This window comes from Ochotona princeps, chromosome 25, assembly GCF_030435755.1.
Source record: "Ochotona princeps isolate mOchPri1 chromosome 25, mOchPri1.hap1, whole genome shotgun sequence".
NCBI classification, from domain to species: domain Eukaryota; kingdom Metazoa; phylum Chordata; class Mammalia; order Lagomorpha; family Ochotonidae; genus Ochotona; species Ochotona princeps.
In genome coordinates, this window is record NC_080856.1 from 3,175,395 (window position 1) to 3,276,679 (window position 101,285).

Genomic DNA, 101,285 nt, shown 5'->3' on the forward strand with positions numbered 1-101,285 from the left:
CTCTAGGCCACTCAAGCCTTGGATGGTAAGCACCTGGGCTGGTCCCTAAAGGCTTTCACTGAAATACCACTTTCTCAGTTGAGCCTTCCTTGAGCACCTTATTTAAAATTCCAATCCCCACACCTACCCCAGCTCCTCCTCTCCCCATTTCTGGGTAGTTTTACTCTCCAGGGCTCACTCTGGCTCATATACTCTATTGCACTTGTGCGTCTGTCTTCTCCTATGAAGACCAGTTTTTGTCTGTTCCCGTGGAGCCATACAACCAAGGCCTTGATTGGTCGGGATGTGATCCACAGTAAGTGTTCAAAGACTGAATGGATGGAGGAAGACTCCGGCTACAGAGGCAACAAAAGATAAGGAGCTTAAAGCAGTCACTTAGAGGCGTGTACGGTGGGCTTTTCTGAGCAGCAGGAAGCCTTCTCTACTGAGAGCCTGTTCTGTTCCAGTTGCTGTGCCAAGTCCTGCTTCCTAAACCTACCGACCTGGCTAGCCTGGAGTTACCCTGCCTGTTGTACAGGTGAAGAGTCTGAGAATCATGGGCCAGCTCCGCGTGGTTGAGCCACCGCGTGCAATGCTGGCATTTCATGTGGGCACTGTTCAAGCCCTGGCTGCTCCACTTCTGATCCTGCTCTCTGCTAACGTACCCGAGAAAGCAGCCGAGGATGGCTTAAGTGGCAGACTTGGAAGACGCTTCTGGCAAATGTTGAGGTCATTTGATGAGTAAATAAGTGGACGAAGTGCACCCTCTAGGTCAGCCCGTCTCCCTCTAACTCCGCCTTTCAGACAAATACATTTCAGACAAAATCCTGGACATTCCGAGAGCTGTGGGGTTAGCAGGTGACTGCAGGGGCACCTCAGCTTCTGGGCTGGCTCTGCCACTCCACCAACAACTGGCTCCTCTGACTCCCTCTCAGCGTCTTGTTCAAGCACTTTATTCCCTCCAAGCCTGTTTTCTTGCCTTGGACTAGTTGCTTCTGAGCTCAGAGGCCCCAAGGGTCAAGCCTGGCCCTGCGCTGGGCAGAGATAAACAGGCCCCACGCACATTTCCCAGATTGCAACACTGGGTGAGTCAGGATGGGTTGGCCAGCTGCTCGGGGCAAGCAGCCCTGGGTTGTACCTGATAAGGCAGAACACAGCTCATGCCAGCACAGTGCCCAAGACTGCACGAGCGTGTACACACACACACACACACACACACACACAGCCCACATTGTCTAGAGGTCCGTTACTGACGTTCTGAATGGCTAAAGCATTGGAGAGCATGAGGTTCCACTAAGGTGGGGCCCAGCAAAGGAGAACCAAGGCTGTCAGTTGGCTGCTATCTTATTTTGTTTTAAGGTTTTGTTTATTAATTTGAAAGACAGTGATGGAGAGGGAGAGGGAAAGAAAAAGAGAGAATGAGAGAGGAAAGGAAGGAAGAAGAGAAAGATGGCTCACCCCCATACATGGTTGCAACAGCCAGGTTGGAGTCAGGACAAGCTAAGCGCTTGGGCCATCTTCCGCTTCTGTCCCAGAAACCTTAGCAGGGGGCTGGCTAAGAGGAAAGCAGAGCGGTCAGGGATTCAACCGAGCTCCAATACAGGAGGCTGGCATCCGGTGACAGCTTCATCCACTGTACCAGGATGCCAACCCCAGTCAGTGCTGCTTTAGGGCCAGCCCCTGGACTTTTCTAGTCAGGTGCAGCTTGAGGAGTGGGAGCTGTGTCCTCTTACACAGCAGCTCCTCATTCTCTCCTGCTCGGCCCTGATGAGCTCCCTCGCTTCCCTCCTGTGTCTTCACCTCTCAAAGGACGATGCCAGGACATCTCCAGAAGACAGGCACCCCGTTCCTGCGCCGACACTCTGCGTCTAAGCAGCGGGACAAACGGGAGGCTGATGCTAACAGCCGTGTAGGACCGCCGCCCATCACCTTGCATGCAACACTTCAACGCTCATCCTCCCACTTCCTACAGCAACCCACCTGAACAAGCCACGTTGTACAGCTGAGAAGACTGGGACTCAGGCAGGACACATCCAACTACTTCAGGCGTAATTATGAGAAGGGCAGTAACCCTTCAGTAACCCAAAGCTTAGACACCTGCCAAAGACACAGAAGCTCTTCTTGTAAAAGCAAGGCAGATCTATAGAGAGAGGAGAGAGTTCTTCCATCTACTGGTCCACTCCTCAGATGACCGCAACGCCCAGAGCTGAGCCACCTGAAGCCGCGAGCCAGGAGCTTCTTCTGGGTCTCCCTCATGGGTGCAGAACCCAAGCACTTGGGTTGTCTTCCACTGCTTTTCCAAGCCATTAGCAAGGAGATGGAGAGGAAATGGAGGAGCCAGGTGTCAAACTGGTGCCCAGATGGGGTGCTGGCCTGGCAAGGGATGTTGTCGGCCTTGTTTCGACTTCTCTCGACTGCTGTTCAATGCAGTCCGGAGGGCTGTCTCCCTAGTGTGTCTAGGTGACAGCCCTCCCTCCTTCAGTCCCCACCAAGTTTCTCTGACTAAATAGCCTCGTATGCCTGATCCAGAATGTGGGTCATAGCAGTCAGAATGCCAGGGCAGATAAGGGCCGCCCGGGAGCATCCCCAGCCTCGCACTCCAGCCTTCCTTTCTCACCCTTGCTTGACATGATCCTCCAGGGCTGGCCTGTACGCCGCTCTCACCTCTGAACATCACACCTTTGTCCCTTCTGAGGTTGGCCCTGTCTCTCACAGGCTGGGGAACACTGGAAGACGTTCTGACCCTCCCTTGTTGGAAGGCCCTCCCAGGGAAAGGTCAGGCAGGTGTTTCCAAGGCGATGCTGCCGACCGCTGCTCACATTTTGCTGTGTATCTGAACTGCATGGGGAGCTGACTGAACACGTGATGTCCCGCTCCCAGGCAGTCCTTCTGATTCGGAATCATCCACTGGGATGGCCCTGGGGTGCTGGTGAGTTTCGCGAGCTGTGTAGGTGACTTTGAAACAGCAAGCTTCAGCCTCCAGGGGCGTGGCAGGCAGTGGGGCTTAATGAGGTGACGGCAGCCAGATTAGGGTGTTCCAATAGAGAGCAGCAGCAAGCAGAAGCCAGAAAGCCAAGTGGAGGCCAGACTGGCCGACAAAGCCCTGCTCTGGTTTGTCTCCCGTTAACAGAGGGGTCGGAGAAGGGGTTGGGAGTCTCTTCCTTTGGCCCAGTCCTCCTCCAATCCATGCGCTGTGTCTAATAAGAAAGAACAATGAACTCCCGCTGGGAGCAGTGCACGGGGCTCCTCCTTTTCAGCATGCAGAAGGGAGGTAGGTCATCACGGCCGAGCAGAAGGGGATGAGGAGTTGCTGTGTAATGGGTACACAGCTGATCTTGGGCGTGGTCCAACAGTCCCGGACGCGGATAGCCACAATGGCTGCAGACCTGGTGAGTACCTTGCAGGCATCCAACTCACACCCCTCAAAGCTAAATTCTGTGTTACGTATAGCTTGCCCTGAAAGCAACAGCCAGTCCTTTTGAGGGGTAGAACTATCAAAGCAAAGACACGCAATCTTCGTGAACATCTGCTGGCCCGGTGTGTGTGTGTCATGGAAGAGGACACAGCTCCCAGCACGTGGCTTGACAAAGTGCACGTGGATTCATGGGATCCAGGAAGCTTCTTTGAGGATCAGTGGGGGTGAACATCTGACTTAAATAGGAGAGAAACCTGGGACATTCTCCTCTGCTCCCCACTGCCTCTCCACCTCGACTGCACAGGAAGCCCCTGGAGGCCTTGTTGTTATTCTGACTTTTTCCTGGAGCCCCATTTTGGAAGTCTGAGTGGAAGCTCTGGTCTGCAGCACTAACAGGCTCCCAGGTGAGGCCGCAGCTGTGGATGACGGACCACATTGGGAGGGCTGTGCAAATGCAGCATGTTCGGGTTCCCTGCCGTAGCCTGGTCTCCAGCAAAGCGAGAGGAGGCAGCCGGTGCTTAGCATCCAGCTGCTTCTAAGGTTGGGTGGTGGTCTGGGTGGCACTGCAGTTTTTGTACTAAGAGTATATTGGAGCCGTTCCTCACCGTGTAAAGTGGCCTCGTTCTGTAGGACCAGGGCGTTAGCACTGAGCGGTTTCTGGCCTTCCTGCCTTGAGCCTCCACGCTGATCCTTGACATGGTGGCCCAGTACACCTGCAAGGCAGTGAACCACCATGAACCATGATTTGCAGCTGCGGGGAAGCCTGGCCGCTCCGCTCTGCAAGCACACTCCCTTCACCTGCGCAGGGAGCGGAGGGTGGGGGATTCCAGGTGTTGGTGCCTGCCTGAGTAGTTGCCACCTTGGCCTTCCCCAAATCAGATAAACAGCCTTTAAAGCTGACGTGTGAGTCAGAGATTCTTTACCCTCACGCCCCAAAAAACACTCGGATGTGATAACAGTGGCTGTAATTTACTATTAGCGTTTGTGATGGTGATAACACATTTGCAGTTGAGCGATGAAGCGTGTGGGGAAGTTCGGGGAGGGGGCCAGAGGTCTGGGAGGGTAGAAGAGGAACTACAACTCCCAGAAGTCCCCGGGAAAGCGCACGGAGCGGCGGCGCCCCACGCCTCTCGCCGCCAGGCCCGCCTCTCGGATGACGTCACAGAGGTGACGTCACGGCGCCCAGAGCGAGGCTGGGGTAGAGAGGCCGCGGAGCAGGAGTCGTCCGCTGGTGGTGGAGGCTGCCAGGAGTCGGCGAGGGGTTCGCGGGCGAGCGGCGGGCCGGCGAGCGAGCGCGAGTGGGCCGCAGGAGCGGGGCGCGGCGGGGCGCCGAGGAGGCCCCGAGCCGGAGCGGGCAGCGGAGCCGGGGCCCCACCCCCACTCGGCCGGACCGGGCCGGTGTTCCCCCGTGCGGGGGGCGGCGGCGGCTGACGGGACCGACGGGCCCCGACGGCCCCGGGGGTGTTGGCACCTCCGCCGAGGAACCGGCGCGGCCGCGGGCTCCTCAGAGGCGGGCCGAGGACCGGAGGGAGGCGACGGGGAGGCGGCGGCGGCGGCGACACCATGTCATCCCCCAGCCCGGGCAAGAGGCGGATGGACACGGACGTGGTCAAGCTGTATCCTTGGAGGCGGGGAGTTGTGTTTTTTTGGGGGGTGGGCGGTGTGGGCATGCCGGGGACAGCCCTCTGGAGCCCGGGCGAGGGCCCTTGGGGCACTGCGGGCCACGATCCCCTCCTCCCCCAGCGCCCGCGGCGGCTCCTCGGCACCTCCCAGGAAGCGAGGGCCTTCTCCGCTCCCCATTTATCTGCAGCACCCCGAAAGACGCGGAGCTCCTGACTCTTCCTGCACTCCCCCCACCCGTGCCCGTGACTTCGACGTTTGGGCTCCCGGCGGCTTCTCCTTCTTTTTTTCCTCCCGGGCCGGCCCCCTTACTCTCTCGGCCACTGGGCCCAGGATCGGGTCTTTTTCTTTTCTTTTTTCTCCCATGTTTGTTCGCGCTGTATTTTGGAGACTCCTGGCCGAAATTGCCCAGAGTCAGTCTTTCTCTGCTCCTGGAGAAAGCCCCTCTCCAGCACAGTGCCTCTTGAACTGGGGTAACTCGAGCGCCCTTCTTTATCCCTAATTCCTTTCTATATTAGGAAGAGAGGCGTCGGTGCAGGGCCCCCTGTGTGCAGAGAGCTCAGTGTGGGGTTTCTCAAGTCTCGGCCCTAGCAGGGACCCTCGTGCTTGGCTAAGGACCCCAGGCCCTCCCTGGCCGGCCACCCTCCTTAGTGTGGCTGTGACAGCTGGGGGACAGAGCCCCTGGACCGCGCACCTAGGCGAAACCCCCCCGCCGGAGAGCTGGCCCCATCTTGCCCTCGTTTGCCGCCCCCTCCCCTCCCCGACTTCATCCATCCCGGCTGGAAAGCTCTCACGAATAAGAGTCCTTCAGGCAAGGGTTTGGGTTGGAGTCCACACTGATTGTTTCATGACCAGCTCCAGACCTTCGCGAAAGTTCCAGTGACAAATCAAGTGCTCTTGTCTTTTTGAGGAGGGTCGTTTAGAGACTTAGGGGAACCCAGTGTTGGGAACAGCTGCTGTTGGAGAGGGAGGTTTGGGCGTAGGGAGTGAGTGGTAGGGTGTGAAAGGCAGTTTTCAAAAAAGTGTTTTTCTTTTTGCTTGGCCCATCCCCCTCCACTTCCCCTGTTAGGAGGGTTTTGTTGCTGTAACTCAGGGCTAGATTCTTCAGGTGAATTCCTGCTTGCTGTTTTGTTGCCTTTTCTGATCTACTGTCCCATTTCTTGTCAGGGTGGATGGTTGTCTAGTACTCAGTTACGGAATTTGCCGAAGTTTTAAAGTAGTTTTTTGCATATGGCTTGAAAGTGGGGGATGGGAGGGAAGTTGCCTGGGCAAGAGGCTATAATTATTGTTACGACTTTTTCATAGTCTTTTCAGAAGTGAGGTGTAAACTCACTCTGGGAGGACTTGGGTAAGAATTGCAAACAGTTTAGGATTTGGGAGTGGGGGTAGGGATTGGGACAAGTGGTGAAGTACAATGGGGACATAATACCAGGAGCTGTGGGGCTGTGATGGCTCTGTGAGTTCGTGGATTGGCTTTTCAGAAGGGTGGGAGAAACCTGGCGCGGATGACCGTGTGTACGTTTTACATAAGGCAGTCTGAGCTCTTGTTTTGTTTAGGAGCTAGGAAATGACATGGTGGGAGACAGGAGTTATTTTTATCTTGAATTTAGAGTTACTGTCACAGCTAATGCAAATTTCTACCTGATTTATGATTGGGCTGGGGGAGGGAGCGTCCCAGCTGTTTGCGGTGGATGTCAGCACCTCAGATGCTGCCCTGGGTCGGTTTGGAATAGGTGGAGGAGAAAGGGTGAGGCCCGAGTCGACCTGTCTTCTGTGCGGTGCCTTTTGTTCCTGTCCGCGTCTAGGATGATTGCTGTATCTAGGAGTGGGGCGGGAAGGGGACACAGACAAAGACCAGAGGGTGTTTTTTTACTCCCTAAGTGGCTTATTGCACAGCTTATTTTTAGTACCAGATGAAGGCAGGCCAAGGCGGACTGGCCTTCGCTGCTTTCCCACCTTCCTGCTTGCTGACAAAAGAAGGCACAGGCGCTTTGCAGCCGAGGATCTGCGGGCAGGAGGGCAGTGCGGGAGGCCACAGGTTATCTTTGTATCCTGTGTTACCTTCTGATCTAATGTAGTTAGGAAGGTAAAATTCTTGGATTTCCTTTGTGTGTTGTTGGGATAAGGGATTTTTGTGGCCTCCTTTCTCTGTTGAATTCACACTGGCAGGCCCAAGGAAGCCAACAATTTTTAGAGTAAAGTATATTTAGCAAAAACTAAAGGAAAATTCCCCAGCCCAGTCCTAAAATGAGTGTGATTGTGTGAAGGGCAGGGCTTGAGAGGGAGTGGGAAGGAAGGGCCTGGAGGAACGTGTGCTGCTTCTCCTCCATGCTCCTGGGTGATTTCCTTGGGGTGGAAGCTGGTAACTGCTGTCATGGCAGTCTCCCCTTTCGGCCCGTTTTTGGATGTCTCCTGAGCGTAATTATACCAGCAGGCTTTACAGCCTGGCAGGGAACCTGTGTGCCAGGAAAGTAGCGGTGGAGGGTGAGAGCAGGAGGCTGTGGAGCTGATTGGTGCTGCCTCCCGTCACCTTGCTAGGTTCGTTGGAGACAGGCTGGCCGTGGGGCGTCAGGGCTAGTTCTTTTGTTGTGCTGGGCCGGCGGGAGGAGAGCCGACTCCCGAGCTATGCAGGGAGTGAGCATTGTGCACCAGTGCATTTAATCTGAAACTCTGACTCATTCATTGTTTCTCTTCTGATCCTCTGCTAAGGGTTGTGCAAACCTCCCCAGGAGCTTAGAAACTGATTTACATGGCTTTTGGGCCCTGTAGGAATGGTCTCCATGCCCCCCCAAACACAAACCCCAAACTTGGAGTTAGCCTGAATGCTGTGGAATGGCCTGGAATTGTGCCACTGTTTGCAGAGAGGCAGGTAGCTGGGTAATCCTGTGCTGCTTACAGCCTGGCAGCCTCCAAAGGCTTCCATCTCCAAGCAGCTGATTGTTCAGATGGTCTGAGAACTGGGGCTCTAAGTGACCTTAAAGCGTGATTCGCCCTAGAGGAATATCAGTTTAAGTTCTCCCTAGTGGAGGAACAAACAGCTCAGGTTACACGGGTTTCCTTATTGGTGGGGGTTCCTTGGCTCTGCCCGTTGCACAGCCCTGGTGAGCCTTTCCTGTGAACCAGTGGCCCCTGTTGAAGGCTACAGCTGCCTGTTTTGGAAAAGCGTAAGCAGGCGAAAGGCCGCAGGCACAGCTAGTCTCTGCTCATTGGCCGCTCTGTTACTACCCGGAAAGGGAGGAGGGGTGGGGCTTACTGAACAGCTGATGGAGTGTGTGACAGAGAAGTGTGTTTACATACTAAAGAGGTGGGGGCTGGGGAGGGCCCGTGCACGGCCCTAACAGGCTTGAGTGTGTTTTCAGGGGGTCGAAGGAGGTTGAACAGGTCTGACCTGTTCAAGAAGAAGACTTGTGCAGAAAAGTTAAAGTCAGATCAGCGAAGTGGGTCTCTTAATAACTTGGCACACACCCTGTTTGTTACTGAAGTTAAGTTTCGGGAACTTAGGGAGGCCCACAGGATGTATCACTTTAAATATCCGTGACTGCCTGTTGTGCTGGCGTTCAGAATGTCAGGATTCCGTTCAAAAGCTTCAGGAGTGAGTGCTTTGAGAGCCATTGTACATCAAATTTGTTAACTGCAGGAGTGTTCAGGGCTCCAGGGCTTTGTGCAGCAGTTCAAACCATCAGATGTTTGAGTACCGATCTTCTGCATGGAGTTCATATAATTTACTAATTTTTTTTTTGTTAGAAAAATCAGGTTGTGTTTGTCAAGTCAGTGCTACACCACTATGTATCACCTTGCTTTTTGAGTAATTTGTCTTTATTTCTTCAGTTGAGTTCTCAAGCTCTATAATGGTTGGAAAGTGAATTTATATGATGTCAGATATATAGGAATTTATGTCCTTGTATTTGATATTTTTTAAAACAAAACCGTGAAAATAGCTATTTGTTTTTGACTTCCACTCGGGTGTTAGGCTGTGTTAATCAGTAGTTAATTCTGTGCCTAGCTTGTTACTCTTTAATCTGCTTTCACAGTGTGAGCGATTCTGCAGTGTTGACTGGAACCTGGGGTTTATTGTTTTCTTTTCGGAGGGGCCTCTGTTTTAATGAGCTGCTCAGAAGGAAGCGTGATATGGCTTTAGGGTTTCAAACTAGAAGTTGAAGCTTTGGCAACTCTGAATTCGCCTTCCCTGCCTAGCTTTTGGTTCACATACAACACACTGATGCTTGGATTAAGCAAGAACCTGTATGAGGAAGCATTCGTAGCTTCAGGACATCCGATTCATGCAATGTGCTTCTAGTAAATTAGACACGAGCCTCAAAATGCAGTTTTTTAGGGAAAAAATGTTTTTCAGATGTCACCCGTAAAGGTTCCTTTCGTCTCTTGGTGTGTGTGTGTGAGAGAGAGAGAGAGAGAGAGAGAACAAGTTGGATTGTTTTGTGTTCGTGTTGCTGTGTTCCTAGCATCTGGGGGTAGGGTGTGTGAGCCTGAGAGAAGGAGAGAGGAATTTGGCATCTTGCATTAGATGGCCTAAGATCCTCTGGGTTTTGCCGAAAGCATTTCAGACCTTGTATTACAATAGCTGGATACCTGCGGACCCCATGGAGTGTGTATCTTCTTCAAGTCATAATTGAGGAAGATAAAATTCACATACAAAGAGGAAAGCAGTAACCTCTGACCTTACGCTGTAAGAAGTGATGCTGAGCTGGAACGTGATCGTCTGGCAGGCTTGTTGTCTGCCCACTGGAGTTTCCGATTCAATTGGGCTAGGGTGGACTGTGTTGAAGAGGTTCCCAGGTGATGCTGAGGCTCCATCCGGGCGGTTACTGCAGGTGGAGAACATTGTTCCTGAATGCTAACTCCTAGTATTTTTTTCGCTAGTCTTTCCAAGATACATTGTTTGAACCTGTTGAGTCCTATTCTAGGCACGTGGTCTGTGTTTGTTGAATATATTTGCAATTATTTTTCCCAGATAAACAAAACAAAATCAGACATTGGGGCCTGTGTGTTTACAGTCCCGTTGGGATGCGCTCATTGCATCTTCATTCTGGCACCCTGCTGGTGAACACTTGGGAAGGTGCTGCTGGTGGCTTTCTGCATCCCTGTGGGAGGCCTGGCTTGAGTTTCTGCCTAGCCCACCCCTGCGGCTGTGGCCCTTTGGAGAGTGAACCAGCAGCTGACGCTGCACTCTCCTGTTAATCTGTTTCTCTGATAAGTTTTTTGAAAATTAAAATAGCAGATACAGAGTGGAGTAGGCCCCTGCTCGTGATCCTGGTATCCCACTATGGAATGTCAGCTTGAGTCCTGGCTGTTTTACTTCTGATCCGCTATCCTGCTAACGCACCTTGGGAGTCAGTGGAAAGTGGACCAAGAATTTGAACTCCTGCTGTCTGTGAAGGAAACTCGGGTGGAATTTGTAGTTCTGGCCAGCTCTGGCTGTCGTAGCCATTTGGGGAATGAACCAGCAGATGGAAAATCTCTCATCTTTGTCATTCAGCATGTCAAATCTTAAAGCTAGACACAGTAGTTCATGTTGCTGTGCCCGTGATTTCCTGGCCATCTGCCTTTGGATGAGATTGAAGTAGCATCTTCTATACATTTTGAGTTGTTTCTGTTCTCTAGAATTGGGCTTGTAGCGTGAAAACAGTGAACATTTGGATTTAAATAGTGAATTAAAATATGAGGCCGCATACTCAAGTGGAACCTTGTTCTGTTTCGTTGCTTTTGGGTTGGTGTCCTTTGAGGCCGAAGTGGACAGCCTGGCACAGTGATTCGATATGAGGTTGAAACATGCCTGGCTGTGGTAATCCAGTAATCCTCAGGCTAGGCCTGTGTCCACACTTTGCAGAGTGCCTCCTGTGAGCTGGTAGATAGATTTGACTTAAAGTATAACTGGTAAACAGTAAACTATGCATATTTAAAATGATACATTTGCTTTGATGTTATGTGTCACTCACGAAACCTTGTGTCTGCACATTATAGAGAATGTACTCGCCCTCCCCAAGTCGTCATCTCTCTCCTCCCCAACTGGTGATCTGCTTGGTCACTGAGGATCATCTTTATTTTAAGATTGATTTGCTTACTTAAAAGTCAGAATGAGGAGAGACAAGAGGGAGAGATCTTCCATTCATTAGTTCAGTCCCCAGATGATCACAACAGTCAGGTCTGGGCCAGGCTGTAGCCAGGAGCCAGGAATTAGCATCCTGGTCTCCCACAAGGTGGGCTGAGCCCAAGTACTCGATTCATAACATTTCCTTAGCACCTGTAGTGAGATTTACAGCAATTTAAAAATAGTCCACTCTGTTGATGTGAATAATGTGTACAGTTTTCTTATGGTTAGGACTCAGGTAAAAAACCAGCAGTAGCTCAGGGACAGAACTGGAACATGATTGTTTTTTTCTTTTTTAAAGATTTATTTATTTTTGTTGGAAAGTTAGATATACAGAGAGGAGGAGAGAGAGGAAGATCTTCCCTGCGGATTCACTGCCCCAGTGGCCACAACGGCTGGAGCTGAGCCAGTCAGAAGTCTGGAGCCTCTTCTGGGTCTCCCCGTGGTTGCAGGGCCCCAAAGCTTTGTGACTGGTTTCTCAGGCCACAAGCAGGGAGCTGAAATGGAAGTGGGGCCACTGGGACATGAACTGGCGCCCGTGTGGGACCCCCATTGCATGCAAGGTGAGGACTTCAGCCATTAGGCTTCTATGCAGGGCCCTGTTGCAATTTTTTAAACATTTACTTATTGAAAGGTAGACAGAGGCAAAGAGAGAGGGATTTGTTCATCTGCTGATTGACTCCTCAAATACCTGCAGTAACTGGGACTTCGAGGCGGAAGCCAGGAGCCTGTAACATCCGGGTCCCTCACATTTATGGCAGGGACTCAAGCACTCGGGACACCTTTAGCTGCTTTCCCAGAGCTGAATTAGAAGCGGAGGAGTTGGGCCTGGTGGTGTGGCCTAGTGGCTAAAGTCCTCGCCTTGAACGCGCCGGGATCCCATATGGGCGCTGGTTCTAATCCTGGCAGCTCCACTTCCCATCCAGCTTCCTGCTTGTGGCCTGGGAAAGCAGTCGAGGACGGCCCAAAGCTTTGGGACCCTGCACCCATGTGGGAGGCCTGGAAGAGGTTCCAAGTTCCTGGCTTCGGATCGGCGCAGTACCGGCCGTTGCGGCTCACTTGGGGAGTGAATCATCGGACGGAAGATCTTCCTTTTTTGTCTCTCCTCCTCTCTGTATATCTGACTTTGTAATAAAATAAATCAATCTTTAAAAGAAAAAAGCGGAGCAGTCAGGACTGAACTGATGCTCGCCTGGGGTGCTGGGGCCACAGTGCCAGCTCCTGCAGTCAGATTTCAGGAAGGCATCCCGCAATATGCTCCTCTGAAAGTTTAAATTCACTTTAATAAAATGAAATTTAAACTTTATATATGTATAAAGTGTACATATATACGACTTTATATATTTATATATAATCTGTATGAGTTATCTAATAGGTCAGTTGATTTTGCCATAATGAAACATTAGAGAGTGTGGTGGGTGTTTTGGCAGCGTGAGTCAAGCTGCCATCTGGGGTCCTTCCACCGCATGTCAGAGCAGCTGCTGTGACGCCCAGGTTGCTTCTGATTCAGCTTCCTGCTCGTGTGCCGTCCGCAGGCAGCAGATGGTGGCCCCTTCAAGGCAGAACATGGATCTGGGATTTCCGGTGTTGGCCGTTCCAGGTATTTAGGAAATAAACCAGCAGATGTGAGATCTCCCCGTTTCTCTTGTCTTTCTTTCAAATAAATAAAAGAAGACATTACTTTGAAATGGTTGTTACAGTCATACTTTCTGAGAAATTACAAACACTTGAATTTATATTTGGGTATTTATATTTTTATTGCTTAAAAAAATTGCTGACAGCTGGAGCTTTTAGTTTGGTTAACAAGAAAAAGCATCTGGTTTCTGCCTGTTGCAATTGAAGTTGACCACAGTATGGAGTGTTTTGTGTGTTTTTTTTTTTTTAAGATTTATTTTATTTTATTTTTATTACAAAGTCAGATATACTGAGAGGAGGAGAGACAGAGAGGAAGTGGAGCTGCTGGGATTAGAACCAGCGGCCATATGGGATCAAAGCGAGGACCTTAGACACTAGGCCACGCTGCCGAGCCCAGTATGGAGTGTTTTGTGAGCAGGCTTTGTCTCTGTACTCGGACACGGGGATGGTGCTGTAAGCCTGTAGATGATGGTCTACTTCTAATCACACAGTGTCATAAAGGGCCAAGTTGAAATGTTTGAAAACACTGAAAAGTTAGTCCATGCTTTTGTGTGGCTGTGGTTGCATTAGTGGTTCTCAATTGGATATCACTTTTGAGAAGAACTATTGTGTTTTTATGGGCAGATGGTTTATTCTGTGTAAGTTACCAGATGCTTGAGGAAAGTGGGTGGTTTACAGGCTGGTGCCTGTGATGTGGTCATATCTGCTCATGCCCAGTAGGACCTAGACCTTCCAGAGCTGGGTAGAAAGTCCTAGGAATGGCTCTGTGCTCACCAAGGCGGTAGGACCCTTTCCAACTTCCCTGGGTGTCAGGCAGCTGGAGTGAGTGCTGCTCATCTGACTTCAGGGAGAGGAAACTCCTGTTACGGTGAGGCTTGACTGGACTTGGCCAAGGCAGGCGTGGCTGGGAGTCAGTCCCTGGGCGATGGCAGTGGAGAATCATGTTTTGAGTTAGAATTTTACTTCCTTGATTGGAAATAGAAACTTTATAGCTTTTTCCAGCCTCCTGACTTTTTTAAGTTTACTTGAAAGGCAGAGTATTAGTGTCTGAGAGACTTCATCTACTAGTTCATTCTGCAAGTGTCTGCAGTGGCTCGGCCTGAGCCAGGTGAAAGCCAGGAACCCAGGATTCTGTCTGGGTTTCTTAAGTGGAGTTAGGACCGAAAGCACTTTCATCCTCCACCATCTTCCAAGGAGTGCGTTGGCAGGAAGCTGCATCAGAGGTCGAGGCAGGACTTGAACTAGTCACTACCTTATGGGATGCAGACAATCCAAGTAGCATCTCTGCGTGCTGTGCTGCACGGATGCTCTCCACATCTGTTACCTCTACTACTGACTAACTTTCGGAAGATATCATTGGGCCTGGTGTGATGGCCTGAACCCCACCCATATGGGATCCAAGGCCTGGGATTGCACGTGGGTGCCGTTCGTGTCCCGGCTGCTGCTCTTCCCATCCAGCTCCCTGCTAGTGGCTTGTAAGCAGTAGAGGACGGTCCAAAGCCTTGGGGCCCTGCATCCATGTGGGAGGCCTGGAAGAGGCTTCTGGTTTCAGAGGAATGCAGCTGTGGCCACCTGGGGAGTGAACCAGTGAATGGAAAATCTTTCTGTCTCTGTAAATCTGTAAACTCTATACATCTATCTATTCAATAAAAATAATGTAAACTCTATAAAAATAAAAAAGGAACATTTATGCATGAAAGTAGAGATATTTCTTACATATGAACAGTGTGGGTTATGCATTTTCTTTTTCTTTTTGATGCTTGGCAAACATTTTTCCCTTTTTACAATCTTGTATACTTGTCAAAGTTTCTTGTCTTTAAGAATCTTACACCAGGTAATCTATATAGGAGGTTAAATACAGAGTGTCCCTGGTTCATTTTAGCTCAGGAGCAGTTGGGCTCCCACTCAGCCTGGTGAAAAATTGGGTGGTTTTATCATGGTACCAGTACAGCTGAGTCGGGGGAGGGGTGGCTTTTAATCACTTGACTTTGTATTGCGTTGGCAGTTCCTGAAATACAGGTTAATTCCGGATTCAGTAAACCTGTCTTATTGCTTAGCTCTGAAGTTGATCGAATTATGCCCAGATATTACCGTGTGTAATGTGCCTGCATGTGATCTATGTTCTTACCCTGGACAGCTGGATGTTTAGTACCTTTGGGCTAGTCCTGAAAAACCTGTAAATAAATTAGTAAGAAAGTTTGAATCTACATAACCCTTGTTATTTTGAAGAAAGTTTTGTTTTTTGTTTTTTTTTTCTCCATGAACAGTCTATTAAAATGGACTTGGGTTCATAACTGTGAATTGGTACTTGGTCAGATTACTAACACCAACCCGAAGAGCCTAGACTGGAATTGTCTCATGATGTAGATCTTGGACAGTTTGGCTTTTTATTACAAGTTATTTTTGTATTCACGTGGATGAACAGATGTTTTACATGCTTGTGTTTTCTGATGATGATCTTAGTGACTGATGTTAATGGAGAACGTCATGTTTGATAACGATTATCAGGTGAGTTGGAAGGACAGTACTAATGGTCATGATGTATGGTGTCACCAGTGTCTGTTAACTTTAATGCTGGATTTTCGAACTTCCACAGCCATTGTCTGCATAATGAATAAAGGACAAAATCCTATATTTTCCCCTTCAATTCATGTGTGTCCTCAAAGATTAAAAATGACAAAAATAAGGAGATTTCATGTTAGGAGAGTAAGCAGACCTCTGAGTATGTTTTTAGTTTGGATTGCTGCTCTGTTCTGGAAGCTCCTGAGTTGTGTTTTTGCTGGTCAGATGACATCTATGTGTATGTTCCCATGTTGTCCGTCATGCTGTTTGCTTCTGTCAACTCTTGGATTAGACTTTGTGTAGCCAGAGTCTGTCCTTGAGTAATGAAGGTGATATTTCCTTTGTTGGAGATGTAGCAGAGTTGAGTACCTGGTAGACCATGATGTGTTAAGTAACAGGAAGACTTTATTGAAGGTTCCTGTAGTTTGTGTTTTCAAGTCTGTTTTCTGTTAGTGTTCTTTGGTTTTTAGGAATCTAGACAGTTAAACTCACTGGTAGGGAATACTTTTAGATTGGCCTTTCTCCCTCTCCCCCTCCCCCCTCCCTCTCTCCCCCCCCTTACCTCCCTCTCCCCTCCTCCTCCCCCCTCTTCCCCCCTCTCTCCTTACCTCCCTCTCCCCCTCCTCCCCCTTCTCCCCTCCTCCCCCCTCAACCCCTCTCCCCCTCCCTCCCTCTCCCCCTCTCCCCCTCCCCCCTTTCCTCCCCTCCCTTTCCCCTCCTCCCCCCTCTCCCCTTTCCTCCCCTCCCTCCCCCCTCCCCCCTTTCCTCCCCTCCTTTTCCCCCTCCCCCTCCCCTCCCCTCCCTTTCCGCCCCTCCCCCTCCCTCCCTCTTCCCTCTCCCCCTCCCTCCCTCTGCCCCCTCCCTCTCCCCTCCCTCTCCCCCTCCCTCTCCCCCCTCCCTTTGGAGAGAAGATGCTTATATATTCTTTACATTGCCTACATACAAGCTTATTTAACCAGTAAAGCCAGGTTTTTTGTTGTAGAATTTTGAAAATCAAAGTATACTTGTTAATTTATAGTTTGTGTGTTTTGGCAGTTATGTGACAAACTGGAAGTTAGGTTAAAATGATCTATATCCCCGGAATGCGAACATAGCAGGCTAAGCTATACAGTGTGGTCAGTGTGAGATTCAGAAGCTGCACACTGACTGTATTGGAGTGCTCAGGTAGGACATCTGCAAGTCTCTGAATACTGAACATCATTCCGTTCTGTTTGGGTGAGGTAAGTGGAAGTGGCCCCCTGCCCCGTGGGGGTGTTCCCAGGACCAACTTGAGCCCCGTTAGGGTTAAATGATCAATGGAATACCTGCCCTCCTAGGTTTTTCTGATTTTTTTTTTCATTTTTAGGGGGAGGGGTAGGAGATGGTTGCCAGGTTTATTTATATTCATGCCTTTGAACTGGATTAATGCAATTGACATACATATCTTTCTAGTTGATAGGACACAGAATTAGAAAATTCTAATTTTTATACAATCAGGAATTGGTACATGACTTGTATGTTTTTAGATCGGAGCTTGTTACTCATTAGAATCAGTTGGAGAAAGTATTATAGGTTTAGTCTGCTAGTTCTGGCTGTTCTTTTCTTAGCTGTCATTCTTAAAGTGTTTTGTCAGCTGTGATAAAGTTCTGATGACATCTTATTTAAAGTTAAATCTCAGTAGATATTGCACTTGCCTAGATTTTAGCTTGCTTTTTTTATACTTAGAGAAAACCTGGGCTGCAAATAATAGTATTACAAAGCAACGATTGGGGAAAAAAAATAGTGGTTGGTTTCCGAATCTAAGGACTTCTCGGGTGAAATTAATAATTATTTTTCTCTAGGCCATATCATTTTGGCCTTCAGTTTTACCAGTCAGTAGTCACATATGTATGGAAAAGGATTAGAGCAGAACCTAATAATGTCTGGGTTAATTCTGTTCATTATACAGCTCCTAAAGAAAGTAAGAATGACTTATAAGATTTTTAAAGATTTGTTTGCATATTTATGACTTATTTTTCCCCTAAGAACTGATTTTTGTGTGATGGCAGCCTTAACAATGTGTGCACTGTTTCGTGAACAGATTTGATGCTGTTGGCTATGGAGAAGTAACAGGTTATAATTTTTTTTATTACATTGCATTATGTGACACAGTTTCATAAGCTCTGGGATTCCCCCAACCCCTCCCCGTACCTTCCCCCATGGTGGATTCCTCCACCTTGTTGTAGTATTACAGATCAAATTAAGTCCATATTCTTTCTGTGCAAACATATACCAAGCATAGAGTCCAGCATCTTATTGTCCAAATAAATTAAACAGTTTCTTGGGGAGACCATCTCTGGTCTAAAGGTAGAGCTGGCAGAATATCATCCCACTCAATTGAAAGCCCCAGCACAACATCAACAACAATTTACAACATTATGGAATTAATTGACATGGTATTGAATAATCAGTATGTTAAAACCATGTAAGTTCTTAACCACCTCCTGTGACTACTTCATTGACATTCATTTTTTGTTTATACATAGAACCGGCTGCTATACACCTCACAGTGGCTATAGGGTACTATTCAGGTGTCTCGTGTCCATTTTCATTTTAGTATTTAGCAGATTATAGTGTTGAAGTGTAATTTGGCAAATTTTAGGGTAGTCTAAACTGGTTTATAAACTCTAACAAGGCATTTGTCAATAGTTGAGGTGCAGAACAGTTTTAGGAGGGGTGTGCAGAGAAATCTTCAATGCCCTAGTGAGGAGTAACTGATCTTTGTGTCCTACCTAGTGAGGTATATGTGGATCCACGCTGACTGTTTCCTGTCTGGTTCTAAGCTTTCCTTGTTCTCTGTCGATCTATTCTAATTTTTTTGGGGGGAGGGGTGGGTGGCTCCAGAGCGACCCTGATGGTCATTGCAGGAGAGTGGGGATCCAAAGTTGGAACTAAGTAAGTACCAGAGAAAGCTCTCCTCCCTAGGCCCGAAGGAAGTTTTCAGGTTATAATTTGGCCAATACAGCTTGATTTCTAGGCTAAAAAGTTAAACCAAAGTGTTTTTCTCTTAGTGACATCCTTGAAAATGGTGAAGAAATGTGGAAATTGGATACTGATGGTAAATGCCTTAGTAGTTATGGGCGTGGTGTCAGTTGAGGGCAGTTTAGGATTTATGTATCTGTTCATGAGAACACTGGGGTTTTTCCTTAGCTGGTAGTTAGCTGATATTTTGGGGTTTAGTAATTGATGTGGTGTGTTCTGAGCAGTGTGGCGTGCAGCTCATCGCCCTCTTGATGGAGGACTCGGAGCAGGCATTCCTTTAAGCAGGTGCTGTCTTGGCTCAGCTTCCTGAATTTGAACATCCTGATGGTCCGTTTTCAGTGAACAGAGTTAGTACTCCTAAAAAATATGCCAACATGTATTTACTTACTTTTATTTGTTTTATTTTATTTGAAAATCAGAGAATAATCTTCCATCTGCTGATTTACTCTACAAATGCCTGCAGTAGGCAGGGCTGGGCCAGCCTGAAGCCAGAAGCCTGGAACTAACATCCTGGTTTCTCATGTGTGGCAACTCTCTGTTAGAGCCAGCACTCCCGCTAGGACAGGCAGTAACAGGCAGCTGGGCCAGAAGTGGGGCAGTCAGGAATTGAACCATGCGCTTTGCCGTGGCCTTGGGCATGCAGATGACGGCTGCTGCTTTACGCACGGCTTCCAAACAGCACTCACTTTGAAAAATGCTTTCATACCATTTGCATACCATTATTACAGTATGTACTATCACTTTTTAAAAAATTTTTAAAGATTTATTTTTATTACAAAGTCAGATATACAGAGAGGAGGAGAGACAGAGAGGAAGATCTTCTATCCGATGATTCCCCAAGTGAGCCGCAACGGGCCGGTGCGCGCCTATCCAAGGCCGGGAACCAGGAACCTCTTCCAGGTCTCTCACGTGGGTGCAGGGTCCCAATGCATTGGGCCATCCTCTACTGCTTTCCCAGGCCACAAGTAGGGAGCTGGATGGGAAGTGGAGCTGCCAGGAACTAGAACCGGCACCCATATGGGATCCTGGGGCGTTCAAGGTGAGGACTTCAGCCGCTAGGCCACGCTGCCGAGCCCCTTTTGCATTAGTTTTTATCTTTCACCTGTACTCTGTGAGGAGAGATTATGAAAAACATTTTTTAAAGATTTATTTATTGATTTTTATTACAAAGTCAGATATACAGAGTGGAGGAGAGACAGAGGAAGATCTTCCGTCCGATGATTCACTCCCCAAGTGAGCCGCAACGTTCAGTGCTGTGCTGATCCGATGCCGGGAACCAGGAACCTCTTCCAGGTCTCCCATGTGGGTGCAGGATCCTAATTTTGCCATCCTCGACTGCTTTCCCAGGCTACAAGTAGGGAGCTGGATGGGAAGTGGAGCTGCCGGGATTAGAACCGGCACCCATATGGGATCCCGGGGCGTTCAAGACGAGGACTTTAGCCTCTAGGCCATGCCACCGGGTCCTAAATTTCTAAAATGATAAATATTGTTAGTTAAAACCCACATGACAAAAACTCATTGAAATCCTCAGTATTTCAGAGTGTTCAAGGATGAGAAGGCTTGGGAGCTACTACTTAAGCAAAAGCTTTTTGGAATCGAAGTTGTCACACTGTTACCCAGTTTAGGACATATTTTAATTGCACCTAGCATAGTTTGTGGAGCATTAGTAGATTTCTTTAATAGTTGAGCCAGTTTTATCGGATTATGCAATAAACCATATATATATATATATATATATATATATATATATATATATACATATACACATATATATATGTAGTCGAGAAGGAAAATGAGTATTGTGTGAAGATGGCAATTGTTTTTGTTAGTAAACAGTATCGTTCTATATCTCATTGCATAGATGATGAGCCTTTTCCCTGTACGTGTTAACATCCTGCGACGTCTTGCAGTTGGTGGTGAATCACAGACTAGTTGGGAGCTGTTTTCTTTCATGATTTCTCATTAGGCGGGGTGTCGTGAGAGCTGGTGGATTACGGTAGTCCCTGGTGTGTGAAGAGGAAACAGTGGAGACGGTTCAGTGCTTGAGCTGCAGGTTATGCATTAGAGCTTTCTTATTAGCCACTGAGCTGACTTTGGGCAGTGGACAGTGTCCCCATTGTTGGAATATTCCATCATAAAGCAGTTATCTTTATTCTAAGCTAGAAAACTAAACCTCAGTACTTGAAGTCAGCCTTTTAAAATAGGAAAATTTATAAATCTTGTTTTTTAATATTTGGAGCTTTGCTTCCTTTTGGATCAAATTGTTTCCATTGGTGTTTTTACTCTTTCACATCCTGCTGCTTAGAGGTACACTGTTTTACTTTGTATGAAAAGTAAGATCATAATGTGGAGATGCAAAGATAATGGACAGGTATAAAGTGTAGGCTCTCTAAATACGTGTTTCAAAAGGGCTTCGAGTCCTGGAGAAATATGGAATTGAGTCTTTCCGGCTTCTTGGAGGAAGTTGACTGTGGTGGAGGCGAGAAGGCACTCATGGGCTGGTGGTGTGGTCAGTGAGGAGCCGATCGGAGCTGGTAAATGAGTCACTAGGTGGTCGGCGTGCACGGTCAGAGTACAGCATGCGCAGTTGATGGTGTGGGTTGCTGCACGTGAATTGGCCGAGCTTTTTGCTTTTTATGATGTAAGACATTTTGGGATCCGTGGGGCCACACCTGTCCGTTCTCTAGTGTTGTGAACTCTCGTTGGTCACCTGAGGGAGGGGCTAGCCGCAGAATTTGCCTGCAGAAGTGTTGAAATCTGATCAGGAGCTTGAGGGTTTTAATAGAAGATGGCATGGATTTATGACATGCCAATGATTTAAGATAATATTTTGAAATGTGTATAGTTTTTCAGTATGTGCTATATTTGGTGAAGTAAAATATAGTGAAACAAGTATAGGCGCAAAATTGGATTTCCGTCTGCCTTTGTTTTATTTCTTCACCCAACAAGAACAGAAAATACTTGCAACTTGTCTTTGAGGATTAGATGAAATATGTCTGTGACTGCATCCTGCCTCTTCGGTCAGTGGGGAACTAGGTTAGGAATGTGTTTGACTGCAGGTTACAATTCTGAAACAGGATAATTGTAGTGGGAGGTTACATGCAGGTTTCGTGTCCATAGGGTTCAGATGCCTCCTTCTTGCGTAAGAAGCCCTCTTGCTGCTTGTTGTTTGTATTCCAGAAGGGTCACTCCTGCCGTCACAGGAACCTGTGGTGCAGAGGTTAAGAAGGGTAAGGAAAGGGTTAAAAACTGCCACTCACACACTGTCCTCTCTGACTTCTTAAGGAACATTTCTGAGAGTCCTTACTGATGAATTGCATTAATAAGTCTGGGTAAGACTTACTTGCTTTCTTTTATTTGAAAGGAAAAGTCACAGAATAGAGAGGGAGGGACAGCTTTTCTATCCGCTGGTTCTGTCCCCAGAAGACCAGCGTTTCTTCTGGATTCTTTTCTATCCTCCCATGTAGAACCTAAACAAGACACAGATAAGCTCCTGTGCTGTCGTTGTGAGGAAGACGGTTTTTATACATTCTACTAATTTATGAAGTCAGCTGTTGTATTAAGCTTTATGTTTACTGTTGTGGCTGTCTAAGTTTAGCAGTTAACACAAGGTATACTTAAAGACGGTCTGTATTGAATTCTTTCATTTTTGTTTTATTTGAGAGATTGAGTTCCTGCCTGCTGGTTCACTTCCAAATACCTGTAACCTGTAACAGGCTAGGATAAATTCAGGAGCCAGAAACTCAGTTTAGTTTTCACATGTGGGTGGCAGGAACCCAATTACTTGAAAGGTCACCACTGCCTCCCAGAGTGCATTATCAAGAAACTGGGCTATGACAGCTGGTTGTTTTAATCCAGGTACTCATGTGGGAGATATTACTGTCTTAACTGTACACTAAATGCTTACCCCAGAATTCCTTTATTAGAAAGAATTTGTTTATTTGAAACACACAGAGATCTTCCATCTTGTTGATTCACTTCTCCAAATGTGTGGCAACAGCCAGAGGTGGGGCAGTCTGGAACCAGGAGCCGGGAAACTCCATCCTGGTCTCCTGTGTGGCTTCAGTAGCCCAGATGTGGGGCCATCACACTCGTGGGCAGGAGGCTGGGTTGCAAGCTGAGTAGCTGGACTCAACTCAGTGCTGTGCTACTGGCGGTGGGAGTCCCCAGTACTTCACCCCAGGAATTCCTTCATTTTTATTTTTTTTTAACAATCAATGGATTTTTTTTTAAGATTTTATTTATTTTTTTATTGGAAGGGCAGATATACAGAGAGGAGGAGAGACACAGAGGAAGATCTTCTGTCTGATGATTCACTTCCCAAGTGACTGCAACGGTTGGTGCTGTGCCGATCCGAAGCCAGGATCCAGGAACTTCCTCAGGTCTCCCACACGGGTGCAGGGTCCCAAGGTCCCGGGCTGTCTTCGACTGCTTTCCCAAGCCACAAGCAGGGAGCTGGATGGGTAGTGGAGCTTCTGGGATTAGAACTGGCGCCCATATGGGATCCCGGGCATGCAAGGTGAGGACTTTAGCCACTAGGCGATCATGCCGGGCCCAATTCCTTCATTTTAAAGCAGGGGGGCCAAATAGAGCCTACATAGGTGTTTGTTGTATGTGTGTTTATTTTTTACCGTCTCGGAAGATAGAGTACATTTTAGTGAAATTACAGTTGCATAAAATTATTCAGTTTCTTTGCAGTGATGAAGGAAGCGCTTTCGGTTTGAATCTGTTTTAAAAGATCCCAGAGTTGCAGTGGTCCCAATTTCTAGCATTATGAAATACAGAATGGTGAATGCAGCTAGACCTGCAAGAATTAAAGATCAGTCAAGTAGAAAAATGACAGTTGCTGCCATGAAGGGTTGTTGTCTAATGAGGTGAGAGTGTGTTCCTGTTGGTTAGCACAGGGGCTGATACAGAAGTTTCCAGTGTCAGCTTTTTAAAAATACCATGTGAGTGAGTTTTATGTTGATTTGGAGTAAAAAACACTGGACCTTTCTCAAGGTTGATTTTTTTTTTTTTTCTGTGTCCTAGGATTTACTCATTAAATTTTTTTTCATGTGTTCAAATAAAAACATCTTGGGCCCGGTGGCATGGCCTAGTGGCTAAAGTCCTCACCTTGAGCACGCCGGGATCTCATTTGGGTACCGGTTCTAATCCCGGCAGCTCCACTTCCCATCCAGCTCCCTGCTTGTGGCCTGGGAAAGCAGTTGAGGATGGCCCAATGCATTGGGACCCTGCACCCACGTGGGAGACCTGGAAGAGGTTCCAGGTTCCTGGCTTCGGATCGGCGCGCACCGGCCCATTGCGCTGACTTGAGGAGTGAATCATCGGATGGAAGATCTTCCTCTCTGTCTCTCCTCCTCTCTGTATATCTGACTTTCCAATAAAAATAAATAAATCTTAAAAAAAACATCCCAAGCACCATTACAAGATGCAATGAAGGTGCATCATAGAAGGAACATGAGTTACCCAATTACTGGAGCTTACTGGCCTTGTTTTCTATAGAAAGTATTCTCCTTGTTATTAATTTTTCCTTTTTAGAAAATAAGACCTGAGGTTATGTTGAAGCTTCCTGTGAATTTTTTCCTATTTCCACTTCCTTTCTCTTCAAATGGACTCTGGTTGTAGTTTTTTTTTTTATTTTTTATTTTTTAAAGATTTATTCATTTTATTACAGTCAGATATACAGAGAGGAGACAGAGAGGAAGATCTTCCGTCCGATGATTCACTCCCCAAGTGAGCCGCAACGGGCTGGTGCACGCCGATCCGATGCCGGGAACCAGGAACCTCTTCCAGGTCTCCCACGTGGGTGCAGGGTCCCAATGCATTGGACCATCCTCAACTGCTTTCCCAGGCCACAAGCAGGGAGCTGGATGGGAAGTGGAGCTGCCGGGATTAGAACCGGCGCCCATATGGGATCCCGGGGCGTTCAAGGTGAGGACTTTAGCCGCTGGGCCACGCCGCCGGACCCTGGTTGTAGCTTTTAACTTTTTTATATATGCAGCCATAAATAATGTATAGTATTTCACATGTTTAAGTAGCATTATATATACTCAATAATTTTGCTTTTTTCTTAATTAGCAAAATCTCTGATTTGTTTGATTGATGGGCTGGCATTGTAGCATGACCAATAAAGCTACCACCGGCCATGCTGGCCTCTCACATGATGCTTGTTCAACTCCTAGAAGCTCTGCTTCCTGGCCAGCTCCCTGCTAATGGATAGCCCAGCCTGGCTGTCTGGGTCCCCATGCTCATGCGGGAGACCTTGAAGAAGCTCCTGGCCTCAGACCAACTCAGTTCTAGGTGGTGATAATTATTATGTATTTATCTGAAAGGGAGAAAAACTAGGAAACTCGTGTCCATTGGTTTACTCTTCAAATGGCCTGCCCTGCTGGAGCTGAGGCCAGAGTCAGAACCTGAGGAAGCCATGCAGGTGAACCTGCCTGTTGTCTTCCAGCTGCACATGAGCAGGAATCAGGAGCCCCAGATCACCAGCCCAGGCACTCGGAAAGGGACGTGCTTGCCTGCCCCTGCAAGCCGTGTTGCATAGGAGCTGAACAGTGGTGTCTGCCAGCACTTAGTTTAACAGAAGCATTTTTAGGAGATGAAATTGGACAGAGTGGTGGTAGTTGGAAGTTCTCAGTGTCTTAAGAGAATAGAGCACAGCATGAGAAGTAAACTTGTGCAGGATAGTCCTCCGCCTGCTGTGCTGGCATCCCACATGGGAGGGCACTGGTTCAAGTCCTGGCTGTTAGATACCCCCTGGCCCAACGCCGTGGGCCCCTTACATCCACGTAGGAGACATGGAGAAAGCTCCTGGCTCCGAGTTTCTCCCACAGCTTTGACTGTTGTGGTCATTTTGCGAGTGAACAAAACAATCGAAGATCTTTCCCTGTCACTTTAACTCCTACTTTCAAGTCAAATAAATCTTAAAGAAAAAAAGTAAGTACGTGTTGGCATAGGCATATTTGGTAGGAAATTTTGATCTTGTGTTTCACCCATTAGACCACAGTCTCAGCCTCCTAGCTTGTGTTAGGTTCAAGCAGTGTGTTACTCAGAGGTGAGTCATTGAGGAGCTGGGAAAACCCTGAGCGTTCCATGCATGCTGTTCTTGGGAGAATCCTGTAGAGGGGGATTACCTTTAACCTTACAGTTCTTTTCTAACTCATTGATGTTGAAAAATTAGTTCCTCCATGTTGTCTCTAAAATAGACTTTATTAGTTTAGAGTTAGAAGCTCTCAATGAGAGAAACATGTTTGTGATTTAAAAAAAAAAAAAAAGTAGAAGATGCTTCCCAGTACCCCTTCTGGGTGCTTTCTTACCACAAAAACCCTGGGCTATTGATTCGGTCTCATGAGCTGATGCTGTCTGCACAGACCCCAGCATGCATTCGTGGCTGAACGCACAACAGTTTAACAGGAGGGCCAGCGGAAGTGGTAGCATATATTCTCAAGGCAGGAGCTGAGCTGTCTAATGTACTTTTGCCTTCAGCAGTTGTAATAGGCGTTAATACCTTGGCAACCAAAGTAGGCTGGATCAATTGGCTACAAGGTGAGTGTTGTCAAATAAACAGTGAAGCAGTGTAATCTTGAGTGTGAGCCTGAGCAAGTGGCACTTTTGCAGGTGGGTTGACCATTAGCTGTGAGCATGCGCAGCACATGTTTGGGCAAGTGGACACGATCTTCTGTGTGTGCTGGTAACCTTGAAGCCTTGCTTCCATTTCCAGAAATGAATCTAAAACAGAAAAACCACTCTCCTTCTCCTTAGCTTTCAAAACAGATTAAGGCTGGTAAGTCTGAACTGGACTGTTTTGAAAGCATCAGAGGAATGGCTGTAGTATTGGACATGATATTTTCCCCCTGAGAATTCAAAAAACCTGTTAACTTGAGTATAAATGCATGGTGTTTAAAGCCTGAGAAGAAAACCCCAGATCACTAGCCCCTGTGCATACTGTGTTTCAAAGGCTGAGGAGTTGAAAGCAGATTTGTCCGGATCTGTGCACGCTGTGGCGGACAAGAGCCGCTGGCTGCCTGGACACTGCTTTGCTGGTCTCTGGCTCCCTAGCTCTGGATCTGTGTCATAGCAGAGGGCTCCTGTGTGAAGCCAGTTACAGTGCCCGTTAAAACTCTGTGTTTAGGAAATTAGAGCCCTGGAGTGAATCTAATTATCTGCCTATAAAAAAAAGCTGAAGTCATTTGAAGAGAAATTGACAGTTGCAGGAATATGAGCCACTTGAAAACTTAAAATGCATCTGAAAAAAGCTTTAGTGTCAGAGTTTTTACGGATTTCTTCTGTCTTTTTAATAATTGAACTTGATGTGAGAGGTGCATTTTAGCAGAAGGAATATGAGGCTGGCAAAGGTCAAGGGATTATTTATTATTACTATAGATTAGATATCTTTCCATTACCTTTGGTCTATTTCCATATCCTGAGCTAATGATTCAAACAAAAATCTGTGGAACTCACCATCTTGTGGCTTGTGAGGTGTGAGTGGGACTTGGTGGCAGCGGCCGTGCTGGGGGGGCTGGGGGGCCGGGGGGCCGGGGTCCTGGGGGGCGGGGGTGCTGGGGGGCCGGGGTCCTGGGGGGCTGGGGTCCTGGGGGGCGGGGGTGCCGGGGGCGGCGGGGGCCGGGGGGCGGGGGGGTCCTCTGGAAGATTTCATGCTGCAGCTTTGCCTGTTTGCTTCTGCTTTGGCCGCAGATGCGGGCAGGCCTATTTCTGGAGAATTAATGTTCTGCCTCTGAACAGATGCCTTCCTTCTGGGTGCTCTGAAAACCGTATTTGGGGGAGATGGTCTGGAGTTTTTAAGAGGGCAAAGGTGTTACCTGCCTGAAAGCCTGTCTGTAGTGTGTAGTTCAGGGTCACAGGCAGCTGATGAAGGAATCTTCTCGCAGTCTGACAGAGGAGTGAGCCGGCCCAGTGATTGTTGTCCAGGCTTTGAAGCTAATTGCGCAGCTTCAGGTCTTGTTTCCTCTCAAGATGCCGTCCTGTAGGACTGGAAGTTGTCCTTTGGTCAGCAGCTTTAACTGGTGAGAAGCTTCTGGAGTGCTTACCTGTGCCAGATGCTAACAGCTGACACGGGACCGCTTCAGTAATGCCTCAGTCCCTCACGACTGCAGGGGTAGGTGGTCTTATTTTCTACTGATCACAAATAAGAAACCTGAGGCTTGGGCCCCAGGCTAACACCAAGTAAGTTGCAGAGCTGGGCCATATATTGAGATTGTCCAACCTGGGGTCTTCGTCTCAGACGTGCTCAGCTCTAAGTTACAGATCGTGCCCTGGCTGTGTGGCAAGGACGGTCTTATTTCCCAGAGGGAGTGGGATCAGAGAAGATGAGCAGTTCTTTGTCAGAAAGTTCATGCTGGACCCAGAAGTCGAACCTGTGTCAGTTTGGAGTGGAAAAGCTTTTAATCTTTACCAATGGTTTCTGTGACTTCTTAGAGTACATTGCTATAATGTCTGACTCACACAGATGGCTTGATTACTTGTGTGGACTGTCTGTTGTTGGAGGTGGTTGTTTGGAACTCGTAAGTGCGTTGTCTGCTGGCAACAGTGCTGTCCTAGGTGGAGGTTCTGAGGCTGTGGCCAGAGCATGATGACCTGGTCTCGTTACGCTGGTAATGCCAGCCTGCCTTTTGAGAGCAGGACTGAGTTCCAAGGGAGGAAGAGAAGCAAGTATGTATTCCTACCTTTCAAATAAAGACAAATCTTTATTTTTTTAAAAAGATTTATTTTTATTAGAAAGATTTACAGAGAGAAGACATAGAGAAAGATCCTCCATTTGCTGGTTCACTCCCCAAATGGCCAAAACAGCCAGAGCTGAGCCAATCCGGAGCCAGGAGCTTCTTTTGGCTCTCCCATGTGGGTGCAAGGTCCCAAGGTTTTGGGCCATCCTCCTCTGCTTTCCCAGGCCACAAGCAGGGAGCTGGATGGGAAGCGGAGCAGCTAAGACACAGACAGGCACCCTTATTGGATCCCGATACTTACGAGGGGAGGATTAGCCAATCAAGCCTTTGCACTGTGCTCATGAGGAGTTATGTGTTTATTTGAACAGCAGGGCCTGGGCCAGGCTGAAGCCCGGAGTGAGGAATTCATTCTAGGTGCCCTAGTGACAAGGACCCCACCCCTTGAGCCATGAACAAGGAGCTGCGCTAGAAGCCGAGAGGTAGGGGCTTGAGCCATTTGTTCCCCTGCGAAGTGTGGGTTCCTGAGCAGTAGCCGAACCTGCAGCATTACAATGCTTCCCTGCCTGTTCAGTGTGCCTGGTGCCTGGTGCCTGGTGCCTGGTGCCTTCCTCAGAAGCCTTCCTTGGAACCTGCGGGGGGCAATTCCCCAGCATCAAATAATAAGGATGTTAGTGATTTAATTTAGAACACAATATGTTTATACTTGTTAGTAAAAATATATAGATTTTTGTATTGGAAAGTCATATATGGAGAGGAAGATCTCTGTCCCCTGATCTACTCCTCAGGTGGCCACAATGGCTGGAGCTGAGACAATCTGAAGCCAGGAGCCTCTTCTGGGTCTTCCAAGCTGGTGCAGAGTCCCAAGGCTTTGGGCCGTCCTCGACTGCTTTCCCAGGCCACAAGCAGGGAGCTGGATGGGAAGCGGGGCTGACAGGATTAGAACCAGCACCCATATGGGATCCAAGAGTGTGCAAGGCGAGGACCTTAGCTTTTAGGCTACTGCGCCAGGCCCAGTAAAAATATTCTTATAGATGAGGACTAATGTTGCTTAGTAAGATAGTGGAACACAAATACAAGTGTGGGTTAAGTTGACTTTTATCCTGAGAAATTACATTCTGAGTCCTAAGTAATGAATTTAAGAACTTTTGCAACAAAACTTAAATCTGGTGAGGACTTGGTGAATCGCTAATATTATGTGAACTTCTTTCTGTTCCCCCTTTGCCTCCTGTCTCTTGCTGCTACAGAAACCCTGCAGCTTCTAGAAGCAGTCATTCTTGGGAGAAATGGGTTGGCCCTGTGTAGGAGGACATTGTGACAGGATTACAGTTGATGGGACAATAGTTGTATGATAAACAACTGAATGGATGTCTTGTGTGTGACTGATTGGATATCCTTTGCATGAGAACAACTGTATGGCTACCTTTTGTATACCTGATGAGATATCATTTGTATAAGAACAGTTGAGTGGGAAGTAATATACAAGGCAAAAGGACTTCCAAACTAAGGCGTAGAAACAGTTGATGGTTCTGTTGATGAACTAAGTATCTCTACCCTAATCCTGTATGACCCTCAGCATATAAAGTCTGTTGCCCCTAATAAATTTTGGCCAAGGGTGTTATTATCGGCTCCGTGCACCAAGTCCATCGCTGCAGGACAGTGACAGCCCTGGAAAGATCCAAGGGCTGGTGGGATGGCTCAGTTGGCCAGTTCTCTACCTACAAGTGCCAGAATGCCACATGGCTCCTGGTTTGAATCCTTTATTTTATTTTTAATTTTTTTTATTTTTTAATTTATTTATTTTGATTACAAAGTCAGATATACAGAGAGGACAGAGAGGAAGATCTTCCATCCGATGATCCACTCCCCAAGTGACTGCAACGATTGGTGCTGCTCTGATCCGAAGCCGGGAACCAGGAACCTCTTCCGGGTTTCCCACACAGGTGCAGGGTCCCAAGGCATTGGGCCGTCCTCGACTGCTTTCCCAGGCCACAAGCAGGGAGCTGGATGGGAAGTGGAGCTGCCGGCACTAGAACCAGCGCCTGTAGGGATCCCGGGGCATTCAAGGCGAGGACTTTAGCCACTAGGCCATGCCGCTGGGCCCCTGAATCCTGGTTGTCATTTATAGCCGGCACCCTCTGAGTTTTGAGACGGAGCTCTGTGCTTTACTGGAGCTTTGAAGAGTGAATCTTATTGGTAAGCAGCTTCTTACTAATGTGAATAACAAAGAAGCAACTTTGCTTGAGAGATGTCAATCAGGTATCTAGAAGTGGATAGTCGAAGTTCATCTTTGCACAGTAGGGCATCTCAAAGAATCCTCTTTATTGAAGTGCAGCTAGTTTGATCTAGGAAAAGCATATTCCAGTAATAGTCCCTTCGAATTAGCCCTTGGTGTGATGGGATAAATATAGGATTTTTTTTGTGCATTATCACCCTTGGTGTTAGTCCCAGGAAGCTGTATCAAAGGTAGAAACCTGGATTGAGACCACAAAGTGTCTGCTTATTCATCGGCATGCTCTAGTTGTTGAAATTAGTAAGAACTTTAGGCTCCTAAATCTTAAACTTTTCATAATTTACTGATAAGATTGAGAGATGACTTCAGAAGAACTGTCATTGTTTTGAGTTAAAACATATTGAAGACTCTTCATTTAATGCCACGTTCACTCTGGGTCTTGTATAGAAACGACTCTTGTGTCTGTGGACCTTAAACAGTCACCATGGTGCGGATGAGGTCCTACTTGGTAGTACTTGCCGATTTCTGAGGTGCAGTCAATCACCATGCTCGTTTCAGGCTACCGGTGTGATGTCACTGATCTTCGGATTGGCTTAACCCCAGCTATTATAGCGGTTTGGGGAGTAAACCAGTGGATGAAAGATCTTTGTCTCTGCTCTCTGTGAATCTACTCTTCCAATAAAAATAAATCTTTGAAAAAAAGTAAACGGGCTTCATATCTGTTGTCTACGTGTGTCAAAGCCTCGGTAGCCATGTGTGTGAGAAATGTGAACCTGTGCAGCTTGACTCCCTGTCGGCTTGCTTCCGATCGGCTTTTCTTGCATCGTCTACTACAGTCTGGCTGCATGCACCTCTTACTGCGGTGAAGCTGTGCTGGTTCCAGGCCCTGTTCCTGTGTCTGGGCTCCGGCCAGGCCTGCAGCCTGCCTGCCGTGTTCTCATCACCACAGTCCTTGTTGTTCTGACTGTCCTGCTTTTCCTGAAGTCTGGCACATTTTCTTATGCAAGATGTTCTGTACTGATCACACCATCATACAACTTATTTTGCACTTAAGATTTTTAAAAGTTATTTGGAAGATTTTCTGTCTGCTAATTTACTCATCAACTGTCTACAGCGTGTGGGGCCGACGCCAGGAGCCTCGAGCTTAGTGTGGGTCTCCATGTGAGTGGCAGAGACCCAAGTGCTGAGTCATCCCTGCTGCCTCCCAGGATGAACAGGAACAGGAAACGGGCCAGGAATCCAGCCAGACTACACCAAGCGTTCTGAAATGCGTGGCAAGCGTCCCCAGGGGTGTGTAACCAGATGCCCACTCCTTGGCACTCCGTGCATCAAAATCTGTTTTTGTTTTTTCTAAGATTTTATTTATTTTTATTACAAAGTCAGATATACAGAGAGGAGGAGAGACAGAGAGGAAGATCTTCCGTCCGATGATTCACTCCCCAAGTGACTGCAGCGGCCGGTGCTGCGCTGATCCGAAGCCGGGAGCCAGGAACCTCTTCCAGGTCTCCCACACGGGTGCACAGACCCAAGGCCATTTGGGCACAGACCCATTTGGGCACCGGTTCTAATCCCAGCCACCCCACTTCCCATCCAGCTTCCTGCTTGAGGCCTGGGAAAGCAGTCGAGGACAGCCCAATGCACTGGGACCCTGCATCTGTGTGGGAGACCTGGAAGAGGTTCCAGGTTCCCGGCATCGGATCGGCGCAGCACCGGCCGTTGCAGTCGCTTAGGGAGTGAATCATCGGACGGAAGATCTTCCTCTCTGTCTCTCCTCTCTATATATCTGACTTCGTAATAAAATAAATCTTACAAAAAAATTTAAAAAAAATAAAATAAAAAAAGTTGTGTAAACTGTGATGTTTGGAAATTTTCTAGAAGCCAATTTAGCTTTGCTAAAAACATTTTATAAGCGTTTCTTGAGGACAGCAAACGTATAAGCAGTTGTTCTAACACAGTGACCAATTCTGTGACATAGCTGGGGAGAACAGCTCCGAGGCATTCTGCAGACCTTAGGGATGGAGAATCGAGTGGTGGTTTATCTCTAAGCCAGTGTTAACTCCCTGGAATGCACTCTGGAGGTTGTATCTCTGCCTGGACTGTTCTTTCAGGAGTCATAAGCATCCTGGACTTCAGACTCTGGCAAGGATTAAAATTCTAGAATCTGTCCTTAAAGAGCATTCTTGGTTTTCTTCAACCTGATGTTATTGCGCTTCTAGACTAGCGGGAACTCCGAGGGCTGTATCTCGCTGCTTTCCTTGCTGCCCAGGGAGCCACTGCTCAGTATTCTGAAAGAACTTTACTTTCTCAGTAACTTAAATTATAAGCAAATTGTTTTTCTGTTAGCTTTAAAAGTTGGCATTGTGTCTGAAAAAAAAAAAAAGGTGTGAGGGGCAGGCCAATGGTGCAGTACTCAAATGCCACTTTGGACACACTCATCTTGTACAGTAATCCGTCGGTTCGAGCCCCAGCATCCTTCTCGATTCTGCTTTAATGTTAGTGTGCACCTGCGGAGGCAGTATGCAGTGGCTCAGCTAGCTGGGTCATTGATAGCCACATGAGATCCCAGGTCCAGGCTTGGGGCTGGCTTGACTCAGCCCTGGCTGTTAGCAATTGAAAAAAAATTTTTTTTAAGAATTTATTTGAAAGGCACAAAAAAGAGGAAGAGGCAGAGAGGTAGGGGAAGGGGGATACGCGTGTGCACAGTGTCCTGGACTGCATTGGAAATGGAGCAACAGGGACTCAAACCAGTGCCCATATGGAATGCTGATGTAGCAGGTGGCAGCTTAACCCACTGCTCCCGCCCCCCCAGTACTAGCTCCTGTTAGCTGCTGATACTCGGCTTTTTTCTCAGGGTTCCACATGGTGCTTACCTGTTGCCTCATGTCCTTATCTCTTCACTGAATGATTCATTTTTTCCCCATCTACATGTTTGCAGAATCACAATCCCAAATCTCATTTCTAGTCTCGGATGGCCAAATGCCTATAGCGTCTCTTCCTTAGCTGCTCTTCAGGCAGCTTGGAATCACCTGTCCTAAATGGGACCCGCCTACTGTCGTTCCCAAATAACTGGAGACCTTGGGATCATGCTTGGCCTCTCAGATTCACCTCTTTCTTGAGTTCTTCTTACTCGGCTATCCCCAAGTTTACTCCCTTAGCTCATGGATCTGGAAGGTGAAGCTGGAAAACCAGGATTTCATCTTCAGTGGATTCTCCCCCAACAGGGGGTGTAGCTGCGAGCCAACACCATAACTAGAAGGTTATGTGAGAAAGACGTGGACCAAGAGAGTGAAGATGGAGCAAGGATAAAATGGCCCCGCACCACCTGCCGCCACCATCGCATCCCAGAGGGAGCTGTTGGGACAAGAAGACCGACCTCTGAGCAGGAGTTCCTTTTCCTCCACGCCCTAGTTGCTTCCAGGGCTGTGCCCAGTATTGGGGAACTTTGTTTTTGTCACTTTTACAGTGTTTGGTTTGACGCTTTACATCAGAATCCATTGCTTCTTTCACGGGGAGTGAATTAAGTCAGGACCTATACTTCAGTCTTCATTGTAGGAAACCAAGCTTTCGGTTTCACACGGCTTGGACCCTTCCTCTCAGGAGTTGAGCTCTTTGAGATGTGCTGTTATTTCATGTCTGAGGAGATTGCAAAGATGAAATGCGAATCTCCTTCCAGGGCTCGGCAGCATCACCACTGCCTGTGTCAGGGTAGAGTGCCTTGTGAGGCCTCCCTCACCACTGCCTGCCCCCCTTAGCCTCTCAGACGCATGTGCATATGCCTGTTTGCCTGCAGAGCCTTCTACTGGCGCAGGGCAGGCCATCTCCAGATGCAACATAATTTGCAGTGTTTAACCAGTTTGTGTAAAGCACCCACAGCAGGCCAGCTCTCTGCTAAGTGAAATGCCAAAGAAAAGGTTCTTGTCTTTTTGGAACTTGAATTGCATTGCATGCGAGGGAGGGCATCACCAGAAGAAATAGTACTCCTAGTAAGACCAGCAGGTCGGTGGGCAAGGTCATTGAAGCAGAGAATAAAGGAGGGGCTGTGAATATATTGACATTAAAATACTAGAATCGGAGATTTAGGGGAGTCTGTTGTGTGTGTATTTCAGGTGACCAGAAAGGTCTCTGAGGAAGCTTGGCATTTAAAGCACAAAGGGCAGGGAGAAACATACTGTTTGTAGACAGAGGAAAGTCAGGGCTGGGCAACAGAAATAGCCATTGCAAAGGGACTAAGGAGGAAGAGAGCTTGGGTGTTTGGGTTTCCGGAAGTGAAAGGTGCACAGCTGGAAAGGCAGAGGGGAGGATGGTAAGACAGTCATTATAGGCTTTGATGAGTGAGTGAGCCGCTGCTAAAACAGTTCCTGTAGGTTAAACGCTGGTTAGTGTTAGGGCAGTTAGAACTTGAGGTTCCTGATAGATGGAGATGTTGCACCTGCAGGTGCACTTTGCAGATGCCTGCAGCAGCCAGGTCTAAAGCCAGGGTTTAGAACTAGACCGTGTCTTCTGTATCCAAGCACTGGAACCATCACCTGCTACCCTCACAGCATGTAGTCACAGGGACCTGGTCTGGCAGCAAGAGGCTGAACTTGAATCAGGCACTTGCATATGCCGCAAGTAATGTCTTAACTGCTGCCTGAAACACCTGCCCCCTGAAGCGTGTGATTCTAAATGTTTTTGTATTCTCTTCTGGAATATTTTTTAAACGTTTATTTTCGGGCCTGGTGGCGTGGCCTAGCAGCTAAAGTCCTCGCCTTGAACGCACCGGGATCCCATCTGGGCGCCAGTTCTAATCCTGGCAGCTCCACTTCCCATCCAGCTCCCTGCTTGTGGCCTGGGAAAGCAGTGGAGGACGGCCCAAAGCCTTGGAATCCTGCACCCGCGTGGGAGACTCGGAAGAGGTTGCTGGTACCCGGCTTCGGATTGGCGCAGCACCGGCCGTTGCAGTCACTTGGGGAGTGAATCATCGGATGGAAGATCTTCCTCTCTGTATATCTGACTTTGTAATAAAAATAAATAAATCTTAAAAAAAAGACCAGCCATCTATTTTCATTGGAAAGGCAGATTTACAAAGAGGAGAGACAGAGGATGATCTTCTGTTGGGTAGTTCATTCCTCAAAGAGCTGAATCAGCCACACCTGAGCTGATCTGAGGCCAGGAGCTTGGCTGGGGGCTCCACAAGGGTGCAAGGAGTGGTTCAGGTCACAAGCAGAGAGCTGGAGCAGAAGTGAAGCATCTGGGATGTGAATCGGCATCCGTATGGGACTTTGGCGCTCGCAAGTGAAGTATTTGCCAATTGAGCCATTGCATCGCTCTTCTGGAATGTTAATGTTCAGAAATAATGATAGAAAGAAAACCTAGAATTCAGTCTTTAAGTGGACTGTTTCTAAATTTGAGGTGCTCCTTTTGCTTGCATTTCTATCCCTAGTGATCCTGGAGTACAGCAGTATGGAGACTTTCCAGGGATGCCATATTGAGAATTGCAGTCTTCATTGGTCATCACTACTCTCTGTTGCTTTATCTATTTCTGCATAACTATTGATGAATATTTTAAAATATTAATTGAAAGATTACAAAGAGAAGGCGAAACAGATTTTCCATTTGCTAGTTTATTCTCCAAGTTGCTGCAACAGCCAGGCCAAAGCCAGGAGCGAGCAACCTCTTCTGGTTCTCATGGTCAGAGGTTCCCCAAGGACGTGGGCCATGTTGTGCTGCTTTCCCAAGTGTATTGACAGGGAGCTAGATGAGAAGTGGAACAGCTGGGCCCGGCATTGTAGCTTAGTGGCTAAAGTGCTTCCCTTGCTTGTGCTGGGGTCCCATATGGGTGCTGGTTGTTATCTCAGCTGCTCCATTTCCCTTCCAGCTCCCTGCTTGTGGCCTGGGAAAGCATTGGAGGATGGCCCAAAGCCTTGGGACCCTGCACCTGCATGGGAGACCCAGAAAAGGCGCCTGGCTCCTGGCTTTGGGTTAGCTTGGCTCTGGCCATTGCAGCCATGTGGGGAGTGAATCATTGGACAGAAGATCTTCCTCTCTACTTTTCTCAAAAGCTGACTTTCCACTAAAAATAAATAAATCTTAAAAAAAAAAAAGTGGAAAGCCGAGACTTGAACCAGTGCCATATTGGGTGTCTACTATGTAATGGCGTCAGCACCTAAACGCTGTTATTTTGGTGTTTGTTCTTATTGAAAATTAACTTAGGATAGGCAGACAAGTTACTTACACTTTTGGGTTTTTAGCGTGAGTTTTTGGATGATGTTGACTAAGTGCCTCACTCCTTCCCTGCCCTCAGGTTTGTCTTGTTTTCCCCACACTCGGTTCAGTCGTGTTGTTGGAGGTGACGGGCAGCAGAATGTACACACACCTGAGTGGTGGCTCCAGCAGTCACCAACAGCATGGTTTTGAATAGTGTTGCAAACTGAATTTACTCATCTCCTTGACCCCACCCCAAGTTTAAAATTTATTTGAAAGCAAGCAATAGAGAAGTATTTTTCATCTGCTTATTCAGTCTAAATGGCCATAACAGCCAGGGCTGGGTAGAGCAGAGCTGGAACCCGAACCCCATTCACGCCTCCCACGTGGATGGCGAGTTTCCAAGCACTCGAGCTGTCTGTCATTTGCTGCCGTACCTGTGCATGACGAGGAAGCTGGATCAGAAGCAGAGGCAGCCTGGAACCCAAGCATTCTGACATGGGATGCTCTGGCCACCTCGCACCCCCAAGCCCAGCATCTTCATCTTTCTCGTGGAAGTGATACCTGTACAATTGGGTTGTTAAGATGATTAACTGAAGTGAACACTGTACGACACTGATGTTTCTTGGTAGATGGTTGGCAGATATTTTTGCCTGGTGATGCTCAAATGACCTTTGAGGTCAGCTGTCACTGTGGTATGGGGGAGAAGCAAGTGCTCTTCAGGGAGGGAGCTTATTAAGATGCAGGCTCTGATTCTGTCAAACTGAACTGGTTTCTGCATTTTAAAAAAAGGAATAGGTTTTCTGTGGGTTTTTTTCCCCCAACATTTATTTATTTGAAAGGCAGAGTGACAGGGGAAGAGTCTGTCAGCTGGTTTATTCCTCAGATGGCTGCACCCCGCACACCTGGGCCAGGTGAAGCCACTCGGGTCTCCCACAGAGTAGCATGGGTCCAGGCACTTGGCCGCCTCATGTTCTCTTGCAGCTTACACAGGGAGCTCTATTAGAGGTGGGGCATTTGGGACCCGAGCCAGCGCTCAGTATGGGCTTCCTTGCTTTCTAAGCAGTGTTTAATGTTCAGGATTTGTTTAGAATCTTTGATGCTCTTAATTCTCTGCAGGACGTATAGCTAGATAAGCTCTGGTGACTACTGCCCTAGCTGTTGTCTGTTGGACAGGAGTCTGATGCTTTGTCACCTCACACTTACAAAACCTCATACTGCTTCAATCCGTCCTCTGCCAAGACGTGCTGCTGCTCCTGCCTGGATCTCTCACTGCTAGGTGAAGGAAAAGTGTCCTCCCCTAGCACTGCGGAAATACCCGATACTCTTGAGCCTTTGCTCTCGCTCGTTGAATACTTTCAGTTCATCAGAGCTGTCAGAATGTCACTTATGAAACAGCCTGTCGCATGTCAACCCTTACCAGTGACTCCCACCAGTCTCCCTGTTCTGTTGTCTCCTGTTGTACTTTGCCGTCTCACTGGAATTCAGCAGAGCAGGTCTGAGTGTGCTGTATTCCTCCCCCAGCAGCTCTGTGGTGTTGGCAGTGTAAAGAGGCTTGATCAGCAAGAAAGTTGCGTCAAATGCTGAACTTGAAGCAAGTTATGGCTCCACAGTTTCCTCATTAGCAGGTGCTAATACAAATAGGCTGGGACCTAGGTATACTTGGCAAAAGGTTACTGTTCTCAAGATTGAAGAGATGTGATTTTGGCTTTGTAGTTTAGTAACTAAGGTAGATGACGGTCCTAGATTTGCCCTGTTCAATCTGCAGATACTGTTCTTGGCACAATGATGCTGGTGGGTAGGGAGCCTTTCCTTAATCCTGTGATATGCTTATGCCCAGGGCAATATGTCAGGTAAGTAATAGACAAAGATCCAAACATGTGAGCCTGCATTCCAGTCACCAGCATTCTGGACTCTTACAAAAGAGCGTTTTTTCCTTTGGGAAGGGAAGCTGTAGAACTTGTACTTTGTAAAACTTGAGTGACAGGTAGTAGTTGAGTGTTAGGAGCCTGCTGTCCTCCGTCTGTGCCACGCATGTGAGCTGTCATTGAATACTCTTTTAAAGTTTAATTTTTATTGGAAAGGCAGATATATAGAGGAAGAGAGAGAGGAAGATCTTCCGTCTGTTGATTCACTCCCCAAGTGAGCGCGACAGCCGGAGCTGAGCCAGTCTGAAGCCAGGAGCTTCTTTCAGGTGGTTGCAGGGTCCCAAGGCTTCGGGCCGTCCTTGACTGCTTTCCCAGGCCACAAGCAGGGAGCTGGATGGGAAGAGGGGCCACAGGGACACAGACTGGTGCCCGTATGGGATCCCAGTATGTACAAGGTGAGGACTTTAACTGCTAGGCCACCGCGCTGGGTCCTGCTAAATATATTTTAATTATGTAATTCCTTTATGGGAAGTCATTGTTTTGTTTTGTTTTTTAAAGATTGTATTATTATTATTGGAAAGCCGGATATACAGAGAGGAGGAGAGACAGAGAGGAAGATCTTCCGTCCGATGATTCACTCCCCAAGTGAGCCGCAACGGGCCGGTGCGCGCCTATCTGAAGCCAGGAACCTGGAACCCCCTCGGGGTCTCCCACGCGGGTACAGGGTCCCAAAGCTTTGGGCTGTCCTCCACTGCCTTCCCAGGCCACAAGCAGGGAGCTGGATGGGAAGTGGAGCTGCCGGGATTAGAACTGGCGCCCAGATGGGATCCCGGTGCGTTCAAGGCGAGGACCTTAGCCGCTAGGCCCCGAAGTCATTGTTTTGTATGCAGTAATAGCATAAGTAGTTTGGAATAAGAAGCTAATTAAAATACCAAATCCACTTCAGGAATAACTCACCTGATACCCTGTTTAGAGGATTATGTTAGTTTTGTTTTGGATTAGCATAGCAAAATACCTGAGACCGAGTGATTTTATATGGGATCCTGGTGCATGCAAGGTGAGGGTTTAGTCACTAGGCTGCCGCGCAGGGCCCCGTGTTTCCTGGTTCTAATCCGTGGGTGCTAGTGTTCATCTCCTCACGGTGGCCGTCTTGCTGGCAGAGTCCCAAGTGTTACACGCTCCTGTGGCAAGAGGCAGGGGAGCACTTGGTCTCTATTCCAGTTGTTTGCTGCTGCATTGCACATGGCTTCCAGCTGGACAGGAGAAGCTGGCTTGGTTGAGTTCTTGAACCTGCTGCTGCTTTGTGCATTATTGCTTTAAAAGGCTAAGCATGTGTGTGTTCACCCTGTTAGTTTTTATGAATTCAAGGTTGAATTGTTATTAGTGCCACTTAATAGTTGACACCAGCTATGCCTAATGAAGGTGCAGTAAAGGGAACAGCAGGTGCCAGCTGTTCCAGAAAAGAACTAGGGAGTGTGCATGCCTGAGGTCAGGGCTGCAGCGCCGTGCTTGCTAATCTGAAGAACTGAGCGCTGCGTGTGCATGCGAGTTACCTTTCCCGTTTTCCCCGGATTTATAGGCATTGAGTTTGAATTTTAAAACATTTTGCTTTAGATTATTGATGTCAAAAAATTAAGATGGGCAACTGCTGGCTGATGAGCCTGTATAGGGAAGGGAAGGAGACTGAGCCCTAGTCCGGCGCCTGAGTAGCTCCCAGTCCCTGGGCTGCTGTGCGAGGAAGGCTGACCGCCGGCTGACGTCTGCTGTTGCTCATTTTCTGTCCACTGTGACTTCACACTTGGGTCATCTTCACCTGCTGAGTGCATATCACTATCTGCTCTTCATTTTTACCTGCCGATTCGCAGATGGAAAGGACTATGTAACTAGGAAGAATAATAGAACCTTGGAAGAACCTCCCTGCTTCCCGGGAATGCTCATCTTCCTTGACTGGGACAGCTGTTGGTGTAGATTTTTTAAACAGTTGGCTTCATTCCACATTGAATGACGTGATGGTCTACATGTTAGCAGTCGGAGTAAGATGGGACCTAAAGTATTTAGGATAGAAGGGACTAGTAGTGTTAGACTTTGTAAAGGAGAGAAGAGCATTGAACGGGTAGACACCAGTTACCTGTGCGTGTCATCAAGCCGTGTTCAGTGTAGTGTAGTTAACACGGGAGCTGCTCCACCTGAGCTCCAAGAGCAGCAGAGCAAGCACGGACACAGCTGAGAAGGGGTTCAAGGCTTCTAGGTAGAGGGCTCCACTAGGATTCTGCAAAGGGCGATGTGATTACCGGCACTTTGGGCGTGATTTATGGGGAAATTACGTGTGACTTCGGAATCGAGAGCTTTCCAGGTGTGTTTCTTCTCCTCTCCGCTACCTGCTCCCTGTGGTTTAGCCACAGCTTTGGGATGATAGGGTTCTTTCTGTGCTCTTCTCCCATGGCATCCCGCTCTCCACCTCAAGGATTTACAGGTCTGCGTCTCCCGCGCTTGTCTCTTCCACACTGTGGCTCCCATCTAACAGGTGCTAAGGGCCGTGTGACAACCCTCACTGAATGCCACTTGAGATTAGGCACAACGGAGCAGAAGAACTCATTCTTCTGCATCCAGGCCTGCATTGCACCAGGAAAGATTGTTGTTGTCTAAGAAAGTTTTATAATTCCCCAAGAGAAAGAAGACTAAAAGTTTTAATTATCTTACAGTATCTCTTACATTCCTACTTTCTACCAATTTTTAAAAAGATTTATTTTTATTGAAAGGGCAGATTTACAGAGAGAAGGAGAGACAAAGATCTCCTGTCCACTGATTCACTCCCCAGGTGACCGCAACAGCTGGAGCTGAGCCGATCTGAAGTCAGGAGCCAGGAGCTCCTTCCAGGTCCCACGTGGTTGCAGGGTCCCAAGGCTTTGGGCCGTCCTCTGTTGCTCTACCCAAGCCACAAGCAGGGAGCTGGATGGAAGTGGAGCAGTCATAACACAAACCAGAGCCCATTTGGGATCCTGGTGCGTGCAAGGAGACAATTTAGCCACAGGGCTATCACTTCTAGCCCCTAAACATGAATTTTTAGGAAGCGTTTGCAGTCATTGTCCGGGATCGTGTGTCTTGGCCTTGCTGCTGCAGTGTCTCGTTACAGTCATCTGTCCTGAGCATTTGTGTGTCGGCAGTTGCAGTCCAAGCCTGTGGCGTTTCCACTGAGTGTGTAACTGATGACTCTTTGGCAGTGTCACCATTGAGCAGGTGTAGCATATGTTAGCTTTTTTCCACAAATCCAAGACCTCGGACACAGCAAGTGAGCCACACAAGAGGCCTTTATTTCAGTGAGGGAGGTAGTATGGGGCAGGGAGAAAGCAGGAGCAGGGCAGAGAAGCAGAATGGAGAGACAGCATGAGATCAGAGAAAGAGCCAAGGACAAGAGCAGAGAGAACAAAGGGAAAGGCATCTGTGTAGCCTGGAGGCTGGTCTGGAGTGCCAGGGCAGGAACTGACAGGTGTGGCCTAGAGGCTGGTCTGGAGTGCCAGGGCAGGGATTGACAGGTGTGGCTGTCAGTGGACACCAGGGACAAATGCCTCGGGATTGGTGGGGCACACAGTTTAAACCTGAAGGTCACTAAGCTCAGTTGGGCACGTGGGCTTTAAGGGGGTTGAGATCTAGCAGTTTATGGTAGTGCTGGGTAACCTGGTGTTGGAGACTGAAACCTAGGGGATATAAGGTAGTACTGGGTCAGCAGGCGTTCAGCGTGGCACTGAATCCTGGATGGTGGGGTCTGTCTTGGGGTCACTGTTGGAGTCATGTCTTACAGGGAATTGTCAGATGAATACAAACTTTAGAAAATAAAAAAGCAGAGTTGAGGATCAGAAATGAAACATCTTATTTATTACCAAACTTTTCAAACTCTTGTTAAAATTAGACTAGTTCCTTATAGGAATCCTCACGTGGAACAGAAATTGGCGTATGGGCACTTGGCACAGTAGTTGGGATGCCTTCTGGGACACTTGCCTTCCAGACTGGTGTGCTGGGCATTGAGTCCTGGCTCTGCTCTGATTCTAGCTTCCAGCTGATGTGCACCTGTGGACGCAGCCACTGTAGTCTCAGGTCCTCAGGTCCCCACTGCGCATGAGACCCAGATGAATTTCCCAGCTTTCTGCTCAGGCCGGGCCTGGCCTCTTCCACTGCAGGCATTTGGGGAGTGACCCAGTAGATAGGAAAATCAGTGTCTGTCTGTCTCCTTTTCAAATAAACAATTGTTTAAAATATGCTTATTTAATTGAAAGGCAAGTTGCATAGAGGGAGAGGCAGAAGCGTCTTCCGTTCACTCCTCAATTGGCTGCAGTGGTCAACTGGTGGTGGCTTAATTCATTACATCACGATAGCCTACCTAACACAGTATATTTAAGCCAAAAGAGTAAGGGGAATGGCATGATGGCTCAACCAGCTCGTCCTCTGCCTGCAAGCAACGCAAGCCCATATGGGCACCAGTTTGTGTTCCGGCTGCTCTGCTTCCCGTCCAGCTCCCTGTTGTGGCCTGGGAAGGCAGCGGAGGATGGCCCAGAGACTTGGCACCCTGCACCCACATGGGAGACCGGGAAGAAGCTCCTGGTTCCTGGTTTTGGATTGGCTCAGTTTCAGCTGTTGGCAGCCATTTAGGGAATGAACCAGCAAGTAAAAGATCTCTCTGTCTCCTCTGTAAATCTGCATTTTCAAAAAAAAAAAAAAGTAATGAAAACTACAAAGTTGTTTCTGGTTTCTCCGGTGTGCCTAATTTCAAGGCGAGTTGGAAAGAGATCGCTGCTGGATTCTGCCTTCTGCATGCACGCACCGACATTCCAAGTTTCCCACTCTTAGACACAGCTTAGGGAGGTCACCCTCTTGTTTTATAAAGTCAGTATCTGTAAACTGAGGACTCAAGGTGTTTTGAGTCCCAGGTCCTTGTCAGTACTATTTAGCCCTGGGCTCACTTAAAACTATATAAAGATCACTTCTAAAATTGTGATAGACAAGTTTGGCCAAAAGTGTCAGTTATCTGACACCTTTAAATATTAGATTGTGTAATTGTGGTGACATTCAGGGAAAATAAACTGGTGGGTGGCCAGCATTTTACAAGTGGAGTGGATGTGGGTTCTTAAGGGTGTTTATCATTATCCTCCTGAAATAGTGACACTCAACGGTGAAGTGGTGAGTGGATTAAAAAACCAGTAGTTTGTGACTAACTTGGAGCAATTTATAATATGTGAATTTCTCTAACAAAATTTTAACTGAACAGTTTATGAGTGATATTTTAGTTTTAAGCTTTGAAACTGACAAAGTAGAGGGATCTTTTTATATTAAAACTTTAGTTTATATTTATTAAAGGTGCTGGGTTTGCAGACTTATTTGGGCCTTCGATTCCAGTTAGGATGGAGAGGGTGGGGCTGGGAGGAGTGAGCTGTGAGATAAGTGTTGGGGAGAGAGGAAGTGCCCGACTCCTTGCTGGCACACCACTCAGTGCTCAGGGAGGAGGCCGTCTTGTGAGGCCCGTGTGTGAGGAAGAATGTTTCACAGATGTCATGTTCAAGAATGTCATTCGTGCGATTTTGATGGTTCTGAGAGGTTGTTGGCTTCGTCACAGCAGAGGTGCGAGACTCTGAACTCCATGGACTGTCCTCGCGTGCCTCAGTGTGCCCACAGCCTGGACAGGAGTGTTGTCAAACTGTCCTTTCCTCTTTTGATGAGGTGCTTGAAATCTTCTGTTGCCTTAGATGAGGCCTAGGTGAACTGGCTGTCTTGTCTTTTGTGCTCATTCCTGGTGTGGGTCAGGGACTGAGGTGCCCGCTCTTACAACCTGTGTGCCAGGGTCAGATCACGTGTCTGTGATTGTCCCTGAGGTCAGGGACCGAGTGCAGTGATCCCGTGGGGGGGACATCACCCGCCCTGAAACCTGACCTGTGAGGTCTAAAGACCTTGTTCTAGTGTGTGCCAGCTGGTGCAGAGTTGAGCTCATGAACCAGTGGGTGTAGCTGCCTGGTGAGTCCCTTCCGCAGGCATGTGCACTGGTGGGTACTGCAGCGTAGTCGGGGTGACCCTGAAGGACTCCTGGCTGGCCTGTCCCCGCCCATATCCCAGCTCTGGCTTGAAAGTAAAGGAACGGTGGTTCAACTGGCTAATCCTCCACTTTCAAGTGCTGCCATCTCATATGGTCCCTGGTTCATGTCCCAGCTGCTCCATTTCCATCCAGCTCCCTGCTTGTGGCCTGGGAAAACGGTGGAGAATGGCCCAAAGCCTTGGGACCACGTGGGAGACCTGGAAGAAGCTCCTGGCTCCCGACTTCTGGTTGGCTTAGCTCCAGCTGTTGTGGCCATTTAGGCAGTGAACCAGTAGATGAAGGTTTTTCTCTGACTCTCTGTAAATCTGCCTTTCCAATAGAAATAAATAAATCTTAAAAAAAAAAAAAAGTCAAGTAATCTTTCAGTCAGTTGTGTTAGTTCACTGACCTGACTTGCACCTCTCCGAAATTGAGCGTTACTTTTGTCATTTTAGCCTGCTGTCTTTGCCCGTGAGTTTGCAGGCAGGAGGAGAAAGTCATGGCTTCTGCCATAAATACTCATGGTAATAGCAGTGAAGTAATTTTATATATTTTCGTAGCAGGTCAGTGGTGATGGAGTGGCTTATTTTTAATGCCGTGTTTTTCTTTTGGCTAAACCTAAATTCTTTTTTCCCCATCTCGGTGTTCAAGACAGCATAAATTTAGCACAGCCTTTTATTTTACCGATTGGTAGAAGTTTTAAAAGTTTCATTCAGTGTGCTTTCAGTTTTTCATATGAAGTGAACTATAAGAACCCTTTAATTTATGGTGTGACGCACCCTGTGTCTGGCCATTGGGTGGCGCCAGGGATCATGGCGGAAGAGGAGCATTGATTTTTTTTTTTTTCATCCACTGTAATAGGAGTTAGGAAAGGAGAATTTTCTTTTTTGAAGATTGAGCTGTTTGAAAGGCAGTTTCCTCCCTCGTTTGTCCCTAGAGTGGCTGTGTTAAAGTGGCTGTGTGTGTGCACTTACACCGCTGGTCTTCGCCTTAGAGGTTTCTAGTGTGGAGTCATCCTAAGGGAAGCTGCTTCTACAGAAACATCTATTTCCTTCAATGGTTTTATCGCTTGTTTCTAATCATATTTCACCTGGATTTGACCTTGTTTCTCTCTCACATAAGAATGCTTTTTTAAAAAAATTTAAAAACATTTCAAACTTGTACTTTTTAAAAAAGTTATGTTAGCATTAATGTGGGAATGTTTTGCAGAATGTCACAGGGTGGCTGTTAGGTAAGAGGAAAATTTAGTACAAGTGTCTGCATGTGTGAGATTTGACCAAGGAAGAAACGAAGCCAATTTCTCTATGTGGGTACTATTGGAATCATTTTAGTGTGCTTGATATTGAAGTAGGTGATTTTAATTTAGAAAAGAATGAAACCAGGTTAGGGCCCGGTGCCATAGCGTAATGGTTAAGGTCCTTGCCTTGAACGCACCGGAATCCCATATGGGCGCCGGTTCTGATCCTGGCAGCTCCACTTCCCAACCAACTCCCTGTTTGTGGCCTGGGAAAGCAGTGGAGGATGGCCCAAAGCCTTGGCACCCTGCACCCGCGATGGGAGACAAGGAAAAAAAGTTCCTGGCTCCTGGCTTTGGATTCGTGCAGCACTGGCTGTTGCGGCGACCTGGGGAGTGAACCATCAGACGGAAGATCTTCCTCTGTCTCTCCTCCTCTCTGTATATCTGCCTTTCCAATAAAAAAATCTTTTTTTTTTTCATTTATTCTATTTTTAAATTTTTACTATTTTTTGACAATCTTTACATAGTTAATTAGGATAAAAAGGTTCAAGGGCTACAGGAAAGTGGGTAACACTATTATTCCCATATTGTTTCCTTTCTGTTTAAAGAAGACGCCTGACCCAATTTCCCACCCTCCCCAGGTCCTGGATGTAGGGCATGCTCCGAGATCTTGCTCAAGTGGTTTTGATAGTTCACCAGTTATGAATCGCTTCCAATCTTGCCACTCCAAGCACGATGAGGTCTTTGAAGAATCCACTGATTGACATAGTCCATCTTAGAGTCTCCGTTTGTTCCATATTTCGCTTCCAAGATATAGCTGAGATGGTTGATTGACTTGTTCTGTCTTCTGTCTTTTCTTGGTTAGGGTTCTGAGTCCAGCATTTCGATTGGGGAGATCGCCAAAGAAACTTTGAGGTGTTCCCAGACCAGATTCTTGTGTGTACTGGCACGTCCAGGGCCCGGCGCAGTCCCTCGCCCTGGTCAGCCTCTACTGGATGATCCTCTTGGTGTCTACTAGTCCAGACTTGTTGAGTAAGGACTTGGCCAGAAATACATCCTGCTCCATTCAGTCCTTGTTGTGACCTGCAGGACACAGGTTTGGAGAGAACAAAATACTCAATTTTAAAGCTGTAAGAATTTTATATTTTCTCTCTATAAAGATCATTTTGACATTTCCTTTATGGGGGCCAACATTGTGGTGTAGCAAGAATAGCCACCACCTGCAATACATTTTTTTTCTTCTACACTCAGATCCAGTAAGTGGCAGTTCTAGAATTTGAACACCAGACCCTCAGAATCCAAAGCTTATTCATATGCTTATGAGTTTTTATTGCCTCTTAAACTATGGAATTGTTATATTTTTTGTATTTGATAACTGTCAAATTTTGGTCACTCTAAATGGTGTGTTTCGGGGACATCATCAGTTTTCTTCCCAGTACTGTAAAAACCTGTGTAATTTCCTTTACTGTCCACCTTAGCATTGAGAGTAAACACGAAGTTACCATCCTGGGAGGACTCAATGAGTTCGTAGTGAAGTTTTATGGACCACAAGGAAGTAAGTAAATGCACTGCTGTGTGTGTTTCCCTGCCACCGTCGTCTTTGTGCGTTACTGGGCAGTGGGAATATCAACCAGAAGACGGCATGCAGAGTGTTTGCAAACTACATGTAATGGGGCTCTAGAACAGTGAAAAGGCTTGGATTGACAAACTTGAATGTCTTGATGTGACAGTATTAGACATGGGTTGTGCGCTGTGGTCGGTGGGTGGTCGGGAGCCCTGTTTGTGTTTTTATTGGGGGAAGGGACTTGAAGGCTTGTTTTCCTTTCTGGGTTTTTGTTTCTACAGAAGAGAAAAGAACAAGGGTAATGATTCCAAGTAATTGAACAGTGTTTAACATTGGACAGTCAGGTCAACTTAGGGGAGAGAAGGAATGTTGGCTTCTCTTCTAAAGGAAAAGTGTCTTAATCCAGATGGTGGCTATTGTTGGGTGGAATAGATCCCCGACTCTTCAAGGGAATCATTTGAAAGATTATCTTAAGATGAGTGTTTAATGATTAACCTGAACACTGTGCCTCTGATTGCAGCACCGTATGAAGGCGGAGTATGGAAAGTCAGAGTGGATCTTCCTGATAAATACCCTTTCAAATCGCCATCTATAGGTATGTGACTTTTATCTTTGGGAAGAAATCCAATATTTCATGGGAATTAATTAATTCCAGAAATGGTGACTTTACTGTCTTTTGTGACTTGGAGGACTTCCATAGTGTGATCAAAAGATAATTAAATACAACACCCTTTGCATGATTAAAATGACAGAGTCTCTAGATTTTCTTTTGGTGTTAGGTGAAACTAGCTTTGAGGCCCACTGCCCATTCCAATTGTTAGCAGTAAAATAAGGGATTTCAGTTTATACACAGCTTCAAAGTATTGTTAAATGTAAGTAACATTGGAATACACTGCTCGTCCTTGGCTGGGTTGAACAGGCCTCATGCTCAGACGTCTCTGTGGCTGTGGGCAGCTTCAAAACGCAAGTTAGACTACTTGCCATCCATCCCTACTCTGAACAAAGGCTTGGTTGTTTTAAAGTGGAACAAAATGGAGTTGTCTGCAGTGATTCCAGGCCCCCACGTCTGTGTATGTGGTCAGGAGCATACGTGAGTTAGGGCAGTCACTGGCCAAGTCCCACTTAGGAGCAGCCCCTCCTCCAACCCTGAGCTGCTCGTGAACTTCAGAGTTCTATGGTATAAAAATGCTACAGTGCGTCTGTAATTCCTTGGACTGTGGAGCTCTTAGTGCTTATTTAAAGAACAAACTGGTACATTTTTTTGATGTTTTCTAAGCCTAGTAATTGAGAAAATAAAATATTTTCTGGATAGTTGAATTAGAAATTGCATCATTGCTGCTAGGGCCCTGCATTTGAGTTATGGATGGTAAAAAGAGGCTGTGAGATGTGGAGCTTTCTGAGGCAAATGCTAAGTACATATACCTCAAACACCTGCATTTTGGGGTGACAGCCCTTTCCCTAGCTCCATCCTGGGCAGCAACATGTAAGGTCGCTCCTTCAGGGGGCGCTTGGGTTTTGTGGTTGCCTCTCCCCAGCTGACTGATTCTCTTTGGCCACTTCTTCCTATTCAGACATTTTTAAACTTTCATGTAGTTGAGCAGTGTGATCTTCAGCTGTTAAAGAATGATCAAAGCATATAAATGCATTAAAAAGATATTTCATTAATATCTGTTTGTCTGAAGACTAGAAGTTGTTGTGCTCAGTGTACTTTTGTGTCCTCGTGTTCCTAGACAGAAACAGTAGAAATTAGTAAAATGAATAATGACACTATAAGAATTATTTCTGCTTATCTTGTAGAAATGTAACTGTTTTTCAAACCTTGTCTTAATGCCTTTTTTCTGGCATATCATGGTTTCATTGTTTTGTAAGTAGCAAACTCTAAACTTTAGGCAATGCTTATGTAATGACACAAAGAAGCCCCTGTAGTTTCTATAAGTAATAATGCCAGCATGACAATGATTGGGACAAATGATGCTGTAACTTTCTGTGGGCTGTTAGAACCCATGTCTACTGCGCATCACCTTGTCAGGGAAGAAGATCTGGCTGAAGTGTGTATACGTGCTGTACTTGTTTCCTCCAGAGGAAGGTTGCACAGCAAGCTTTCAATCAGTTGTGTGGGGAGACCCCTTTTCGTCAACAATGTAATTACTGTTGAGATGTGTGTTTAAGCCTTTTGAGAAGTATTGGCTCACTTAAAAAAAGCAAGGTTTCCTTTATGAGTAGTATAGATGTAAAATTAGCCAGAAGAAATAGGTAAGCCAGCCCTGGATGTTCTTCAACTGTCCTCCTGTTTTATCTGGGCAGCTCAAGTGCTATTCCCAAACCGTGTCATCGCAGCCAAGGTCAGCTGAGCAGTTTCACCCTTCTGTATGTTCATGGTGTGTTTAAAGTTGAAGATGTAAATTAAAATGTTCTTAAAGTATAGTGCCTTAATGGTTGCATCATTTATATTCTGGTTTTTTTTTAAAGATTTATGTATTTTTATTGGAATGGCAGATGTACAGAGAAGAGAGACAAATCTCCTGTCTGCTGGTTCACTGCCCAAGTGGCCACAGCGGACGGAGCAGAGCCGATCCGAAAGCAGGAGTCAGGGTGGGTGCAGGGTCCCAAGGCTTTGGGCCGTCCTCCACTGCTTTCCCAGGCCACAAGCAGGGAGCTGGATGGGAAGTGGAGCGGCCGGGATTAGAACCGGCACCCATATGGGATCCTGGGCATGCAAGGCGAGGACTTTAGCCACTAGGCCACGCCGCCGGGCCCTGAATGAAGGATTTTGAGCAAGGATCGAACAGTCAGATTTTCATCTTTAACGATGACTCTACCACCATGCAGGAAGAGGATGACCAGGATAGAGGCACAGTTGCAAATACTATTGTAAGCAAGAGATGCTATTGGCTTGGACCAGATTGCAAGGTTCAACGACTGTTCTCTAGATAATAAGTAGCTCTGAAGAAATTTGGTCGTGTTCAGAGAGTCATAGGGCGAACATTGTGGTGGCAGGTTAAGCCTCTGCCTGCAACACCAGCGTCCTATGCTGGAGTGCTTGTTAAAGTCCTGATGACTCTGCTTCTGAGCCGACTTCCTGCTAATGCCCCTGGGGAGGCAGGGGAAGATGACCCAAGTGCCTCCTACCATATTGGAAGCTGGCTTCATTCTGGCCAAGCCCAGATGTTGTGCCTGTTTGGGGAATGAACCAGTGAATGGAATGCCTTCCTCCCTCTGCCCTCTTCCCTTTGCTCCCTCTGGCACTGTTCCTCCGTCTCCTTACCTCTTCCCCCTTCCCCCTTCTGTCGTTCTGCCTTTCAAGTAAGTGTTGAAAGAAAAAATGAGGTGGTACTGGAAGGAAAACGTGAGATTTTTTTTTTTTGTTATTTCTTAAGAGATTTTCAAGGATGTTAAAATGCTTCCTACAAGCTGCTGCCTAGGAAAGAGGAAAAGCTTGGTGTGATGCTGGGAGTCCAAAGAATGACAGAAATGATGCCTTTGAGATGAATGGCTGGGGCGAGAACACAGAACTGATGCTTAGAAATAGCATGACCATCTGGGGGGGCCCTCGAGGCAGTGGGAAGGAGTGTGTGTGCAAGGAGAATTTCATGGGTGGGAAATGAGGGGTCCTGGAAGTTGATTTCCATGCCCTCCCTATATTCCCCAAAATAGAAGAAGCAATTGAGAGGGATTCAGAACTGAGGGAAAGAATTAAGGGAGGCAGTACAAGGCAGGGAGGGAGGCAGGTAGTGGAATGTGGCAGTTGTTGGTGAAGAGCAAACAATCTGCAGAGGAAGGGGAGGCAGATGGCAGGTGCTTTTGAGTCCATGAGTGGTTGGCTTATTTTGATAGATTGGTGTGTATTGTGTCTCCTGCCTGCAGCTCAGTAGACATAACCCCGCAAGAACAGTTCCTGAGATGGTTTACTAACATTGACACCAAACTTGGGACCTCGCACATTGCCTGTTCCCTGGCATATTTGAGTGAGTGAGTGCTTACCTACCTAGTAGCACCAGACACGAACAGTTGGTCCCCTCTGTTCCAGGTTTGCTGAGTGGCCATCTTGGGAAGGAAGAGGGCTGGGGATTCATGGAGGACAGTGATGGCCCACAAACCTTGAGGGAGAAGACAGGGAGGAAGCTGGCATTGCAGTGCCTGTTAACCACTGCTTGAAACTCTGGCATCCCAAATCTGAATACTGCTTGAAGTCCCAAATGTTCCTTTTGTTCCACTTCTGATCCAGCTTCCTGCTAACGCATCTGGGAAGACAGTGGATAATGGCGCAGACGCTTGAGCCTCTGCTGCTTGTGTGGGAGACCAGAATGGATTTCCTGACTCCCGGCTCTGGCCCAGACCTGGCTGTGTTAGGCCCTTTTGACCTTTTGAACCTATAGGTGGAAGATAGATCTCTTCCTCTAGTTCCTTCTTTCTTCCTTTCATTAAATACTGAACAACAACAACAAAAAAAACTAAATAAATAGGGTAAAGAAGATGAGGGCAAGAGAGCTGTAAGGGAGACAAGGCACAGTGACGCAGGGAGGGAGAAGAGCTGAATCGATCTCCCTCCCGTTCGCTGGTTCACTCCTGGGTGGCCACATCGGCCAGGCCTGGGCCCAGCCAGGGCCTGATGGCATGCAGCTGTCCCCTCCCCTGACACATTCAGCTGGAACAGCCCAAGTGTGGTCACCTCCTGCATGCCAGGAAGGTAGAGCCAAGTTACTGCCTTTCAAGTAGTTATATTCTGGGTTCAAGCTTAAATATAGATTGAATATATGGCTACTGAGTTAATCAGTTTGGTTGTGGATAGCCAATGTGGGCACTTGTCATGAAGGTAGGATGTCGGTGATACGTTCTCATGCGCTGTTTTCTTGAAGGAATTCATTGCCTTGTAATCCAGCTGTGTTAGCTCTGGCTGCCTGAACCATTTCCGTGCAGACTTGTCTCCCCCATGTGGGCCCTGGCCCTTGGCCTGCTCCCCTCGCGGTGGGCTGAACTCCAGGAGTCACTTGAGCTCTTAGTTTATCACGAAGATTTGAGTGAAATTTCTAGCTAGATGACTGGTTCTGGGTAATTCATCTACCCACGGCTTTGATAATTAGCATCTAATCAAGTAGAGGGAACAAAGATGGAAAAGGGGGTCTTTTTTTTTTCTTTATAATTTAAGATTTAATTATTTACTTCAAAGAGTTAAGGAGAAAGGAGGTCCTTCCGTCCCCCCGACCCTACAGTGACTGGGGCTGGGCCAGGCCAAAAGCGGGAGCAGGGGCTTCACCCCGGTCTTCCAGGTAGCCACAGGGCCCAGGCCCTGGCTGTGAAGTGGAGCTGTCAGAACTCAGGCTGATAACCACATGAGATGCTGGCATCGCAGACTGCAGCCTTACTTGCCGAACACAAAGCTACCCTGACGAAAGGTTTTCTGGTTTTGTTTGTTGCCTTGTATTCACCTGTTAACTCGGTGTCAGCAGGTGCTCAGAGTGTACAGTCCCCTTCCATCGCTGCACACAGCAAGCAGGCTGAGGTGAAAGCCAGTGTTCTGTGTGCTGTGGTGAGGTGCTGTTGACTTTGCCTATGAACCGGTGGGTCAAGAGATGTTATCCCAGAGCAACTGGGTATTGGAAGGGTACAAGCCTGAGCATGCACCTGTTAAACATGATACAGATTCCATCTCCAGAGCTTGAAAGTACCTGGTTTCTTTCTGAGCAGGGATGCTGAGCTTTTACCTAGATGTTGATTCCTGTTTCCCTCTGCCTCCTTTTTTTTTTTAAATACAAATGTGGATCTGTGCCAGAATACTTACCCAAAATAGTAAGAGTTCAGTCGAGTCACTGAAATTTATCATTAGAAAATGTCTAGTATTGAGTAAAACTTAAAAATCATGTAGGCTTAAGATGACTTGATGTTTTTTCTTGTTTCCATAATAGCGGTTTTCGAAATATGTTCACTTTAAATATCTTCAAAATAGTTTGTGGTTGAGTGGAAGCAGGTGTTGGGAAAATTCTCTCACTACGGCCACACTCATTAGCAGGGTGACAGCGTTGCCAAGAGGAAGCAGAATGTGGCAGGGCCAACAGGCGAGGTCCTGAGGACACTGCCCCCTGCATCCTGGCCACCTCCCCCCATCCACAAGTTCCACCATTGGCGTCCTTATCCAGCACGGATTGGCTTTGCCAGAAACCTCGCCCTTTGCTTCACCAAAACACTTGTCAGGGAGATAGGTTCTTTTTCTTCTAACAAGTAAAAACAAACAAAAAACCTGATATTGGAAGAAATCCTTTTGAAAGTATTTTGGGTAGAATTGGCCTAGCAGTGCTTGAGGTTCTGAACTGCCTGCTTTGGAGTAGTCAGCAGGTTCTGTGGTCCTTCGTGCCATCTAACATGTTAGCTTTATACTTTCCAGGCTGTTTCTATCCCTAAAAATGCTGCCTTACAAAATTAACTTTCTGCAAGAGCTTAGCCATTGGCTATGTCCCCTGAAGTCCCCTGTTCCCAGAGCTTTGGCTATTGTTGTTAAATCCTAGATTTTTCAGTCTGATAGATCCTTAGAAATGAAAGGGGCAAGTTTGGCTGCTGCTTGCGATGCCAGTGTGCCATGGTGAAGTATGGGTTCAAGCCAATACACCTTCCACCAATGCAGGAGAAGGTGGCCCACGTAAGTGGGTTCCTGGCACAGTGCTGGCCTTTTGTGCAGTTAGCCAACTAGAAAATCTGTCTCCCTCTTCCTGTATCACTCTGCCTTTCTAATAAATAAGTAAGTGTTTTCCAACAGAAAGATTTTGCCTGTCATATTTTCTTCATCGGTGAAGAGAGACATCCACTGAAGTGAGGGGTTTGCTGGCGCCTGCGGCGGATGGCAAGGTCTCAGCTAGACCCCGCGCCCCTCCAGAGGACCCTCTGTCCCAGTGCTGGACAGTGTGTTATTCTTAGCAGAGGCTCTGGGGACTGGGCTCAGCCCATTGAATTACTAAAGCATATGTTTACCAGGTCCTCTCTGGCCCTCTCTGTTATACTCCTGGACTCAACCAACCCAAATCTAGATTTAATTGAAAACAGTGTGGAAACTATATTGATTCCAAATGTGCTCACCATGCATACACATGCATGAAGCTCTTAACGTTTCAGGGTTTGAAAACTATTTAAACTTCTCTTCGCCATAGCTTTTCTCATGACTTAGACTTTTGAGGTACCCTGTGGCATCAGGATGTTGAAGCTGAATCCCACCAGCTGGAGATCTGCCATTCTCCATCTCCCCAGCTCTGATGTGCTGCAAGGCTATCACGCTGGGCCCAGCCATCTTGTTTAAAAATGCAACCCCTCACCTGGCCTTCCTGTCTTTTTTTTTTTTTTTTTCTCACATAACATACCCACGTTCAAACATAGGATATATTCTGCTTTCCGGAAAGTTCTCCAGGGGAATTCTTAACTGTAGCCAGCAATGAGAATCTTTATTTTCTTACTCTTTTTTTTTTCTTTTTTTTTTTTTAAGTTTATTTGAAAGTCAGAGGGAGCAGGGAAGACAGTTCTTCCATCCACTGGTTGAGTTCCCACATGGCTGCGATGACCAGGCCCAGACCAGGAGCCAAGAACCCCATCTGGGACCCAAGTACTTGGGCCATCGTTTGCTGCCTTCCAGCCCGTTATTAATAGGGAGCAGTATAGGGAAGTGGAGCAGCTGAGCCAGGAGCCTTAAAGGAAATGGAAAAGTCAGGGCCTGAACCCACCCTCCAAAGTAGGGTGCCAGCAACACACGTGGCAGCTTACTGCAGCGCACTGCACCAGGCCCGGCTTGGGAGCTTCTCCCGTAGACATGGCTCTGCTACGTTTTAGGAGGTTGCCACCTGCTGATTCACTCCTTGTGTTCACAATGGCTGAGACTGACCCTGGGCAGAATCAGGAGGGATCCGACGACTTCAGCCATCGCTGCTGCCTCTTAGGAGCTACTTCAGCAGGAAGTTAGAGCCTGGAGCCAGGGCTGGGACTCGAACCTAGGCGCTCAGGTGTAGCCTATTCCCGAGGGGCCGCTGGTTTTTAACGAAGCAGCTTTTTTTGATGCAATTCCGTAGGCTCTGGGATTCCCCTTACCCACTTCTCCAAACTGCCTCCTCCCCACTGGTTTCGCCTGTATTGTTACAACTGCAGTCATATGCCCATCACTCTGCTATTTCAGTGTATCCTGACGTTTGAAGTCTAGCAGAGGCGGCATTTGAAGCCTCAAGAACACATCAAGTCCCATGAGTGGCTCATTACTCCCACTCAGCAGGAAGTTCCCTTGCAGTGTGTGGCAGTGTGTTCCCACATCTGCTGATTTTTTTAAAGATTTATATTTTTTATTTTTGTTGGAAAGTCAGATGTTCAGAGAGGAGAGGTAGATCTTCCTTCCGTTGATTCACTCCCCAAGTGGCCACAATGGCGGAACTAAGCCAATCTGAAGCCAGGAGCCAGGAGTGGATGCAGGGTCCCAAGGCTTTGGGCCATGCTCCACTGCTTTCCCAGGCCACAAGCAGGGAGCTGGATGGGAAGCAGGGCTGCTGGGATCAGAACTGGTACCCATATGGCATCCTGGCGCATTCAAGGCAAGGACAAGGACTTTAGTCACTAGGCCACCCCACCGGGCCCATATCTAATTCGAAGGATCATTATCCTGTAACCTGAGAGTCACCTTTTATGAAAGGATTAAAAATTATTGGGATGGTGCACGGTAGAAACTTCAGAGTTTTAAGTAAAAGTTATGGGAAAGTTTCTTGCAGAAGTTGGCCCTGACACTAGTCCCTTCATCCTGCCATTGCCATGGTTTGGTCCCTGGATGATAGTGACGAGTGATAGAACTTGTGGGGAAAATACCCTCACCACTAATAATTCAGCACTCTTAAGATTTTTTTTTTTAAAGATTTATTCATTTTATTACAGCCAGATATACACAGAGGAGAGACAGAGAGGAAGATGCTCCGTCCGATGATTCACTCCGCAAGTGAGCCGCAACGGGCCGATGCACGCCGATCCGAAGCTGGGAACCTGGAACGTCTTCCAGGTCTCCCACGCGGGTGCAGTGTCCCAATGCATTGGGCCGTCCTCGACTGCTTTCCCAGGCCACAAGCAGGGAGCTGGATGGGAAGTGGAGCTGCCGGGACTAGAACCGGCGCCCATATGGGATCCCGGGGCTTTCAAGGCGAGGACTTTAGCCGCTAGGCCACGCCGCCGGGCCCAGCACTCTTAAGATTTGTACGTAGCTGTGTGTGTACACAAAAAAACAGGACATAATTTACAATTGGTCTCTTTTTTTTTAAGCATTGCAATCTTAGATAAGTCATTTTAAACCATTTCCTGTTTGGTTTCCTATCCGTCCGTCACCACGACCCTGTACTCCAGCTGAAGTAATCTCTCTTGCAGGTTTGGGATGTGTTGACCCAGTACGTTGTTCCTCTAGGTATTCGTTATCACTGAGGACAGACAGGATTGCTTTGTTTTAATACGTTGAAAAGACAACTTTTCTGCAACTTGTGTTTCCTAATCCTGCTTTAGATCCATTCACGTTGATAATACCAATCGAGTTCATTACCAGTGTGCTGCATTATATCTGAGCTGATAAAGTGTTGCTACAAATATCCTGACTGTTCTTGACGTGCCCAGGGTTAAGTAGTTTTTTACCCTGCTCTTTGTTGAGGCACATAAACATACAGAGCGAGCTGCCCTCTGCTGGTGCGCCCCGCAGGCCAGTGTAACAGCCGCACATGCGCTGGGCTGAAGCCAGAAACTGGGCGTTCAGTGCCAGTCTGCCGTGACGGGAACAAGGGGACTAAACACTGGGGCCATTACCGGTCGCCTCCCATGGTACCCATGAGCTGGAAGCTGGAACAGGACTCAAGCCCAGGCGCTCAGAGGCGGGCGATGGGAGTGCTCCAGGTGGCATCCTGACTGCTGAGCTCAACAGCTAGGCATCCTGAGTGTCTCCATCAGCTTAGTCATACCCCTAAATCTAGACTTTGAAACACCCTTAGTTTTCTGAATGAAAAATTGATCTCGAACACCAGGCTTTTCTGTTTGCGGGAGAGTAGTTGGAGTAACTCGGGCTCTCTTGTTGGTCGTGGATCAACACAAAGGCTTTACAAACAGAATAGGCATATGATCAGTGTTGGGACTGGCTTGACCAATCAAAGGTTGGGATACCTGACATGTTTGTATACTTACCCCGTTCTCTGTCACGGCTGCTCTGAGTTCCTGCTGCAGTGTGCTTCTCCCTCTTCCCTCTGGTGTGAACCCCCGCCCGCTGCTAGCCTTGCGTGCAGTGCAGCGTCTGTTCCTCACTGCTCAGTGACCTCCCCAGGAACCTGCTGCCGTCTCTCTGGACTCTGAACACGCCCATGACCTGTAGTGCTGAGTGCGCGAGGGACCAGGCCAGAAAACAGCGCAGTGTGATAGTTGCCTTAGGAATTCATTGAGAATGTGAAATGAAGTGAGAGTCCTAGATGAAAGTTGATAGCAGCTGGCCAGGTGACAGCTCGCACAGTGGATCTGCTGCGAGACATCGTTGTTCTCGTGTATGCAGACTGAATCCCTGGTGCTGAAGACACGGGGTGGATTCATTTCTCCTTACAATTTAAGTTAAGTGTGTTAAGTTCTGTACTTTTTTGTTGAGGAGTAAAATGTAAGTGCTTCACTGATAAAATCATCTTGGAGAATTGTTTTTGAAACTCCTTGCCTCATTTCCTGGTGGCCTCAATTTTAATCAAAACTGGGCTTCTTTGAATGAGTAGCCTGTACTTAAAGGAAATATTTTGGCCACTGTTATCATGATATCCTTTGTGGTTTGGAGACGGTGTTTCCTTTAGCATTTCAACAGCTTCATTCATGTTCCGCACTAGGTGTGACCAGTGATACCAGTAAACCAAGGAGAAGTCACAGCGTGGGGCTGCGTGGGGCTGCGTGGCCTTAGTGTGACACTAGCTATAAGCCGTTGCTATCACACATTCTCCTGGGGGCCCCGGCCCGGGGTCTGTCAGTTGAAGCTGCCACAGGAGTACAGTCCGTCAGTAATCAGAGGACTAAGATGGAAAGGGAGGAAGTGACCGAGATCGCCATTTGCCACAGTGAAGTACTTTAGCTACTCTTTGCATACTTTTTGCTGCTAATTAACATCTCTTTTTACAGGATTCATGAATAAAATTTTCCACCCCAACATTGATGAAGCGTAAGTAACTATTTAAAAATGTTTACATTTTAGCAGCAACTACTTTCGATTCAAGTTCCTCTCAGTTATTTTTTTTTAAATGATCTTTTTGGATTTCATTGGGAAGTTATTTTGTATGAATGGTCACTTAAATTACGGAGTCTTAGCACTGTTACCGTCTGAACCACCGAGTTCCGATCCTGTGTGGCGGTGCTGGCTGGGTCCTGCCCTCCTTTTCCTGATCTCCCGTTGACATGGAAAACTTCCCTGTATAAATGCGGTTCAGATATCTGTTTTCAACACACTGATTTACTATTTTCAGTACTTGGAATATTTCCTTTTCATTTATTAATAACTGCTATGGATGCCCAGTACTTTATGAGTGGGGTTTTAAAGCCCAGTCTCGTTGTGTCCTGTGTTGTTCTGCCGGTGCTTTTAAAATGCACCGTTATTTGAACTGTTATTTTTACTTCTCATGGCACTCAATTGTGCTTTTTCCACATGTGAGGATCTCTGAACACATCAGAGTATGTTTTATAATGGTTCACGCCCCTTCCTTCTGTTGCACGAACTTTATACAAGGGTGTTCTCTCGTGTGCTCACACTCAGTGCTCGGATCTGGGGCCTCGCGTGAGCATGAGCACTTCTGAGTCTGCGCTGCCACACAGCAGAACTGTACTTTCCAGCACGTTGCTTCTCCTTTCAGCAAAGGGTCCACTCCAGAATCATGTATTACATTTGATGATCATGTTTCTTTGAACTAATTTAGTTCTTAGACCTGCCTTCCTCTTCTAGAAAATTGATGTTTTTAAAGAATCTAGATTCTCTCAGTGTAGGCTTGTCTGCGGTTTCCTTGATACATGTGAGGTTGGCCTGAGGCAGAAGCACAAACCCGTGAGGTGGTGGCCCGCGTCCTGCAGTCCAGCAGATCAGCGGGTCGTGGCCTGCCCGGCCCTCGGCCCTCGGGTTGGCCTGCTCTCTCCCCTGCGGAATGACTGCTCTTCCCAGAATTCCACTGTCCATGTCTGGAGGAGACGCTCCAGGCCCTGCAAGAATGCACTCCTCCCCGTGGAGTGTTAGCTACTAAAAAGGTTTCTCTTGATAAATAGTTGCCAAACATGCAGCTGAATGACTTTCTGGTTTTTTTAAATGCTGTTCTTTGCATCTGTTTCAGGTCAGGAACTGTGTGTCTAGATGTAATTAATCAGACTTGGACAGCTCTCTATGGTGAGTTTGGCCGTGGAATGTTTGTTGGAGTTGTTGAGACATTGACTTTAAAAATGCTGTTTGGCCTTTCCTCTCTAATTTCATATATTCTTTTGGGAATGGGAAGGGATTTGAGGGACTGGGTTGCAAACTTACCAGCGAAAGTTATTTTAAGCATGAACATTAGCAGTGAAGTTTAAAATAAATCTGTGAGCTTCAGAACTGAAGGTGTATGACAGTATACACACAGAACATTCTATGTGTGTGTTGTGCATACATATTGATTAGTGTGTAGGAGCATTCGGGTCTGGACGAGACTCGAGCCGATGTTGGCAGAGGAGAGCAGGCGTCTGTTTTCTGTCCCAAAGCCTGACCGTGCTGAGAATAACTCAGGCTTGCCTTCAGTGCTGAATCAACCACTCAGCCCTTCCTTCCTTTCTCGGTCTGTCTCAACAGGGTGATCACATTTATTTCAAAACTAAAGCTTTTTTGGGCTACATCAAAGGCAAGAGAAAAAGAATACTTAGGGACATGCTTAAGTCCCCAATGAGCATACTGTTAGGTATGCCTCACATAAACCTTCAAAGCTGTAAGGATGCAGGTGTAGTGTGCCTGTACTTGTGCAGAAATATCTGTTTACAGTGCCACTGGTGGAAGAAATTCAAGCCTGTCATGTAAATTTACAGCATGGCTGAATTTTGTTGTTCCTTTTTAACCCTTAAGGTACAGATTTTCTGACAGGGTCCATGTTAAAAGTAAATGTTTCCACAGGATTTTAAAGATCACTGGGCAGCTGAAGTTAGAGAAAACTGTATAAGGTTTTTGAGAAGGCTTGTGTTAAAATACGAAGGCCGGCGTCGCTGTGCTCATGGGCGAGCAGGGGAGCCAGCGGCATCAAGGCAGTCATTTGATGACATTTTGATTTTCTGTAGTGGTATAGCAACAAGCGTTGTCCACTTTTTAAAAACTACCTTTACTAAATTGCCTGTATCAAAGGTTGTGTTTTTGTTGGCTTTCCCATTTGACTCTCCAAATGAATTTACATCATTTCTTCATCTCCTGTGGCCGTGGCTCTCCCCAAAGAATCTCTGAGCACAGGTCCCAGGAAGATGTGTTGTGAGCTTAAATTAAAAGTGCAGAGCGGAGGCCTCAGCTCCTCCCCTTTACGCAGCTTGGCTTGGCGTCACCACCTCCTGCTGGGACTGCTCACGTCTGCCCAGTGAGGCAACAGGTGGATTGCCCAACTTTGCAGAACACGGGAACTCTTGAGAAAGTTCCTGGAGAGTGCATGTTGTGGGCATATGCTTGGGTTTCAAAACTTTTGCACCTAAATAAACTTGATTTTAATTTTATTTCTCATTAATTTTTTGAAGTGCCCTCATACTGTTCTAATTATCACAGAGCATCAGGCCTCCTCCCCTTGAGCTGAAAATGTTTTAAGACAGTTTCAGGTTAATGAGGGATACCGTGCCCCCTCCCCATGTCCAGAGCCTTAGCTCTCCTGGCCTCTCACGAGGCTTCCTCTGGGTCTCCAGCCTGGAACAGACTCTGGAAACCTTACGGTTTGTAGCTGTCCATTTTTACTTTCTGCCTTGTATATGTTTCTACCTATGTATGCTGTGGTTCTAGATTATTTCCTACCTTGAGGGCTGTGGATTGCACGTCTGATCTGTCTTGGAGTGCAGTGCCTCCCAGCACCATGGCCACAAGAGTCAATGCTAAAGGTAACAGTTGTTGAGAGACACACCGGGGTGGAGACATCACTTTACAGGAATATCCTTCAGTGGTCCAGGGCACATCCTGCAAGTCACCATACAGGTATCCTTGTATGAACTTGTGGAGCAGGGGTTAGAGGAAGGTTGAATGCTTCTGGCTTGGCCGTTCCCGAAATACTTCCTCTACCTGGAATTCTCTGTGTGTTTCATGTCTTCCCTCCAGCATCACTTCTTCAGAAAAGCCTCCTTGTCTAGCCGCTCCGTCTCAAAGCATATCCTCCCTTTGCACAGCACCTGCTTTTAAAACCTTTCTTTTAAAGGTTTTTTTTTTTTTTTTTTTTTTTATGGAAAGGCAGATATGCAGAAAGGAGGAGAGACAGAGAGGAAGATCTTCGATCTGATGGTTCACTCCCCAAGTGGTTGCAATGGCTGGAGCTGAGCCGATCCGGAGCCAGGAGCTCTTCCAGGTCTCCCACACGGGTGCAGGGTGCCGGGGCTTTGGGCCATCCTCAGCTGTTTTCCCAGGCCACAAGCAGGGAGCTGGATGGGAAGCAGGGTCGCTGGGATTAGAACCGGCAACCATATGGGATCCTGGGCGTGCAAGGCAAGGAGTTTAACCACTACGCTATTGCGCTGGGCCCTATAATCTAATATTAACACAGTGTGAACATTAAGTAAATATCAGATTTTAAAGATGATTTTGGGTCCAGCGCAATAGTGTAGTGGTTAAACTCCTTGCCTTGCATGCCCAGGATCCAATGTGGGCACCAGTTCTAATCCCGGCGGCCCTGCTTCCCATCCAGCTCCCTGCTTGTGGCCTGGGAAAACAGTTGAGGATGGCCCAAAGCCTTGGGAGCCTGCTCCCACGTGGGAGACCCAGAGGAGCTCCTGGCTTCTGACTTCGGATTGGCTAAACTCCAGCCATTGCGGTCACTTGGGGAGTGAATCATCAGACAGAAGATCTTCTTCTCTCCTCCTCTCTGTATATCCGCCTTTCCATAAAAAATAAACCTTTAAAAAAAATTAGATTGTAAAACCCATAAGAGCAGGGTGTGTGCCTTGTTCTTGTCCATACACACTTGGGATGATCGCAGTGCACAGTGAGGTTTCAGCTGTGCCTCAGTGAAGTGAAAGACCTGGTAAGGTGCAGTAGTAAAAGCGAACCTAGACTCAGGCTGATTCCGATGGATTCCTGTGTCTGTGCGTGTACATGCATGGAAAATGTCCCACGGCACCGTGCCTGGAATATCTGATGTCATGATATGTTGCCCTCACTACACTCACAGTGCCGAATGTGCAAGCTGCTTCCAGTTGCAGCCAAGTTAAAGCTGCACTTCCGAAGCTTTTACTGTTGACCAGAAAACACTTTATAGAATAGGGTTGCTGATTCTCAACTCCTCTTGTCACAGAACAGATTTTTTTTTAATAATGGCGTTATTGAGTTACATTTCACAACCATACAAATAGTCGAGTAGCTTTCACCATATTCACGGTTCGAGGCAACCAAAACCTTGATCACTGCACACACACTTGTGCCCGTTAGCCCTTCCCTGTCACCTTGTCAGCTCTGGACACTCGCTGGGCTGCTCTTGCTCTCTCTGGGTCTGTGGATGGCGCTTGTCAACAGGATTACACTCTGTGGCCTTTTGTGACGGCCTCTTTTCATTCTGTATAATGTTCTTAAGGCCCATACATGTTTTAAAATTTTCTTTCTCGTATTACTGAAGAATGTTTCATTATACTGACATGCCATATTGTGCTTCTCCTTTCGGAAGAGGGTGGACATCGGGCTGTTATGAATCATCCTTCCATAAATATCTGTGCGTAAGTCTTTATGTGGGCATGGGTTTCCATTTCTTTTGGATGTGGATCCCGGAGTGCAGCTGCTCGGTGGTACAATATATGTCTATTTTTAACTGTATGAAGACTGTTTTCCAGAGTTTCTACGCCAGTTTACATTTCCATCAACAGGTATATGAGGTTCTAGATTTGATTTAAAAATTTTTTACTTTTCAATTAGTGACAACCCTTTGTTTCGCTAGAAATGATGCTCACAGATATATCGAGCAGTTTCGTCCTGGCACTGACAAACAGCGCGGTTTAATTTTCTTTCCTTTTAGCATTTATTTTAAAAGCCAAGTTAACAAATAAGGAGAAGAGAGCAAGTGAGAAAGAGATGTTGTGTGCACTGGTTTACTCCTGGGATAGTCACAGTGGCCAGAGCTGGGCCAGACTGAAGCCAGAAATGTGGAACTCCGTCCGTCTCTCATGTGGGTGACAGCAGCCCAGTCATTTGAACCAGCGTCTCCTGCTTTCCAGGGGGCATCTGCAGGGAGCTGATAGGAAATAGAGCAGCCACAATGCCAGCTTTGCAAGCCAAAGTGGCTTACCTGCACCACAGCGCTGGTCCCCAAAACAGACTTTAAAGAAGAGGGCCAACACAAAAACAACTCAGCGCATCACATTTATAAAGTGCTAGTGCATTGTTACATCGGCTTGCAAAGCAGCTTTACTTACTTACTTATTTCTTTATTATTTTTAAATTGGAATGGAGACATTACATTCGCTGATTCACTCCCCCAAGTGGCCGCAATGGCCAGAGCTAAGCCGATCTGAAACCAGGAGCCAGGAGCTTCTTCCGGGTCTCCCACGCGGGTGCGGTGTCCCAAGGCATTGGGCTGTCCTCCACTGCTTTCCCAGGCCACAACCAGGGAGCTGGATGGGAAGTAGAGCAGCCAGGACAGGAACCGGCGTCCATGTGGGATTCCGGCGCGTGCGAGGAGAGGACTTTAACTGCTAGGCTATGGAGCTGGGCCCTGCACAGCATTTCAGTAAGAAAGAGTTCAACCACATTGGTCCAAGTGAACTGAAAATAGACTCTTGTACTACATATGTGTGTGAGTCTAAGAGCTCCATAACACGAGTGTACCACTATTGTGTCACAGGCAAGGACAGAAAAACAGGAGACAGTACTTTGGATGTAGTCAGAACTGTATTGAGCAGGGCCCCTGTCTTGACTTTTCAAAGTGTTTCTCAAAAAAACTCACTTCGGACCCTGCGCGATGGCCTAGGGGCCAAAGTCCTCGCCTTGAAAGCGCAGGGATCCCATATGAGTGCTGGTTAGAATCCCGGCAGCTCCACTTCCCATCCAGCTCCCTGTTTGTGGCCTGGGAAAGCAGTCGAGGACGGCCCAATGCATTGGAACCCTGCACCTCCGCGTGGGAGACCCGGAAAAAAGTTGCTGGCTCCTGGCACCAGCCGTTACAGTCACTTGGGGAGTGAACCATCAGACCGAAGATCTTCCTCTCTCTCTCTCCTTCTCTCTCTATATATCTGACTTTGCAATAAAAAAAATAAATCTTTTTTAAAAATTCACTTTATGGAAAGTTTAGGAAAAGGTAAATAATGCTTAAAGAGAGAGAGAGAAAAGCTGGCATTTGGCAGAGTGGGTAAAACCACCACGTGGGATGCCTGCATCCCACACAAGAGAACCTGATTTGAGTCCCAGCTTTTGTGTTTCTGGCCCAGCTTTGTATTCATGTGCATCCTGGGAGGTGGCAGATAGTGGTTCAGGACTTGGTCTCTGCCACCCATGTGGAAACCTGGTTTGAGTACCAGGCTCCCTGCTTTGGTCTGGCTCACACCTCGCCATTCTGAGATGTCTGGGGAGTAGGCAGGTAGATGGAATGCCACATCTGGGGCGGATGTTTGGCTCACTGGTTAGGATACTACCTGGATGCCTGTGTCCAGGTTGGCATGTTGGGGTTCTAGTCCTGGCTGTGCCGCCTCAGTGTCAGGCAGCAGGCAGTGGCTTGAGGCCTTGGGTTGCTGCACCAACGTGTGGGATGAAGATGTAGTGTGAGTTCCTGGCTCCAGGTTTTCTCCCGGCTCAGCCCTAGCTGTTGTGAACATCTGGAGAGTGGACCAGCATGTAGAAAATCTCTCCTCCTTCCTCTCTTCCAATAAATAAAGAAATGGCACCCTCGCTCGTCACCAATGTTAGAATGATGCCTGTGCATCGCTTCCTGGCCTTTTGGCTAAGATCAGGCTTAGACATGGCTTTGGAAGTGAATCAGCCAGAGTCCTGCCCTGACAGGCAACCAGAACTGTCCAGCTGTGCCTGGGACTAGAGTTGAAGGCCTCAAGTCTTACTTTGATTCTGTGGATCATGGCCTGGGTTTATTTTCCTGCCTTTGCATATGATTAACCCTGTGTGTAGGTAACCTCTTCTTGTGCATGGTCACTTAACTTGTAGTTGCATGAAGGTGTGTCTTGCTACTTTTTTTTTTTTGACACTACGAGTAACTGAGTTATTTTCTAGTAATTAAACTTTTGGTATCACTAAGAAATACCCAGTTAGCTAATTACAGATTACCCTCATTTCTAGAAGGTTAATAGCAAATCCTATCACCATGTTTTACCTTGCAGTCTTTGGGTAAGCAAAGTCATGCCAGGCTCGCACTAAGAGGAAACCTGTAAGAAACACCCCGGTATGGTGTCGTGGGGCCCCATGTGTGGAGGTTGACAAGGTGATGAGAGCAGCGTTTGCCATGAACAAACTTGGTTCTGTGTTTTGAGCTAGTAGCACATTTTCTTGTCTAGATCCCTGCAATTTAGATACACGAAGGGAAAGAGGTTGCAGTTAGGCAGAGGATGGGAAGTGGCTCTGTAGGAGGATTTGGAATGCTTTAGAGCGGTCCGCATTCTGTGGCTGCAGACCTCGGGGGGGCTTGGAGCTGACCCTTGGCTGGGGATATCTGCAGTCCTACCAGGCTTTGGTGTCCATGTTTTTCAAGAAAGATTTATTTATTGGAAAGGCAGAATAAAGAGAGTAAGGGAGAAACAGATCTTCCACCTGTTTCTGTGCTCCCCAAATGCCTGAGCCAAAGCCAGGAGCTAAGCACTTCCTTCTGGGTCTCCCCCATGGGTAGTAGGGCCTCCGATGGTTGTGCCATCTTGCATTGCTTTCCCAAGCACAGTGGCAGGGAGCCGGGTCAGAAGTAGAGCCATCAGGACAGGACCCTAGCCAGCGCTCGGTGCGACGTTGGCACTACAGCTGCCTTGTCCAGAGCTGCAGCACAGGCTCGCCCTGGACTGGCATGTCTTAAGCTGAGACTACTTCAAAGGTATAATTCTGCTGCCAGGGGAGTTGGACTATGCCTGTCAGGTTGTAAATATTCTTTGCAGTACTTGACTATCAAGTTTTGTTTTGTTTTGGGTTTTTGTAAGGATTTATTTATTTGAAAGGCAGAGTTACAAAAAGGAAAAGTTACAGGATCTTATGTCTTCTTTTTAGTCGCTAAGCCTACAATGGCCGGTGCTGGGAGCCTGCAGCTCCTTCTGGGTCTCCCGCACAACTGGCAGGAGACAGCTGCTTGGGCCAGCAGCCACTGCCTTTCCAGGCGCAGTAACAGGAAGCTGGATCGACAGTGGAGCTTCACATGGAAAGCTGACGTCAAAGGCTGCAGTGTAACTTGCTGAGTGTTGTCTGCCCCTTGAGGGAGATGCCTGCGTGCTTATTCAGTGGGACCATGTGCTCTGTTGGAGCCTCGTGGACTGCCCTGAGGACACGATGAACCGGAGGCGGGCACACCTGTTGAGTGTTGCTGTACACATCAGTAATGCTGGCAGAGGAAGTGGTGACTGTGTGCCTCCTTTAGCTGGTGGCTGTACATTGTCGCCTTGGCAGCTCTCTGCTGGCTGAGCTCAGCAGCTTGTGGGAGGCTGCTGGCAGCGGGCCTTCCCACCGATTCAGTGGCTCCTGGGCTGCTGCATTTCAGCCATGCAGGTCCTCTGCGCCAGGAGACGAGTGGGCTCAAGCTACTGACTGTAGAATGCTGCTATCAAGCGCAAAAACCATTTCTTGTTTGAAGTTGGCCTGCTGTGTGTCTGAGGGCACTATCCATGACTGGCTTTGCTGAAGTTTCCTGGGGTAGCGGGTGCGGCATTTTTTAGGTCCCTCTGCTTACCACATTTTTTTCTTTTAACAACTGCTTGGTTGTATGCAGTGCACCACTCTCCTGTTGATGAAGGTGTATAGATCTTGTACTACTCTGTAGAATTCACTGATTTTTCTTGTTCACAGATCATAAGCAGCAAAACATTAAAGAAAACCTTCAAATCCGTTATTAATACTACAAGTTCTTAGAAGCTAGATGAGGGAGAGAAGGTGAATTATTAAATAACGTAAGGAAATCTGAAAATCTTACTGCTTACCTGTTTCAATCTTAGCAACAACAAAAAAAATCAATGCTTTGCTGCCAGTTTTGAGAGATTTGGTAGATAGCACACTGCCATCACAGGAAGTGTGCCCAGCGTGTGAGCTGACGTTTTATGGTCAGCATTTTTTTTTTTTTATTGCAAAGCCAGGTATACATACAAAAGGAGAGGCAGAGGCAAAGACTTTTCATCTGATTGTTCGCTTCCCAAAATGGCTGCGATGGTCAGAACTGAGCCGCTTCAAGGCCAGGAACCTTCTCTGGCTCTCCCACGCGGATGCAGGGTCCCAGTGCTTTGGGCCATCCTCTACTGCTTTTCTATGCCACAGGCAGGGAGCTGGATGGGAAGTGGAGCAGTGGAGACAAGATCTGGTGGCCATATGGGATGCAGCTATTTGAGCCATTACACCAGGTCCTGGTCAGTGGGGTTTGGTTTGTTTTTGTTTTTTTTTTTCGTTTTTTTAAGATTTATTTAATTTTGTTGGAAAGTCAGATATACTGAGAGGAGAGACAGAAAGGAAGATCTTCTGTCTGTTGATTAACTCCCCAAGTGGCCACATCAGCTGAAGCTGAGCCGATCCAAGCCAGAAGCCTGGAGCTTCCTCTGGGTCTCCTTTGCAGGTGCAGGGTCCCAAGGCTTTGAGCTGTCCTTGACTGCTTTCCCAGGCCACAGGCAGGGAGCTGGATGGGAAGTGGTGCAGCTAGGATTCTAACTAGCACCCATATGGGGTCCAGCATGTGCAAAATGAGGACTTCAGCCACTATGCTACTGCACAAAACCTTCACCATACTCTAAGACAGCCAACTGACCATAATCTAATCTGTTGTGATGTTTCTGGCTCTCTCCCTTTGAAAAAAAATCAAAGATTAATGTTTGTAATTTAAGATGTTTTGTTTGATTAGTTGAGAGACCAGAGCTCCATGCACTGCTGCACTCATGCCAGCAGCCTCTGGGGTCGGATGGCAGTTGGCAGCCTGGAACTCAGTCCAGTTCTCACGTGGACTGGCCTCATCCTGCCTCCCAGGGTCCGCATTGGCAGGCAGCTTGTGTTGAGGGCTGGGATCTGGAGTCAGACGGGAGCACTCCAGTGTTTGATGTCATCATCTTAGCCTCTAGGTGTAAATGCCTACTGCCAAGATTAATGGTTTTAAAATGACTCTGAACTAATACATGTTTTATTAATAATTCTAGAAAAACATGCTCACTTTGAACCTTTTCCCAGTGTGAGTCTGACTGTTGACTTGTAGCAGGATTGCTGCACCCATGGTTTTCACCTTGACAGCTTCTGCGCACCTGCACGGTGCCCTTCCCAACATGACTTACGCACGTGCCTGCGCTGTGCCTTGTCAAGGTTGGTTGCTAGTCAGTGGCAGCCCTCCACGGCGAATCCTTGCTTGTGTCCCTGGCAAAATTGTGTGGCAGGAGAGACAGCAGCTCACACATACAGGAGTCGATGGCCTCTGCCTGGGGTCGAGCTGCTTGAGGACAAGCCTGTGCTGTCCGTGAAACAGCCCCGGATCCTGCACTTCTCTGTTCCGGGCTCTGCCTGTGGCCTTGTGCTCGACGTGTGGCGTGGTGCTAATGCAGAGCTCTGGGCAGCTTGAGCCATCGTGGCTGTTGAGACCGTTTCCTGCATCAAAGTCCATCCTCGGCCGATTTGACTAACCTCTGTGTGCCTCTGTTTCTGTCCGTGGACACTGGAGCTAGTGGGACCTCCGTGGATGGCTGTATTGACATGGGAGCATGTGTGCAGCTCACAGGAAGTGCTGCACAGTAGTTGCCTTGCTGCCACCCACTGTGACTGATGTCCCTGCTAACGGAACTCAGAAACTAACTCTTCCTGCCCTGGGGTTGCATTCATTTTGTGAAACTACTGAATTTGCTACCACTGCCTTAATAACTCACCTACTCAGAGGAAAAGCATTTTCAGACCTCCTCTGGTTTTATGCCATGCTTAAGATACAGAAGAAAGAAAGAGGCCGGTATTGCAGCAGCCTGCATCCCACATCAGAGCGCTAGTTTCAGTTTCTGCTCTGCTTCAGATGCAGCTCCCTGCTGATGCCCCTGGGAAGGCTGCCACCGCCCTGCTGCGACACTAAAATGTCGAGGCATACTCTGGAGGGTCTGGGAAAAGCCAGAACCTCAACCGGACCCTTCACTGCCAAAAGCGGCTGCGTTTAAATCCTTTTCTCTGCTTCCCCTGTCCCCGTTGGACTTAGCTTTCCCTCCCCGCTTCTCCAGCCCTCTCTCCGCCACCCTTCTTCCCACCCATCCTTCTTGCCCTCGTCCCATCTTTCTCCGTCATAGTCTCTGTCTCTCGCCCCAGTCTTTCTCGTTGTTGTCGTCCTCCCTGTAGTCTGTCGTCCTGCCTAGCTTTTACCAGCTACTTTTATACCGTTCTCCACCAATCACTTCTCTCCGTGGGTCCACTTGGTGCTACGTGATAGGCCAGTCATCACAGTGAGGGCATTAGCCTATCCCTGTGACTTCCTGTTTACCTGCTGGGGAGACCAACTCTGCCTCCTGGCCCTGGGCCAGTCACCATCTTGCCACAGACCCTACCAATCCCAGGAGCTGCTTCAGCACCGCGCTGCTTCCTCCCCACAGAAGGCAGAAGGTGGACGAAGTGTCTGGGTTCCAGCCATCCCCTGGGAGTGCTGGACAGAGTCCCTGACCCTGGTTGAGCTTGGCTAAGACCTGGCTGTTGGCTGTCCTTTGGAGAGCAAATCAGTAAGGGCAAGATTTCTGTATCATTCTTATCTTTAAAAAATCTTTTTTTTATAAATGAAAAGTTTTATTTTATTTTTAATTTTTATTTTAAAATTTAAATTTTATGATACAATTCTGTGGAGTCTGGGATCACTCCCCCGGAAATATTTTTAAATGTAAAACAGAATGTCATTTAAGTGTAGAAAGTAAGAAATTATAAGCCTATGCCCTTGAGATAACTTTGAAGAATGGTAGTCTTGAGGGAACATCTTTGGGACAGTGGTGCTGTTCGACATGCCAGCGTCAGAATGCCTGATTCCAGTCCTAGCTCTCCTCCAGTCTAGCTTCCTGATTGCGTCACACGCGCTCTGGGAGGCAGCGGATGATGGTTCAGCCTGCCTCCATATTGGAGCCCAGCTCCTGACTTTGGTTTGACCCAGAGCTACCTGTTGCAGGCATCTGGGGAGTGAACCAATGGGTGGAAGAGGTTCATCTGTCTTGGTCTCTTTCAGATAGAGGTAAATTGAAGAATTTTAAGTACTTTTCTTTTGTATGCATTCTGTATGTAGTTGTAATTTTAGAAAATATATGTATAAACCATCATAGAGCCTTTCTCCATCCAGCGCTCAAGCACTAAAGCGTTTTCCCTCTAGTCCTTATCCCTTACAAAGTACTTGCCAAGGATTTGTGCCGTAAATGATTGTTGATTTGTTGAATGTTGTTCACTTTTATAAGGCATTTATAAATAAATGGCAGTAAAAATCTTACTGTGTATGTATAGTTTTGGAGGTTATTTCAAAAGGTTGTTTTGTTGTTTTTGTTTTGTTTAATTATGCTGAGAAATTTCAGCATTTGTTTTCTGGTGCATGAGAACTTAGTATAATGTGTTTCTTTGGGAGTTGGCCTTGTTAGGGTGAAATAGCACTGGGGGCGGACTTGCCCCAGGTCTGTATTTTAGCCAAGCCAGCTGTTGTGGGACCATCACAGCACATCATTCTCTAGGACATAGAAGCTCCTAGCTGTAGGTGGTGTCACACGTTCATGAAGTGCCTGGTACTAGTTCCTCAGCTTCCTGTCTGGCTTCCTGCAGAAGCCCACCCCAGGTAAAATTGAGTTTGGGGCCCCTAGTTTGGCCTGGCTTAAGCTCACCTCAGCTGCTGAGACATTTGAGAAGTGAGTCACTAGGTGCAACGTCTGTCTTCATCTGGCTGTCTCTGTGCTTCATATAAAAGAGAGGGGAAAAAACACTTTTAAGTAAAAATTTGACTTCCTCAGTCCCAGCAGCCATATGTCTCTCTCTGGCAGTGAGCAACGCCAGTTGCGAAACAATTTCATCTCTGCAAAAAATTCTGTTGAGTTTTGCATTCTGGAAATTCTTTGTTCCATTTTTCAGTTTTACACTGATAAGGAAGGCCTCTCACAGGTGAAGTTAGGCAAACTTTGGCTACCTGTTGGACAATAGCTGCACCTGTTTACCTGTTGTGTTTGCCTCTGTCTGTGCTACTTTCTCTAGCATAAGGTTTCTGAACCTCAGCTTTATTGGCATTTTAGTCCAAATAATCATCCAAGGAGTGGGGCGTGTGAAGGGGCTGCCCTGAGCGCAGCCTTCTTGGCCCTGCCTGCTGATGCCAGAAGCAGCCCTGTTGGCAACTGCCACATGTCTCCAGGCGGTGCCACTTCCCCAGTCAGCAGAAGTCACTCCATAATGGGAACTTATTGCCAGCTTGGGAAAGTCGTACATGCTCATGAAGGCTTTTTTTTTTTCCTCCCTTGAATCTAGTAAATGGGGCAGAATAAACTAAAGGTAGTAGTTGATGCTTTAGCACTGCCTTCAGAAAGCAGCCTGGAAAGGGTGGAGATAGAAGCACTTGGGCTCGCTGGTCCCTCTTGGCCAAGGAGGGCTCTGTTGGGGCTGTCTGTGCAGAGCGCCACATAGCAGCAGGCTTTTTGCTGTGTAGGGGTGTCTTCTCTGTGTGTGAGCGTGTGTTTTTGCAGGCATGCGTAGGTTCCTATCCTTGTTACTCTGGGTAATTGAAAAACTGCTTACTTCTGTTAGAAATCAGGGAATCGAATTAAATGTCAATCTTGTAAAATTGTGTTCAGTTCTTTAAAGAGTGGCATACTTTTTGAATGCTTTTTTATACTCTTTTTAAGTAGCAATCAATTGGAAGTTACAGAAAGTGATCCATTAAGAATTACTCATTTTGTAAGAATGTAGGGTGCTATGGAGCACTGGGACGTGTTGTTGTAATACATTCTTCTTGGTTGTGGAATAATGACATGTTGGTTGGGGAAATGGAGTGAATTCAAATTGGGACAAATACCAGCTATGTGTATGGTTCTCCTGTTTCAATGTCACATTAGCATTGACCTGAATACATGCCGTAGGTAACCGCATGGAGCACACACACAGGTAGGTCAGCACTTTTGACTACAAACTGCAGGTAGATTGTGGGCACACTTCAGTACTCCGAGGCATGACGTGCTTGTCTGTCTCTGCAGATCTTACCAACATATTTGAGTCCTTCCTGCCCCAGTTGCTGGCCTATCCAAACCCCATCGATCCTCTCAATGGGGATGCCGCCGCCATGTACCTCCACCGGCCTGAAGAATACAAGCAGAAAATTAAAGGTGAGAAGAGAAGGCAGTGGAGTAACTGGAGACCAAAGAACTTGATCTTTCGGACTTTCAAAACCCTTTTAGCCCGTAATAATTTTTCTGAAAACAGATTCCCCTGGGGCTGAGGTAGTGCTTGACGGGGCGGTCTTGGTGGGAGCTGAGCTAACACGTGGTTTGCACCTTCCTTAGGAGGCGGAATCCTTGTTTGCTGCGTGTCACACACTTTACAGGCGAACAGTGGATTTCCCTGAAAGAGACATAGGCTTGCAAGAGGAGATCTGAAGGTCCACATGGGCATACCCGTTTGTCAGTGTCCTTAGGCCTTTGTGTGTGAGAACCTTCACAGGGAGAAGCTTAAATGCATCCGTCTTTTGCCACCAGTGACGCTTGCCTGGTGGCGCCCTGACCCCTGGGGAGGCCCGGTCCCCGCGCAGCCCGTCGGCAGCATTCGCTGTTTTACACCTTCCTCTCGGCAAACCAGGGATCCTGTTGTCTAAGCCTGGCTGTTCTTTTTTTTTTTTTTTTTTTTCCTAAACACTTTCCTGTACATGAATCTGTTACAGTAGCAGCTCAATCACTTTAATGTGTTTTCTTTTTTTATTTGCTGTTTTCCTTTATTTTTCCTTGGGCTGCTCCTCCTCCTCCCCACCACTTGGAGAGATTATTCACTGTCAGGTGACCAAGGTAGGTGACTTCTAGATGAAGGTGTCTGGGCCTAGACTTTATCCTGCAGATTTCCACGTGTATGTTCCAATACCTCACGTCTGGGTACAGTGTGACCTCTTTTTCAAAAAAAAGCAAATCTTTTATATTTATTTATTTTTATTGGAAAGTCACATTTACAGAGAGAAGGAGAGACAAAGAGAGAGATCTTCCATTCGCTGGTTCACTCCCCAAGTGGCTCAATGACCGGAGCTGAGCCGATCTGAAGCCAGGAGCCAAGGCTTTGAGCTGTTCTCAGCTGCTTTCTTAGGCCCCAAGTAGGGAGCTGGAAGGGAAGTGGAACAACCAGGATACAAACTAGCACCCATATGGGATCACTGCACATGCAAGAATTTAGCCATTAGCCTGCTGTGCCGAGCCCCGTGTCTTGTCTTAACCCTAAACATTGGCATTCATATTTAGTGGAACTGATTTGAAAACATGTTTAAATAGTGTCCATCCCACAGAGCTGGGCACTCATCCTTGCCTTGACTGCTCTCAGGGCATCAACTTCTGAATGAAGGAAGAATTCTGCTTCCTTCATTGGTCACGGAAAGTTTCAAACCTACAGAAAAACCATCACCATCCCCCGATGGAAAAACCTCCCCATTTTGCGTTATTTGCTGTAGAATTTTTTTAAGAAGGAAGACAGTTCTCTCTGCGTGTTGTGCTCATTTCACTCTGGTGAGCTAAGCTTGGCCCGGCTGTCTGCTCTGGCTGGCGGGGCCTGGTCCCAGTATCTGCCTACCTGGCGCTCTTGGCTGCTGCCTGGGAGCTCCAATAACCTTGCTGCACTTCCCCCTAGTTCTAGTAAGTTCTGAAGGGGCCTGTTTCCTTGCATGTGCTAAAAAGGTGAGTACTTACCAAATTACAGGGCCAAAAGATGCTTTTCTGGAAAGTGAATTCCTGCCTGGTTATGGGCTGGTTGAATTTCATTACTTTAGTGTAAAATTCTGTTCTAATGAATTTGAAGGGATTAAGTTGCCCATCAAATGCCCTTTCTCTTTTTGGTAACCTTTAGAATGTTTTTAAGATTTAATATTCTCGGGCCCGGCGGCGTGGCCTAGCGGCTAAAGTCCTCGCCTTGAAAGCCCCGGGATCCCATATGGGGCACAGGTTCTAATCCCGGCAGCTCCACTTCCCATCCAGCTCCCTGCTTGTGGCCTGAGGACGGCCCAATGCATTGGGACCCTGCACCCGCGTGGGAGACCCGGAAGAGGTTCCAGGTTCCTGGCTTCGGATTGGCACAGCACCGGCCGTTGCGGCTCACTTGGGGAGTGAAACATCAGAGGGAAGATCTTCTTCTCTGTCTCTCCTCCTCTCTGTATATCTGGCTGTAATAAAATGAATAAATCTTTAAAAAAAAAATCTGACTTCCCAATAAAAATAATAAATCTTAAAGAAAAAATTGTTTAAAAAAAAAAAAAGATTTAATATTCTCAGCTAGACCCCCTATACTGATGACCCAATTCTGGCAACCCGTTGGGGTAGTTTTCCTGTTGGAGTGAGTCCCTGGACCTCCACAGGAGAAAACGCACTCCCTGAGGGCGTGGGGGCCCCTGCTTCACTGCACAGAGCTCTCAGCTGCTGGTCACTTTGCTGTGCCGAGGCCAGGGGAGGCTGAGGCACAGCACAGCCTCGGGGGAGGGTGGTGACCACCCTAAACACAGCTTGACTGGAGATGGTGCCGCCAGCTGCTCCCAGAAGCTGACAAGCAGGCTGCACTAGGACCAAGCCCTGCCTCAAAAGTGACAGAGCCGTGCCAACTGTGATTATATAACCGCAATGATGGGGGATTTCCTGGTAATTTAGCACGGATCCATCATCGGTCCTGTTCAAACGACATGAATCATGCTACTGCCAGAGGAAAAGTGGGGAGGGTGCCCTTGTCCCAGTGCCTCGCATTCTGGGATGACGCCTGGACGTTTTTTCACTCCCCTGCAAGTGTGCAAATGATGTTCTGTGTGGGCCCTCCTGATAAGCCCTTCCCTCGGGCCAAATGACCAGACAGGTGTCCCTGTGGGCTCCGCTTTAGGGACCATGGCCGTCAGCCTGCGTGCTCCAGGTAGGTGGCCAGCCTGCAGCCTGTGGCCATGGCTAACTGCCCTGTGCTTTCTCTCCCTCCCTCTCCCCGGCCCTGCAGAGTACATCCAGAAGTACGCCACGGAGGAGGCTCTGAAGGAACAGGAAGAAGGCACCGGGGACAGCTCGTCCGAGAGCTCCATGTCTGACTTTTCCGAAGACGAGGCCCAGGATATGGAGTTGTAGTAGAAACAGCACCTGCTTTTCAGAAAGACTATTATTTCCTAACCATGAGAAGCAGACTATAATATTCATATTTAAACAAAGCAATTTTTTTTATTACTAAACAAGGTTTTTATGAATAATAGCATTGATATATATATATTATATATCACCCTTTAGATCTTGATTTTCTTGGTCATTTCTCAACCGGAGGTGCATAGCATATTCCCACATTCCGTTTTGGTAGCAATATGCAGTCTGAATGCATGCATTCATAAGTCCATTTGGCCAAGTCCGCTTGTGTGCTCCTGAACTGTCAAAAGAAATAGGCGCTCTGATAGACGTAAGAATGACAGGAAGAAGTTGCTTCTTTATTGATGGTTCCAAAGAAACAAACCAAACCAGCCGGCCCTTGGACGTGAAGCTAGCTCAGTGGTTGTTCAGAATGTACAGGAAGAAGCTGGGAGGCGGAGCGTGCTTCGGGAGCGAGGCGAGCCAGCCCCCTAAGGCTTGAGCTGCGTCTCGCTGTGCGCCCGAGACAGCTCTTGGCCTGCGCAGCCCAGTAGGAAGGGGGGAGCTCAGTGGTAGTGTTCAGACTTGATTCTTTGACTCGGACTTTCATTACATTTTGCTGTGTGGATGCCTGACCTTTGCCCCCTCGGCCCTGCAGCCACAGCGTTTGCTCTGGAGGACTTTGGGAAGTCTTTGCAGAACCTGGTGGTTTTTCTTGAGGCCGAGCTGGTAGTCCAGGCCTACAGGGACTGGAAGGATGTTATGTCCCCTCCTGCCTCTCGGCTGGACGGTTCGAGACCACCGTCCTGGATTGAGCGCCTTCTGTTTGAGGGTGACTGTTTCTTGGGTTTGGGGGCTGTGTGGATTGGCAGGTTGAGCCCCCTCGCCCGTGGTTTGGTTTGCCTTTGTCTCCTGCTGCCTCTGCTGGCGGCTGCCTGGTCATCTGCTAGTGGGAGTGTGAAACGGGTGTTTCCAACCCAGCGTGCACCCCAAATGTAAAACAGTGATGATTGGAACAAATAAAGGCTTTTGTACCCAAAGTGACCCGACATAGGAGAAAGTTTGTTTTGTTTTTTTTTCCGGAGAGTGGCCTGGAAGAAGGGATTCAGAGAGGACGCAGGACAGGTTCTGAAAGCAGAGACTCTGCAGGTCACGAGGAAAGGAGCCGAGGCGTGCAGGCCGCCGCGGGCCCCACGCTGCACCTGCCGTGCGCCAGGCAGCAGCTCTGCGCGCTTGCCCACGGCAGCCACCGGGCAGTCCCAGGACTTCCTGAAGACAGTGTTTGAGTGTCCCCGGGGGTCAGCTTTGCTTTGGGGTGTTGCCCTGCTTCAGTGTTGTATTGCACAAGCTTGAAGTCAGTGAGATTGGAAGGTCCCCTACCTTTTTATTCAAAAAGCACAATCAATCTTTTCTTTGAAAAAATCTATATATAAAGTACAACTTGCTTTTGAGCATGATTATTTTCCTAAATAAAAAGACGAAGAATTTCTTTAGGTTAATTACGGGCATGAAGCGAAAGGTTTTCATTAAGAAATTACAAGTGCAGTTGTGTAGGGCTGTGGTTGGTTAACTGTACCGAGTTCTCTCTAGCATTCGTGCTTGTTGGGAGGGTAGAATTAACTCTGTAACATGTAATGGTGTCCTTTAATGCGTCCCTCGCACACTGTCCTCACTGCTCGGGGGAGGGGGCTGCTGGCGCTGTCCGACTCGCTCGCCTGCTGAAGTAGCTGTGTGCTTGTGCTAGAACCATTACCGTAGGTGCTATTTAGGGTAGGCTTAAAGTGCTGGGTGGTGATTGGAGTTCAAACAATAAATTGTATTTTTTCAATATTGTATAAACAGTAGTGTTCTAATTGCCTTTCAAGAAGATAATGTCCAGATGAGAATTGCATTTGATCTTATCCAACAACTAGTTAGAACCAGGTTACGGACGGTGTGTTAGCAAGGTACCATTCTTGAACCAAATCCACTTTGTGTTGTCAAATGGAGATGTATCAGTACAGCTGCAGGGCCAGACAGCGAGGGGCAGGGGTCCCCCGGGCACCTGCAGGGGCACAGCTGAGGGGCAGGGGTCCCCCGGGCACCTGCAAGGACACAGCTGAGGGGCAGGAGTCCCCCGGGCACCTGCAGGGGCACAGCTGAGGGGCAAGAGTCCCCCGGGCACCTGCAGGGCCAGACAGCGAGGGGCAGGGGTCCCCCGGGCACCTGCCTGGGCACAGCCAAGGGGCAGGGGTCCCCCAGGCACCTGCCTGGGCACAGCCAAGGGGCAGGGGTCCCCCAGGCACCTGCCTGGGCACAGCTGCAGGTCCTAGTGAGGCTACAGAGAGGTGTGTGTATATTGAGGTCTGAGAAGGCCTCTCAGTGCCGGATGCTGCTTCTCCTGAGGTCTTGGGCGCTGCCCTCTCCAGCACAACCGTGCCCCAGAAGCCTTTCATACACTAACTGTCCTTTCCCTGCACCTAGGAGAGGTGAGCATAGACCAGTTCCAGGTGCAGAGTGTGCTGACGGAAGGCTGGACTGGTGCCTGGCCCCCGGGGTTGCCCACAATCAGCCCCTGCTCGCGCTCCGAGGGCCTGGGGCCCAGGGGCAGGCTGAGCACCCACGCTGGACGGCGCTTGGGCCGCTCAGAGCTCCTGCTACCAGGTCCCAGGCTTGCTTAGTCCCCGTTGGCTTCGAAATCCTACCTGTGGCTTACCTGCTCTTGCCAAACACCAGCGAGCAAGGTGGCCACAAACGGGTCATCCGGACGGCTCATGGGCAGTGTGGTCACCCTCCTGAGGTCACTGTTGGGTTTCAATCTGCATTTGATTTTACGCGAGTGAGACGATTATCACATGTCACTATAAATTCTCTCTAGGACCCAACACTTCTTGGCCATTTCCTAAGCTGTTATTGCCAGCTGGCCTATGGAAGTCTGCCTGGCCTTGGCCGACCCTCGCCTTTGACCAGGCCTTCTGGTGGGATGGCCGAGTGTGGACAGACAGAACCCCGGCTCGCCCCCACGGGTCACGTACTGCAAACGCGGGCTTGGTTTTAGACCCCAGTGGCCCTGCTGTGTCTTAAGCGTGCCTGAGAGTTGAGTCCAGCACCTCCCTTACTGGGGTCACAGCCTGGAGTGACTTCTGAGTGCGTGTTCGTACTTTGCCTGGCTGCTGAGCCCCTCGGCGGTGCTCTTGCGGGTGGCTGGTGGGGGCAGGGCCTCGGGCCTGCAGGCCTCACTGAGGGAGGCCAGGGCTGTTGGCTTGGCAAGAAATGGCCGTTCTGTTCTGACTGTGTTTGGTACATTCCGTGTGATACTTGAAGAGACACGGGGATTCGCAGCCCTGGAAATCGAAGCTTTTTCTGCTCTTTCTCCTCGCCCTGCTCCTCCCTCCCCTTTCCCCTTGCATTGTGTTGATGGAGTGCGCACGCCTGTCAGCAGGACAGACGCCGCCTATAACCTCTTCATAGCTGTGTATAATGAAAACTGTAAGCTTTTTTAAATAAAATGTGTATATACCTTGGCAAATGGCTGGGCCTTGGTCACAAAGATTTCTGAAAGCATCCTCCACTCCCGTCGTCTGACCCATCGGTCCTTGCGTGCCTTTGGGCTGGAAGCCTGGAGTCCCGGAGTCCCGTCCGTCCGTGTCCCAGGAACTCCCGGGCTGGAGTCCCGGAGTCCCGTCCATGTCCCTGCGCCCTCAGCCGTGCAGAGCCATCCCCCCACCCCCCCACCAGTGAGAGTCGGGACCTTCAGGCGTCCCCTCACCCCGCCCCCGCCTGAGCCTTCCCTCCCCAGCTTCCCCGCTTGGCCTTGAACTCAGCGGTAGCGCTGCTTCCTGTCAGAGCTAATCTACCCAGACTGGTACCCTCTGCAGGCCTCACCCTGGAGAAGGGCTTTGCCCAGGACGCCAAGCGCCTGCAGCTGGCACTGCCGCTCCTTCCTGGGGTGTTGGCCTTGGTGGCCACCAGGTGGCGCTGTTGCCCGTTTGCCTAAGCCGACCCTTCAGACAAAGGAAAGTGCTTCCTCTGGGTCTTTGTTCCCTGGTGGCCCCAAACTCCTCCTGCTCCCTGCTGCCTGCACCTGCCAGAGAGAATGGGGATACAGCTTTCGCCTTCCTGGTGGCAGGGAGACCCTCCAACCAGCTGGGCTGCCAGCGGTGCCCAAAAGGCAAAGTTCTCTCAGGTTGCCAGCCAGTCTCCTCAGAGACCAAGCTCCAGAGCCGAGTTCTAGTCCCCACACTCCGGCTCCCTGGCCTGGTCTCTGGCTGAGCAGGCTCACACTGGCACCCTGGGACTCAAAAAGAATCCTGTGGTTTTAAACTGTGAGGTGCCAAGGTTCCAGGAAGAGGACTGAAAGGTTTTACCCCAAAGTGCATGGGTTTTCCAGCCAAGTGGGGTGTGCAGGAATATAGCGTTCATGAAGTGCCAGGACAGCTGCTGTTGAAGCTGCCGGGGGTGGGGGTGGGGGGCTCATGCAATGATTCAGCTGCTAAATCCTCACCTTACGCACATGTGCCCATGAGGGCACCAGTACATGTCTTGGCTGCTCCACTTCCCATCCAGCTCCCTGCTTGTGGCCTGGGAAAGCAGTCGAGGACGGCCCAAAGCCTTGGGACCCTGCACCCATGTGGGAGACCTGGAGGAAGTTCCTGACTCCTGGCTTCGGACCGGCTCAGCTCTGGCCTTTGCAGCCACTTGAGAAGTGAACCAGAGAATGGAGGATCTTTGTCACCCCTTCTCTGTGTATATCTGCCTTTCCAATAAAAATAAGCAAATCTTGGGCCCAGCACTGTAGTCCAATGGCTAAAGTCCTCATCTTGGACGTGTCAGGATGCCATATGGGCACTGGCTCATGTCCCAGCAGCCTCGCTTCCCATCCAGCTCCCTGCTTGTGGCCTGGAAAAGCAGTCAAGGACCACCCAAAGCCTTGGGACCCTACACCTATGTGGGAGACCCGGAAGAAGCTCCTGGCTCCTGGCTTCAGATTGACTCAGCTTTGGTATTGTGGCCACTTGGGAAGTGAATCAGTGAACAGAAGATCTTCCTCTCTGTCTCTCCTCTCTGTATATCTGCCTTTCCAATAAAAATAAGTCTTTAAAAAATAAATCTTGACCAAAAAAACCTGCCCCAGTGGGTTGTGGGTGGGGCGCCCCGTTACCTGTGTCCCCTCCCCACTGTCCCTCTCAGCCTCCCTCTCAGTGGCGTCGCCCAGGAAGGGAACCTGGGGTCCCTGACACCTGCAGCCCTTGCAGACCCGTCAGGGGCTGGAAGTCCTGAAGTCCTAGTCGCCAGAACAGCGCTCTCTGTCTCTGAGAGGCTGCGTCCCTGCCACCAAGTTGCTGTGACGCCTGGCCACGGCTTGGCCGCTCCGCACTGGCCTCTAGAGACACAAGAGGATTGTCATGATCACAGCATCCGTGGTCCCATCAGAGCACCTGGTACCGCGGGATAGACCGAGCAGCCCTGGTCTGTAAGGAGTCATGGAGTGTGGGAGCTGAGGCCCAGCCAGCCCTCCAGTGCCACAAGTCTGGGCTGGGGCCGTCACTGCTCCTCAGAACCCAGCTGCCCATGACTGACAGACAGCCAAGGGCTGGGCACTTCTGGGTCTGGGCTCAAGGCTGCACCCCCACGCCTTGTGCCAAATCAGAGACGGCGGGAACACACCCGGACTCCCAGGACCCGCTCTGGCTGCCTCGCCATGCACACTGCACCAGAACACGTCAGCCCCTGGTCCCTCCTGCCTGGGCCAGGATGAAGCCAGCAGCCCTCTGCGAGATCTCCTCCTGTCCCACTGCCCCAATGGGCAGGCATTGGGCACCTGCTGGAGCCATGGTGGGCAAAGTACAGTAGGGACACGCTGGGTGCCACCCGAGTTGGCGCCTGCCCCGCATCAATCCCCACTCCCTGCTAGTGCGGACCCTGAAGGCAGCATGGGATGCTGGTTCCTGCTGTCCTTGGGGGAAGAACTGGATGGGCTTCTGGGCTGCTGGCTTTGGCCTGGCACAATCCTGGCTGTGCCAAATAATGTGGGGGTGAACCAGCAACCACCAGATCGGCAGATGACAGATCTCTGTTTAAGAAAAAAAAAAATCCACTTTCCAGAAATCTGTTTTTACACATTTCCTAAAAAGGATGGACTGGTAATCAGTGAGCATTCCAGAAACAGGATTTTCCCATAATGCTTTCCTCCAGGTGACATCTTGGATGAGCTCTTCAGGAAGTAGATGGCCCATCCTACACTAACTACCTCTCAGACGTCTGGCGGCTTGGCCCCACAGTAACAGCCACACCCATACCAGAACCAAGCTCTTCAACTGCAGGGCCCTCCCGCAAGGCCCACCTGGGTCAAAGGTGCCCTTGTCTGAGCTGAGCCTCCTACTGCCCAGGCCTCAGGATCGAGGCCTTGCCCTGGTCACTTCCGCCTGGCCCTGCACACATCCCTGCCCTCAACCTCTCCTGCTTGCAGCCGAGTCAGAAAGTACAACAGGTTTACCCACAGTCCAAAGCACAGCAACAGAACGGGAGCTGCATTGTTTAAAACCTCATTAGCTACACTCTTAAAACAAGAGCTTGAGCTAATGGTTTGCTTAACTCCATATAGTCAAACATTTCGGCCTGTAATAGTAAATAAATGGGATATTTAATATCTTGCGTGTATCCCACACAGCACGTCTCAATTAGGATATTAGGTTTTTAGCATTTAAAAGGATATACAGGCCAACCAAAGCAGGTTTGCAGAAACAAAATGTTCAGTTGGAAGGATGCACCTTGGGGGTGGCTGTTGTGCAGCTAGCTAAGCTACCGTTGGCTGTGCTGGCTGTCCTGCAGCCCAGCCTCCTGTAGGTAGCGGTGGGAGGCAGCAGGTGAGTGCCTGGGTTGGTACCATCTACTCCAGGTGGCTTCAGCCTGGTCCACCCCCAGTGTCAGGGGCCATTCGGGGAGTGGACCGGCGGATGGATGCTCCGTGTGTCTCTGCTGTCGTTCTGTGGTTCACCGCCCATGCGGTGTCTCTCCACTGCAGGAGTCTGAGTGCGACCTTGGGGCTACCGAAAAGGTTGGGCAGCGGGGCCCAGAAACCAGAACCTCGCACCGCGCAGGGTGCACTCAGGTCCTTCCTCCGGGCCCTGAACCCGAGCCCTGGTCGCTTCCGCCTGGTCCTGCAGGAAACCCAAGCTGCCCTTGGGACCAGCGGGCGCCGGCCGTCCGGACATCGCCGAGTGTGTGCGCGCTCCCCCTCCGGCCGCCAGGGGGCGCCGGGCCCACAGACCAGCCACGGGGACCATGATCCCTCGGAAACGGGGCGGTTGGTGGGAATCCCAGGCTGCTTGCTGAGGCTGGGCAGTCCGGGTGCAGGGAGTTAGGAGGACAGATGGTTACCACCGCGGTCCTTTGTGCAGACAGAGACTCTCTTTAAGCTGCTGCCTCAGTATGTGGGGGCAGGTGTCTGTTGCAGCAGTGAAGGGAACTGCATGTCCCACATCCCAGCCCTGGGTACAGTTCCCACCTCCGCATAGTCTAGTGGTGGCAAGTGATGGCCTTGCGTGCCTGCCACCCCTGTGCCAGGCTCGCATTGAGTGCCAGGCTCCGGGCGTTGGCTGTTGCTCCCAGCCTGCCTGTTGCAGGCACTTGAGGAGCCAGCAGGCCAATGGAGATCTCACTCTGTCTCTTTGCCTTTCAAGCAAATTAAGTAACAAAAGATTTATTTCTTTTTAATTATTTATTTATTTTTATTCGAAAGATGGATATACAAAGAGGAGGAGTGACAGAGAGGAAGATCTTCCATTTGCTGATTCACTCCACAAGTGGCCACAAATGGCCAGAGTTGAGCCAATCTAAAGCCAGGGGCCAGGAGCTTCTTCTGGGTCTCCCACGCAGATGCAGGGTCCCAAGGCTTTGGGCTGTCCTCCACTGCTTTCCCAGGCCCCAAGCCGGGAGCTGGATGGGAAGCAGGGCTGCCAGGATTAGAACCGGCGCCCATATGGGATCCTGGCGCATGCAAGGCAAGGACCTTAGCCACTAGGCTGCCGCGCCAGGCCCAGGTATATTTCTGTTTGTCACTACGGAACCTACTCTGAAGCAGTGTGATCACAGACTGCAAACAACAAAGGCATGGGAAATCCGGGGCCACCGCTCCCACCGGCCTCATTTGTATCACCTCATGGAACCAGATGGACGCTGCACCGTCAGAAATCCTGTCCAAGTTCCAGGCAGCCAGGGGAAGAAGGAAAGGTGCTCAGGGGGCAGTCGAAACCCTCCCCCTTCCATCCTTGGCCACACTGAGCCCCGTGGCCACCCCTGCCCCAGGGACAGGGGAATGTAGCGTCCAGGAGCACACACTGTCCGCTAAGTGAGTGAGGTTCCGCAAACACAATGTGTGGATCTTTCCTTTTTGGAAACTTCTGTTGAAACAAAAATAAATGGCAACACCAGAATCCCACGGAGCACTGGTTCAAGTCCTGGCTGCTCACTTCCCAGCCAGCTCCCTGCTTGTGGCCGGGGAAGACACAGAAGATGATCCCTAGTCCCTCAGCGCTGCACTGACATGGGAGACCCAGAAGAAGCTCCAGGCTCAGACCTCGCCATTAGTAAATCAGCAGATCTATTTTTCTCTGTCTCCCTCTCTCTGCTTTTCAAATAGAATTAAATAAATCTTAAACCCACATCTTTCCCAACCCCGAGACTGAGAGAGAGAGAATAGGAAAGTTTGTACAGTTGGTAGTTGTGTTAGAATGTTAAGAAATTGGCATTCGGGGCCTGTGTGGTGATGTACCAGGTAAAACCACTGCTTACAATGCCAGAATCCCATGTGGGGGCTGGTTTGTAACCTTCCTGCTCCACTTCCCATTCAGCTGCTTGCTAATGCTCTTGGGAAAGCAGTGGAGGATGGCCCAAGGGCTTGGACCCTGCACCCCCACGGGAGACCAGGATGTGGCCATTTGGGGAGTGAGCCAGCCAATGGAAGATCTCTCTCAGTGTCTGTAATTCTGCTTCTAAAGTAAAAAGATTTGTTTACTTCAAGAGCATAGTTATAGAAAGGCAGCAAACTGGGACAGGGAAGATCTCCCACTGGCTGGTTTACTCCCTGAAAGGCCTCGAGCTGGGGAGGTTATAAACTTTCTGACAGACCTTTAAAGAGACTTGATAGCCTCAAAATCTCTATTTGAAAACCTGGAGTCCTATTGTATCAGTATTCCCTGACTAGGGAACAGGGGGTGTCGGGGGACAGACAAAGCCGTGTCTCAGCTGCGGGAGCCCAGCTGAGTGGTCCTCCCCTGTCAGCTTGGGTGCTGCCCCCCAGGCCGCACTGCCTGCCACATACCTCGATTGCCTGCGGACTCCCAGGTTTGCTTTCTTAGCCTGGGAAGAAGGAGAAAGAGGAGAACAGCCGAGAGCCCAGCCCTGGTCCCCACAACAGGCAGATGCCAGGCGCTCCCTGCAAGCCACAGGGGCGAAGTAGGGGCCAGGTGCCCTACGGCTGCTGCCTGGAGGCTGCGCAGGGCCTGGCCCGGCCTTGGGAGGGCCCCAGGGCCCCTCTACAAGAGGAACTTGCCGTCCAGGGTTTAGCTCGGCCTGTTGCCAGCCACAGGGCTCAGGGCTGAGGGAAGCTGCAGCTCCTGGGCCAGCATCGGGCACTGGGCATTGGGATGACGAGGGGGCCAGAGAGAGCACAGCAGCGATGCCCATGCTTGCTGTGGCAAGCTCCGGGCTAAGGACCTTACCTCAGGCGGGGAGGCCAGCATGGCTGCCCACAGCAGACACCTGTTATGGCCCCCTGCCTGCATCTGTCCCCTCTGCTGGGATCGGTACCATAAGCCCTCTGCTCCTCACCCTGAGTGGCTCCTGACAGCTGGTACCCTCCTTGCCTCCCTCTGGGGCTGGTGCTGGGGGCCAGACTCAGGTCAGAGGTGAGCCTTTCCTTCTTGGGGAGTCTGAGGGGAGGAGAGCCTGGGGCTGGGCCAGGGGCACTTGCTAAAGCATAAACCAGGCTTTGCTTTAGGCATGACTAGTCAAAGGCTGGGTTACATCATCTTTGTCACACACTGTCATCATGAATCATGACCAGGGGCTGGCCCTGTGGTACAATGGGTAGAGCCCCCACCAGTGGCACCGACATCCTAAATGGGCATCCATTTGTGTCCCAGCTGCTCCACTTCCCACCCAGCTCCCTGCTTGTGGCCTGGGAAAGCAGCAGAGGATGGCTCAAGGCCTTAGACCCTGCACCCATGTAGGAGACCTGGAAGAAGCTCCTGGCTTCCAGTTGGCCCAGCCCCAGCTGTTAAAACAATTTGGGGAATGAGTCAACAGGTGGATGATCTCTCTGTAACACTGCCTCTTTAATAAAATAACTTTTTTTTTTTTTAAGATTTTTATTATTATTGGAAAGCCGGATATACAGAGAGGAGGAGAGACAGAGAGGAAGATCTTCCATCCGATGTTTCACTCCCCAAGTGAGCCGCAACGGGCCAGTGCGCGCCGATCCGATGCCGGGAACCTGGAACTTCCTCTGGGTCTCCCACGCGGGTGCAGGGTCCCAAAGCTTTGGGCCGTCCTCAACTGCTTTCCCAGGCCACAAGCAGGGAGCTGGATGGGAAGTGGAGCTGCCGGGATTAGAACCGGCACCCATATGGGATCCCGGGGCTTTCAAGGCGAGGACTTTAGCCGCTAGGCCATGCCGCCAGGCCCTAATAAAATAACTCTTAAAGAAAAGAATAAAAGTAACTGACTATACCAATACCAGACAAAATAGACTTTATTATTTTTTAAAGATTTATTTATTTTAATTGCAAAGTTCGATATACAAAGAGGAGGAGAAACAGACAGGAAGATCTTCCATTTGCTGACTCACTCACCAAGTGGCCGCAATTACTAGAGCTGAGCTGATCGAAAGCCAGGAGTCTGGAGCTTTCTCCAGGTCTCCCACGCGGGTGCAGGGTCCCAAGGCTTTGGGCCGTCCTCCACTGCTTTCCCAGGCCACAAGCAGGGAGCTGGATGGGAAGTGGAGCAGCTGGGACACGAACCAATGTACATGTAACATGTCAACTTCATAGACGACAGACTTACCCACAATATCACTGTGAGCTCGGAGAAACCGCTCACATGGCCGAGGAGCTGGCGAGGGGTGTGTCTGCACCTGCAGCCGTCATCCAGTCCTTGAATTCTGAGTTACAGCCAAATCATGCAGTGACCCATCATCACAAATGATTCTTAATGACCTTTCTGCTGACAGATCTGTTCATTTCTTGTCTAACTGGTTGGAAGTAAAGAACTTGGGGCTCAGTACAGTGGCCTAGTAGGCTAAGCCTTTACCCACAGCACCAGCATCATGTGTGGGTATTGGTTTTGTCCCAGGTGAGTCCCTTCTGGCCCACCCCCACCTGCTTATGGACTGGGAAAGTAGTGGAGGATGGCCTAGTGGACACTCAGGTGCCACAGGCCAGGTGGAAAAAGCAGGGAGGAGGCTGAGCTGCCCAAGACTCAATGGTGGGCACCACAGAGCCCGGGCTGCCCCTGCCTTCCCTTTGGCCCTCAGTGCCCCTGGGCACCCCAAAGCTTTCGTTGCGGTTTGTTAACGTCCCCTCAGGCTGCTGCCTGTTCCTGTAAGGACCTCACCCTGGGGAGATTTTCCAGGGCCCTATGGAAGAGCAGCTAAGAACCTCCCCCCAGTGGCAGCAGCTGAGATGGGCCAGGAACAGGTCCCTGGGTCCCTCAAGGTACCTGCCCCAGCCTGCTGTGGGAGGGGAGGGTCTGCCAGGTGGGTCCCTGGGGAGACGCTGCACCCAGACCCCTGCCTAGGAAGGGAAGAGAGACATTTCCAGTCATCCCGGACCTAGCAAGGCCTGCCCTCCCCCACCCACAGGGAGCTGGGGCTCCCCGCCTGGCTGCCAGGCATCCTCCTCGCACCCCACCAGGTCTAGTCTGCCAGTTTGTCCCTGTTGATGACAGCTGGGAGTCCCCAGGGCCAGGGAGGCAGGTGCAGGTCCTCATTGCCCCTGTGGGAGGTGGCCGAGGAGCCCCTCATGTTGCAGACCTTGGAGGAGCAACAACTGGGACTGAATGGGGAGGTATCCAATGGCCGCAGCATGCAGGGAGGAGTCTGGGGTGGGTGCTGGAGCTCAGGTTACTGGCCCACTCTGGAAAGAGGGCACGGGGCCAGCGGGATCAGTGGTCATTACTAATGCATGCGCTGGCTGTGGCCTGGTGATCAGCTCAGTCTCCCCAGCTGGGCCCCCAGGGGGTCTGGAGGCCTCAGGACCTCACCCCAGCCCCAGCAGGGGGCTCTGGGAATAGTCAAGACCAGCCCTGATGGTAGTGGGGGGAGAGAGGAAAACCACCATGGCCAGTGCCTGGCAGCTCCCACGGACAGGCCCCTGGGGGCCCCCAGGACGCATCTGCAGCGCTGTGCCCTTTGCATTTGAATTTGGTTTTTGCAAGGGAAATGACCTGCACTGCCAGCCACAGGCCTGCTCATCCTGGGGGGCCCAGCCACTGGGGGGGGCAGCCCCCAGGTGGCAGCTCAACTCTCTTGGCAGACAAGCAGGGTCAGGGCTCCAGGCTGGGGCTCTCCGGGGCTGGACCTCGTTCCTCCCTAGGCCTTCAGGTCACAGCCCACTAGGGTATGGCCCCTGCTCTGCACCGGCCGGTAGGAAGGACAGTGAGACGTGCACACCTGTAGACTCGAGGTGGCAAGGGCTCAAGGACCAGCAGAACTCCCCAGGGCCACGTGCCTATCTCCTCATCGCCAGCCGGGACTTCTTTCCACAGGGTGAGTATACTTCCCTATGAATAATTTGCACCTGCCTAGCCTGGCAAGGCCGACCACATTCCTCTTCTCGCCTTTCTGGGACATCAACACCGAGCTGTCCCCCTCATATCCCTTCCCTGGCTGCCCTGCCACCACCCACTTCTGCGAGAAGCCAGAGGACCACGTGCCAGCCCCTGCTTCCCCTGGAGGGAAGGCCGCCGACCACGTGCCCTCAGCCTTCTCAGGTGGGCACTCAGCCCTCAAGCTGCCTTCTGTCATCTTGTTTTTAGCTCACTCATCTGCGCCAGGTGCAATGCAAAAACAAGACACACCCCCACAAGCACATCCCAAGGGCAGCCACGATCAAACTTGTAATAAAATTGTTTCAATTTTTTTTTAAAGATTTATTTTTATTACAAAGTCATATATACAGAGAGGAGGAGAGACAGGAAGATCTTCCATCCAATGATTCACTCCCCAAGTGAGCCGCAACGGGCCAGTGCGCGCCGATCCGAAGCCAGGAACCAGGAACCTCTTCCGGGTCTCGCACACGGGTGCAGGGTCCCAAAGCATTGGGCCGTCCTCAACTGCTTTCCCAGGCCACAAGCAGGGAGCTGGATGGGAAGTGGAGCTGCCGGGATTAGAACCGGCACCCATATGGGATCCCGGGGTGTTCAAGGCGAAGACTTTAGCCGCTAGGCCACGCCGCCGGGTCCTGTTTCAAGTTTGAAAGGCAGAGAGAGCCACCTCAGTAGCCAGATCTAGCCAAGTCAATGCCAGAAGCAGGAGTTTCCTGTGTTCCCTCAGCTGTGTGGGAATGACCCAAGCCTTCCCAGGGGCTTAGCAGCACCCATCAGCGTACATGCGGACCGAGTCTGGGGGCAGACCAGGCTGAGCTAAGCCATGATGCCCAGGGGTAAGTACAAGAGCCAGATGGGACAGGGGACGGCATATGCAGGCGCACGCAAAAACCAGGGCTGGGGCAGCCTGGTGGGAGTTCCTGGAGGGTGCCCCGTGAGGCTGTAGCACTGGCCGGTGTGCTTGGGCACCAGGGCCATGGTGGGCTGGGCTAGGCGGCAGTGCCCATCAGCTCCTGTAGCTATGGGGCTGGGGGCAGGCCGGCCTCGGCAACTGCACCGACCATCATGTGCGTTAGCTGGTAGAGGTGACCCAAACCTGACCCTGCACTGGCTGGCGCACGCAAGAGTCAAGTCTGAGGTCACCCCAGATGAGGTTTCTTGGGGGATTCCTCAACTGGAATGCAGGTGTCAACCCTGATTACCACAGGGAAAATCAGAAGACGTGAGGTCTGGCCTTGGAGTGCACTGCTCGGTGCCCGATGCCTATGCAGTGGGAAACACACAGATGCATGCCAAGGCCACGGCGGCCAGCTCACCCAGGCCAGCAGGGGACACTGAGTGCCTCAGAGGATGCAAAGTGGAGCAGGACAGACAGCTCTCCTGGCCAAGCTTTGCGGCAAGTTCTGGGCACACTAGGGTGGACATTGTCAACCAACAGAGTTTGGGAAGATTTTCTCAAGAGAACTCTGAAACCCACTCGGGTGACGCCGTCTCGGCATGAGGTGCCCGCACGCACAGGAGTGCCTCTTGCACTCAGGCACTGTAGTTCTTTCTTGGCTTAGAATTCTTACCTCAGGGTGCAGGAAGGGAAGGATCCCAGAATAAAGACTAAGATAACAAGGTTGATATGGGATCAGCATGCCCTATGTAGACCACTGCGAGTCCCAGCTGCTGCACTTTCAAACCCATTCCTTTTGAGGCGCCCGGGAAGGCAGCACAGGCAATGAGGCAGTGGATCAAAGCGCCTCTCTGACAGTTACAGAGAGAAAGAGAGACAGAGGAAATCTTCCAACCACTGGCTCACTGCCCTGATGCCAGCAGCTGCAGCTGAGCCGATTAGAAGCCAGACGCTTCTTCCGGGTCTCCCAGGTGGGTGCAGGGACCTAAGGACTTGAGCCGTCCTCCACTGCTTTCCCAGGCCATAAACAGGAACCTTAATGGGAAGCGGAGCAGCCGAAACATGAACCGGTGCCCAAAAGGGATGCCAGCACAGCAGACAAAGGATTAGCCTACTGTACCACCACTTCAGCTGCCTCAAATAATTAAATTAGAGAGAGAGAAAAAAAAAGATGAAGACACCTGGTCCCATAGCACTCGGTTCCAAAGCCTCTGCCCCGGCTCTGCCTGTCCCCGGACTCTCTCTCACACAGGCGCTCGCCCAGTAATCCAGGATGATCTCCTCACAATCCTGAACTTGATTACATCTGCAAAGACCCTTCTCGCAGACAAGGTCACGGTCACAGCCTCTGGAGACTAGGCCAGGCCTTTCTTGGCAGCCGCCGTTCAGCACACTATTTTGGCCACTAAGAGCAGAAACCCACTAAGGACCCTGGGAATGTCACATGACACAGGACTGCAAGGAAATGCCTGGGCAAAAGAGGTGAGCCTTGTGGCTTAGTGTGTTAAGTCTCTGCCTGCAGCGTTAGCATCCTTTATGGGTACCAGCTCCGGTCCTGGTTGTTCCACTTCTGATCCAGTTTCCTGTTAATGCACCTGCTCCCATGTGGGAGACCTGGAAGAAGCTCCAAGCTCCGGGTGTAGGCCTCTCCCGGACCTGGCTATTGGGACCATCTAGGGAATGAATCAGCTAATAGAAGATCTTCCTGTCTCTCCTCTCTGTCAATCTGTCTTTGCAATAAAAATAAAGACATGAGAGAGAGAGAAAAAAAGAAAGAAAATCCTGGCCAATCTTGGCAAGGGCTGGTTAGTACCTGGTTTGTCTGGCCCCTAAGGTGAGTGTGGACAAGAGAGCCAGATGTCAGCACAGAACGTCGGTGGACAGAGCCTCGGTGGGCCCCGACCAGAGGTGGCAGGTGCTGCCCTCTGGCCTGGGAAGCCGAGGCAGCCGAGGCAGGCAGAGGCGGCGACGTGGGCTGCCCCAGGGTGGCTGTAAGGGCAGGCCCCCTTGCCCAGAGTAAAGCCTTCTGAGATGAGCGCCATGAACCTGCCAACCCCTGTGCCACCCCGAGGTGCTCGCCCACACAGGGTGGAGGCCAGCAAGTGCTGGGCCACGGATGGGCTGGAGGGGAAGGAGAGCGAGAGAGGAACGGGGCCCAAGGACGGTACGGGTCAAGGTCATCCCTCATGGAGCTTAGAGTGTAGGGCTTGGGGTGCTGTGGCAGCGAGGCCAGCAAGCCAATACCTTACCAGAAGGCGCCTCAGCATCCCATCTTAGCTCCTTCTGCAAGATGGCGGCCTGCGGGGGGGCAGGTGCAGCTGAGCATTTAGCAGGGGTCATGCCAGAGCGGGCTGCTGTGGCAGGGAGGGAATGCCAGACTTCCTCGGGGTGATAGAAGCCAGGGTGTGGAGGCCAGAGGTATTGTAGTTCTGCTCCACACACCCCCCGTCCCCAGAGTGGAGCGAACCGGAGGCTGCGGGCACTGCTGCTGGCCATCGCTGCTCACACCAAGTCGTGCCCACAGCCCCGCCTCTTCGGAACTTTCCCAAAGCCTTCTAGCAGGTGACTTCACCCCCTGCTGGTGCCCAGGAGCCTTGCCCGGCCTGGCATCTTCCCAGGAGCCCTTTAGGGTTGGGCTGGTGGAGCTGCCTTTCTCATGGGGCCAGCCCAAAGGCTCTACTGGCCAGTCCTCCACCTACAAGTGTCTGCATTCCATACAGGCTCTGGTTTATGTCCCGGCAGCCCCACTTCCCATCCAGCTCCCTGCTTGTGGCCCGGGAAAGCAGTGGAAGATGGCTACAGGTCTTGGGACCCTGAACTCATTGTGGGAGACCCAGAGGAGACTCCTGGCCCTGGGCTGTTGCCCTCATTTGGGGAGTAAACCAGTGGACAGAAGCTCTTTCTCTACTCTGTAAATTTGCCTTTCCAATGAAAACAGATCTTAAAAGAAAGAAAGAAAAGCAATGGGCCTGGCGGTGTGGCCTAGCGGCTAAAGTCCTCACCTTGAACGTCTTCAAGGTGCCGGGATCCCATATGGGCGCCGGTTCTAATCCCGGCAGCTCCACTTCCCATCCAGCTCCCTGCTTGTGGCCTGGGAAAGCAGTCGAGGACGGCCCAAAGCTTTGGGACCCTGCACCCGCGTGGGAGACCCGGAAGAGGTTCCTGGTTCCTGGCTTTGGATTGGCACAGCACCAGCTGTTGCGCTCACTTGGGGAGTGAATCATCGGACGGAAGATCTTCCTCTCTGTCTCTTCTCCTGTCTGTATATCTGACTTTGTAATAAAAATAAATAAATTTTTAAAAAATATTTTTTAAAGATTTATTTTATTTTTATTACAAAGTCAGATATACAGAGAGAAGGAGAGATACAGAAGAAGTGGAGCTGCTGGGAGTAGAACCGGCGACCATATGGGATCCCGGCACGTTCAAGGCGAGGACCTTAGCCACTAGGCCACACTGCCAGGCCCAAATAAATAAATCTTAAAAAAAAAAAAAAAAAAAGAAAGAAAAGCAGTCACACACACATATATACACATAAACACACACACACACGTATTGGGACTGGAACCCCCAGACCAGCCCCCTGGTGACCACTGCACGCCAGGTGTGTAGGGGTGGGGGACAGGCACACAGGTGGCAGGAAGGACAAGGGCTGCAGTTGAAGAAGTGGCAGGAGGGCCCAGCACCACCTTCCAAAGCCGTTCCCTTCACTGCGTGCCGCTGGTTGGTAAGAGCAGATTCCCATCGGGAGCAGGTGGGCCTGGTTAGGCTCTGTGCACCCTGGACCGTCAACAAAGAGAAAGAGAAGCCCCCCTTGGGTGCGGGGCTCAGCGTCAAAGCCCAGGCTCTCAGGCAGCCACTGCACCTCCTCAGCAACCCCAATGGGGGTCCCAGAAAGCTGTGTGCCACTGTAGACCCCGCCAGGCCTGGCTGGCACAGGGAGGGCATTGGCAGTAGATAACCCTGCCACCTGCTCGCCCATGGCTCCTGGGGAAATGGCTGCCCGGCTTCCTGGATTGCCCAGGGCTGGCAACTGGGGACATAACTCCCCTTGCACCTTCTGGGCCAGCATGCAGGCTCCTGGGGACTGCTGGGCAGGAGGGAGGTGTCTGGCCCTCTCCCAGCCCCGTCTGCTGCCATTACAACCAGTAGGCCCTGTCCTAGGTGCCAGGGTGGCCATCAGAGGAGGCCCCCAGCGCCAGGCCTAGGTCCCTTAGCTGCTGCGGCCCCTAAAGAGCTGAAAGACCTCACATGCTCATGTTACGCCCCCTGACAGCTGCGGAAGGCTGCATGCTTATCTCTGCTCACCTCCAGGCAGACAGATGGTGGCGAGCCCTGCTGCCTCACCCGGCCTCCCAACAGTCCCCGAGGCCAAGCTCAGGCAATGAGGTCCCCTGGGTGAGGCAGCCCAGGCTGAGGACTCCCAGCTGGTCACTGCAGGAGCCAGCTGTGGACCCAAGGGGTCTGACCCTATGGGAATTGCAACTCCTCTCAGCCCTGAGCTGCCAGTGGCACCGCTTCTAAAAGCTTTCTGCCACACACACTCCTTCTCCAGGTTCACGGTCAGCATGCTGGGGACTCACTTACTGGTGCTGGGGCAGCCTGCCCGCTTCTCTCACCCCAGGCAGGCACAAAAGGAGGCTGTGGACTGCGCTTCTGGAGGACTTCCTGTAGGAAGCAACTTCTAAGGCAGGCCCTTGAAGGACGGGTGTGCTGGGAGGGGGTCAGGAGGGTGGGGTAAGCAGGCAAGAAAGGATGGGTCTCGGAGGCTCTGCCCAGGAAGGGGAGCCAGCCATAGCAGCCCCCCTACCCCGGATACAGGGAAGGGCTGGAAGCGACAGGAGGGCCGGTGGGTGTGTCCTAGGAAACCTCCCCCAAGTAGAGAGCTGCCAAAGTCCCGGAGGAGGACTGGAGACCTGGATTCTGCCCACACATTTCAACTGGCGTTGTGGCACAGTGGAGTAAGCCACCATCAATAATGCTGACAACCCATATGGATGCTCGTTCAAGTCCTGGTTGCTCCCCTTCCAATCCAGCTCCGTGCTAATGTGCCTGGGAAAGCAGCGAAGGATGTCCCAAGTCCTCAGGCTGCCACTACCCCGTGGGAGCCCCAGGGAGAGTGCCAGGCTCCTGACTTCAGACTGCCCCAGTGAACTAAGGGGTGGCAAGCCTCTCTCTCTCTTACTCTTTCAAATTAAGTTCTTTAAAAATAAATCAAAATTGCTTATTCCATCCTCTACTGCTTCACTCCTCAAATGGCCATGGCAGCAGGGGCTAAGGCCGGGACCTGGGACTCATTCGAGGTTTCCCTGATGAGGGTCAAGGACCCAAGGACTGAGACACCACCTCCTGCTTCCCAGGGGCGCTTTCACAGACAGCTGGATTGGAAGCCGAGCTGGAACCAAAGCCCGGCACTCAGATAAGATGCAAGGGTCCCAAGCGCTTCTGAATCACGATGCCATCCTCCCCTCCAGGCCCGTTAGCAATTCCCTGGCCAACGCACCTGTCGCTCAGACCCAATGTGCTCATTTATAAAATGGGGATCTGGGAGCAGAGGAAACCAGCAGTCACTTTTTAAAAAAATTAGCACCTGAATTGGCACCTTTTACTTTTTCAGCCTTATTTTATTTCTTTGAAAGGCAGAATTGCAAGATAGAGAAAGAGAGGTCTTCTGCCTGTTGGCTCTTGCCCCAACTGGCTGCAATGACTATAGTTGGGCTGGTCCAAAGCCAGGAGCCAAGAGATTCTTCGGGATCTCCCACACGGGTGCAGGGGCCCAAAGCCCTTGGCCCTCCTCCGCGGCTTTCCTTGCAGATTAGCAGGGAGCTGGATCAAAACTAAGAAGCTGGGACTGGATCCGGGATTGACATGGGATGTTAGCATATTAGCAGTAGCTTAACCCACCGTGCCACAGCACTGGCCCCTGGAAGCTGCTTCTTGAAAAGAGATCTTTCTTGGAAGACTTCAATGGATTGAAGTAGAGCCACATAAACTGATAGTCAAGGGGGCACCGAGGGGAGATTGGCCCCTGTCCCCCCTTTCATGCCTATTTAATGCAGCAGAATTGAAAAACAAAGGATGTGGGGCTGGCGTCATGGCTCAACAGTTTAATTCCCTGCCTGTAAACGTCAGCATCCCATATGGGCACCAGTTCATGTCCCAGGTGCTCCACTTCCCATCCAGCTCCCTGCTTGTGGCCTGGAGAGCAGTGGAGGACGGCCCAGAGCCTTGGGACCTGCACCCCCGTGGGAGACCTGGAGGAGGTTCCTGGCTCCTGGCTTCAGATCAACCCAGCTCTAGACATTATGGCCATTTGGAAAATGAACCAGAGGGTGGAAGCTCTTTCCCTTTCTGTCCTCATTATAAATTTGCCTTTCAATTAAAAATAAATAAATCTTTAAAAAAGAAATGAGAAAGGGCCTGGCGGCGTGGCCTAGCGGCTAAAGTCCTCGCCTTGAACGCCCCTGGATCCCATATGGGCACCGGTTCTAATCCCGGCAGCTCCACTTCCCATCCAGCTCCCTGCTTGTGGCCTGGGAAAGCAGTCGAGGACGGCCCAAAGCTTTCGGACCCTGCACCCGCGTGGGAGACCTGGAGGAGGTTCCTGGTTCCCAGCTTCAGATCGGCGCAGCACCGGCCGTTGCGGCTCACTTGGGGAGTGAAACATCAGATGGAAGATCTTCCTCTCTGTCTCTCCTCCTCTCTGTATATCTGACTTTGTAATAAAAATAAATAAATCTTAAAAAAAAAAAAAGAGAAAAAAAATGAAAGCAAGAGCTTTATTTTCAGTGATGTCATCATGGCCCCATGTGACCCTGCCGGAGCCTGTGGCAGCAGCTCCCCAGGGTCTGGGGAGGCAGTATGGTAGTGTCCACACTTTTGTGGTCCCTGGGCTCCCATGACGAGCAGGAACATGTGGGCCAGCACACGAACCCATACCCCCCATCTCCAGGCTCCCACAGAGCTTCCCTGCTGCCTCATTGCAGGTGTCTGGGCTCACTTGGCCTGGAGCTCCGCCGGGCCAGGGCAGCGGGAGGGAAGGGGGGCTGAGCACCTGCTGCGGGGAGGTGCCGCGGCCAGCGTGCGTGCAGCTGGTGAGCTGTGGGTCAATCGCGTGTCTGATGCGTACACTCTGACCTGAAGAGGCTGCTCAGGGCAATCCATCCCACAGAAATTTGCATTCAGTAACAGTGGGAAAGCGGAAACCGCCCACCTGTCCTCCAAAGAGCATTGGGAAGTGAAGGGACACCACAGGGAGAATTCTAGGTGGAATATGGTGTTCAAACAGGAAGGCTACTCGGAGAACAGCAGCCTAGGTGAATCCTCTTGGTTTGGGTTAAAACTGTAGGCAACAGGTACACAAAGCCTCAAGGGGCAGATCTCACGAGAATGCGAGCTACTTGGGCCACCTGCATCCCAAGATCCCGGACTGAATCCCAATGGCTGTTCCACTTCAGATCAGCACCCTGCTAATGCACTCAGGAAAGCAACAGAAGATGGCCATGTGCTGGGTCCCTGCACCCACGTGGGAGGCCTGAAAGATGCTCGTGGCTCCTGGCTTTGGACCAGCTTAGCTCTGGTCACTGTGGCCGTGTGAGGGAAGAACTAGCAGATCAAAGAAAGGGAGACACATCTGAGATCTCTAGAAGGAGCTCCTGGCTCCTGGCTGGCTCCAGCCCTGGCTGTTACAGGCACCTGGGGAGCGAGCCTGTTGATAAATTGTCCTTTTTCTTTCTCTGTTACTTTGCCTTTCAATGAAATATATCAAACTTGGAAGGGTGGCAACGCCATCAGCATTGGCCATGGACATGCATTCTGCTGTGGGGCCAAGCATGACCTTGCAATGGCAATTAGAGAAAATGAAAAACTCACAACCCCAGGCACCCAGCAATTCCGCCAGCGCACAGGGGTGAGTGACCTGGCCCCTGCCTTCGCTTCCCTTGTCTTCCTTCCAGGGCTCCAGTGTCATTCAGGCAATGTGATCCTCCAGGGAGAAGCTCATGCGTCCATCTCTCCTCCAGGCGAGCAGTATTCCCCTGGGTTCAGGCCCAGAAGAGAGAGGGCGCAGGCCACACACACACACACACACACACACACACACACACACGGCGCTTCCCCAGGCCGGCATGTGTCTGCAGACGCCTCTGAGATGGGGTGGGTGGTCCTCTCCAGCAGGAGATTCCAAGGCCAGGGTCACTGCGAAGACACAGGAGCTCTCAACCTGTAGAGACAAGGAGGAGAAAGGCCCGTCCAGGGGCTGGCATGATGACTTGATTGGCTTCTAGCTGCAAGCGCCAGCAGCCCGTATGGTGCCAGTTTGTGTCCCGGCAGCTCCACTTCCCATCCAGCTCCCTGCTTGTGGCCTGGGAAAGCAGGAGAGGACAGCCCAAAGCCTTGGGACCCTGTACCCGCGTGGGAGACCTGAAGAAGCTCCTAGCTCCTGGCTTTGGATCAGCTCAGTTCTGGCCACTGAGGCTTTTGGGGGGATGAACCAACAGATGGAAGATCTCTCTGTATCTCCTTCTCTCTCATATATCTGCCTTACCAATAAAAATAAATAAATCTTAAAAAAAAAAAGACATGTCAAGGGCTTCCCAGGTGCACCAATCTAAAGCAGGTGACCGGACTCCAACCCAGTGCTCCCAGCATTACAGACACGTTCACCCCATCTTACAGACATGGAAACTCGGGCTTAAGGGGTGAGGACCTTTGTTTCAGGCAACCGTGTCCAGGATGCCAGAGAGCTGCAGTCTCCCAGGCCTGTCCCCCTTTCCTGGGAATCTGGAGGTCCCTCTGCAGGGGCTCTTGGTGGGCCAGGCCCAGCTCGCTGAGATGTCCTTCTCCTCCCATCCCTGGTCAGCTCAGCTGTGGACAGACAGGCTGTTCCCTCTGCCTTCCCCTCCTGGGACCCCAGGGACAGCGTTTACGCCCTTGGGGCACTCCCCTGACTGCCCTGGGGGTGGGTGCCAGCCTCACAGCTTAGAGGGGCTTGGGGCCCTAGAAGGAGGGTCTGTGACCTTGGTGGTTATGAACAGCAACACCAGTTCCAGCAGCAAGGGCTGTGGAGGGAGGCTGGGTGGGACTGGGTGGTGGAGGGAGGCTGGGGGTGGGACTGGGTGGTGGAGGGAGGCTGGGTGGGACTGGGTGGTGGAGGGAGGCTGGGGGTGGGACTGGGTGGTGGAGGGAGGCTGGGGGTGGGACTGGGTGGTGGAGGGAGGCTGGGTGGGACTGGGTGGTGGAGGGAGGCTGGGGGTGGGACTGGGTGGTGGAGGGAGGCTGGGGGTGGGACTGGGTGGTGGAGGGAGGCTGGGTGGGAGGGAGGCTGGGTGGGACTGGGTGGGAGGGAGGCTGGGGTGGGACTGGCGCAGGCAGGCAGCAGAGGGCAGGAGAACAAGAGGTCACAGCTGGAGGTATCTGCCCTCTGTCCTTGGAGCCCCTGGGCTCCTAGCAGGGGAGGGACAGGGGACAAACTTGGCATCGCCACTCACGCCTTGGGGCTCCACAAGTTCTGCAGGTCAGCCCATGAGTGCAGGGCTGTGGCATGGGTGCCGGGCTCCCACCTGCTGGCTTCTGGCTGTGCCCGGCAGCTTTCTACCCCTCAGGGCAGGCAAGTTCTCACCTGGCCCCCTTAGTCCCATTTTTGGGGGCACAGCCAGCCTGGACAGCAGAAGTACCAGCAACCTTATCTGGGTCTACAGAGGTGGACCCTGAGGCACACCCTGGGGTACCCAGGGAAGACTCCTCAGCCTTGGTAGAAACTGGAGCCCCTGGGGAAGCTCAGGAGAGCAGATTGGTGTTTGTGTATTTGCATGCAAAGCATGATCTAGTGGAAAGAAATCTGCAGGAGAGCAAAGGCGCCTGCTGTAACACCTGCCCAGGCTGGCGGGGGCCCTCCTCGCCCCTGCAGGGGTGGGGCAGGAAGAAGGGGAGCAGGCCCTGCAGCCAGACGCCCCAACCTCCCCACTGCCTGCGTGGCTCCTCCCCTCGCCTCAGTTTCCCCAGCTGGGGAAGTGGGTGAACCAGCTGTCATCTCCAGTTTGCAGGGGCCCGGAGAGAGATGCCCTGCCTGATTCCAAAGTGGATCAGAAGCCTTGGTGCATTTGATCTGGTAACTCTACCCGACACCCAAATAGCTGCATTGAAAAGCAGCCTCGGGTGGCCTCTCACTGGGCTCTCCGCTCTACCCATGCAGCCCCCACAGAGGGGGAAAGAAAGACAGCCAGGTCATGGTCATGGGTTCCTTCTGGTGCCCCACCACCACATGAGGAAAACCCCAGCTGGGAACAGCTCCAGGGCTGGGCCCCTGCTTGTGACTTGGTCTTCTCCACCCGCGGGGACCAGGTCTCTGCCCAAAGAACCACAATGGCCCAGACAACAAGGCAGCATCCTCCAGGAGCAAGACCCTGTGGCACACACACAAACTACTACATGCCAAGCCACCTGCCAGGATGAACAGCCCCTCGTCCAACTGCATTCATACCAACACGCCTTTCCACGGAGCCTGGGTCTTGGGGTGAGAGTGTCCCACGGGACAGGGGTCCAAGTCTGGCCTCAGGGAGCTCAGAAGGAGGGGGAAGCCACCAAGACCACCATGGGATGCCTGCTTCAGACCAGACATGCTAGAGGGTGTCTCTAGCACCCATGCCCCCTGCACTGCGTGGGCTGCTGGTGGGTTTGCTTTCCTCCTGGGGGTGGGGGTTGCAGGGTCTGACCCCTTTCTGCAGGCAGCTCCTTTGCAGGTGCTCCCAGGAGCCCGTCTGGAAGCAGGCCCCAGATAAACAACATGGCACACGAGTGAGTGAGATGGGTCCCAGAGGCTCCCAGCAGTTACACTAATGGAGGAGCGTGACTACCCCCACCGGCTACCACCTCCCCGGTGCAGGGTGGGGGAGTGGAGGGGAGCAGGGAGCCCAGATGCAGACACACAAGGCCCCATCGGCACTGGCTAGAGGCCAGCCAGAGGCTGCAGATGGCTGCCGAGGGAGGCCAGGGTGTGCCCCTGGGCTGCACCGCTCGGTTTGGGGCAGGAGGGGTGGGTGGTCTCCTGACTTCATGCTTGGTGGAGCCGAGGCTGGCTGTGACAGCAGCCTGGCGACAGTCTGCTCTGCTCAGCTGGCTGGGGCCTGTCCAGAGCTCTGGATCTCCAGTCCCTCCCCACCAGCCCTGTGAAGTCACGGGGGCCACCCCGGCATGATGATGCTCTTTCTCTTTTTGTTCATGTAGCAGGTGCGGGGAGTGAGCCTGTTGGGAGGAAAAACTGGGACTCAGTGCTGGCTCCAGCCTATCCTAGCTAAGTGAGCAAATTAGGGAACTCCTTGAGCCTCAATGGTCATCCATAGAGTGGGCTAACATCACCCAGCTGTGGTGAGATGTGTAGGGCATCCACCCTATAAATGTAATCCCACCCACAAGCTTCTACATCATTCGGAGCCCAGAAGAAGTGATCATCTTCACGCGCCCGGGTGGTGGCACAGTGAGCTACCATCCCTTGCACCACCAGCATCTGGTGCAGGAGTGCAGCGCTGCTTAGGAGCTGCCCTGCTTCTCGGCCTGCTTCCCGCTGATGCGCTTGGGAAAGAAGCAGAGAATGGCTCAAGTGTTTGGGAGACCCAGATGGAGTTCCTGGCTGCTGCCTTTGGCCTGGCCCAGCTCCAGCTGTTGCAGCCATTTGGGGAGTGAACCAGCAGACAGAAGATCTCTCTCTCTCTCTCCTCCTCTGTCACTCTGCTTGTCAAGTAAACAATCGAGTTTTTAAAAACAAACAAACAAAGAACTTCATCAAAAAATGCCATCATTCATTATTCGACAAATGCGGAAGGAGTGCGCAGACAGATGGGGACCGAGTTCACAAGCGGAACTGCCCTTCAGGGA

At 49.8% G+C, this 101,285-nt stretch overlaps 2 protein-coding genes across 2 annotated transcripts; one reads left to right on the plus strand and one right to left on the minus strand.

Annotated features, from left to right (window-relative positions):
- Positions 1-227: 227 nt before the first annotated feature.
- LOC131483325 (uncharacterized) lies at positions 228-4,959 on the minus strand. Its single transcript, XM_058681262.1, has 3 exons — positions 4,368-4,959; positions 4,000-4,107; positions 228-335 (listed from the first exon to the last, which is right to left on the minus strand). Exons 1-3 carry the CDS (start codon positions 4,957-4,959, stop codon positions 304-306), a joined length of 732 nt encoding a protein of 243 aa, XP_058537245.1. The 3' UTR covers positions 228-303.
- Positions 4,643-75,887, plus strand: UBE2H (ubiquitin conjugating enzyme E2 H). The gene is made up of 7 exons (XM_004592530.3): positions 4,643-5,010; positions 47,058-47,134; positions 47,664-47,738; positions 58,268-58,307; positions 59,461-59,513; positions 72,638-72,766; positions 75,600-75,887. Exons 1-7 carry the CDS (start codon positions 4,958-4,960, stop codon positions 75,722-75,724), a joined length of 552 nt encoding a protein of 183 aa, XP_004592587.1. The 5' UTR covers positions 4,643-4,957; the 3' UTR covers positions 75,725-75,887.
- Positions 75,888-101,285: the final 25,398 nt, after the last annotated feature.

What these genes read in the sequence shown, in the direction of transcription:
- UBE2H (XM_004592530.3), top strand. Translation starts at nt 4,958, where the DNA reads ATGTCATCCCCCAGCCCGGGCAAGAGGCGGATGGACACGGACGTGGTC. An exon ending in TTTCAAATCGCCATCTATAG is followed by an intron (nt 47,739 to 58,267) that starts GTATGTGACTTT and finishes CTCTTTTTACAG; the next exon opens with GATTCATGAATAAAATTTTC. An exon ending in GACTTGGACAGCTCTCTATG is followed by an intron (nt 59,514 to 72,637) that starts GTGAGTTTGGCC and finishes CTGTCTCTGCAG; the next exon opens with ATCTTACCAACATATTTGAG.
- LOC131483325 (XM_058681262.1), bottom strand. Translation starts at nt 4,959, where the DNA reads ATGGTGTCGCCGCCGCCGCCGCCTCCCCGTCGCCTCCCTCCGGTCCTC. An exon ending in CACCATCACAAACGCTAATA is followed by an intron (nt 4,108 to 4,367) that starts GTAAATTACAGC and finishes ACTGCCTTGCAG; the next exon opens with GTGTACTGGGCCACCATGTC. An exon ending in GAACGAGGCCACTTTACACG is followed by an intron (nt 336 to 3,999) that starts GTGAGGAACGGC and finishes TTGCCTCTGTAG; the next exon opens with CCGGAGTCTTCCTCCATCCA.